The sequence below is a fragment of the Engystomops pustulosus genome, chromosome 7 (assembly GCF_040894005.1).
Source record: "Engystomops pustulosus chromosome 7, aEngPut4.maternal, whole genome shotgun sequence".
NCBI lineage: Eukaryota > Metazoa > Chordata > Amphibia > Anura > Leptodactylidae > Engystomops > Engystomops pustulosus.
The window spans coordinates 173,091,046-173,235,224 of record NC_092417.1 but is presented as its reverse complement, the minus strand read 5'-3'; the positions used below and the strand labels follow the sequence as shown (position 1 = coordinate 173,235,224).

The 144,179-nt window shown below is 43.7% G+C and overlaps 1 protein-coding gene across 2 annotated transcripts; it reads left to right on the top strand.

Annotated features, from left to right (window-relative positions):
* Positions 1-35,635: 35,635 nt before the first annotated feature.
* ALX4 (ALX homeobox 4) lies at positions 35,636-131,415 on the top strand. Of its 2 annotated transcripts, none has more exons than XM_072119007.1 (4): positions 35,636-35,703; positions 116,928-117,214; positions 122,836-122,964; positions 128,518-131,415. In XM_072119007.1, exons 1-4 carry the CDS (start codon positions 35,676-35,678, stop codon positions 128,839-128,841), a joined length of 768 nt encoding a protein of 255 aa, XP_071975108.1. In that variant the 5' UTR covers positions 35,636-35,675; the 3' UTR covers positions 128,842-131,415. The 2 variants fall into 2 exon arrangements, with proteins under 2 accessions (XP_071975108.1, XP_071975107.1); XM_072119006.1 differs by lacking the exon at positions 35,636-35,703 and adding an exon at positions 52,544-53,460.
* Positions 131,416-144,179: the final 12,764 nt, after the last annotated feature.

The window sequence follows — 144,179 nt, the reverse complement described above, 5'->3', positions numbered from 1 at the left end:
CATATACGCCTCTTTGGACTTGGATTTGGAATTTCAGGGGCCCCATACAAAGTTATATCAGGTGAGCTCCCCAATACATAGCTCCACATAGAAGGTCCACGAGAAAAGTAGCTCCAAGGTCATCGGTGCACTCAGTACTTTTGTGGTGTATTTGGAGCCCCTGATATTTCACAACTGCTTAACTTGCATTTTCATCATCATAAACTCATGAACTTCTCAATGCTAAAGGGTCTTCTGCTCAGAACAATGGAATCGTCTAAGTTTTGGAACTTCTAAAAGCCGCAGTAATCCATGTGTCTCCTTGGATATTGCTCTTCTATACAACGCTGTTTAATAATACAGAGACTCCCTTCAGAAGCTCCGCTCCTGCCAAAATGTCTTCTGATCTTCAGCCAAGATCTCCTTGTTTCATTTCCACCCCATGGAGAGTATTCTCCAGAACGTGAAGATGGTGGGTCGAATAATAGGTTCTGGCCTCGCCTATAATATACCCACAACTTTGTTTTTTATATTGTGTACAGTAATGGGATCACTTTGGGACAAGTCGGGAGAGATCCACCAGTGATTTGCTTGTGTGGAGGAGACTTTATTGGACCGGTAATGGACAGCAATTAAAGCAGAGCTGAAGACCAGTCCAAGGTCAAATACAGATGAGCTGCAACACCAGATGCCACCAATCGTCGGCGCTCTATCTAGTAGATAATAAAGTGTAACTGGTGAATAAATTATGTCAATCTTTATTATCAACACAATCACTCAAGGGTGGACTGCAACTGTGGGTTCCACCATCTGAGAACACATTGGGGCTCATTTACTAAGGGCTCCGCGGACGCACTTTCATCGGGTTTCCCGACTTTTTCTGTTTTGTGCCGAATTCCGCACGCAATCGGATTTCGGTGCCGGCTTTCTTGCGATAGAAATTGGGGGGCGTGGCCGTCGGGAAAACCTGACAAAAGTGCGTCCGCGGAGCCCTTAGTAAATGAGCCCCGATGTGTTCTCAGATGGTGGAACCCAAAGTTGCACTCTGGGTTGGTGAACTCCGGCAGACCTCGGCGCACATTGGGACATTGGGCGCACGACCTTAGTGAATCGCCGGAAGACCCGCATCCTCGTCAGAGAACGCATCGTTGGATCGCGACAGGACCGGGTAAGTAAATGAGCCCAATTCTGGACCAGTATGGATCCCTAACCTTCTGGTTGCCAATCTCTGGCCACCTTGGACACATGACCATGAACAGTGATGTCGATGGTGATAACATGTGACCACGGAGGCTAGTGATTGGCCAAAAGAGGTCACCGGTAGAAGGGATCGGAAGAAGAGGAATCGGGGGGGTTGTGGTGGTGGAAGGGAGCACCAAAGGTAGATGGTTTATGCCTCCTTCTACTACCCTGTCAACTTGGAAAACCCAAAGTTCTCCTGGAAAGTCTGGAAGGCTCCCAAAAAATTGGTGATACATGCATTCCCGGAGAGTGGCCAAATCTTTCGGGCCTATACATTATGTGATATGCTTGAGTGCCTACTACCAAAAAATGGGGCACCTCAGACCTTGAAATGGGGTGTGATATAATCAAAGTGGGTGGTCCAAAAACCTGGCTATCAAGGAATTTTTTCTGTATCCATGCTGGGAGTTGTAGTCCCTCAATAGCCGGCGACCCCCTACCCCACATCCTGGGGTAGTCCCATAATAAAAACACCATTATAACTATTTGCTCCCATCTCGGTTGTAAACATGAGGATCTACTTCCCCGCGCGGGACCCTTCCCCATTATCGCATGACATGGGTCACTGCCGTCTGCTTAGAGTTTGGAATTGACTGAAATCCCACATTTTTCCCCCGGAGTGGTCACATGCCGTCAATTAATAGGAGCATTAATGCGGCGCAGCCCATTGGCGGCCGTCACGGTCACATTAGGAGAAGCTTCCCTTTCTGTAATTGATAATTACATGGACTGAAATAAAAAGCCTCAATAAGCAGCGAGATAAATTCCCCCCGTCCTGCAAGTGATCAGCTCCGGGGCGGGATAGTGCGGGGACAAAGGGGCGGCTTGTGCGGGGTCTCCCCCCCTTCCCACCTGTGCTGTCTATGCCCTTTACCATCTGCAATTTCCTATTTGAAATCCCCCCAAATCCAGATTTAATCATTGATCCTACATGGAAAAGCTGGGTGGTAGCCACAAGACCCCCTTTAAGTTATTTTATTTGGGAAAGCTGAGTGACAACCGATATGCTGGATGTGGATAACATCAGGTGTGGGGATCTTCTTAGAGACCCCTATTCTCCTCACTGGTGGGGGTCCCAGATCTAAAAGTGTTTTGGCAGTGTTATGTATTGTCCCTGGAGAGTAATCAGACTTCTGTGTATGGGATTAGTAGCAGCAGGACTGTGAAATCCAGGATTATTGCTCCGGAGGTGTGTCCTCACACTGATGTGCTCTGTGCAGCCAGTGCTATGTATTGTCCCTGGAGAGACGATTAATCAGACCTTTGTGTATGTTGTTAGTAGCAGCAGGACTGTGAAATATGGATTTGTATTCCAGGATTATTGCACTGGAGGTGTGTCCTCACACTGCTGTGCTCTGTGCTCTCTGCAGGCAGTGTTAGGTATTGTCCCTGGAGAGATGTGTAATCAGGCCTCACACTGCTGTGCTCTGTGCTCTCTGCAGCCAGTGTTATGTATTGTCCCTGGAGAGATGTGTAATCAGGCCTCACACTGCTGTGCTCTGTGCTCTCTGCAGCCAGTGTTATGTATTGTCCCTGGAGAGATGTGTAATCAGACCTCACACTGCTGTGCTCTGTGCTCTCTGCAGCCAGTGTTATGTATTGTCCCTGGAGAGATGTGTAATCAGACCTCACACTGCTGTGCTCTGTGCTCTCTGCAGCCAGTGTTATGTATTGTCCCTGGAGAGATGTGTAATCAGACCTCACACTGCTGTGCTCTGTGCTCTCTGCAGCCAGTGTTATGTATTGTCCCTGGAGAGATGTGTAATCAGACCTCACACTGCTGTGCTCTGTGCTCTCTGCAGCCAGTGTTATGTATTGTCCCTGGAGAGAGGTGTAATCAGACCTCACACTGCTGGGCTCTGTGCTCTCTGCAGCCAGTGTTATGTATTGTCCCTGAAGAGAGACGTGTAATCAGGCCTCACACTGCTGTGCTCTGTGCTCTCTGCAAGCAGTGTTAGGTATTGTCCCCGGAGAGATGTGTAGTCAGACCTTTGTGTATGTTATTAGTAACAGCAGGACTGTGAAATATGGATTTCTATTGCAGGATTGTAGCTTCTCCAAGTGCACTGATGGCGTGTCCTTGAACTGCTGTGCTCTGTGCTCTCTGCAGCCAGTATTATATATTGTCACAGGAGAGATGTGTAATCAGTCCTTTGTGTATGTTGCTAGTAGCAGCAGGACTGGGAAATATGGATTTATATTCTGGTATTGTTGCTTTTCACTGGATGCACTGGGGTTGGGTCCTCACACTGCTGTGCTCTGTGTTCAGTACATTGACCCTCCCCACAGCTGCCCCTTATGGTACTAATGCCATAGTATTCAACTAGAAATCTGCTACAGATTTTATACAGAAGGAATGGGCACCTCAGTGCAAAGAACACAACCCTTTACACAACCCTGGAATATAAATCCATATTTCACAGTTCTGCTGCTACCAACAACATACACAAAAAAGGTTTAATTACACATCTCTCCAGGGAGAATACTTAATACTGACTGCACAGAGCACAGCAGTGTGAGGATATGCCCTCAGTGGACTTGGACTTGGAGAAGTTACAATCCTGGAATATAAATCCATATTTCACTGTCCTGCTGCTACTAACAACATACAGAAAGGTCTGATTACACATCTCTCCAGGGATAATACCTAACACTGGCTGCAGACTACACGGTCACACCTGCTGACAGGTTCCCTTCACTTCTGGTTTATGTTTGTGTGATATCCCCCAGGTGTGTGTATGTGTCTTGTCACTGTGATGGGCGGTTTATTAGTTTAGGGTTCAGCCCGGTGTCACGCAGTATAAATAGGCTGCCCAGGTTGGCGCGGTCATGTGACAAGCGCCAGACGTGGCTCCTGGATGGATCCTTATCACGGGCCATGAATGGGCGCTGTCAGTGGCAGGGGTCACGTCTGGCTGATACCATCATCATGTCTGTCTGTTTCATCAGCACATCTCATACATTGGATACATGTGCCAGACATAAACAGGACGCCTCAAATATCTGCGAGGTATGAGGTCTATGATGCCTCCCGGCAAGTCACCCAGCTTTCCCCAACTCCTGAACGGAAATCAAGCTTAACCTGCTTGCTTAATCTGCATCCACATATGCAAGTTTTCCATTCAGGATCCTAGAAAAGAGGGTTATCATCCTGGTGACAATGTAAATTGTGACATTCACACAGCTTTCCTATGGTCCAGATTTTGTTACATTTTAGGTGGAAATAATAAATGTTGAGAAACCTCAATTATAGGGGGTGTCACCCAACTTTTCTAAACTCCAGAAAGGTAAACAAGCATGTCCTGGTGGCGATATATTTTCATCTATACAGGCTTGCAATTAAAGGGAACCCGTCACCACTATTTTCACAAATACAGCTAGTGACAGGTTCCTATAGAGCTCTAATAACTATTTGACACCCTGCTTGTAGCTAAGAATTATGCCCCTGAGATTCCCATATATTCAACTTTATAGTTTTATCTGGTAACTAAGCATGGCTACATGTAGTCCAGGTGGGCGTGGCCTCCTCGGGCTGAATCCAGCAGCTCCTCCCCATCCCTATCTCTGTATGCTGCTATAATGTCATGTGACCAGGGTGACATCATCGCAGGTCCTATAGCTTTTGTAGCATTAGGAGCTGTACACTAAGCATATATGTCATGAAATCACAGCATGTTTTATCACATGAAATCACAGCAGGCTGCATGGAGAGGAGTAGAAGTCCATGGAGGCTGCTGTGATGGTTTTATGTGGTCATATATGTACATGGGGTATAGTTTTCATATTAAGTAGCTCAAGGACCTTTGATGATGTCACCCTGGTCACATGACATTAGGCCACGCCCCCATGGACTCGCTCCAAAGCTGCATAGTTACCAGGCAAGATTATAACTCTGATTTTATGGGGATCTGAGGGGAACAATTTTTAGCTAAAAGCAGGGTGTCAGATAGTTATTAGAGCTCTATGGGAACCTGCCACTACCTGTATTTGTGAAAATAGTGGTGACGGGTTCCCTTTAAGGACTTACCCCACTAAACTCCCAGCCCCCTCAGGTTGGGGATGAAATATCCTTTCTAGAATTTACTCTTTTATGTGAAATTTCACCCCTTTACCTATAAAAAAAAATTCCTCAAAAGTCAGACAAATATGACTCTTCTCATCCCATTTTCACATGAGAAGAGTCAAGTTTAGTGTCACTTCAGACGCCCCTATCTTTGGTTCTATGGCACATAGAAACTTGCTTTTGGTGTCATGTTAAAGATAAGAAACTTATCTCTCAGCTACAGAACTGGACATACAGGCAGTAACTGGATCGTTATCTGCAGGCTGCATTTCCAAATATAACTTTAGCTGCCTTTATTTCTGATTCTGTAGCTCAAAAAGCCAAAAAATGTGCTGAAAAGATGAGATCCTTTTCTTTAAAATGAAACCAGTAGCACATTTCTAGGTGCTATGAAACCAAAGATGTAGACTTCTGATTGACTTTCCCCCTTCAACCTCTAAACTTGACTTATCTCATGTGAAAATAAGGAGAGAAGAGTCATAATTCACTTACTTTGGAGGAGATTTTTTTATAGGTAAGGGACTAAAATTATAGGGGTCCTTACCCAATTTTCTTTGATTCCTGAATAGTAAACATGACAAACTTGTGCAGCTTTGCCATTCAGGACTGTGGAAGAGATGGGTATCATCATACCCCGTTCAGAGTAATAGAGGGAAACATGGGCTTTGCTTTTCCAGGATACAGAATTTGTATATAGGTTACGGAACCCCAATTACAGAAGTTATTACTCAGCTTTTCCTGACTCTGGAATGGGTAACGCAGATCTTGACTGTGAGATATCTCCAGATTACACAGCTCTGCAGCTTTGCCATTCAGGACTCTAGGAAAGAAGGAAAGCAAAGAAGGGAAGTAGCAGTAATAGTTACAGTCTGTTATCACCCAGCTTTTTTTTTTTTTTTGTTTTATTTTAGGTGCAAAAATATGGGTTGAGAAATCCTAATGATAGGGTTTATCATCCAGCTTTCCTTCACCCCTGCATGATAAATGTATTTACATTGGCTGTGATATATCCCCAGATCTCCATATTATGAGCATATTAACAATTTTTAAATATTTTTCAAATTTTATGTGAAATCAATGTGAGAAAACCTAATTATATGAACAATCACTCAGCTTTCCTTAGCCCCTGAATGCTAAACCTGGCTATGGTATGTCTGGTATGCAGAACTATGCTATATCTGTCTATATCTGTCATTCAGGACTCAGGAAACTATGTTTTTTTCTCCCCTTTGTTTATAATAGTGAAACATTAGGTGTCACCCAGCTTTCCCAAACTACTATGTATTTATCCGTCCTGGCGATGATGAAGTTACAAATGAGCAAATCAAATCTCTAGAAAGTGTCTTTCTCATCATGACCAACACCCCCGACTGATCATCTGATCACTGTGATCGGCTCCTCAATCACCAGCGATTGGCTTATTCCACCCAGGACGTTGTGGCGGCCACTATAGGACAAGTACAGTATTACAAGGGGCCATTGAAATGAATGGAGGATCATGTGTCTGGACAGGAGGTCATATGATAAATATCTTATCATTATAAAGATAGGATCTGATGATAATAGGAGTAGTAGTCCGACCTTCTGGGCAGATGTTTGTAACACAATCTCCAGGCCCAGGGGTGCTGAGTGTTAGACATTCTGCCAAGTGCCCTCCTATCCTCACCGCCAGGGACCCCCGTTCCTACATTGTTTTCTCCAGTGAAATATGATTGCCTAAAATTCCTCACATGTTGTATTAGTTAAACCCCCCGTTCGGCATAGTTAAGTCATGCTGTAAGCCTCCCGACCCTTTAAGAAAAAAAACAGAGCTCCTCCGAGGAAGCCGAAGATGGTAACACAACCTGCACGAAATCTGCACCCCTCCGGGGCGACCGGTCCAGCGCCATTACACCATGAGAAAAGATGTGGCCAAGGGGCTACAGGGGACCCCCAAAAAGTCCAGTCTAAGAGAGAGCATCCTTATTATATAATATTATTCATATTTATATTTATATATAAATAATAAATTATTGAATATTTTATAATATTGCTCATCCTGATCTTCTTGGTGCATGAACTATAGTAAAGACTGAGCCAAATGGAAACGTTGTAAATTTATCCATATTTACTTCCCATTCAGTATCTGTGGTAAGCTGGGTAATAACCCCGTGTTAAAACAGATCGACCTTCATCACTGTATCCTAAATTCTTTAGTTTTCTATCTTACTTCTACTTCTGTGGCATAACTGGGATGTCTGCTTGCTGTCAGTGAATAGTAACTTTCTTATTTGCATCAATACATCTCATTCCTGAAGTTTTGTCACAATTGTATCCAGTCTACGTCATATATTGGGGGGTATCCAGGATTCCAGACTGATACATTGTAGCAAAGTGCAGGACAGTAGAATGATATGTGTTTCTGATCTCGGCTGTGACTTAGGGCTCATTCACACTACGTGTAATCGCTGTGTTCTCTACACCTAGCACTTCTATGGGCTCATGCACACGGCTGCGGATTCCATTAGTGATTATATTCTGTTGTCCATTGCTTCATTGCTTCTATGAAGGAATAGTATATTGCCAGCCCTCTGTAGTATATAGCGAGCCCCTAGTATTTATTCAGCCAGTCCCAGTATATAGCCAGAAAGCCCCCAGTATATAGCCAGCCAGCCCCCAGTATATAGCCAGCCCTCAGTATATAGGCAGCCAGTCCCAGTATATAGCCAGAAAGCCCCCAGTATATAGCCAGCCAGCCCTCAGTATATAGTCAGCCAGCCCCCAGTATATAGGCAGCAAGTCCTAGTAAATAGCTGGCCAGCCCCCAGTATATAGCCAGCCAGTCCCCAGTATATAGCCAGCCAGTCCCAGTATACTGCCAGCCAGCCCCGAGTATATAGCCAGCCAATCCCCTGTATAAAGCCAGCCAGTCCCCTGTATATAGCCAGCCCCTTGTAGTATATGCCCCCCACAGGTCCTCTTCCGGCAGCAGCAGCAGATGACATCATAGTGTGTGCAGGGACCTGCCACTGCCCCCAGTAAGAAGCAGACCTGCGGGGAGCGTCGGAAAGGTGAGTATTGACTTTATTTTTTATACTCGAGTATAAGTCGAGTTTGTCTTTTTCTGCTTATACTTTTTCTGTATATACAGTATTCTTCCTCTTTTACCAAAAATGTTATGCTTTTTTGGTGCACACTGATTAGTTAACTTGGGCCTGATTTAGCATGTTGCAGAACTTTTCATGATACAATTTATCAGTGTTTTTCATAGAGAAACTGTATAGAACAAGACAGCCACTATCCTTCTGCATCTGTTACTTGGCTCCCATAATTCCTAGGTGGAAGGCAGGACCCTTGGGCTGATTCATTCCATTTGTGAAGAAGGGGGACCCTGTATGGGTTACTACCACCAGGGCCGGCACCAGCACTGGGAATACCCGGGCAAGTGCATGGCCCCAGGGCTGCTAGGGGGGCAAAATAAGGCTGTGCATAAGGAATCCATGGAGATGAAGGGGGCTGTATCTAATGAATCAATAGAGGGTGAGGGGGGCTTTATATAAAATATATAAATATTAAATGCTACCATGTGAGTTCACTGCAAAGGGGCCCACCGAGGCTCTGTCGCCCAGGGGCCTACTGCTACCAAACCTGTGGAAGAACTACTGATCCTCGTGATGGTTTGTCTTAACCAAACCTGGATCATGATATACCCCCTTTACTGCAGAGAGGTCTGATCTTGGGGCGACTCAATGTGCCCCTATGATGGAGTATATATTTTTTTTTGGAGCGCGTACAGATGTCTGCATCGTGCGACTGTTGTCCGGATCACATTATGGACCTTGTTTTGCAGCACATGAAGAAGTGACATTTGGCCTCACTCTCTCACATTACGTTTAGGTTTAAAATCTTCCAGATTGCCTCCGGCTGAGGAAAGCAAAGGAAAAGCAAATCTGGCATCTGACTAGTAAGTGCTGAAATTGTGGAGTCTACAGTAATGCAAAATGTTAACCTGATGAGCACCGAGCGTCATGAATAAAGACTGCGGAGGAGAACTTTGTGGCGTAGAAGCAGTAAAATAATCGCAAGTTCTTGCGCAGTACAAGGATTTGCAATTATAATTGCGAATACGCAATTGAGGGTCGCAGTGGTTGGTGGAGGGCTGGACACTGGGTATGCCCGCCCCCTGAGCCTGCATTATTTCGAGAAACCAGCAAAATTTTATTCGCTGGTTTTCATGCTAAACTTTGCCAAGAAAGGACCTGGCGTAGTGTTGCCATGCCGCCCGGAAGATACATGAAGTGCCGGCAGATGATACATCTCCCCCAATGGCTGTGACCCCCTGATTAATAGAACCACTTACTCCCTTTTACTGCTAAATTTGTTAAGAGACAGTTGTTACTGTATCTCTGGCATTATATTTATGGACCAGGAAGCTCAGGGTGATGCACTCTCCTTCCAGAAAGAGAGTAAGATCTAGAAAATGTTTGCAGACACTTCATTGCTAGAGAATTTTCTCTCTATGGATGTTACAGAGGAACAGTAGCTCCCGCTCTACAGTATGTAGGATATGGTTAGTTATTATTCAGGGAAAAGGTATGGCTGGAAGAACCTGAAGAAAAGAGCTGATGAACAGGAGGATCAGATGAAGGAGAAGAAGGAGAGAAGAAGGAGAGAAGGGGAAGAAGTGAAGAAGAATTGGGAATGGTAAAGGTGAAGAATAAAGTATAAGAAGGTAAAGACAGAAAAAGATGAAGTAAGAAGAAGGTATTGGAGAAGAAAGAAAAGGAGAAAATTAAGAAGATGGCGGAGAAGATGAAAGAGAAGAGGAAAGTGAGAAAAGATGGAGAAGAGAAACGACAAAAAAGGGGAAAGGGGTTATAAAGCCTAAGAAGTTACATTGGAGAAAAAGGAGAAGAAGGTAAAGAATGAGAAGAATATAATGAATTAAATAAGGAGAATGATGTGAAGGAGCTGAATAGAGAAGAGGGAAAAGAAGAGAGAAGAACGGGGAAAGGAAGAGAAGGAGAACAATACAAAGATGGCAGTGAAAATAAGCTGATAAAAAGGTGAAGAAGATGAAGGAGGTGAAATAGAAGAAGATGAATTGTAGAAGAAAATTAACTATATTGAAAATGTGATAAAGAAGGGGAAGAGAAATAAAAAAAGAAGGTGCATGGAACATCAAGAAGAAGAAGGAGAAGGGTAATAAGTAGAATGAAGTAAAGGAGCAGAATATCGAGGGGAAGGTAAAGAAGAAAGATAAGAGGGAAAGAAAGAAGAAAAGAAAAGCTGGTAAAGATGAAGAATATGAAGATAAAAAGGAGCTAAAGTAAAGAGATGAATTGTAGAAGAAAAAGAAGAAGAATGAAAAGTAGATAAATAAGAGGAGAGAGAAGGAAAAAGTAGAGGAAGGTGAATGAAATGTAGAATGTGGAAAAGAAGTTAAATTATGAGAAGGGAGAAGAATAAAACTAAGGAGAAGGGAGAAGAATAAACATATGTAGGAGGTCAATAAGGAGAAGAAGAGGAAAAGGGGGGAAAGATGAAGAAGGTGATGAAAAGCAGTTACAGATGAAGAATAAAAGAAGATGAAGAAGCAGAAAGTGAATAAAGTGACATAAAAGTGTAAGGGAAAGTGGAGAAGCAGAAGAAGATCTAAATGTATGGAGGAGACTGAAATGGAGGAAATGAAGAAAAGAAAAAAGGGGAAATTCGCTAAGTAAAGGAGAGGATGAAGGTGATGAAAAAGTGAACAAGAAGAAAGCAAGAGGCTTTAGGAAGATGAAAAAGGTGGAGCAAAAAGATAGAAAGTGGTAGAGAAGCAGATGAAGATTAACTGAAAAAGAAAGTGAAGAATGAAAAGTATCTGAAAAAGAAAGTAGAAGGGAAAAGTAAAGGATAAGATGATAAAGGTAAAGAAGGTGATGGGAAAAGTAAGTGTAGAAGAAGAAAGAAAGAGGATGAAGAAGAAAAATAGGAAGAGCTAAAACATTTAACTTAAGGAGAAAATGAACAAAAAGAAGAGACGAATAAGAAAAATAAAACAGTGAAGGATAAGAAAGAGAGGAATAGATGAAGTAGGAAACGATAGAGAGAAAGGAGAAATAAACTGAGGAAATGAAGAAGGAGGTGAAGGGGAAAATAGAGGAATAGAAGAAGATGAAATAAATAAATGAATGTAAAAAAAAAGGGGAAGAAAAGAATAATGGGGAATGAAGGAGAAGAGAAGAGAAGAGGAAATGAAGGAGAAGAATTAATATCATCAGAAAGATAATCTAAAATGTTACAATGTATAGAATGTTATAATGTATAGAATGCTATGATCACAATAGAAAGTATAGAATGTTATAATGTATAGAATGTTATGATCAGATAAGAATGTAATAACAATGTAACTGCCTAATAATAAATAGATAATATAGTGATTTCTCCTCTCAGTCTCTGATTTATATTTATAAATCCTGACTCCCGAGACCCCCGTCCCCCATATATTCACATGTGACGGCTATCTCCAGCTACTCTCACAATGCTGTTTTACTATGTATGAATTTAGGAGCAGTGGCCCCTTTAAATGAACAGAAGTGGACAACAAACGCCCCTATTCTTAAAGGTAATGTCGGAATGTGATTGTCCTGAGCACTTTGTTCTGTTTCCCTTTTACCACGGGGAATGAGAAAGACAAGTATTTCACGCAAGAGGGGACCTCATTACGTCTAGAGCAGCGGAACTAAATGCTCTGACAGTCATCTAATTTCTAAGTTTGAGGACCCCAAGGTTAACAGGAGACCCATCCATACTTGAACAATTACATGTGATTTTAAGGGATATTTTGTATTGCGTCAGAACAAATGGATTTTTTCAGGCTGTCAAGTCAGGAGGGTGGAAATCAGTGGAACATGCGTAAAGCTCCACTACATGACAAGTCCTTCTTGTGAAACCCTACAGGAGGCACTCAGTAGGGTAAAGTGCCATAGAATCCCATAGGACAGCGCCCCTAGTGGCCCATTCTCATGAAACATAATACAACACAACTTCATTAGACGATGGCGCAGGTTGTCAGCCCATCGAGGGTTTTCAATGTTCTACTTGGCGATAATATTCTGACAGGCTGATGATGAGGTTTAGGGGGAACACAGTGATTAGACGTTTAGGGTTTAGATTTCGGATATGTCACAGAAGGAAACTTCTAGGTTCTCAATGTAATCAAATGTCCGCCCCATTTTTCCAAATTCACAAACAATCCTGCAAATGCATGGTGTCACCCAAATCCAGAGACCAAGTCCATTCCACAATATTGCATTCACCATAGGTTGCCCAATTCTTTAGCTGCTGCGGGTGCCCCCTTCTAGCAGTGATAATAGGATAGGGACGTTGTACTTTAGTTTTACCCCCATTCCCCAGAAATTGGCAGCTGCATTGACCAGACCCAATAGCTTTTACCACTTCTATGATTTATATCAGGGGCAGGTTAAAGGAACTATGGGCCCTGGGCTGTTCAGAAAGTGTGTCCCCCCCAAAAGTTCCCCTTATGGTGGTAATGCTACCCCACAATTCTACCCCCATTGTTAATAATGCCTGCTATAGTGAAAATGCACCCCAATGTGATCCACACCCGACACAAAAATGTGCAAAGCCAATAATGAATGTCCCCCCAATATACCCAATCGCACCTTAATTGTTAAATAATAATCCCTTTATTTATATAGCGCACAAAGATTACACAGAGTTTTGCCAAATTGATCCCCATGGGGCTCACAATTTAATCAACCTACCTGTATGTTTTGGAGTGTGGGAGGAAACCGGAGGACCCAGAGGAAACCCACGCAAACCCGGAGAGAACATACAAACTCTTTGCAGATGTTGACCCTGGGTCTTGAATGCTGCAAGGTTGTAGTGCTAACCACTGAGCCACCATGCTGCCTCATAGTATAAGGGGTTTGCCCATGAAAGAAAGTTCTCAAATTATAATCCCCTACTGATGTTCACACAATAAAGATCATTTTTAACTCAGTTTTATTGCTGTTTTAGCTCCTATCACTCAGTGATGGTCAGTGTAAGATTCCTGGGAGTGAGTGGGGACTCTCTAAGACACTTCATGATCCATCTTTACTATGAGATACTGTGTGCTGACAATGTGCTTAGATTATCAGGGTGCAGGGTTTATCTTCACTTTCATTTACCTTCTGAAGATTCTACTAATATCTGATAAATAGAAAGAGAGATGAGACAGAGTCATGAGATGGATATAAGATATAATGACACACTACATGCTACATCACCTATAACACACACAGTCAGTACTGCTATGCCTCCCCCCAGATCCAGAGCTTATCTTGCTGCTGGACAGGATGTGTCTGTGTCTGTAACACCCTCAGCCTCCTGTCCCTACTTCTGCAGTAAAAGAGAAGCTACTCATGCCAGAGGAATCTGCCGACCATAGTGTGCCAAAACATTTACAGAATATGGGAGATGGGGTAGGGGCTTGATGCGGGGTAGTGGGGAACAGGATGATGGGGGACATTGGGGTTATATCAGTCCATGGTATCACATATATCTCAGTCTATGGCAGGCAGTGACATATTGGGGCAGATTTACTTACCCAGTCCATTCGCGATCCAGCGGCGCGTTCTCCGACGCTGATTCGGGACTTCCGGTGATTCACTAAGGTAGTGCGCCCGATGCCCACCAGGTGTCGCTGCTGCACTGAAGTCCGTCGGAGTTCACTGGAGTTCACCAAGCTATGCTGGGTGCAGGTAAGTGCGTGTCGAGCGACACATTTTTTTTTTTTAATATGGAGTTTTTTCTGAATCCGTCGGGTTTTCCGACGGCCACGCCCCCCGATTTCCGTAGCATGCATGCACTGCGCCAAGAAACTGGGGCAATTCGCAACAAAACGCGCAAAATATTCGGGTAACCCGACGGGAAACTCGACGGAAAAACGTGATTCGGGCCCTTTGTAAATGACCCCCATTGTGCCACTATGGCCATCATGGTCTCTCCCTCCACCATGGGGGTGAAGTCCGCGAGTTGATCTGAAGTGAGTGTCCCTCACTGCTCAGAATTTGGAGCTATAATAACAATGATAGTGTCCCGTATAGTAACAATGTTCTAGCTTTGTGATACCCCTATAAATTTTGGTTCAATTTGGAGACCTGACCCCAGAGTCAATTGACAATTTCATCCATTTACAGGAGCTTTCTAGATAGAATCTCTCAAGGATCTGGTGACTTTCCTCCTCTAGGCTGCAGGTCCTCGAAGCTCAGATCTAGAAGGTCTCCGCATTATACATGTCATCTCTTTGTGTACTGATTCCCGACCAAATAATGTTTTCCGTCCGTTTCTGCGTTTGATTACATCTGCAAAATCTCAGCACAATCTACGGAAATATCTATCATGTATTAAGCAGAACATCAGAAGCAGAGGTCTGTCATGTCGGACCAGCGCGCCGCTCCATCATCTCATGGAAGTGCGGTTCCTTTCTGGAAAACATTGTGATTGGGGGGGAGTTATCGGGGAGATCTGCGCCGTGTGTTACAAGCTACAACATGTTTGTGGTTATTCGGTTATCTGATGAAAATATGAAATCGTGACTTCCTATGAAATCATTTCATGGCCACCAAAGTCGCAAGGGAAACACAGACAACCACTTAAAGGGGAGGTCTATCAGAATCCAACTACCCCCAGCACAGTGTAGGGTTCTTTATAAGCTTCTCAGACATACAGGGGGTCATTTACTAAGGGCCGATTCGCGTTTTCCCGACGTGTTACCCGAATATTTCCGATTTGCGCCGATTTTCCCTGTATTGCCCCGGGATTTTGGCGCACGCGATCGGATTGTGGCGCATCGGCGCTGACATGCACGTGACGGAAATCGAAAACCCGACGGATTCAGAAAAACCGCCGCATTTTAAAAAAAAAAGTGTTGCGGGACTCGCGCTTACCTGCACAAGGTATGGGCCGGTGAACTTCAGTGCATTCCGGGGAACTTCAGTGCAGCAGCGACACCTGGTGGACGTCGGAGGAACTGCCTTAGTGAATCCCGGCCGGACCCGAATCCACCGCAGAATAAATTAATATTGCATTTCTTTGCCCCAGGGGCGTGGCTGTGTCTGTGCCCCAGGGGCATGGCTATGACTGTGCCCCAGGGGCGTGGCTGTGACTACTAATACACCCCTAGGTTCTATAGTACTCTTAGTACTTCTCAGTACTGGCTACTGCTGCAGCCATCTGAACGTGGGGCCATTGCTGTACTTAAAACTTCTCAAAGACAATTCCTGTCCAACCCCTTAAAAAGACCTCTTAAAGGGTAACTCCATTTCAAATACATACGTCCCATATTGTTCTGTAACCACCTTTGATTTAGACATGAAACCCTTATAACATTTTTGATGAAATCTTTTCAATTCTAGTTTCTTCTTCATGAACAAACTTGGTAGGTAGTCACAATCCCGCCTCTAAAATTATAATCATTGGGTATTAATATCATCTTCATCTCATAGAACCTTTAAAGTTACATTTATTTACATTTTTATAAATAAAGCAAGAAAAAAAAACCTTAAAAATCTACTTCTATTTTTTTTCCAATATTTTCTCTCTCTTTTGTTAAACTGATCGCAGATCATCTCACTGCCTCTGGATCAGTAAGAGTTCAATTTTCCTACAGCGCACCCAGAGGTGAAATGAGGAATTACACATCTCCCATTGATATCAATGAATGGACAAACCAGATCCTTCAAAGGGGAGACGCACTGGGGTTTGGTTGAAGGGGTTGTAGCAAGCTTAAAATGTATTCCCTTTCCAACTGGCCACAGTATGAGACAATCCCTTTAATACTATCTTTAAAGGGATATCCCAATTTTTTTTTTTTTAAATTGCAGCTTCCTTTAGGGTTATCCATGGTATCGCACCTCAGCCCTATTTATAATAATGAAGCTGATCTGCTATAGCAGACACAACCCATAGACAGGGGCAGCGCTGTTTCCAGACAAAAGCCAATGGGGGTCATTTACTAAGGGCCCGAATCGCTCTTTTTCGTCGGGTTTCCCGAAAATTTCCGGTTTGCACTGAATTGCCCCAGGTTTTTGCCGCACGCGATCGGATTGTGGCACATCGGCGCCGGAATGCATGCAACGGAAATCGGGGGGCGTGGCCATCGGAAAAACCCGACGGATTCGGAAAAACCATGGAATTTTTTTTTAAAAATGTGACACTTACCTGCACCCAAGATAGGATGGTGAACTCCGACGGATTTCAGCGCAGCAGCGACACCTGGTGGACATCGGGCACACTACCTTAGTGAATCGCCAGAAGACTCGAATCCTCAACGGAGAACGTGCCGCTGGATCGAGACTGGACCCGGTAAGTAAATGTGCCCCGATATGTTTTTCTGATTTTGGAAAAACCCCTTTAAATATAGTAAAAAATTGAAGTGCATACAGAGCCTAATAGCTGAGGGTTCTGAATGGGAGACCCTCACAATTCATTCATATCGGAAAATCAGTTTTCCATACCGTATAATCCCGTTAAGGTTTTGCACAAAAAGATTCCTAAAAAAGTGAACAATTTTTGGTGTAAAATTAGGGCCACAAATAGGATTCTCTGACCCCTCCTCACATGTCATCCATAATACCCGGCTTTGAAATCTAATCTGGGCAGAGACAAAGCATAGAGGAAGAGACGGCAGATCAATGGCGCGGGGTAATTTCATGGGGCCTGCAGTTCATTAATGCAGTCTGATGCGGCGTGGTAATAGGGTGAAATAGCGCGATGATTTACAGCCGCGAAATGCTGTGACATTGGCCCTGATGCCACCAGAGACCCCCGGTCACATCAGCTTACCCTTTAACATGTACAAATCACCAGGAAAGTCTTTGGGGTTCTGAGTATTTGTCTGGAACATCCAATATGGCAGCCACCAAACTGCGTCACCCAGCTTTCCTGCACTCCAGAACGCCTGTGGCTTTTTCAGGAGTGGGATATACAGTCATCACCCTACATTTGGGGGTCTGGTGTCTGATTATACATTTGGGGGTCTGGTGTCTGATTATACATTTGGGGGTCTGGTGTCTGATTATACATTTAGGGGTCTGGTGTCTGATTATACATTTAGGGGTCTGGTGTCTGATTATATATTTAGGGGTCCGGTGTCTGATTATACATTTAGGGGTCTGGTGTCTGATTATACATTTGGGGGTCTGGTGTCTGATTATACATTTAGGGGTCTGGTGTCTGATTATATATTTAGGGGTCCGGTGTCTGATTATACATTTAGGGGTCTGGTGTCTGATTATACATTTGGGGGTCTGGTGTCTGATTATACATTTAGGGGTCTGGTGTCTCATTATACATTTAGGGGTCTGGTGTCTCATTATACATTTGGGGGTCTGGTGTCTCATTATACATTTAGGGGTCTGGTGTCTGATTATATATTTAGGGGTCTGGTGTCTGATTATACATTTAGGGGTCTTGTGTCTCATTATACATTTAGGGGTCTGGTGTCTCATTATACATTTAGGGGTCTGGTGTCTCATTATACATTTGGGGCTCTGGTGTCTCATTATACATTTAGGGGTCTGGTGTCTCATTATACATTTAGGGGTCTGGTGTCTCATTATACATTTAGGGGTCTGGTGTCTCATTATACATTTGGGGCTCTGGTGTCTGATTAAATATTTAGGGGTCTGGTGTCTCACTATACATTTAGGGGTCTGGTGTCTGATTATATATTTAGGGGTCTGGTGTCTGATTATACATTTAGGGGTCTGGTGTCTCATTATACATTTGGGGCTCTGGTGTCTCATTATACATTTAGGGGTCTGGTGTCTCATTATACATTTAGGGGTCTGGTGTCTCATTATACATTTAGGGGTCTGGTGTCTCATTATACATTTGGGGCTCTGGTGTCTGATTAAATATTTAGGGGTCTGGTGTCTCACTATACATTTAGGGGTCTGGTGTCTGATTATATATTTAGGGGTCTGGTGTCTGATTATACATTTAGGGGTCTGGTGTCTGATTATATATTTAGGGGTCCGGTGTCTGATTATACATTTAGGGGTCTGGTGTCTCATTATATATTTAGGGGTCTGGTGTCTGATTATACATTTAGGGGTCTGGTGTCTCATTATATATTTAGGGGTCCGGTGTCTGATTATACATTTAGGGGTCTGGTGTCTCATTATATATTTAGGGGTCTGGTGTCTCATTATACATTTGGGGCTCTGGTGTCTGATTAAATATTTAGGGGTCTGGGGTTTGATTATACATTTAGGGGTCTGGTGTCTGATTATACATTTGGGGGTCTGGTGTCTCATTATACATTTAGGGGTCTGGTGTCTGATTATATATTTAGGGGTCTGACGTCTGATTATATATTTAGGAGGTCCTATATTTATGTAGGGTTACGGTCTGGGGTCTAATATCCATATCTTTGTCCTGATATTAATAAAAGGGTCTGTTCAGGAGTCTGATATAAATATAGGGGGTCCTGTCTTGGTTCTGATTTGGGGTATGAATATATTTAGGTGGTTAGGGAAGTTTCATTAAATAAAGATATTAATACACAGTCTTTATACATCATCCACACCCCTTTTATATGACCCTCTCTTTACTAGAGGGATTTGTCTGTGCATACTTTTGTACTAATTCATAAATAAGGAGATCATATTGGGGGAGAGGATGAATGTACCAGGGAGGCCGAGGTGAAACCCTCAGTGTAGTTTTAATGGCAGCCATATTGGTTGCCATGCAGCTGTCTGTGTTGTACATAGCAACAAATCACAGCACAGCTTTCAGTTATCAAAAGCAGAATACAAATTGAAAGCTGCGCTGCGATTGGTTGCTCTTTGCCTCACAGCCTCAGGAATCTCCCCAGTCTAAAAACTTCCCAAATTTATAACCCCATAATTATTCCTGTACAATAGGCCCTCATGACTGTCACCCATCTTTCCTAGAAACACATATTATGTTATAATAACAAAAAATATAGATGATAGCATCATCAATCCTGTAATGGTGGCCATATTGGTTGTCACCCAGCTTTCTCATTGGTGCTGTAGTGGATGTCCTATTAGTTGTCACCCAGCTTTCCCAAAATCAGATATGTGTTAAAATTCACCCTCAGAGAAGCTATAATTGAGCCTCTATTGGTCATCGCCCATGAATGGAGGCCTCAATTGGGAACATAAGTTTAGGTCTTGGGCCTCTATGATCTGTTTTAGGTCCCCCAAAGACCCTCTGAGGCCCATAATCGGGTATGACTACTATTTTTACACCCCAATAGTTACACCCTGACCTCAGTGAGGCTGTAATGGAGGCCATATTGGTTCTAACTCAGCTTTCCCAAACACAGATAAATCTAATAAAGGGCTGAAAGAGATAATATAATTCCCACAAATGATCAGGGAAAGCCTTAAAAGATGACATACGAGATAATAATCAGTGGCCTGGTGGCAGTGGGGGCGCCCTAGCACCCAATCAGCCCACACAAGGACAAAACACATTGGGGTGAGTTTTTCCACTATTTAGTGTAATATAAATGGGGTTGTGGAGAGGAGTCCCCTCCGCAGACACCCGCTGCACCCTCTCCCAGCACAGAAACCTGATATTCTCCATTTGGATCTGTTTTATGTGAATTGCTCCAAGCTGTTTTTGTTCAGAAATCTCTGAATTTTAGGTGAAGGCCCCAGGAAGGCAAAGCAGTCAAAGCTCTGAGACCGAAAACTTGGCCACTAGTTCTTCTGAGTAAGGTAAGAGGCAGAAGTGCCCTGGTCCAGGCTGTAATGGGGGGAGGGGGACAACACTGCAGCGAGCCTGGGACCGGGCCAGAATAGCCCAAATGCCTCTGATTCCTGGCGAACGCTTAGATTTCATCACTTTGATATGGATGAAAAGAGACTCCTTGTCGTAAAGTGAAATCCCTATTCGTTCTTCTATCTGTCATTTACCTATCTGATATCTAATTATATAATATCTGTCTGTCATCTATATATCTCATATCTATCTTGTATCTATTATCTATCTTTGTATTTGCCTCATATCTTTCTATCCGATATCTATCCATCAATCTATTCATCTATCAACTATCTATGTATCATTGATGTCTTATCTATCATCCATCATCTATCTATCATCTATCTTTCTATCTATATATATCTCATGTCTTTCATCTTTCTCCTATCTATCTATCTATCTCATATCTATCTATCTATCTATCTATCTATCTATCTATCTATCTATCTATCTATCTATCTATCTCCTATCTATCTATCTATCTATCTATCTCTTATCCATCATTCTATCTCCTATCTATCTCATATATATCTCATCTATTTCAACTCTCCTTAATTATACAACAGATCAAATTATGTAAGATCTATCAGGTTATTTATCTATGTTACCTGCCTTTATATCGTTTATCTGTTTAATTATTTTATGTGTTAACTACTTGTATATATTGTTAATCTATTCAACATGTATCCATTCTAATCATGCATTTATTATTATTAATAATATAAGTTATTTAGTATGTATTGTAATTCCATTTGTGTGTGTATACCTATCTAGCTATCTGTTTTTATGTCTATTGATATGTCTCATGTATATCTGTAATCTATCCTCTATTCATTTATCTCATATCTATCAACTATTTCTATTTCTTTCCATCTAATTTTGTCTGTGTATCTCATGTCTATCTAATTATTTCATATCGATTTATATACAAAAAGATGAGATCAAGCAGCACAATAAGGGCAAACAGACATTGATAATATACAGGTTCACACTACTGTAGGGCAACAAGTCCTCCAAAAATATCCACCGTAGTTATATATGTATCACTCATATGTCTTGTGAAATGTTAGTACAGGCAGTCCCCGTGTTACATACAAGATCGGTTCTGTAGGTTTGTTCTTAAGTTGAATTTGTATGTAAGTCGGAACTGTATGTTTTATAATTGTAGCTCCAGCCAAATTTTTTTAGGTCTCTGTGACAATTGGATTTTAAAACTGTTGGATTGTCATAAGAACCAGGATTAGTAATAAAGCTTAATAACAATAACACCTTTAATAACTGTTATAGCTGATTATTGTAGCCTAAGGCTAAAGTACAGTAAATTACCAACACCCAGAGGTCCGTTTGTAACTAGGGGTCGTCTGTAAGTCGGGTGCTCTTAAGTCGGGGACTGCCTGTAAATCTGAGACAGGTATTTTTCATATTGTTCCAAATTGATTTTGTGATGTAAACAACATTTCTGGAGAATTGTTTTATTTGGGATTTCTTTTTTTTTATTTCTGTATCTATTAATTTGTTAGTTTGTTATGATTTATTTTGTTATTATAATTTTGTTGTTTTTTTTTGTTATTATTTCCTTCTAAACCTTCTACTCTATTCTCCCTGCATGAAGTCTGGATCTGGGTCGCTCTTCACAAGTATCAAGCAAACCAGGAAACATTAATATAGAAAATATATAGAAAGAAACACAGAATTCTGGTCAATTAGAGAAAGTTTTTGAAAAAAAAAAAAAAAACAATAAAAAATTGGAACGTTTATAAAATAAGTCAAGAAAAGTCAAAACGTAAACAACACATTTTAATAAAATAGACGTCTACGATTTTAAATCCTGAAAGAAACAATTGTTCCGCTTCTGATATTTTTGTAGACGGAGACAATGAAACATTGAATTGCTCCATGTGAACGTCGCCTCGGGACATCGTACTATATAGGAACTTTACTAATTGATTGCATATTGCGAATAATTATTATTGTGCAAAAGAAAACTATTTCCTTCGCATTCATTTAGAAATGTTTTTATTAGTTCTGGAGAATATTAAAATATATTAACAAATAAGATAAAGATTTAATATATAGGGCGGGATTTACCATATTGGCACATGATGCCCAAGTGTATGCCGCAGTGCCCGCCCTTGGCACCTGTCGGATTCCGGTCTCCTGATAAATCTGACTTTGCCTGCACCATTGGCATTTCTACGCAAGGTCCGACCAGAAACTGGTGCAGGCTATGGTAGGGCACAGGAGCGGGGGAACCGGCCCACTGAGCTGCTGGCCACGCCCTTCTTCACACATCACCACACCCACTGGCAGTAAGCCAGGAACTGCGCCTATTTCAGTGCCTAGCACAAGCTCTGGTCAATCCCCACATAGATGTCTCATAGATAGATATATGATAAGTGATAGATATATAAATATGAGATAGATAGATAGATAGATAGATAGATAGATAGATAGATAGATAGATAGATAGATAGATAGATAGGAGATAGATAGATAGGAGATAGATAGATAGATAGATAGATAGATAGATAGATAGATAGGAGATAGATAGATAGATAGACTGATAGATATATGATAAGTGATAGATAGATAGGAGATAGATATGAGATAGATATATAGATAGATAGATAGATAGATAGATAGATAGATAGATAGATAGATAGATAGATAGATAGGAGATAGATAGGAGATAGATAGGAGATAGATAGATAGATAGATAGATAGATGGATACATAGATAGATAGATAGATGGATGATAGATAGGAGATAGATAGATAGATAGATAGATAGATAGATAGATAGGAGATAGATAGATAGATAGACTGATAGATATATGATAAGTGATAGATAGATAGGAGATAGATAGATAGATATTGAATAGATAGATATATGATAAGTGATAGATAGATAGATAGATAGATAGATAGATAGATAGATAGATATTGAATAGATAGATATGAGATAGATAGATAGATAGATAGATAGATAGATAGATATGAGATAGATAGATATGAGATAGATAGATAGATATGAGATAGATAGATAGATAGATAGATAGATAGATAGATAGATAGGAGATAGATAGATAGATAGATAGATAGATAGATAGATAGATAGATATGAGATAGATAGATAGATAGATAGATAGATAGATAGATATGAGATAAATAGATAGATATGAGATAGATAGGTCTGAGATACACATCAGACAGGGAGATATGAGATAGATAGATAGATAGATAGATAGATAGATAGGAGATAGATAGATAGATAGATAGATAGATAGATAGATAGATAGATAGGAGATAGATAGATAGATAGATAGATAGATAGGAGAGAGATAGATAGATAGATAGGAGAGAGATAGATAGATAGATAGATAGATAGATAGATAGATAGATAGATAGATAGATAGATCTGAGATACACATCAGACAGAGAGATATGAGATAGATACATGTTTTATCCAAGCCACAATCCAGCATGACCACTTATAGTCTTATAAGGTTCTCTAATCTATAAGGTCCTCTTTGTCCGCACCTTTAGAGGATCCCCATAGGACTATAATTTTCATGAAATGGTCACTTCAATACATGAGATATTTTTCCACCAATGTCAGATATTTTGATGCATGGGGAGGTCCTCACTAATGATATTGGTTTGTCTACCACATTAGGAGTCCTCTATAGGCACAGACAGGACTTGGAAGTTCTAGTTTTACAGCTGCTGCGGTTGGAGACCACTATAATATTGGTGCTTCTCCTGCGTTGATGGATCATCTAAGATCCTTCAACCTTGTAAGCGGGACAATACTATGAGTACAATGGTAATGGTGGAAATGAAGGAGCCTCAAGTATGGATCTATGAATATTTGCAACAAAAAATCCAAAAATTCTTGAGTTATCCAACCATTGTGTCCATAAAAACCCAAGTGTTCCCGGTTATAATTGGGTCTAGTTTCCATTCAGTAGTTAGGACATTTTAGGGGCCAATTCTCTTCAACATCAAGGAACGTTGTGACCCTCAAATCGTGTTCTACAAAACCTGCGAGCTTTTCAGCTCCTTCCTGAAGGCCATAAATTCCTGGAGGCCTAATCCACAGCAGCGGCATGTCACACTTCTTAGCCGTCAGAGGGAGAGGTTAATTAGGAGGGTTAAGGAAGCCATGGCCCTGATTTATGGGCCTGCTGGGCCTTCTTCTCTACTTATTACCACTTAGTAAGTCCTCTCCCTCTAGACTTCAGCTTTGATGGTGGACGGGCCGGGTCTGCTCGATCAAACCAAGGTGAAAGTAGAGTAAAGGAGCCCGTGACAATGGAGGGAGCGATGGATTAGGCTACCAAATCCACCGGGTTTATGAGAGAGTTTACTGAGACGTTCCTCGGCCTCTTCATCTGTGATACATGAAGCCTTCCCGAGGTGTCACTGATGAGTGGTCCGGATCCTCCGTCTCGGAGAGTTTCGCCTCCTTTGTAGATCCCTCTCTCAGGACTTGAGTAGCTCTCGTGTAGCTGTCATCATGGAAGGCGTGGACCAGCAGCATATGTCCCCCTCTGCTTCTCCAAAATGTGATTCTTATGTATTTTTGAAGCTTACAGAATTTTTAGTCTAGCAAGTCTATCCCTTTAAGGCAGAATATCCCATTGTATAGTAGATGATAGGGACATTCAGTGATAGAGTCTGATGAAGGGCCCTCAAGAAACATCTGTGGTGTCATATAGGGCCCCCATACTAGAGCCTGACATACTAGAGCCTGAAATACTAGAGCCGGACATACAAGAGCCGGACATACTAGAGCCTGAAATACTAGAGCCGGACATACTAGGGCCAGACACACTAGGGCCAGACATACTAGGGCCAGACATACTAGAGCCAGACATACTAGAGCCGGACATACTAGAGCCGGACATACTAGAGCCGGACATACTAGAGCCGGACATACTAGAGCCGGACATACTAGAGCCGGACATAGTAGAGCCGGACATAGTAGAGCCGGACAGACTAGAGGCAGACATACTAGAGCCAGGCATTCTAGAGCCAGACATACTAGAGCCGGACATAGTAGAGCCGGACATATTAGAGCCGGACAGACTAGAGGCAGACAGACTAGAGCCGGACATACTAGAGCCGGACATACTAGAGCCGGACAGACTAGAGCCAGACAGACTAGAGCCAGACATACTAGAGCCGGACATACTAGAGCCAGACATACTAGAGCCAGACATAGTAGAGCCGGACAGACTAGAGCCAGACAGACTAGAGCCGGACATACTAGAGCCGGACATACTAGAGCCGGACAGACTAGAGCCAGACAGACTAGAGCCAGACATACTAGAGCCAGACATACTAGAGCCAGACATACTAGAGCCAGACATACTAGAGCCAGACATAGTAGAGCCGGACAGACTAGAGGCAGACAGACTAGAGCCGGACATACTAGAGCCGGACATACTAGAGCCGGATATAGTAGAGCCAGACATACTAGAGCCAGACATACTAGAGGCAGACATACTAGAGCCAAACATACTAGAGCCGGACATACAAGAGGCAGACATACTAGAGGCAGACATACTATAGCCAGACATACTAGAGACAGACATACTAGAGCCGGACATACTAGAGCCACACCGATCCTGTATAACAGTGCCACACAATATAATAAACCCAAGTGGTCAACACATAAAAGTGCCACACTATACCTGTATAATAGCGCCAGGAAATAATAGTAAGAGGACTGGCAGGTAGTCAACAGCGCCAATATAATAGCGCCATATTAGTGCCAATTGTTTTTGTTGCACAGCACTGTGTAGTCATTACTTAAAGGTCCTATACAGGGCCTATATAGTAGTGCCAAGAAATCAACACATAGAAGTGGCATACAGTGCCCATAGAATGGCACCAAGTAGTATACAGTAAGCTCCAGAGCACCACACAGAGCATGTACAAGAACACCAGGCAGTACACATACAAGAAAACTATACAACGACTATATAATAGTACCAGGTAGTAAATATCTAAAATTACCCTACTGTGCCCATATAATAGTGCCAGGTACCGAATACATAATAGTGCCATTACAGTGCCCATATATCAATGCCAGGTAGTAAGTACATAAGAGTATCATACAGTGCCCATACAACAATGCCAGGTAGTAGATACATAAGAGTACCAATACAATACCTATATATCAATACCAGTTGTAGATACATAAGAGTATCATACAGTACCCATATAGTAGTGGCAGTTGGTAAGTACATAAGAGTACCATGCAGTGCCTATATAATAGTAGCATACAGTACCCATATAGTAGTGCCAGTTGGTAAGTACATAAGAATACCATGCAGTGCCTATATAATTGTATCATACAGTACCCATATATCAGTGCCAGGTAGTAAGTACATAAGAGTACCATGCAGTGCCTATATAATAATAGCATACAGTACCCATATAGTAGTGCCAGGTGGAAGATATATAAGAGTACCATGCAGTGCCTATATAATAATAGCATACAGTACCCATATATCAGTGCCAGGTAGTAAGTACATAAGAGTACCATGCAGTGCCTATATAATAGTAGCATACAGTACCCATATAGTAGTGCCAGGTGGTAAGTACATAAGAGTACCATGCAGTGCCTATATAATAATAGCATACAGTACCCATATATCAGTGCCAGGTGGAAGATATATAAGAGTACCATGCAGTGCCTATATAATAGTAGCATACAGTACCCATATATCAGTGCCAGGTGGTAAGTACATAAGAGTACCATGCAGTGCCTATATAATAGTATCATACAGTACCCATATATCAGTGCCAGGTGGTAGATACATAAGAGTACCATGCAGTGCCTATATAATAGTATCATACAGTACCCATATATCAGTGCCAGGTGGTAGATACATAAGAGTACCATGCAGTGCCTATATAATAGTAGCATACAGTACCCATATAGTAGTGCCAGGTGGAAGATATATAAGAGTACCATGCAGTGCCTATATAATAGTATCATACAGTACCCATATAGTAGTGCCAGGTGGTAAGTACATAAGAGTACCATGCAGTGCCTATATAAAAGTACCATACAGTACCCATATAGTAGTGCCAGGTGGAAGATACATAAGAGTACCATGCAGTGTCTATATAATAGTATCATACAGTACCCATATATCAGTGCCAGGTAGTGAGTACATAGCAGTACCATGCAGTGCCTATATAAAAGAACCATACAGTACCCATATATCAGTGCCAGGTGGAAGATGCATAAGAGTACCATGCAGTGCCTATATAATAGTATCATACAGTACCCATATATCAGTGCCAGTTGGTAAGTACATAAGAGTACCATGCAGTGCCTATATAAAAGTACCATACAGTACCCATATAGTAGTGCCAGGTGGAAGATACATAAGAGTACCATGCAGTGCCTATATAATAGTATCATACAGTACCCATATATCAGTGCCAGTTGGTAAGTACATAAGAGTACCATGCAGTGCCTATATAAAAGTACCATACAGTACCCATATAGTAGTGCCAGGTGGAAGATACATAAGAGTACCATGCAGTGCCTATATAATAGTATCATACAGTACCCATATATCAGTGCCAGTTGGTAAGTACATAAGAGTACCATGCAGTGCCTATATAAAAGTACCATACAGTACCCATATAGTAGTGCCAGGTGGAAGATACATAAGAGTACCATGCAGTGCCTATATAATAGTAGGATACAGTACCCATATATCAGTGCCAGGTGGTAAGTACATAAGAGTACCATGCAGTGCCTATATAATAGTATCATACAGTACCCATATATCAGTGCCAGGTGGAAGATATATAAGAGTACCATGCAGTGCCTATATAATAGTAGGATACAGTACCCATATATCAGTGCCAGGTGGAAGATGCATAAGAGTACCATGCAGTGCCTATATAATAGTATCATACAGTACCCATATATCAGTGCCAGTTGGTAAGTACATAAGAGTACCATGCAGTGCCTATATAATAGTAGCATACAGTACCCATATAGTAGTGCCGGTCTCATACATAGTGACACTGGGCAGACCCCTGGTAGTGCCATACAGCATCTCTATATTGTAAAAGGCCATAGCTCCTGTAGCGTCCAGCAGCGCAGGATCTCCGACATTACAAGGGTTAATACGTCTTGCCCGCGGTTGCCTGCAGGGGTGCGGAGTCCGTAACCTCATTTGGACTCCTGCCATCTACAAAAAACTCGCCCTAGACCGCGGGGCTTAGACCTGAGTTATTACTTGAGAGGGAGATTTATGGCGCGGCGCGGCTGTTTTGCCTGAAATCTCTTAATGCAGCCAGTGGGGAGGTGCGTGTTTTTTATTAAAATGTGGCAGTCAATAAATCTGGGGCCGCGGCGAGGGACGGACGATCGTAATCACTGGACGACAGGGCTGTCATTCCACTGAACCTCGGAAGCGCGTCCCCAAATCAGTATTAGCACGGCCACATTAAAACGAGCTCCGATAATCAACACCTCATAGCCCTGCGGCCGGGGGCAGGGGGTAGCCAAAGACGACAAGTAGCCCCCAGCCATCCGTGCAGTCATAACGGGAGTGACTGGGCGACCTATAGGACATCATTGCTGGTTACTCATCTTTTTGGTAGTTTTTTCGTCATCCTGAATCTAGCGCAACAGTCCCAGATTTCAGGCGCAATCCCGGGCCGCAGGAGGGATGTCTCAGGTCCCCCACAGGCCAACAGAGCTAATTCCAATGATAATGCAGTGAGCCACCAGCTCTCTGCACTATCCCGGTGCCTCTGCTGCTGCTGCTGAGTGTCGCAGGCGCAATGTGATGATGTCACCTGCCTGACGGCTGCAGTGCTAGCTGAAGGAGAGGAGGGCCCTCACATAATATAACACCCCTTTCTGTTGTCAACGCCCCAAATAATACCCCCTAATGCAACTCAGCAACATATAATACCTTATTTTTAACTTTGTTTATCTCCCCAAACTTAAAATGTCCTAACTTCTGTACACCTACCCGTCTCCTCCTCAGTTTGCGGCCTCCTGCCCTCCATCCCCTCATGTTGTGGCCTCCTGCCCTCCATCCCCTCATGTTGTGGCCTCCTGTTCTCCATCCCCCTCATATTGTGGCCTCCTGTTCTCCATCCCCCTCATATTGTGGCCTCCTGTTCTCCATCCCCCTAATATTGTGGCCTCCTGTCCTGCATCCCAATCATATAGTGGCCTCCTGCCCTCCACCCCCTCATATCGTGGCCTCCTGCCCTCCACCCCCCTCATATTGAGGCCTCCTGCTTTCCATCCCCCTCATATTGAGGCCCCCCCGTCTCCGCTCCTCTCATATTGTGCCCCCAATATCAGGAGGAAAGTCACTGCATCCCCCTTATATTGTGGCCCCCTGTCCTGCATCCCCCTTATACTGTGGCCTCCTGTCCCCCATCCTCTCTCATATTGTGGCCTCCTGCCCTCCATTCCCCTCATATAGTGGCCTCCTGCCCTCCATTCCCTCATATCGTGGCCTCCTGCCCTCCACCCCCCTCATATTGAGGCCTCCTGCCCTCCATTCCCCTCATATTGTGGCCTCCTGCCCTCCACCCCCCTCACATTGAGGCCTCCTGCTTTCCATCCCCCTCATATTGAGGCCCCCCGTCTCCCCTCCTCTCATATTGCGCCCCCAATATCAAGAGGAAAGTCACTGGGGGGTACAAAATGAGGAGAGGCTACTGCAAGGGCACAATAAGAGGGGGAGCTCCCCTTCTGTCCTTGTCTTAGTGGTCCAAGGGCAGGACTTTGTTGTTGTATGGGTTGCACAATTCACACCCAAAAGTGGGGTACAATACGCCTTAGGGGAATATTTATAAAGGAATATCTACACAAGGAAGAGTCCGACCCCTGAATTTCATCATTTGCAATTGGGCATAGGGGTTTATCATGGGTCCATAGGTTTTGTGATATGGGGCCAACTGCCCAATTTCAGCCAATACCAGAACCCTATGAGCCGCAATGAAGGGGAGAAGTGATAATTTGCAGCTTATTTGCCTCTATTGGATTTCGCTGTGGCTTTTTTAGAAACGTGATCTGCTGATGGTCTCTTACAGGAGGGTATAGCCGAGGTGAGGGCCAGGAAATGTGAAGTACCAGGCTGAGATCCAAGTGCCCCGAGCAAAAGAGAATAGAAACCCAAACACACATTGTTCTGTCAGAGCGTGGATTCTTACCGGGGGGCTGCTGTAATAGCGCTGATGTGGCAGCGAGCGGATGACAGGCAGCCAGCATCCATGACCTGCGAGATTCCATCGAGGTTGCAGGAGGTAAGATCCGGCGCTGAGCTGAGCAGATTTCACTTTAGTCATTGAATAGAAAGACTTTGTGTCCCGGCTTTGCCTCATTAACAGTAACATTAACACAACTGTTCTGCATGTCGAGGGTTGTGACCCAAAAATGTGTCACCGGTGCTATCATGTGGGCTAGCACAGCCTTCCATCCAAGCGCTCTCCACCTTCAGGCCACTTTGTTGACTTCCAAGTAACTATTTGCTTAAAGGAGTATTTCCATTTATCCAATTTCCGGTTTTATCTGTCCCTAGGAAAGTTGGGTGACTAGTTCATATGATAGACAATTACAAATCCTCCCCGTTATATGTTGATAAGTATAAGGCTTTTGGTATAAACATGGTTCTGGTTATTTTGGAAACTCCAAAATATGTGAGAGTTGTCCCCAAGTCATAGAGGATTTATTTTCTTCTTCTCAGAGGCAGGTACATGGGAGGACATCAGGGTGGTCACAGAGGAGACACTCAGGGGTGGTTACAGAAGAGGAAATTGGGTGTGGTTACAGAGGAGACCCTCAGGGGTGGTTACAGAAGAGGAAATTGGGTGTGGTTACAGAGGAGACCCTCAGGGGTGGTTACAGAAGAGGAAATTGGGTGTGGTTACAGAGGAGACCCTCAGGGGTGGTTACAGAAGAGGAAATTGGGTGCGGTTATAGAGGAAGACCTCAGGGGTGGTTACAGAGGAGGACCTCATAGGTGGATACAGAAGAGGACCTTGGGTGTGGGTACAGAGGAGACCCTCAGGGGTGGTTACAGAGGAGGACCTCATGGGTGGATACAGAAGAGGACCTTGGGTGGGGTCATAGAGGAGACCCTCATGGGTGGCTAAAGAGAAGAACCTTAGGGGAGTTACAGAAAAGGTTACAGAGGAGACAAGACTGGGGGCATCGCTCACCTTGTCTTCTGCCAACAAGTTTTCCAGATGTTCCAAACAATCGGAAAGGGGATTCATCAGAGACAATGCCTTTCCCCCAGTCCTCAGCGTCCACTCCCTGCACCTTGTGCAGAATATCAGTCTGTCCCTGATGGTTTCTGGAGAGAAGCGGCTTCTTTGCTGCCCTCCTGGACACCAGGCCTTGCTCCAGGAGTCTCCGCAGTGTCACAGTGCGTGCAGATGCCTCACACCTGCTGCTGCCATTCCTGCGCAAGCTCTGCGATGCTGGGAGCCCCATCCCCAAGCTGAGACACTTAGAGACGTCCTGGCGCCTGCTGGTCCTTCTTGGGCGCCTGGAGCCTTTTTGGTAACAATGGAACCTTTCTCCTTGAATCCCTTGATGATGCGATAGATTGGTGACTGAGGGGCAATCTTTCTCGCTGCGATACTCTTCCCTGTGCGGCCGGTTTTGTACAGTGCAATGATGACTGCACGTGTTCTTTTAGAGATAACCACGGTTAACAGAAGAGAAACAATGATGCCAAGCACCAGCCTCCTTGTACAGTGTCCAGTGGTGTGATTCTTACTTAATCCTGACAGATTGTCCCCAGCCCTGTCCTCATCAGCCCCCGCACCTGTGTTACTGGAGACATCACTGACACCATGGCAGCTGCTCCGCCTAAGGCGCCTGCAATGAAGTTGTAAAGTGTTTTGGGGGAAAAAGTTCATTTTCTAGGCAAATATTGACTTTGCAATTAATTGCTGTTAAGCTGATCCCTCTTTATAGCATTCTGGAGAATATGCAAATTGCCATTATAAAACCTGATGCCGGAGACTTTGTAACAATTAACATTTGTCTCATTCTCAAAACTTTTGGCCACGACTGTAGAATAATAGAGTCTGTAGAAAGCAATGTACACACAGCACAGCTGCAGCATATAGATGTCAGCCTTCTGTGTGTATCCATGGGGCCAGTGTACAAGTCATATACATTGTGTTATACTGTATGTAATGAGAAGCAGCGTATACACGATGTAGCATCACCTATGAGGAAGGAGCTGAACTTCTCAGATTCTTTTGAAGAAAACCACAAGATCAATCATCCATAGATCAGTGCCAATCACAAAGCCCATAGATCAGTGCCAATCACAAAGCCCATAGATCAGTGCCAATCACAATGCCCATAGATCAGTGCCAATCACAATGCCCATAGATCAGTGCCAAACACAGTACCCATAGATCAGTGCCAATCACAGTACCCATAGATCAGTGCCAATCACAGTACCCATAGATCAGTGCCAGGCACAGTGCCCCCATAGTAGAGCCAAGCACAAGCCAGTATCCCAGGACCCCAGAAAGGGGGATAACAGGGGATAACAGGGAGACTGGCAATATAGATATATTAGCATAAGGCTGGCACTATGGGATAACAGTGAGACTGACATTAGATACATTAGTATGTGGCTGGCACTATGGCTATTGAGGGCACAACGGTGAGCCTGGCATTATATACATTAGCATAAGGCTGGCATCATGGGATAACAGTGAGACTGGCATTATATACATTACAATGATGCTGGCACTGTGGGATAACAGTAAGACTGGCATTACATACATTAGTATAAAGCTGGCACCATGTTATAATAGTAAGACTGGCATTATATACATTACTATGAGGCTGGCATTATATACATTACTATGAGGCTGGCATTATATACATTACTATGAGGCTGGCACTATGGGATTACAGTTAGGCTGGCATTATATACATTATTTTGGGCTTACGTATGTATTTATAAAGTGTCTGCGCCAGTTTTGTGTGCCAGCTGCATTTTGTCTGATACTTTAGAAATCTGTGAACCTAAAGGGGCGCGTTGTATAATGTAAGTGCGGCACCCTGCACATTAGTCAGGCAGAGAGCACCCACTTTGTATCTATCAGCAGTGAGCGGGCGCCTGCAGCCTGGGCACCTGTGACTGCCAGTGTCTCCCCCTGCTGGTCAGTGTGGGTCAGGCGCTGCCTCTGCTACTTATGTAAGTGAAGATGTTGGACAGAAAACAGACAAGACTCTAATTATAGAGGATAAATATGAATTGTTCTGGAAAATGTAGAGAACATGATGCCCGCTCCTGGCACATCGCTGCTGATACGGATCTGTGTCTCAGGGTTACTAGACTCTTACAGGGTGATGGTGGCAGCCGGCAATGCACCTCCGATGAGAGGACGCACTCAAAGGTGGCGCTATTTTTAGTCTACTACAAGTCAGGTCATCTTTATAGGAGGAATTATTGCAAATCATCCAGAAACAGCGCCACTCCTGTGCATAGGTTATGTCTGGTATTGCAGGTAAGAAGCATTCACTGTCTAATCTCTTCTGTGAACAGGACCACAATACCAGGCACAACCTATAGGATAAGAGTGGCGCCATTTCTGTGCTCAACGCTCCTATCTGCAAATATTGTGGAGTATATTCCTCTGATACATTGATACAGATTTTTATTTTTTGTCATTTAATTTTTTCCTGTAAATAGACGCTTCTAATTTTACATAAAAGTGTCTGAGATTCAATATGGAATTTTAATTTACACTGTCACTGCATAAAACCTTTACATTAAGTGTTCCACATGCCCTTCATCAGCAAAGAGATATTTCGTTAATTCTGTTACCAATAGGGGGAGCTGTGGAGCTCCCTGCATACTGAGAACACATTGAAATGTATAATAACACTGTATACAGTAAGCTCCCCCTAGTGGTGAGTGCAAAAAGATAGAATTTTAGCAAGAAACTCTAAGTTTATACATGGGAATTTGGAACTTTGTATCAGATAAAAAGTATTACAGTGTTTCTGTATCACCGCATAATTAGACTGGTTTGCCATTCAGGAATATTGGAAAGCTGAGTTATCACCTAAATATTAGCAACAAAGAAATCACTTACTTTGTATCAAATTGACAGAACTTTTATTAAAATCTGTTAAAACAGGCCACTCCCTCCTCTTGCTATTGCTCTCTAATTTCATATTTTCTCTGTATATCTATCCTGTACGGCGCTACAGACTATGTTGGTGCTCTATAAATAAGGATTTATTATAATTACTATTGTAGCTACCTTCTAATGAAAGCTTTACAGTTAACTTTACAGTTAGCAACCCAGCTTTCCCAGGACCAGATAAGACTTTAGTATAGATCTTTTATAGTACAGGCAGTCCCCTGGTTACGTACAAGGTTTGTTCTTAAGTTGAATTTGTATGTAAGTTGAAACTGTATATTTTATCATTGTAGCTCCAGAAAAAAAAATTTTTTTGCCCCAGTGACAATTGAAGTTTCAAAATTTTTGCTGTAATTGGACCAAGGATTATCAATAAAGCTTCATTACAGACACCTTACAGCTGATCATTGCAGCCTGAGACTATAGTAATGTATCCAGATCACAGGGGGCAGAGGGGTCCGTCTGTAACTAGGGGTTGTCTGTAAGTCGGGTGTCCTTAAGTAGGGGACCACCTGTAATAGTAAAAGGGTTTTTTTTTAAAAAAAACTTTTTAAAAGTCAAAACTTTGTAGCAGATATAGAAGAGATATTTCAAGATTCACCCGGGACAACGTCTTAAGAGCCCCCAATGACAGTGATATAAGGGACACACAACCCCCTGTCCCCGCTGCATCCATTCATCTGCCTATCCGAGCTTCTCCGCAGATGGAATTCCATGAGAAATTACAGCCATAAGCCGCTATATGTTTTGGCAGCGGATAAAACCGACTCATTTTCTGTCGACATTATAGGAAAACACCAGGCACTTAAGACGTCCTCCAAGTACCAGGTGTTAGGAAAATAAAACTTGCTGCTCGGATTAAATTATTTAGCGGTGGCCCCTGATACTGGACCGCAAGCCCCTAAGTCATACAGAAATATTGTAACATATATTTATTGTATCCAGTAAAAGTAACAATTTGTAAAAACAACTATTACATAATAATATAGAAGAAAAACGTAGAAGAAACTTGTCTATAAAAAAAATAATACAGGCGGTCCCTGGGTTACGTACAAGATAGGGTCCGGAGGTTTGTTCTTAAGTTGAATTTGTATGTAAGTCAAAACTGTATATTTTATAATTGTAGCTCCAGAAGAAAAAAAAAAATTTGTCCCAGTGACAATTGGAGATTCAAAATATTTTGCTGTAATTGGAGCAAGGATTATCAATAAAGCTTCATTACAGACACCTTACAGCTGATCATTGCAGCCTGGGACTATAGTAACATCCAGAGAGGTCACCAGAGGTCACAGTGGGCAGAGGGGTCCGTCTGTAATTAGGGGTCGTCTGTAAATTGGGTGTCCTTAAGTAAGGGACCGCCTGTAATACAAAATAATAATATTGCAGGTGATACACGTGAAATTGGAAACCTCGTTGATCCCGGCGCTGCAATGTCCAGAAGCCACTCGCAAACTCTAGGTAAGTTCTTTTTTTAAAAACGTATTTATTGATTCACTACGCGTTTCGGTCCCGGTCTGGGACCTTCCTCAGGTGTAAAATACATATACTTTTAGATGTGTTGGCGCACAAATATATACAATAAATGTGGGCTGACGTCAGAGTGACGTTTAGCGGAAATGACATCACGAAAAAAAAGAGGACACAATTTATGAAATAAATATAAATGTGTAAAAAACATAGAAATACATATTTAAAATACATAATACCTAGGGGGTTATATTGGATGGTAGAAATGTTTTGTAATTGCGGTCTCATGTCAGTGGGGTGGCATAATAAATATTAATATTAATATGATATAAAGTGTTATAATAATAATAGTAATAATAATAATAATAATAATAATAATAATAATAATAATAATAATAATAATAATAATCATTATAATAATAATAATAATAATAATAATAATAATAATAATAATAATCATTATAATAATAATAATAATAATAATAATTATAATAATAATCATTATAATAATGAGAAGAAGAAATGATAAAATTAAAAAAGAAGTAGAAATACATTATACAAATTAAAAAATAATAAATAAATAAGAAGAAATACATTATACAAATTAAAAAATAATAAATAAATAAGAAGAAATACATTATACAAATTAAAAAAAATATATAGAAACCGCTGATTATTTACTGTGGGGATTAACAGAATAATTTAATCCCCACAGTAAAAAAAGGGGCAATGATATCAATCAATGATAACAGTAAATTAGAGGAAACGTTATTTGAAAAATAAAATTTACTTTAAAAAAATTACTAATGAATTTCAGTAAAATGTATCATGAAAAATCAAGAAAAAGTTTAAGTAATAAGTTTAACTAATACACCGCTGAATAGAAAGGGGATGAAAAACGGATGATAATGAATGATATTTAGGGTAGGTAAAAAGCTATTTGAAAAAAAAAGGTAACAAGATATTTAAAGACTAATTAAAAATTGATGTAGAACAATAAGTAGGAAGTAATAATGATATAAAATCACGATGGTTAAAAGAATTACATCACATTTGTTATCAAATTCTTCCAATTAAGTCTTTAATTTTTTTTATATTTATTTTTTTATCATTTTTATTATATGATTTGTAACTGAGAGTGTGCACAGGACAGATGATCTCCCTGCTATAATGTATGAGAGTCACTGCTTTGGGGATGACTGTTCTTACTTTCTTTGTCTGATTCTGGACTGGATCTGGTTCTGTCACCTGACCCAAACAGGGCACAGCAGTAGAAGTCCCATAAATGTCCCTATATTTACAAGTCACTGAGACTTATATCACCTTTTTGGGAAAGAGCAACATCTTCCAAAACCTTATAGAGGACTGGACCTGGTGATGTCTCCTGATAACTCTGTGCTGCCCCCTCCTTCTATAGGGATGTACATTTGTGTTCCCAACATGTCATAACAGTAAATCCCCATCTCCTTATTATACTGGACTGTCCTTAAATGTCCCCATTGCGGTCCCTATATCCTACATTACATGTCTATCATCCATCAGAGTGCACATCATATACACTATTGTTTCTATATCTGATCCTGACCCTCACTACCCATCTTATACAGAACCAATACTGATCCATCCATCCTGCATTATCATACAGGGGGCACAATGATGCTATTCCTATATCAGATAGGAGATTGGACCTGGTGCAATTATCTGTATCATTATCAGATCATTACATGTATCATTATCATTATTATATGTATCATTATTATATTTATTATCATTATTATATGTATCAATATCAGATTATTATATTTATTATCATTATATGTATCATTATTATATGTATCATTATTATATGTATCATTATCAGATTATTATATGTATCATTATTATATGTATCATTATTATATTTATTATCATTATTATATGTATCAATATCAGATTATTATATTTATTATCATTATATGTATCATTATCAGATTATATGTATCATTATTATATGTATCATTATCAGATCATTACATGTATCATTATCATTATTATATGTATCATTATTATATTTATTATCATTATTATATTTATTATCATTATATGTATCATTATCAGATTATATGTATCATTATTATATGTATCATTATCAGATTATTATATGTATCATTATCAGATTATTATTATATTTATCATTATTATATTTATTATCATTATTATATGTATCATTATCAGATTATTATTATATGTATCATTATTATATGTATCAATATCAGATTATTATATTTATTATCATTATCTGTATCATTATCAGGTTGTTATATGTATCATTATCTGATACATGACTGTTCTCTTGTGTTCCTAGTATGTTCCTGTGATTTGGACCTGTCCCTGCATCTTATACAGGATTATTGTACATTATATAGAGCCCTGCACAGGCAGCCCCCGGGTTACATACAGGATAGGTTCTGTAGGTTTGCTCTTAAGTTGAATTTAGTTTGAATTGTAACCCCAAAATTAAAAATGTTTTGGTCTCTGTGACAATTGGATTTTTAAAATGTTGGATTGTCATCAGAACCAGGATTAGTAATAAAGCTTCATTACAGACACCTGTGATAACTGTTACAGCTGATTATTGTAGCCTAGGGCTAAAGTACAATAAATTACCAATATCCAGAGGTCCGTTTACAACTAGGGGTCGTCTGTAAGTTGGGTGTTCTTAAGTAGGGGACCGCCTGTACTTGATTACATATCCACTACTATGACTTCATTGCTACTCCACAGAATTTCCAAAAATCACCCAGTTACATCAAGTTATTGAGCGCAGGACAACTCCACAAACACAGCTGTACAATATGTCGCAGCCATTTTGTAGGTTCTATTGGGTCGTCCTGGTTCTATTGAATATTTAATATTCATATGTTGTAATGATGTTAAGGGGGTTTGTTATCCATGAGGGAAAGCCCTGCAGCCTCCGTCAATTTTTCTGTAAAAAAAAAACGCATGGATAACGGATCCCTGCCTGACCGGAACATAACGGACAACATAAAATATACATTTAATTTAACGGAGGGAAGGAACGGTGATGTGAACTGAGCCTTACACATTGTCCTGATACTTTATATTTCTTGTCTCAGAGAGGCAGGAGGTTTAACGTATCACTTAAAAATCCCATTGACATCGATGTAAATTTTATGTTATCCGTTATGTTCCGTGTAGGCGAGGATCCGATATCCATGCGGTTATTTTGGACAGAAAAAAATGCCGGAGGCTGCAGTAAGAATGGATGACGGATTACATAACATTTACATTGATGTCAGTGGGACTTTTAACTGATACGTCAACCCCCAATTCTTTACATTTTTAACGGAGGGAAGGAACCGTAGTGTGAACTTAGCCGTACATGTTGTCCTGGTTCTATATACCTCTAAATAATGTCCTGGTTTCTGATACTTTATATTGCTTGTTTTACATGGGTTTTGTGTACTGCTCTGGATGTATATTATAATATTGTGCTGGTTGTATATACCTCTATACGATGTGCTGATTGTATATACCTCTATACAATGTGCTGGTTGTATATACCTCTATACAATGTGCTGGTTGTATATACCTTTATACGATGGGCTGGTTGTATATACCTTTATACGATGGGCTGGTTGTATATACCTCTATACGATGTGCTGGTTGTATATACCTCTATACAATGTGCTGGTTGTATATACCTTTATACGATGTGCTGGTTGTATATACCTCTATACGATGGGCTGGTTGTATATACCTCTATACAATGTGCTGGTTGTATATACCTTTATACGATGGGCTGGTTGTATATACCTCTATACGATGGGCTGGTTGTATATACCTTTATACGATGGGCTGGTTGTATATACCTCTATACGATGTGCTGGTTGTATATACCTTTATACGATGTGCTGGTTGTATATACCTCTATACCATGTGCTGGTTGTATATACCTCTATACCATGTGCTGGTTGTATATACCTCTATACCATTTGCTGGTTGTATATACCCCTATACGATGTGCTGGTTGTATATACCTCTATACGATGTGCTGGTTGTATATACCTCTATACCATGTGCTGGTTGTATATACCTCTATACCATGTGCTGGTTGTATATACCCCTATACGATGTGCTGGTTGTATATACCTCTATACGATGTGCTGGTTGTATATACCTCTATACCATTTGCTGGTTGTATATACCCCTATACGATGTGCTGGTTGTATATACCTCTATATGACGTGCTGGTTGTATATACCGCTATACCATGTGCTGGTTGTATATACCTCTATATGACGTGCTGGTTGTATATACCCCTATACGATGTGCTGGTTGTATATACCTCTATACGATGTGCTGGTTGTATATACCTCTATACCATGTGCTGGTTGTATATACCTCTATACCATGTGCTGGTTCCATACACTTTGCATATTGTCCTGGTTTCTCTGATGTTGCAGTAGTTCTATATACTGGCTGTGTATAAGGTACACTACTGTCCTGGTTGTATATACCTCATATATTGTGAGCTGGTTTTGTATCCATGTTGTGTATACAGTATAATACTGAGTGGATGCCCAACCTGTCTCTCAGGGGGGGACGTTGTTACCAATATTTACAATATCTGTGATACAATGTAACACAGTGGATGGTCTCTCAGACCTGAGGACTTGTGCACAGTTTCTTCATATAAAGCTTAATTTCTCTTGTGATTGTATTGTAGATAAACAGGGGACAGATACCACGTGTCTGCAGTCACACATTAAGGGTTAATGTCAGGGAAAAAAAAGGAAATATAACAGCAACTGGAAGAATTATCTAATTGTATTTCTCAGAATGTCCTAGAGATGAAGGACAAATGGGACACAAATCACTGACAGCTTGTCATGGGTGTGTGTAGTGTATAGTGTATGTACTACATAGTGTATCTGTAATGTACAGTGTATCTTGTGTGCAATATATATAGTATGTATAATGTACAGTGGGTGTGCAGTATATACTGGGTGTATAATGTACTGTGTGTGCTTTATACCGAATGTGTGTGTGTCCAGTATACAGCATGTGAGTGTGTGATGTATAGTGTGTAATGTATATTCTACATAGTGGGGAACATTTACTAAGACCAGTGCAGTGTGTACTATGTGCAGAGTGTACTATGTGCAATGTCCTGTGTACTATGTGCAGTGTGTACTGTGTGCAGTGTGTACTGTGTGCAGTGTGTACTATGTGCAGTGTCCTGTGTACTATGTGCAGTGTGTACTATGTGCAGGGTGTACTATGTGCAGTGTGTACTATGTGCAGTGTGTACTATGTGCAGTGTCCTGTGTACTATGTGCAGTGTGTACTATGTGCAGCTACATGTGTAGTGTGTACTATGTGCAGTTTGTACTATGTGCAGGGTGTACTATGTGCAGTGTCCTGTGTACTATGTGCAGTGTGTACTATGTGCAGTGTGTACCATGTGCAGCTACCTGTGTAGTGTGTACTATGTGCAGTGTGTACTATGTGCAGTTACCTGTGTAGTGTGTACTATGTGCAGTGTGTACTATGTGCAGTGCGTACTATGTGCAGTGTGTAATATGTGCAGTGTGTACCATGTGCAGCTACCTGTGTAGTGTGTACTATGTGCAGTGTGTACTATGTGCAGTTACCTGTGTAGTGTGTACTATGTGCAGTATGTACTATGTGCAGCTACCTGTGTAGTGTGTACCATGTGCAGTGTGTACTATGTGTAGTGTGTACTATGTGCAGCTACCTGTGTACTGTGTACCATGTGCAGTATGTACTATGTGCAGCTACCTGTGTAGTGTGTACTATGTGCAGTGTGTACTATGTGCAGTGTGTACTATGTGCAGTGTCCTGTGTACTATGTGCAGTGTGTTTTATGTGTAGTGTGGACTATGTGTAGTGTGTGCTATGCGCAGTGTGTACTAGGTGCAGTGTGTACTAGGTGCAGTGTGTACTATGTGCAGGGTGTGCTATGTGCAGGGTGTGCTATGTGCAGGGTGTACTATGTGCAGTGTATAGTATGTGCAGTGTGTGCTATGTGCAGTGTCCTGTGCAGTGTGTACTATGTGCAGGGTGTACTATGTGCAGTGTCCTGTGCAGTGTGTACTATGTGCAGGGTGTACTATGTGCAGTGTGTACTATGTGCAAGGGGTGTACTATGTGCAGTGAGTACTATGTGCAGTGTGTACTATGTGCAGTATCCTGTGCAGTTTGTACTATGTGCAGTGTGTACTATGTGCAGTGTGTACTATGTGCAGTTTGTACTATGTGCAGTGTGTACTATGTGCAGTGTGTGCTATGTGCAGTGTGTACTATGTGCAGGGTGTACTATGTGCAGTGTCCTGTACAATGTGTACTATGTACAATGTGTACTATGTGCAGTGAGTACTATGTGCAGTGTGTACTATGTGCAGTGTATACTATGTGCAGTGTGTACTATGTGCAGTGTGTACTATGTGCAGTTTGTACTATGTGCAGTGTGTACTATGTACAGGGTGTACTATGTGCAGGGTGTACTATGTGCAGTGTCCTGTACAATGTGTACTATGTACAATGTGTACTATGTGCAGTGAGTACTATGTGCAGTGTGTACTATGTGCAGTGTGTACTATGTGCAGTGTATACTATGTGCAGTTACATGTGCAGTGTGTACTATGTGCAGTTACATGTGCAGTGTGTACTATGTGCAGGGTGTACTATGTGCAGTTCCCTGTGTATACTGTAGGGGGCGCCAAATTCAGGATTTCTGGCGCACGTTCTTCATGAATCTGGCGCCTCCTGCACTGCTACGACAGAGGGCACCAGCAAACTGCCGCAAAGCCCTTAGTGAGTGCCCCGGTGTGTCTGTCCTGTACAGTGTAAAGTGTGTGTACTGTAGTGTATAGTGTGTAATGAAAGCGTTACATAGTGTGTTTGTAGTGTATAGTGTGTAATGTATATAATACATAGAGTGTCTGCAGTGTACATTGTATAGTGTGTGTAGTGTAGTGTATAGTGTGTAATGTATATAATACATAGTGTCTGCAGTGTACATTGTATAGTGTGTGTACTGTAGTGTATAGTGTATAATGTATATAATACATAGTGTCTGCAGTGTACATTGTATAGTGTGTGTAGTGTAGTGTATAGTGTATAATGTATATAATACATAGTGTCTGGAGTGTACATTGTATAGTGTGTGTAGTGTAGTGTATAATGTATATAATACATAGAGTGTCTGCAGTGTACATTGTATAGTGTGTGTAGTGTAGTGTATAGTGTATAATGTATATAATACATAGAGTGTCTGCAGTGTACATTGTATAGTGTGTGTACTGTAGTGTATAGTGTGTAATGTATATAATACATAGTGTCTGGAGTGTACATTGTATAGTGTGTGTAGTGTAGTGTATAATGTATATAATACATAGAGTGTCTGCAGTGTACATTGTATAGTGTGTGTAGTGTAGTGTATAGTGTATAATGTATATAATACATAGAGTGTCTGCAGTGTACATTGTATAGTGTGTGTACTGTAGTGTATAGTGTGTAATGTATATAATACATAGTGTCTGGAGTGTACATTGTATAGTGTGTGTAGTGTAGTGTATAATGTATATAATACATAGAGTGTCTGCAGTGTACATTGTATAGTGTGTGTACTGTAGTGTATAGTGTGTAATGTATATAATACATAGTGTCTGGAGTGTACATTGTATAGTGTGTGTAGTGTATAGTGTATAATGTATATAATACATAGTGTCTGCAGTGTACATTGTATAGTGTGTGTACTGTAGTGTATAGTGTGTAATGTATATAATACATAGTGTTTGGAGTGTACATTGTATGGTGTGTGTAGTGTATAGTGTATAATGAATGCACTACATAGTGTGTTTGTGGTGTACAGTGTATAGTGTGTAGTGTGTAAGTATAGTGTGTGTAGTGTATAGTGTGTAATGTATAGAATACATAGAGTGTCTGCAGTGTACATTGTATAGTGTGTGTAGTGTAGTGTATAGTGTGTAATGTATATAATACATAGAGTGTCTGCAGTGTACATTGTATAGTGTGTGTAGTGTAGTGTATAGTGTATAATGAATGCACTACATAGTGTGTTTGTGGTGTACAGTGTATAGTGTGTAGTGTGTAAGTATAGTGTGTGTACTGTAGTGTATAGTGTGTAATGTATATAATACATAGTGTGTTTGTAGTGTACAGTGTATAGTGTGTAATGTATATCCTACATAGTGTCCGTAGTGTACAGTGTATATTGGGTGTGCAGTATATACTGTGTATAGTGTGTGCTGTATATAGTGTGTGTAGCCTATAGTGTGTATAATGTACATTGTGTCTGTAGTGTATAGTGTGGATGTGTTGGAGTGTGTGTGTGTGCAGTATATAGTGTACACTGTTTAGTGTGTGTGCTGTAGTGTAAATTGTGTATATTGTGTTCAGTATACTGTGTGTACAATAGTGTATGTATTGTAGTGTATGTATTATATTCTGTGTAGTGTATATGTTGTATAGTGTATGTATTGTGTACTGTGTAGTGTATATATTGTATAGTGTATGCATTGTATACTGTGTAGTGTATATATTGTATAGTGTATGCATTGTGTACTGTGTAGTGTATATATTGTATAGTGTATGTATTGTGTACTGTGTAGTGTATATATTGTATAGTGTATGTATTGTGTACTGTGTAGTGTATATATTGTATAGTGTATGTATTGTGTACCGTGTAGTGTATATATTGTATAGTGTATGTATTGTGTACTGTGTAGTGTATATATTGTATAGTGTATGTATTGTATACTGTGTAGTGTATATATTGTATAGTGTATGTATTGTATACTGTGTAGTGTATATATTGTATAGTGTATGTATTGTATACTGTGTAGTGTATATATTGTATAGTGTATGTATTGTGTACTGTGTAGTGTATATATTGTATAGTGTATGTATTGTATACTGTGTAGTGTATATATTGTATAGTGTATGTATTGTATACTGTGTAGTGTATATATTGTATAGTGTATGTATTGTATACTGTGTAGTGTATATATAGTATAGTGTATGTATTGTGTACTGTGTAGTGTATATGTTGTATAGTGTATGTATTGTATACCGTGTAGTGTATATATTGTATAGTGTATGTATTGTGTACTGTGTAGTGTATATATTGTATAGTGTATGTATTATATACCGTGTAGTGTATATATTGTATAGTGTATGTATTATATACCGTGTAGTGTATATATTGTATAGTGTATGTATTGTATACCGTGTAGTGTATATATTGTATAGTGTATGTATTGTGTACCGTGTAGTGTATATATTGTATAGTGTATGCATTGTATACTGTGTAGTGTATATATTGTATAGTGTATGTATTGTGTACTGTGTAGTGTATATATTGTATAGTGTATGTATTGTGTACTGTGTAGTGTATATATTGTATAGTGTATGTATTGTGTACCGTGTAGTGTATATATTGTATAGTGTATGCATTGTATACTGTGTAGTGTATATATTGTATAGTGTATGTATTGTGTACTGTGTAGTGTATATATTGTATAGTGTATGTATTGTGTACTGTGTAGTGTATATATTGTATAGTGTATGTATTGTGTACTGTGTAGTGTATATATTGTATAGTGTATGTATTGTGTACTGTGTAGTGTATATATTGTATAGTGTATGTATTGTATACTGTGTAGTGTATATATTGTATAGTGTATGTATTGTGTACTGTGTAGTGTATATATTGTATAGTGTATGTATTGTGTACTGTGTAGTGTATATATTGTATAGTGTATGTATTGTATACTGTGTAGTGTATATATTGTATAGTGTATGTATTGTATACTGTGTAGTGTATATATTGTATAGTGTATGCATTGTATACTGTGTAGTGTATATATTGTATAGTGTATGCATTGTATACTGTGTAGTGTATATATTGTATAGTGTATGTATTGTGTACTGTGTAGTGTATATATTGTATAGTGTATGTATTGTGTACTGTGTAGTGTATATATTGTATAGTGTATGTATTGTATACTGTGTAGTGTATAAATTGTATAGTGTATGTATTGTGTACCGTGTAGTGTATATATTGTATAGTGTATGTATTGTGTACCGTGTAGTGTATATATTGTATAGTGTATGTATTGTATACTGTGTAGTGTATATATTGTATAGTGTATGCATTGTATACTGTGTAGTGTATATATTGTATAGTGTATGTATTGTGTACTGTGTAGTGTATATATTGTATAGTGTATGTATTGTGTACCGTGTAGTGTATATATTGTATAGTGTATGTATTGTGTACCGTGTAGTGTATATATTGTATAGTGTATGTATTGTATACTGTGTAGTGTATATATTGTATAGTGTATGCATTGTATACTGTGTAGTGTATATATTGTATAGTGTATGTATTGTGTACTGTGTAGTGTATATATTGTATAGTGTATGTATTGTGTACTGTGTAGTGTATATATTGTATAGTGTATGTATTGTATACTGTGTAGTGTATAAATTGTATAGTGTATGTATTGTGTACCGTGTAGTGTATATATTGTATAGTGTATGTATTGTGTACCGTGTAGTGTATATATTGTATAGTGTATGTATTGTGTACCGTGTAGTGTATATATTGTATAGTGTATGTATTGTGTACCGTGTAGTGTATATATTGTATAGTGTATGTATTGTATACTGTGTAGTGTATATATTGTATAGTGTATGTATTGTGTACTGTGTAGTGTATATATTGTATAGTGTATGTATTGTGTACTGTGTAGTGTATATATTGTATAGTGTATGTATTGTGTACCGTGTAGTGTATATATTGTATAGTGTATGTATTGTGTACTGTGTAGTGTATATATTGTATAGTGTATGTATTGTGTACTGTGTAGTGTATATATTGTATAGTGTATGTATTGTGTACTGTGTAGTGTATATATTGTATAGTGTATGTATTATATTCTGTGTAGTGTATATATTGTATAGTGTATGTATTGTGTACTGTGTAGTGTATATATTTTATAGTGTATGTATTGTATACTGTGTAGTGTATATATTGTATAGTGTATGTATTGTGTACTGTGTAGTGTATATATTGTATAGTGTATGTATTGTGTACTGTGTAGTGTATATATTGTATAGTGTATGTATTGTGTACTGTGTAGTGTATATATTGTATAGTGTATGTATTGTGTACTGTGTAGTGTATATATTGTATAGTGTATGTATTGTGTACTGTGTAGTGTATATATTGTATAGTGTATGTATTGTGTACTGTGTAGTGTATATATTGTATAGTGTATGTATTGTATACTGTGTAGTGTATATATTGTATAGTGTATGTATTGTGTGCTGTGTAGTGTATATATTGTATAGTGTATGTATTGTATACTGTGTAGTGTATATATTGTATAGTGTATGTATTGTGTACCGTGTAGTGTATATATTGTATAGTGTATGTATTGTGTACCGTGTAGTGTATATATTGTATAGTGTATGTATTGTGTACCGTGTAGTGTATATATTGTATAGTGTATGTATTGTGTACCGTGTAGTGTATATATTGTATAGTGTATGTATTGTGTACCGTGTAGTGTATATATTGTATAGTGTATGTATTGTGTACTGTGTAGTGTATATATTGTATAGTGTATGTATTGTGTACCGTGTAGTGTATATATTGTATAGTGTATGTATTGTGTACTGTGTAGTGTATATATTGTATAGTGTATGTATTATATTCTGTGTAGTGTATATATTGTATAGTGTATGTATTGTGTACTGTGTAGTGTATATATTTTATAGTGTATGTATTGTATACTGTGTAGTGTATATATTGTATAGTGTATGTATTGTGTACCGTGTAGTGTATATATTGTATAGTGTATGTATTGTGTACCGTGTAGTGTATATATTGTATAGTGTATGTATTGTGTACCGTGTAGTGTATATATTGTATAGTGTATGTATTGTGTACTGTGTAGTGTATATATTGTATAGTGTATGTATTGTGTACCGTGTAGTGTATATATTGTATAGTGTATGTATTGTATACTGTGTAGTGTATATATTGTATAGTGTATGTATTGTGTACCGTGTAGTGTATATATTGTATAGTGTATGTATTGTGTACCGTGTAGTGTATATATTGTATAGTGTATGTATTGTGTACTGTGTAGTGTATATATTGTATAGTGTATGTATTGTGTACTGTGTAGTGTATATATTGTATAGTGTATGTATTGTGTACCGTGTAGTGTATATATTGTATAGTGTATGCATTGTATACTGTGTAGTGTATATATTGTATAGTGTATGTATTGTGTACTGTGTAGTGTATATATTGTATAGTGTATGTATTGTGTACTGTGTAGTGTATATATTGTATAGTGTATGTATTATATTCTGTGTAGTGTATATATTGTATAGTGTATGTATTGTGTACTGTGTAGTGTATATATTTTATAGTGTATGTATTGTATACTGTGTAGTGTATATATTGTATAGTGTATGTATTGTGTACTGTGTAGTGTATATATTGTATGGTGTATGTATTGTGTAGTGTATATATTGTATAGTGTATGTATTGTGTACTGTGTAGTGTATATATTGTATAGTGTATGTATTGTGTACTGTGTAGTGTATATATTGTATAGTGTATGTATTGTGTACTGTGTAGTGTATATATTGTATAGTGTATGTATTGTGTACTGTGTAGTGTATATATTGTATAGTGTATGTATTGTGTACTGTGTAGTGTATATATTGTATAGTGTATGTATTGTGTACTGTGTAGTGTATATATTGTATAGTGTATGTATTGTGTACTGTGTAGTGTATATATTGTATAGTGTATGTATTGTATACTGTGTAGTGTATATATTGTATGGTGTATGTATTGTGTACTGTGTAGTGTATATATTGTATAGTGTATGTATTGTATACTGTGTAGTGTATATATTGTATGGTGTATGCATTGTATACTGTGTAGTGTATATATTGTATAGTGTATGTATTGTGTACCGTGTAGTGTATATATTGTATAGTGTATGTATTGTGTACTGTGTAGTGTATATATTGTATAGTGTATGTATTGTGTACTGTGTAGTGTATATATTGTATAGTGTATGTATTGTGTACTGTGTAGTGTATATATTGTATAGTGTATGTATTGTGTACTGTGTAGTGTATATATTGTATAGTGTATGTATTGTGTACCGTGTAGTGTATATATTGTATAGTGTATGTATTGTGTACCGTGTAGTGTATATATTGTATAGTGTATGTATTGTGTACCGTGTAGTGTATATATTGTATAGTGTATGTATTGTATACTGTGTAGTGTATATATTGTATAGTGTATGTAATGTATACTGTGTAGTGTATATATTGTATAGTGTATGTATTGTATACTGTGTAGTGTATATATTGTATAGTGTATGTAATGTATACTGTGTAGTGTATATATTGTATAGTGTATGTATTGTATACTGTGTAGTGTATATATTGTATAGTGTATGTATTGTGTACCGTGTAGTGTATATATTGTATAGTGTATGTATTGTGTACTGTGTAGTGTATATATTGTATAGTGTATGTATTGTGTACCGTGTAGTGTATATATTGTATAGTGTATGTATTGTGTACTGTGTAGTGTATATATTGTATAGTGTATGTATTGTGTACCGTGTAGTGTATATATTGTATAGTGTATGTATTGTGTACCGTGTAGTGTATATATTGTATAGTGTATGTATTGTATACTGTGTATATATTGTATAGTGTATTATATTATAGTATTGTATACTGTGTATATATTGTATAGTGTATGTATTGTGTACTGTGTAGTGTATATATTGTATAGTGTATGTATTGTGTACTGTGTAGTGTATATATTGTATAGTGCACAGAAATGCTGCCTAAAAATCATACAACGAACTGAAAATAAATAATTTTGAAGGAAATTTGATTTCCTTTGTTACAATATTTTACATTGGATAGATATGAGATGGATAATAATAATGTAATAATTAGGGGCAGGGTCAGAGTCTAGGGGGTCCCCCTACTTTTCGCTTTCATCAATTACATTAAAACCAGCGTCAAAATTTGCTGCAAGGATTTTTTTTTTTTATTAAAAATCTCCCTATTGGCACAAAATAAATGATTACAAAATAAATTACTATTTTTTTCCATTACCAAATTATTATTTTTTTTAAATGAAAAAAATATATATAATAAAAATAAAATATAAAGCTATCCAGGGCATGCTGGGGGTTCTGGTTATAAAAAGAGCTAGATTGTCAGCTCTTCAGCCCAGATTGGTAGTACTCAGCCCCAGACCAGGGATAAGTGTCTGCAGGCTCCTCTCCTCCGGCTGCAGGGGAGCCCCATCTGATTTGGGAGAAATAAGGATTGAATTAAGGAGCCAGTGAGGAGGATCAGACATGGATCTCGCTGGAAGCTTTCCTTGGCTCAGTTCCTGGCCCAGGGTATTCCCAGGGATGAAGTGTCAGCTCCTGGGACAGGACTCTGGGGCATCCCCATGAATGAAGTGTCAGCTCCTGGGACAGGACTCTTATCTGTCACCACTGCTCATAAAGTTTTATAGAATTCCTCCTTTGATGTGGACACTGAATAAAGTGACCGGAAATAGGATTTTATAGGAGGGGAGGGGAGGGGGGGCACTGACTTTTAGTGAAACTTGTAAACTTCAACCCTAGAGCCGTGATGTAAGGAGCGGCAGAGGAAGGAAGGGTTAATCTGGTGCTTGTGACGTCCAGCAGCTAGAGGGCGCTGGTGCTCCTGAGGAACTACAAGTCTCAGCACTGTTATAATAACCCTATAGAGGACACAGACCCTTATATCTTACTTTATTATAGGACATGAAATGATCTGCAGGAATTACCCCACATGTATCCATGAAGCTCACCTGGGGGAGAGGGGGTGTCAGTTTTAGGGATTGCAGATAGTTGTGAGCTTATTTATTATTGGGGTGATATTTGGGGTCCTCCTCCTTACAATGTGAACAAGGAAAATTGTTATTTTTGTTTTAAATAGAAACTGTGACAATTCTAATAACATGGTGAAAGATCGCAACATTATACAAACTATCCAGATCTACATATAATTATCTATCCATATTTATCTATATCTCATTATCTATCTATATATCTAATATCTGTCATTATCTATCCATATATCTAATATCTATCTATATTTCATTATCTATCCATATATCTATCTACACTATGATTTAGATACTGGACGGAGTATAATACAGTGCACAATGGGTCGCAATTTTGCTTGTAACTCGACTAGGAAATTATTTACAATCCGTCCAGCATCTACATCGATAGTTGTAGATAGATAGGTAGATATGAGATGGATAGATAGATACATAATATAGATAGATAGATGGATAGATAGATAGATAGATAGATAGATAGATAGATAGATAGGAGATAGATAGATAGATAGATAGATAGATAGATAGATAGATAGATAGATAGATGGATAGATAGGAGATAGATAGATAGATAGATAGGAGATAGATAGATAGATAGATAGATAGATAGATAGATAGATAGAAGATAGATAGAAGATAGATAGATAGATAGATAGATAGATAGATAGATAGATAGTAGATAGATAGATAGATAGGAGATAGATATGAGATAGATAGATAGATAGATAGATAGGAGATACATATGAGATAGATAGATAGGAGATAGATAGATAGATAGATAGATAGATAGATAGATATGAGATAGATAGATAGATAGATAGATAGATAGATATGAGATAGGAGATAGATAGTAGATAGATAGATAGATAGATAGATAGATATGAGATAGATAGATAGATAGATAGATAGATAGATAGATAGATAGGAGATAGATAGATAGGAGATAGATAGATAGATAGATAGATAGATAGATAGATAGATATGAGATAGATAGATAGATAGATAGATAGAGAGATAGATAGATGATAGATAAATAGATAGATAGATAGATAGATAGATAGATAGATAGATAGATAGATATGAGATAGATAGGTAGATATGAGATAGATAGATAGATAGATAGACATATGGATAGATAGATACATAATATAGATAGATATGAGATGGATAGATGATAGATAGATAGATAGATAGATAGATAGATAGATAGATAGATAGATAGAAAGAAATTATGGATAGAGTAGATAAGTAAACTACAAACACCAAATAGTAACAATGTTATAAAATAATAATAATAATAATAATAATAACAATAATAAACACCTTGTAATAGATTATATGACCCCCACCCAACAGTCCTGTATCTTACTGGTGACTATGTTACTATTTGTTGCTGTTTTGCTTATTCTTCTTTTTAAAAAAAACGCAGGAAAAAGTCTCCATAGTTATATGGTGAAGGGATATGGGGGTGTATATCTTGACATCCACCCATAGTTACACACCTCCTTGTAGACAGTATCCATAGTAAATGAAGTGTATCCAGACCCCAGACCCTTGTCCTGCTCACACAATCCCACATTCACCTCCTAATTACATTAATGTCATGTGTCCTTCCCCTTATGTTATCTAAAAGGCTTTTTTATGGAGAAAGTTTAATGGTCCATATACCCCCCCCCCCTCCTCCCCCTGTGTCACCACCCTCTTATTAACTTCACTGAGGAGGATTGTTGACAGTGAGGAGCATCTTGTATCTGGACAAGGAGAAAGGTACCAAGAGCAAATCTCCAGAGGACAGAGGAGAAGTCGATCGAGAGAGAGAGAGAGAGAAGGAAGAGACAGAGGAGAGAGAGAGAGAGAGAGAGAGAGAGAGAAGGAAGAGACAGAGGAGAGAGAGAGAGAGAGAGAGAGAGAGAGAGAGAGAGAGAGAGAGAGAGAAGGAAGAGACAGAGGAGAGAGAGAGAGAGAGAGAAGGAAGAGACAGAGGAGAGAGAGAGAGCGAGAGAGAGAGGGAGAAAGTGGGAAGAGACAGGGGAGAAGTCTAGAGGGAAAGAGGGAAAAAGAGGGAAGAGAGAAAGGAGAAGTCGAGGGAGAGAGACAGAAAACGAAGGGAGAGTGTGAGACATTGGAGAAGACAAGAGAGAGGGAGGGAGAAGGGGGAGAGACAGAGGAGAAGACAAGATAGAGAGAGGGGAAGAGAAAGAGACAGAGAAGAAGACAGAGAGAGCAAAACCCAGGAGAAGAAGGAAGGAGAGAACTTGTGAGAGGAAACCAGAGCCCAGAGGAGAGGTAGAGGGGGAGGGAGCTAGAGGAGAAACTCCTAGTGAGCTGGTGCCCCTCCAGAAATTAAGGACACATCGGGCCTTTTATTTTAGGAATGAATGCTGATCCATGTTTGTCTTATTGTGAAGCCACTGCCATGGATTGTTACTACAGCCCGGCCACACAAGGCAGAGAGCTCCAGAGTTCTCCTTTTAGGGCATTCCAGCCCAGTGATAAGTTTAGTCCTGCTTTTCTGGCCAGCAAAGGACAAGGCTTTGGAGACAAGTCCAGGGGCTCCTTCCAACAGGAGTGCCAGTCTATGGATGGCAGCACCAGCGAGCAGCAGCAGGGCTCCTTCACCAAGTACCAGCCTCACCACCCCCAGCCACAACAGCAGCAGCCTCATATCTACATGCAGAACAGCTCCTGCAAGTCTCCTACAGACAGCCTGAAACTGCAAGACAGCCCTGGAGACCCCCTCATCCCCTGCTACGGTAAGAGACCACCACATTCCTCCACATCTGGTACATGCTCCATGGAAAGATAGATACAGATACATAGAGATACAGATACATAGATACACAGTTGGATAGATCCATCTAATGGGTAGATGCGACATAGATAGATATATTGTAAACATATAGAAAAATAGATATAAAATATATAAAAAGTTATGACAGTGGTAAAGTGGTAACAGATATATTCTACATGTACAGATGGATATGCGATGGATAGTTTAATAGATCGATCAATAGATAGATAGATAGATAGATAGATATTAGATAGATAGATAGATAGATAGATAGATAGATAGATAGATAGATAGATAGATAGAAGATATGAGATTGATTGTAAACAGACGGAGTAAATTAAATAGATATAAACTATATAAAAAGTTATGACACTGGTGAATTAAGTGAATTAATTTAAGGTAACAAATAAATTGCAGATGTACAGATAGATATGCGATAGATGGTCACATATTACAATGAATATGTAGGTAGATAGGTAAAAAATTAAGTTATATATTAAATAGATACATAAAACATAAAAGATCTATAGGTTGATACATCATAGAAAAAAATGTAGAAATAGAGAAGTAGTTAATCGATATGAAATAAATAGATATGATACAAATATATATGAAATAGCGATAGACCACTGCTACATAAACATAGACAAATTATTGGAGATAGCTAGAAAGATGGATACCAGACATATAATTATTGGATAGATATTAGATACAGGGATTTAGCAATAAACCAAAGATGAATGGACATATGCATTGAAAGAAAGATACATTCCATACAAAGATATGAATTAGACCATAGATACACGTTCCATAGATAGAGAACTAGATAGATGACAAGGAATAGTCGATGGATAAACTGATAGGATGTGTTTTTCTATAAGGTTGAGGTATAGGGCTTATACTACGCAAAGAGCAAATCTTCAAATATTAGTATCTGCACATGAAAATCAATATCCCAGTAATATCAGGTATAATGTGAGGATTCATGTATCTACAGTGATGATTTCGATCTGACTTGTATTAAGGATTTAGTGAACAACATTACACTGCAGCAAAAGTTCAGCTGTGAAGCCCAGAAATCCTCACCCATCCATATAGATGGTCTGGTAGTCCGAATAATTTTGTTAATTTGAGGGTAGTAATAATGCTGTATCAATTTAAATCACTGTCCGACTACACTGGGATTATAGGAGTCGCATCACAGTGATGTCCCCTGTTATTAATAACGGGGCTGGGGGTCGCTCCGGACACTCACTTTTTATTTTTAGATCTTATTTATTCAGTCTAATAATATCACTTTAATCCTTTGTGAACTTTTAATTTGCCCATGTTACCCCGGGTCCTAATTTTACACCAGCTTTCATTTTACAGCCCTTTTATCCTGGATTAGACACATTTACAGAGTCCTTTATTGTGTCCTTAAAATTAATGAGGATTAAATGTAACTCAAGGAGCAGAACCCTGTAGGGTGTTTGTGCTGGATGAGGCTTGTGTCTTATTTACAGAGGGACTGGAGGTCATCAGGTATCAGGGTCTTGGATCATAAAGTGTTACAAATGGGATCAGTTCCAGTATTTATAAAGGAGGATGAGTATTTGAGACACAGAGAATTACCTATGGATATATAAGGGACAAAAATTCCCTTAGTCAATGATATGTAGCATAGAGAGAATCGTTTGGAATCCCCTCTGATACAAAGTTACAACTTTTTAAACTTTTTTCCTTAAATGTCGCTTAATCGGTCAAACAGTTATAAAACCCCATACTTTCATGTATAATATACTGGATCTTCCTGATCACTAGCTGATGCCTTACTACAACCCCCAACATGCTCTGATATTTCAGGTCAGCATCACTAGTGAAATATATATATATATATATGAATGAAGACTTATGCGCATGCAAAGCGCAAATGCTAAAACTGGGTTTGAATTTCTTCTGGCCTGGTGGGGGATATAGAAAGCCCTAACTACTCCTGCCCTAGGGGGGTATTAGGTATTATAGTAGTCATAAACTTCAAAGGATCATTATAATTTACAGGACAATGGTGTCATTTGTGGAACCTGAGCTGGAGGGATTGGAGATATTAGCGCTGAGTGCTCCATGCAGCGCACAGATAGCGCAGCGCAGAATCATCAATGCACAGATTATACATATTTATATATCTACTTATTAATATTAAAATGAAGGAATTGGTTTTCCAAAGAATCGTGCAAAATTTTCATCAGCAATTTAAGCCCATAAGAAAAGTACAAATTTGATGTAAGTCAATGCAAAAACACATTTTCCACAATAATTTAGTGCACATATTTTGCACAACTTTGCAATCAGTTTGCGATCTGCCAGAAGTCAAGTGGAGCAGAGAATGTGAAAAAATAGAAAAACTTCTATTCGAGTCTTTACATCCAGGGGGCAGAGGGGTCTCAGAGGTGAAATCAATTACAGACCCTGTGGAAGGATCGAGCAGAGTTCAGATATGAAGACTGTAGTGGTCAGGTGGAAGGAGCGGGCGATTTAATTGTGTCTGGTTGTAAAGGAAACTCGATGAGAGCTTATTTATTACAGAACGATATGATTATGTTTATTATATTCCAGCGTCTCTTATCACTGATGCTACTCAAAATAATTATCTACCCTCCTATGGGTTTAGCGCTCTTCTATGTGTTCAGTGCCCCCCCAGTGTTCAGTCTCCCCCTATGTGTTCAGTGCCACCTCTGTGTTCAGTGCCCGCCGATGTGTTCAGTGCCCCCTCTGTGTATTCAGTGCCCCCTCTATGTGTTCAGTGCCCCCCTATGTGTTCAGTGCCCCATTATGTGTTCAGTGCCCCCTCCATGTGTTCAGTGCCCCCCTATGAGTTCAGTGTCCCCCTATGTGTTCAGTGCCCCCTCCATGTGTTCAGTGCCCCCTCCATGTGTTCAGTGTCCCCTCCATGTGTTCATTGCACCCCTATGTGGTCAGTGCCCCCTCCATGTGTTCATTGCACCCCTATGTGGTCAGTGTCACCCCAAGTGTTCAGTCTCCGCCTTTGTGTTCAGTGCCCACTTTATGTGATCAGTGCCCCCTTTATGTGATCAGTGCCCCCTCTATGTGATCAGTGCCACCTCTATGTGATCAGTGCCACCTCTGTGTTCAGGGTCCCCCTCTATGTGATCAGTGCCCCCTCTATGTGATCAGTGCCACCTCTGTGTTCAGGGTCCCCCTCTATGGGATCTGCGCTCTCTCTATGTGTTCAGTGCCCCCTCTATGTGTTCACTGTCCCCTCTATGTGTTCAGTGCCCCCTCTATGTGTTCAGTGTCCCCCTTTATGTGTTCAGTGTCCCCCTCTATGTGTTCACTGTCCCCTCTATGTGTTCAGTGCCACCTCTGTGTTCAGGGTCCCTCTCTATGTGTTCAGTGTCCCCCTCTATGTGTTCAGTGTCCCCCTCTATGTGTTCAGTGCCCCCCTCTATGTGTTCACTGTCCCCCTCTATGTGTTCAGTGCCACCTCTGTGTTCAGGGTCCCTCTCTATGGGATCTGCGCCCCCTCTATGTGTTCAGTGTCCCCCTCTATGTGTTCAGTGTCCCCCTCTATATGTTCAGTGCCCCCTATGTGTTTAATGCCCTCTATGTCTTCAGTGCCCCCTCTATGTGTTCAGTGCCCCCTCTATGTGTTCAGTGCCCCCTCTATGTGTTCAGTGCCCCCTCTATGTGTTCAGTGTCCCCCTCTATGTGTTCAGTGTCCCCCTCTATGTGTTCAGTGCCCCCTCTATGTGTTTAATGTCCTCTATGTCTTCAGTACTCCCCAGTTCCCCCTCCCATCCTCTCATTAATAACCCTGTAACTGACTCAGCCATAAAATAATCTCACATCATCCAAAAATAGAGGGATGTAGCCCTAAATCTGTCCCTCAAACACTCAGATTATTTATTGGGGAAAGAAAACTGCTTCCGATTTAACAAAGTCAAAAAATATATACATCCCCCTGGATTTGGATCAGACAGTTTTTATACAGCTAAAATCTGCTCCAGCCCCTGCAGAAAGCTTTACTATAGATTTCAGAGGAGTGGAGCAGGACACTGACAGGTTCATTGCTGCGGGAGGGAGGGAAATGCAACAAATGTGACGCTTCTGAAACTGGATTGTGAATGTTTATATTTGAATTTAATTTATCATAAATTTATGTAGATTTTAAGTTGAAATCATTTGTTTGGCAACTTATATGTCATCATTTTATGAATATTTAAACACAAACTCCTATACACCAATCTATCCATTCCACATCTATCCATTCCACACATTATCTAACATCTTTCCATCTTTATGTCTCCTCTATGTATAATATAGGGAGAGAGAAAACCTTGCTGACAGTTTTAATAAAAAGTATCTTTACTCTTTAATAAAAAGTATCTTTACTCTATTTAGTGAACACTTAAGGAAAAAATTGTTAAACTAATAATATTTTTCATTCTTATTTGCCACCGCTCAATTATCACTAAAATAAGTAAAATGTATATTAAAATAAAGCCCAAAATATGTTTTATTAAAATACGTCCCTATGAAAAGGTTATTTCCAGACCCTTTCAATAAACTGGATGTTTCCGATGGAAAAAAAACAGATTTTAGTTTAACTTTACATAATATATTTTCATATGAAAATAATAATGTAAACTATGGATAAAATAGATCATCATCTTTTAGTAATATATAGTATTATAATACACATATATATTATAATATATATTATAAACTATATGTGTATTATAATACTATATATTAGTAAAAGATGATGATCTATTTTATCAGTAGTTTACATTATTATTTCCATGGGAAAATATAATATGTATATATATATATAATAATTGGCAATTCAATGGGATGTGCAATGGGATTGGCAATTCAATGCAAAGGGAATACAGGTCTTGTTCACAAGAGCTTACAATCTATGAGGAAGAAGGAGAGGACACCAGGCAAATGTGATCATACAATGGTCCAGCCATTTTTATAGATTAAGAAAACAGAAATAAATCTGTCTATAAAAGCTGGATTATAATGTGTTGCTCTGAGCACATCCCATTGAGAGAAGATATATAATAATAATTGGCAACAAGTTTTGTCATATATATATATGTGTGTGTGTGTGTAGATAGATACATAGATGATATATAATAAATAGTTATGAGATAGATAGATGATAGATATGAGATGTTAAAGATATATTGAAAATAGATATGGAATACATAGATAGACAACAGACAAACAGATAGATAGGTAGATAGATAATGAGATAGATAGATAGATAGATAGATAGATAGATAGATAGATAGATAGATAGATATGAGATAGATAGATGATATATAGATAGATAGATAGATAGATAGATAGATAGATAGGAGATAGATAGATAGGAGATAGATAGATAGGAGATAGATAGATAGATATGAGATAGATAGATATGAGATAGATAGATAGATAGATAGATAGATAGATAGATAGATAGATAGGAGATAGATATGAGATAGATAGATATGAGATAGATAGATAGATAGATAGATAGATAGATAGGAGATAGATAGATATGAGATAGATAGATAGATAGATAGATAGATAGATAGAAGATAGATAGATAGATAGATAGATAGATAGATAGATATGAGATAGATAGATAGATATGAGATAGATAGGAGATAGATAGATATATAGATAGATAGATAGATAGATAGATAGATAGATAGATAGATAGGAGATAGATAGATAGATAGATAGGAGATAGATAGATAGATAGATAGGAGATAGATAGATAGATAGATATGAGATAGATAGATAGATATGGGATAGATAGATATGAGATAGATAGATAGATAGGAGATAGATAGATAGATATGAGATAGATAGATAGATAGATAGATAGATAGATAGATAGATAGATAGATAGATAGGAGATAGATAGATAGATAGATAGGAGATAGATAGATAGATAGATAGGAGATAGATAGATAGATAGATAGATAGATAGATAGATAGATAGATAGATAGATAGATATGAGATAGATAGATAGACACGTTCCTTTCTGTTGGGACTGGAGGGATTAAGGGCCATTACTATAAAAATTAGTTATCAGAAATATGTATCAAATCTCTAGGAAATACAGTTTTGATATTTAGGACTCATATTATGAATGTGCCAATCAAATTGTCTCTGTTCTATAGTAAAAGTTACATTTACATTGTGATGGAGGAGGTGGAGAGGATTTCTTGTTTTTTCACATTAGTCAGTTTTTTACATCAAGCTCAAGGGCAACACAATCCAGAAACTCCCCGTGTGTCCTGTCCTAAAGAAAAAATTCCAATTTCTATGAATTCTGAGGGTTCTCCGTTGTGGATACCTTTATTGGCAAACTCAAAAAGTTGGTGACAATTCCAAGCACCCGAGAGCAGACCTGATGAGGAGACCTGAGTATTCTGGAAAGCTTGTAATCATCATCAACCAATGACGGGATGGACATTACACGACTCTCCACTTCTATGTACTTAACCACTGCCAAACCTGCTACAAAGAATCTTTTAGTTTATGGATTTTTTAAAAAAAAATTCAAAAAATTGTTTTAAACAATTTTTAATTACATATTTTTTAATTTAATACTAATTACATAAATTAATTACATGAAATATTTGTAAAATTGTTTCAGTAGTTTCCCTGCCCTTCCCCAAGGACGGAGATGTAAATTGTATTATTATCTCATCCCGTCCATGACTTCTCTCTATTTACTTTATTGGGATCTGGAATTGAGCTGAATTTTTTTCCCGAGTCAATAAAATCTTTCATATGTCCCTAAAATACGTGATTTCTTAAGAAAAGTAACAATTTACTTTATTACTTGGATTTTATGTATTCCATAAGCCAAGCCCCTCCCCCTCCTTTTTTTTGTTTTGAATGCACATAAAAGCTACACATATTCATAAAATGTTTTCACAATTCAGTTTTTATGGGACACAAAGAAAGTGAGCCCTTCTCTAAAAAAAAAAAAAAATGAATTTTCTAATTTTTGATTGAGTGAATTACAAAAATTAAAAAAAAAAAAAAATAACAAAACAAAACTAAAAAAACAAAAACAAAAAAGAAGCTTCCAAATTTTTATTTTTTAAATATTAAAATAACTGAATTATAAAGAAAAAAAATATATATCTAAAGTATAAATATAAAATTATTTAATAATTTTTTTAAATTCCGAAATTAGAAAGAAAAATAGTAAACATGTTGAAAAAGAGATTTGCAGGATTTCGGGAGGTTGTAGCTTGTGATTTATAGGGCAGACACACGTCAATTATCGTAAATTATCTTTATGATCTGCCACATCCCTTGAAATATCGCTGTGTCTGTGGCTAATATTTCCGTAGTATTAGGGATGATGTATGAGCTCCAGTTTCCTCTAATGTCTCGTGTCTTTTAGTTTGTAATTTTTTATATAAAATCCAAATTTTACGTATTTTGTTACGATTACTAAAACATAAAGTGAGGGCAGTCCCCGGGTTACATACAAGATAGGGTCTGTAGGTTTGTTCTTAAGTTGAATTTGTATGTAAGTCGGAACTGTATACTTTATCATTGTAATCCCAGCCAGAACTTTTTTGGTCTCTGTGACAATTGGATTTTAAAAATGTTGGGTTGTCATAAGAACCAGGATTAGTAATAAAGCTTCATTACAGACTCCTGTGATAATTGTTACAGCTGATTATTGTAGCCTAAGGCTAAAGTACAGCAAATTACCAATTACCAGAGGTCCGTTTGTAACTAGGGGTCGTATGTAAGTCGAGTGTTCTTAAGTAGGGGACCGCCTGTACAGATTTTAATTGTATTTGTTTTAAAAAAAAATTTTTATACGTTGAATGCTAGTTTTTAATAGATCTAAACCGATATTCATCTATATTCACGTTCGGATCAGGAAGATCCACAGTTTATTATAGAATCAGGAAAAAGTATGAAATTTTACAAAATTTTATCCACACGCTGAAAAAAATCTGCAACGGAAAGCGTTCTGCGGCGCAGACTTTACATCTGCATCATGTCTAATGATATTGCCGATTTTCCTTACCCCCAGTAATGCTAAGGGTTAAATCTATGGAAAATGAGCTTTTCCTTTTTAAAAAAAAAATAGCAAATTTTGTTGCGTTTGTTTTGTTTTTTTTTTGTAGGAGAAAAATTGCAGCAAAATAACTTTTCAGTCCAGTTCTTCTAGTTCTTTTTTTTTTTCTTTTTAACACAAATAGAAAATATGTCAATTTTTTTTGTGGTATTTTCAATTTTTATTTCCAAAAACACTTCAACCAGATGTTTTCTGTCAATCTTTTTTTTTTTTGGTTTTGGTTTGTGGTGTTTTATTTTTAATTTTTTTTTCTGCATTCTCTCTAAGAATGAATTCACACACAGTTTTTGTTGTTTTTTTGTTTTTTTTTTGAGTTACAGACAAAAGTCGACGTAAGGGGATTGGTAAATATATAAGAAGTTCGACTTTTCGATCTGCTTTAATTCAATTCAAAGAATCTTTATTGGCAGGACCAAATAAAAATTAACGTTGCCAAAGCATTTAGAGATAGAAGATTGTGGGAGACAGGGTGAGGGGTTGGGGGGACATGGGGTGTAAAGTGATGGTGGGACAGGGGGAGTGGGGGGTGATTACATTTTTCCATCTCTATTGCATCAAAAACTGTCATTTTATGCTAAAAATACTGTAAAAAATAATAGAATATAATAATTTTTTTGTATGATTTGATATTGGTTACACTTTGTCTATTGCATCAAAAACTGCATAAAAAAAACATCAAAACTACATAAAAAAAAAAAAATAATTCCAGCCTTATACAACAAGTTCAGAAACAGATACAAAGTGATATCATATGACAAAGTGATTTACACTCCGATTCTTAGTGCGACAAATATTGCGTTATATAACGGGTCAATGAAGCGTCTTGTAGACGTGAATAGTTTACCCAGTGTCTGAGCCGATTTTAATTTTTGTTATTTTTTTGTGTAAAATATAGAAATGGAATGAATTGGAAAACGAGGAAATTTTCTCAAAGAAAATGAAAAAGGAAAAATGAATGAAGGGGACAAAGGGTTAATTATTTCCAAATATATTAATATTCATAGCCAGCAATCTTGTTATTTGGTTTCGTTTATTGTACTTTTTGAAAAACATTTGCAAAAATAAAAACTTAAAAATATATATATTAATATATTTTACTGTAATGTTAATTTAAAGTAAAGGCAAAAAGATTAAAAAAAAATAAATAAATAAATAAAATATTATATATATATATATATATATATATAATATATAAAAAGTCTAATATTAAAACCCAATGATCTCATAAAGGCAAAATCCAGGGTTTCATTTTTCAAAGTTTTCGGGCTTGTTTAGGTTGTGGTGTAGATGTGACTCTCCTGCGGCAGTCGGGGGTCGGGGGGTTTGTCTAGGTGGGGTGGTTGGGAGTCGTTATTTTCAGAATTTACTTGAACATTTAAAAGAAAAAAAAAATGTTGATCCCTTTATATCAGTCAAGCAATTTTCTTATAGTATGTTTTTTGTTTATTTTATGATATTTTTATAATCTTTTATATATTTAATATTTCTTCTAATTCTAATAACATGAAGAGAAACAATGTTGCACAATCTCCGGAACGTTCAGACAAATTGAACAGGGAACAATAAAGCAAATATAAAGGTTCAGACAAAAATGGGAAATTATTAACACATAAAAACCAGTGATAACTTCATATCCATCGATCTTTCTTTCCATCTTTGTATCAATAGATCTCATAACTATCATCAATGTCTCTTATCTTCTGTCCCATGTTTATCTATTTCATATATATCCATGTGTCTGTATGCCTATCCGTCTTTTTCTATGCCATGGGGGGTCATTTATCTTTTCCTTCCGTTGGTGTTTTTTTTGCGTCTTTTTGCTGTGTAATGGCTGTTTTGTGCCCATTTTGCTCTTTTACGCCTCAATTCGCCGTGTGTTGCCCTTATTTGTCATTACATTGCGCCTCTTTCCAGATGTTTGCGCCCCATTTCTTATACTATTGCATCTATATGGACGCAAATAATTGCACAATAACGCGGCAGTCCAGACCTCGCTTAGGAAAGGTGGGATAGCAATGGTGGGATTTGTGCAAGAAATTGCAGCTTTTTTTAAATTTGCGCCTAATAAGGCGCAAAAAAAACAACTGCATTTGACAAAGAGCCAAAACGACAAAGACAAATGAGGGGCATTTCTATCTATCCAACACTCTAACAACGTTCTATCTTTCCATCCAAATTCTATTTATTATCTCTCTCCTATCTCATATTGATTTCCCATCTATTGATGCATCTAGCTATACAATTTTTTTTATGTATCTCCTATCTATCTATCTATCTATCTATCTCCTATCTATCTATCTATCTATCTCATATCTATCTATCTATCTATCATCTCATATCTATCTATCTCCTATCTATCTCATATCTATCTATCTATCTATCTCATATCTATCTATCTATCTATCTCATATCTATCTATCTATCTCATATCTATCTATCTATCTATCTATCTATCTATCTATCTATCTCCTATCTATCTATCTCATATCTATCTCATATCTATCTATCTATCTATCTCATATCTATCTATCTATCTATCTATCTATCTCATATCTATCTATCTATCTATCTATCTATCTATCTATCTATCTCATATCTATCTATCTATCTATCTATCCATCTATCTATCTATCTCATATCTATCTCATATCTATCTATCTATCTATCTATCTATCTATCTATCTATCTCATATCTATCTATCTATCTCATATCTATCTATCTATCTATCTATCTATCTATCTCATATCTATCTATCTATCTATCTATCTATCCATCTATCTCCTATCTATCTATCTATCTATCTCATATCTATCTATCTATCTATCTCATATCTATCTATCTATCTCATATCTATCTCCTATCTATCTATCTATCTCCTATCTATCTATCTATCTCCTATCTATCTCCTATCTATCTCCTATCTATCTATCTATCTATCTATCTATCTCATATCTATCTATCTATCTATCTCCTATCTATCTATCTCCTAACTATCTATCTCCTATCTAGATCCACAGAAAAGGCAGCGCTCCAGTAGAAAGGCAAAAAAGGCAATGAAATGTCTAATTTTTGCATGGAATAACATTCACCTTTTCCCCTGTATTACTGGAGGGCTGCGTTTTCCGTGAATCTATATGGAAGAGGTTGGTGGCCAGAAACTTGCGGCTTAGCATTTTCTATAACAGGGTTGTGTTTCATTGTGCTGCTCTGAATTTTCCTTATTTTATCTATCTCTATCTATCTCATATATATCTATCTATCTCCTATCTATCTCATATCTATCTATCTATCTATCTATCTATCTATCTATCTATCTCCTATCTATCTCCTATCTATCTATCTATCTATCTCCTATCTATCTCCTATCTATCTATCTATCTCCTATCTACCTATCTATCTATCTATCTATCTCCTATCTATCTATCTCATATCTATCTCATATCTATCTCATATCTATCTCATATCTATCTATCTATCTATCTATCTCCTATCTATCTATCTCCTATCTATCTATCTATCTCCTATCTATCTCATATCTATCTATCTATCTTTCTCCTATCTATCTCCTATCTATCTATCTATCTATCTATCTATCTATCTATCTATCTATCTATCTATCTCATATCTCCTATCTATCTCCTATCTATCTATCTATCTCCTATCTATCTATCTATCTATCTATCTATCTATCTCCTATCTATCTATCTATCTATCTATCTCCTATCTATCTATCTATCTATCTATCTCATATCTATCTATCTATCTATCTATCTATCTATCTATCTATCTCCTATCTATCTATCTATCTCCTATCTATCTATCTATCTATCTCCTATCTATCTCCTATCTATCTATCTATCTATCTCATATATATCTATCTATCTATCTATCTATCTATCTATCTTGCTATTCTTTCATGCATTCTCTGTAGTTTGCTGTGTGTTTTCCTGCTTTGCACCTAATTCATCTTTCATGATGTATCAGTGATTTGCAACAACCAAAAAAAATGTGCAAATCCTCTCCCTCCCCACCAGGTGTAAGCAGCAGTTTGGTAAAGGTTGCGCCACGAAATGTGCCCAAAATTGCACAAAAATAGGAGCTTGATTTAAGGAAATCAGCCCAAAGAAAAAGGCGCAAATTGCAAAACTAAAGATACTTTGCTTCCTGGGATTTGTACTGTCTTAGAGAAAGTCTCAGACTGCATAGAATATGTCATACAAAGACTATAGATCTATATATTTACTCATCAATCCATAATAACATCCTAATCAATATCAACACCAATATTATATCTGCAGTAGATGAAAAATGCTACAAAAGTCTAGATATTTACAGTAAATATTTATAATAATTTGACCAATCATCTCTCTCTCTCTACATATATATATATATATTAATGAAGCTTTTATTATTATTGTAGCAATTATTAAATACATTCTTGGCAGAAGAGCTTGCATCCATTTTCCGGACTTGATACGTTTTGAATCTATTGCTTTGAGGTTCTCCTATAACTCCTGATTATTGAGCATTTGTAGCCTTTCCAGTGCGGATCATTCGCTTCTCTGTCATTGTAATTGTTTGCATCAAACAGAAGGATTTGAAGATCATAAACTTTAAATCACACAACTTTTTGCATCATGAACCACCTGCGCCCCCTCCGCTGGCCACAACCCCTGGTACATCTGTATGTGACTACCAGCCAGGGGTATAGATTCCATATGTGCACACACAAGGAACCACCTGCGCCCCCTCCGCTGGCCACAACCCCTGGTACATCTGTATGTGACTACCAGCCCGGGGTATAGATTCCATATGTGCACACACAAGGAACCACCTGCGCCCCCTCCGCTGGCCACAACCCCTGGTACATCTGTATGTGACTACCAGCCCGAGGTATAGATTCCATATGTGCACACACAAGGAACCACCTGCGCCCCCTCCGCTGGCCACAACCCCTGGTACATCTGTATGTGACTACCAGCCCGAGGTATAGATTCCATATGTGTACACACACAAGGAACCACCTGCGCCCCCTCCGCTGGCCACAACCCCTGGTACATCTGTATGTGACTACCAGCCCGGGGTATAGATTCCATATGTGCACACACAAGGAACCACCTGCGCCCCCTCCGCTTGCCACAACCCCTGGTACATCTGTATGTGACTACCAGCCCGGGGTATAGATTCCATATGTGCACACACAAGGAACCACCTGCGCCCCCTCCGCTGGCCACAACACCTGGTACATCTGTATGTGACTACCAGCCAGGGGTATAGATTCCATATGTGCACACACAAGGAACCACCTGCGCCCCCTCCGCTGGCCACAACCCCTGGTACATCTGTATGTGACTACCAGCCCGAGGTATAGATTCCATATGTGCACACACAAGGAACCACCTGCGCCCCCTCCGCTGGCCACAACCCCTGGTACATCTGTATGTGACTACCAGCCAGGGGTATAGATTCCATATGTGCACACACAAGGAACCACCTGCGCCCCCTCCGCTGGCCACAACCCCTGGTACATCTGTATGTGACTACCAGCCAGGGGTATAGATTCCATATGTGCACACACAAGGAACCACCTGCGCCCCCTCCGCTGGCCACAACCCCTGGTACATCTGTATGTGACTACCAGCCAGGGGTATAGATTCCATATGTGCACACACAAGGAACCACCTGCGCCCCCTCCGCTGGCCACAACCCCTGGTACATCTGTATGTGACTACCAGCCAGGGGTATAGATTCCATATGTGCACACACAAGGAACCACCTGCGCCCCCTCCGCTGGCCACAACCCCTGGTACATCTGTATGTGACTACCAGCCCGGGGTATAGATTCCATATGTGCACACACAAGGAACCACCTGCGCCCCCTCCGCTGGCCACAACCCCTGGTACATCTGTATGTGACTACCAGCCCGAGGTATAGATTCCATATGTGCACACACAAGGAACCACCTGCGCCCCCTCCGCTGGCCACAACCCCTGGTACATCTGTATGTGACTACCAGCCCGGGGTATAGATTCCATATGTGCACACACAAGGTAGACAGAAAGATGATATTAGAATCCAAACCAACTGCATTGTGGGACTTAAAGGGATATTCTCTCCTCTCGTCTGGGCACTCACATTCTGTTTCATTAATCTGCCATAAACATTTCTTCAATTAGATGTTATTAAAAAAAATGTATGTGAGTGTGAGGTGGTCGTATCCAAGGAAGCCATCTCGTGTCTAAGGGACAACATGGCAACATTTATGAGGAATTATCTTCACATAGGAACATTTATTTTTAATAACATCCAATTGAAGAAATGTTTACATATAACAAATAAATTAAATGTAAATGTCCACATGGGGAACACCCCTTTAACGTCAATTTGCATAAGATGGTTTCAAAGTCTTAGAGAACGTTCTAGAAAATAAATAAGGTAAAAGAAATTGGGGAAAATGAAAGGGGCTGGAGAGAAAAGTAAAGGTAAAAGATACAGCAATAGTTGTTGGAGGGAAAGCAGAAAGTTTAAAAAGTTTCTATGCCACAAAAAAATGAAATCATCCAATAAAGTTTTTTTTCCCCAAGATCAGGTTCTGTCTTGTTCCATCCCATTATATCATATATGTGTCTCATTATATTGTATCACACATATAGAATGTAACATTGCGTCATACAAATGTATCACATGTCATGACAAATACTGTATAGTAATTCATCCCATTGTATCACAGACATTGAATCACATGTATGTATCAGATGTTGCTACACTGTATCACATCATAAACGTATCATATGTAGTGATGAGAGGATAAAATTTGGGTTCAGCGAACCTGAATTTGAAACATCTTTTTAGGTCCAGGTATTGAACCCGGCCCCGAACTCCCACAAGCAACACCCTGGCACCAATTGCAGATAGTGGGGCAGATTTACTTACCCGGTCCATTCACGATCCAGCGGCGCGTTCTCTGCGGTGAATTCGGGTCTTCCGGCGATTCACTAAGGCAGTTCCTCCGACGTCCATCAGGTGTTGCTGCTGCGCTGAAGTCCGCCGGAGTACACGATCCATTGGCGGGTGAAGGTAAGCGCAAGTCCAGCGACACTTTTTTTTTAAAAATGCGGCAGTTTCTCCTAATCCGTCTGGTTTTCGTTCGGCCACGCCCCCCGATTTCCGTCGCGTGCATGCCGGCGCCGATGCGCCTCAATCCAATCGTGTGCGCCAAAAACCCGGGTCAATACAGGCAAAATCTGCGCAAATCGGAAATATTTGGGTAACACGTCGGGAAAACGCGAATCGGGCCCTTAGTAAATGAGCCCCATTATCTGTTTAAATGCTGCAGCAAAACTCGCAAGCAGTATCAAAATTATTGAGTCAAAGGGCTCACCGCCATTTTGGGGTGGGTCGTTTCTCCCATGTCATCATCAAGGAGCAATGATCCTTCCCAAATTCGGCGGAGCACAGCGCTTTCGGCATGTAAGTTCGGACACACCGGGACATCGCAATTTAATTGCCACTGGCGACTTTGCCATCAGAATTTAAAGATTTAATACCATCAATCCGTGTCAGCATCACGGGTGTTAATGGTGGGGGGAGGGGTTTGAAACAAATCTGGACCAGAACTTCTAAGGAAGTTCGGGGTCAGATCAACGGGACGCAAATTTGCAAACTTCTCTACACACCTGAACTTTTTGGTTTGGGTCCGCTCAACAGTAATCCTATCTCATTACATTCTATAGGTAGTGCCCATGATCAGGCAGGCTATAGGTAGTGCCCATGATCAGGCAGGCTATAGGTAGTGCCCAGGCTCGGGCAGGCTATAGGTAGTGCCCAGGCTCGGGCAGGCTATAGGTAGTGCCCAGGCTCAGGCAGGCTATAGGTAGTGCCCAGGCTCGGGCAGGCTATAGGTAGTGCCCAGGCTCGGGCAGGCTATAGGTAGTGCCCAGGCTCGGGCAGGCTATAGGTAGTGCCCAGGCTCGGGCAGGCTATAGGTAGTGCCCAGGCTCGGGCAGGCTATAGGTAGTGCCCAGGCTCGGGCAGGCTATAGGTAGTGCCCAGGCTCGGGCAGGCTATAGGTAGTGCCCAGGCTCGGGCAGGCTATAGGTAGTGCCCAGGCTCGGGCAGGCTATAGGTAGTGCCCAGGCTCAGGCAGGCTATAGGTAGTGCCCAGGCTCAGGCAGGCTATAGGTAGTGCCCAGGCTCGGGCTGGCAATAGGTAGTGCCCATGATTAGACAGGCTATAGGTAGTACCCAGGCTGGGGCAGGCTATAGGTAGTGGCCAGACTCGGGCAGGCTATAGGTAGTACCCAGACTCGGGCAGGCTATAGGTAGTGCCCAGGCTGGGGCAGGCTATAGGTAGTGCCCAGGATCAGGCAGGCTATAGGTAGTGCCCAGGCTCAGGCAGGCTATAGGTTGTGCCCAGGATCAGGCAGGCTATAGGTAGTGCCCAGGCTGGGGCAGGCTATAGGTAGTGCCCAGGCTCGGGCAGGCTATAGGTAGTGCCCAGGCTCGGGCAGGCTATAGGTAGTGCCCAGGCTCAGGCAGGCTATAGGTAGTGCCCAGGCTCGGGCAGGCAATAGGTAGTGCCCATGATTAGACAGGCTATAGGTAGTGCCCAGGCAGGCTATAGGTAGTGCCCAGGCTCAGACAGGCTATAGGTAGTGCCCAGACACGGGCAGGCTATAGGTAGTACCCAGACTCGGGCAGGCTATAGGTAGTGCCCAGACACGGGCAGGCTATAGGTAGTACCCAGACTCGGGCAGGCTATAGGTAGTGCCCAGACTCGGGCAGGCTATAGGTAGTGCCCAGGCTGGGGCAGGCTATAGGTAGTGCCCAGGATCAGGCAGGCTATAGGTAGTGCCCAGGCTGGGGCAGGCTATAGGTAGTGCCCAGGCTCGGGCAGGCAATAGGTAGTGCCCATGATTAGACAGGCTATAGGTAGTGCCCAGGCTCGGGCAGGCTATAGGTAGTGCCCAGGCTCGGGCAGGCTATAGGTAGTGCCCAGGCTCGGGCAGGCTATAGGTAGTGCCCAGGCTCGGGCAGGCAATAGGTAGTGCCCATGATTAGACAGGCTATAGGTAGTGCCCAGGCTCGGGCAGGCTATAGGTAGTACCCAGGCTGGGGCAGGCTATAGGTAGTGGCCAGACTCGGGCAGGCTATAGGTAGTACCCAGACTCGGGCAGGCTATAGGTAGTGCCCAGGCTCTGGCAGGCTATAGGTAGTGCCCAGGCTCGGGCAGGCTATAGGTAGTGCCCAGGCTCGGGCAGGCTATAGGTAGTGCCCAGGCTCTGGCAGGCTATAGGTAGTGCCCAGGCTCTGGCAGGCTATAGGTAGTGCCCATGATCAGGCAGGCTATAGGTAGTGCCCATGATCAGGCAGGCTATAGGTAGTGCCCAGGCTGGGGCAGGCTATAGGTAGTGCCCAGGATCAGGCAGGCTATAGGTAGTGCCCAGGCTCGGGCAGGCTATAGGTAGTGCCCAGGCTCGGGCAGGCTATAGGTAGTGCCCAGGCTCAGGCAGGCTATAGGTAGTGCCCATGATCAGGCAGGCTATAGGTAGTGCCCATGATCAGGCAGGCTATAGGTAGTGCCCATGATCAGGCAGGCTATAGGTAGTGCCCATGATCAGGCAGGCTATAGGTAGTGCCCAGGCTCGGGCAGGCTATAGGTAGTGCCCAGGCTGGGGCAGGCTATAGGTAGTGCCCAGGATCAGGCAGGCTATAGGTAGTGCCCAGGCTGGAGCAGGCTATAGGTAGTGCCCATGCTCGGGCAAGCTATAGGTAGTGCCCAGGCTCGGGCAGGCTATAGGTAGTGCCCAGGCTCAGGCAGGCTATAGGTAGTGCCCAGGCTCAGGCAGGCTATAGGTAGTGCCCAGGCTGGGGCAGGCTATAGGTAGTGCCCAGGCTCGGGCAGGCAATAGGTAGTGCCCATGATTAGACAGGCTATAGGTAGTGCCCAGGCTCAGGCAGGCTATAGGTAGTACCCAGGCTGGGGCAGGCTATAGGTAGTGCCCAGACACGGGCAGGCTATAGGTAGTACCCAGACTCGGGCAGGCTATAGGTAGTGCCCAGACACGGGCAGGCTATAGGTAGTACCCAGACTCGGGCAGGCTATAGGTAGTGCCCAGGCTCAGGCAGGCTATAGGTAGTGCCCAGGCTCAGGCAGGCTATAGGTAGTGCCCATGATCAGGCAGGCTATAGGTAGTGCCCATGATCAGGCAGGCTATAGGTAGTGCCCATGATCAGGCAGGCTATAGGTAGTGCCCATGATCAGGCAGGCTATAGGTAGTGCCCAGGCTCGGGCAGGCTATAGGTAGTGCCCAGGCTGGGGCAGGCTATAGGTAGTGCCCAGGATCAGGCAGGCTATAGGTAGTGCCCAGGCTGGGGCAGGCTATAGGTAGTGCCCATGCTCGGGCAAGCTATAGGTAGTGCCCAGGCTCGGGCAGGCTATAGGTAGTGCCCAGGCTCAGGCAGGCTATAGGTAGTGCCCAGGCTCAGGCAGGCTGTAGGTAGTGCCCAGGCTGGGGCAGGCTATAGGTAGTGCCCAGGCTCGGGCAGGCAATAGGTAGTGCCCATGATTAGACAGGCTATAGGTAGTGCCCAGGCTCAGGCAGGCTATAGGTAGTACCCAGGCTGGGGCAGGCTATAGGTAGTGGCCAGACACGGGCAGGCTATAGGTAGTACCCAGACTCGGGCAGGCTATAGGTAGTGCCCAGACACGGGCAGGCTATAGGTAGTACCCAGACTCGGGCAGGCTATAGGTAGTGCCCAGGCTCAGGCAGGCTATAGGTAGTGCCCAGGCTCGGGCAGGCTAAAGGTAGTGCCCAGACTCGGGCAGGCTATAGGTAGTGCCCAGGCTGGGGCAGGCTATAGGTAGTGCCCAGGATCAGGCAGGCTATAGGTAGTGCCCAGGCTAGGGCAGGCTATAGGTAGTGCCCAGGCTCGGGCAGGCTATAGGTAGTGCCCAGGCTCGGGCAGGCTATAGGTAGTGCCCAGGCTCGGGCAGGCTATAGGTAGTGCCCAGGCTCAGGCAGGCTATAGGTAGTGCCCAGGCTCGGGCAGGCAATAGGTAGTGCCCATGATTAGACAGGCTATAGGTAGTGCCCAGGCTCAGGCAGGCTATAGGTAGTACCCAGGCTGGGGCAGGCTATAGGTAGTACCCAGACTCGGGCAGGCTATAGGTAGTACCAGGACTCGGGCAGGCTATAGGTAGTGCCCAGGCTCGGGCAGGCTATAGGTAGTGCCCAGGCTCGGGCAGGCTATAGGTAGTGCCCAGGATCAGGCAGGCTATAGGTAGTGCCCAGGCTGGGGCAGGCTATAGGTAGTGCCCAGGCTCGGGCAGGCTATAGGTAGTGCCCAGGCTCAGGCAGGCTATAGGTAGTGCCCAGGCTCAGGCAGGCTATAGGTAGTGCCCAGGCTCAGGCAGGCTATAGGTAGTGCCCAGGCTGGGGCAGGCTATAGGTAGTGCCCAGGCTCGGGCAGGCAATAGGTGGTGCCCATGATTAGACAGGCTATAGGTAGTGCCCAGGCTCAGGCAGGCTATAGGTAGTACCCAGGCTGGGGCAGGCTATAGGTAGTGGCCAGACTCGGGCAGGCTATAGGTAGTGCCCAGACACGGGCAGGCTATAGGTAGTGCCCAGACACGGGCAGGCTATAGGTAGTACCCAGACTCGGGCAGGCTATAGGTAGTGCCCAGACTCGGGCAGGCTATAGGTAGTGCCCAGGCTGGGGCAGGCTATAGGTAGTGCCCAGGATCAGGCAGGCTATAGGTAGTGCCCAGGCTGGGGCAGGCTATAGGTAGTGCCCAGGCTCGGGCAGGCTATAGGTAGTGCCCAGGCTCGGGCAGGCTATAGGTAGTGCCCAGGCTCAGGCAAGCTATAGGTAGTGCCCAGGCTCGGGCAGGCAATAGGTAGTGCCCATGATTAGACAGGCTATAGGTAGTGCCCAGGCTCGGGCAGGCTATAGGTAGTACCCAGGCTGGGGCAGGCTATAGGTAGTGGCCAGACTCGGGCAGGCTATAGGTAGTACCCAGACTCGGGCAGGCTATAGGTAGTGGCCAGACTCGGGCAGGCTATAGGTAGTGCCCAGGCTCGGGCAGGCTATAAGTAGTGCCCAGGCTCTGGCAGGCTATAGGTAGTGCCCAGGCTCGGGCAGGCTATAGGTAGTGCCCAGGATCAGGCAGGCTATAGGTAGTGCCCAGGCTGGGGCAGGCTATAGGTAGTGCCCAGGCTCGGGCAGGCTATAGGTAGTGCCCAGGCTCGGGCAGGCTATAGGTAGTGCCCAGGCTCAGGCAGGCTATAGGTAGTGCCCAGGCTCGGGCAGGCAATAGGTAGTGCCCATGATTAGACAGGCTATAGGTAGTGCCCAGGCTCGGGCAGGCTATAGGTAGTACCCAGGCTCGGGCAGGCAATAGGTAGTGCCCATGATTAGACAGGCTATAGGTAGTGCCCAGGCTCTGGCAGGCTATAGGTAGTGCCCAGGCTGGGGCAGGCTATAGGTAGTGCCCAGGCTCTGGCAGGCTATAGGTAGTGCCCAGGCTCTGGCAGGCTATAGGTAGTGACCAGGCTCGGGCAGGCTATAGGTAGTGCCCAGGCTCAGGCAGGCTATAGGTAGTGCCCAGGCTCAGGCAGGCTATAGGTAGTGCCCAGGCTGGGGCAGGCTATAGGTAGTGCCCAGACTCGGGCAGAAACACCCCACACCAGTACACTGCACTGCGCTCCATCACCACCTCTACGCCACTTGGCGATTCCCGACCTCTATGCTGGGAATTGCGGCTAAATCAAAGCTGTTACATCTCTGATAAATGTGCCCCATAATCTTCCATTGCTTTACATATATGTATCATATATTGTAAATTTCATTCATAGCATGTGATTAACATCATAAAGGATTTGATTATATCACATATTCATATTTCTTCACATAGTATCACACACAGTGTATGTTTTACATCCCATTCATTCACAAATGTCTCATAACCCAATGCAACGTATCAATGTATTCCGAAGCACGGTCAGGACTGGTGCGTTATTGCGCAATTATGTGCACCCATATAGGCACAATAGTATAATAAATTGGGTGCAAACATCTGTAAAGAGGTGCAAGGTAATGACAAAAAGGGCGCAACAACAACACAGCGAATTGTGGCATAATGTTCCAAAAAAGCACAAAATAGGCGCAAAAACAGATAAATGACCCCCATATCTGTAGCGGGGGACACAGACAGCACTTATTATTTAAGGTGCTGATAGAGTGTGAAAGCCCCCAATACCTCTAGGACCCCTGTGGATGTCTGTTCCGGTCTCATTACATTGTATAGGAAATCTATCTTATCGTACTGCATCCTACTAGGGTCAGACTGACCCAGTACCAGAATCATCCAATGGACCCAGGTTCAGACACATAAGAATGGGACCCAAGGGTCCAGCAAAATATAAACCAATTTTGGAGGTGACTGGGGCGACCGCTGGACACTAGAGGAAGACCTACAGCTATTATGGATTATCTGATGTATGGATGAGATCTCCTACACTGACATGAGCAGGTCCATTATGGGGGGAGGGCGGCATCATCCTCTATGGGGGCCCCTGGTACCACAACCCAATATCCCATCATCCTATATACATATCACATCTCATTACATTGTATCACATCTCCATACATTGTAGAATATGTACATTCAAAATAACAAATGTAAATCTGATGATACAATGTAACCTGCACATGTTTCTATACAAATATTTAGTTACACAGTCAATTGTACATTAAATATATAGAAAATCCTTGATGGCAGGAATTTCCTGCTGAAAGATCAGGAAATAATATTTATAGAAACGTCACATTCCCGTGTCAGGACTTGATGATTGTACAGAGATGAGCGGCGTTACACGGGCGCTGCTGATCTCTGCCTGTGGGAGCGATCTTTCGTGGATCACTTTTTTCCACCACACAGATCCTCATAAAACATAATACAGCTGCTGCAGAACATTATAATACACGCCTCAGCTGCTGCAGAACATCAGCATACACACCACAGCTGCTGCAGAACATCAGCATACACACCTCAGCTGCTGCAGAACATCATAATACACACCACAGCTGCTGCAGAACATCAGCATACACACCTCAGCTGCTGCAGAACATCAGCATACACACCTCAGCTGCTGCAGAACATCAGCATACACACCTCAGCTGCAGCAGAACATCAAAATACACACCTCAGCTGCTGCAGAACATCAGCATACACACCTCAGCTGCTGCAGAACATCAGCATACACACCTCAGCTGCTGCAGAACATCAGCATACACACCTCAGCTGCTGCAGAACATCAGCATACACACCTCAGCTGCTGCAGAACATCAGCATACACACCTAAGCTGCTGCAGAACATCAGCATACACACCTCAGCTGCTGCAGAACATCAGCATACACACCTCAGCTGCTGCAGAACATCAGCATACATACATCAGCCGCTGCAGAACATCAGCATACACACCTCAGCTTCTGCAGAACATCAGCATACACACCTCAGCTGCTGCAGAACATCATAATACAAGCCTCAGCTGCTGCAGAACATAATAAAACACGTCAGCTGCAGCAGAACTTCAGAATACACACCGCAGCTGCTGCAGAACATCATAATACACATCTCAGCTGCTGCAGAACAGTATATAAAATCTGATTGAGACATCCCCTTTAATATAAGGCACCGGCCCCTGACATAGAAGGGGGTCCCTTAAAGACTTATTTCTCTTCCTCCCTCTTGATCTTTAGAAATAGTTACAATTTGTAAGTTTTTGTTCCCAGAATGTGAGAATGTAAATCCCTTGTAGCGATAATATATAGTGCGGGGGGTTGTGTGTCCTGTGTATACAGAGGGTATATATGTGTATACGTTACCACTGGCTGCGCTGCTGTCTCACCCGGTCTGGTTTGGCGCGAGGCCTGGTGATTAGTTTGGATTAGGGGGTGACCTGGTTTGGGGTTTCCCTGACTCTGTGGCCTCTGCCGCTCTTCCTCAGCCTTGGGACCACTTTGTGTTTTTAAAACCTCTAAAAAGAAAAAGAAAAAAAAATTGGATCCGGCTGTTCTGTCCCGTTAAGAAAGAAAATAGAAAAAAAATAACATTTTCTTTTATTTTAATAACAGGAAATTTCTATTGGTAGTAAATGGAACGTCCATATGTTATTACAGCAGCAGAAACCATTATTATTAGTCCAGCGATTCACAGCCCGTCTATTAAAATAAACCATAACACTGAAAAATCTATGTCCAAAAATGAAAAACAATCATTTGAAAATATAATATGCAATGAAAAAATATAAAATAATAATAATAATAATAATAATAGAAAATTAAAAATAATAAAACATTTCCAAATTGTAAAAACAAATGAAAAATTCTAATAATAATGAAATAAAACACTGAGGATGTTGAAAAAAACCTGTATTTATTGACACAATAAATAAATCAATATAATTAATCAATACAAATATTAATAATTTTTCACAATACATTTATAAAAAAAAATTAAATATTATATGATATATTAAATATGATAAGACTATCAATAACAGTAGATAGGAAAATAATATGCAACATTTATAATAAGAAATAATATATTATTAAATAAATAAAATAATAATAATTCCTTTATTTATATAGCGCACACAGATTACGCAGCGCTGCACTGTGCTTGTCACATCAGTCCCTGTCCCCAATGGGGCTCACAATCTAATCACCCTACCAGTATGTTCTGGAGTGTGGGAGGAAACCGGAGGACCCGGAGGAAACCCACACAAACATCTCCTATCGATCTAATATCTATCTATCTATCTCTCTATCTATCTCATATCTATCTATCTATCTCCTATCTATCTATCTCCTATCTATCTATCTATCTATCTCCTATCTATCTCCTATCTATCTATCTCCTATCTATCTATCTCCTATCTATCTATCTATCTCCTATCTATCTATCTATCTCCTATCTATCTATCTATCTCCTATCTATCTATCTCCTATCTATCTATCTCCTATCTATCTATCTATCTATCTATCTCCTATCTATCTATCTATCTCCTATCTATCTCCTATCTATCTCCTATCTATCTCCTATCTATCTCCTATCTATCTCCTATCTATCTGTCTCCTATCTATCTGTCTCCTATCTATCTGTCTCCTATCTATCTGTCTCCTATCTATCTATCTCATATCTATCTATCTCCTGTCTATCTCCTATCGATCTAATATCTATCTATCTCCTATCTATCTCCTATCTATCTATCTATCTATCTCCTATCTATCTATCTCCTATCTATCTTTCTATCTCCTATCTCCTATCTATCTCCTATCTATCTATCTCCCTATCTATCTATCTATCTATCTATCTATCCATCTCCTATCTATCCGTCTCCTATCTATCTGTCTCCTATCTATCTGTCTCCTATCTATCTATCTCCTATCTATCTCCTATCTATCTATCTATCTATCTATCTCCTATCTATCTCCTATCTATCTATCTATCTATCTATCTGTCTCCTATCTATCTATCTCCTATCTATCTGTCTCTCAGTCCGGCGGCTGCTGTCTCTTGTGTTTCCCCTGTGGCCTCCTTCTATCTTTGTGTTATATTGTTCCAGATATTTCGGAGCTGAACCTTCTTACACAGGAAATAATCCCTGCGGCGCTCGCACTCTGACAGTCCGTAATCCTCGCCTTACACCCTGATATCCGCTGATACTCCCCGTATTTGTACAGATGGAGCCCCCTTTATTGTTCCGGGTAATGGGGCAGAGCAGTCGCTTCGCCTTGTGAGTCAGAAAACATTAGCGCATGGGGCTCATCTCTTATAGAATCCGGATTATCAGACATTCCGGATTATCCGTCAGACATAAGGAGGGTAACAAGTCTACTGGATGTTCTACTCTCTTATTACATGTTCTTTTAGGTAGATCTGGTCCTGGGAAAGCTGGGTGGTCGTTACTAGAGTCTCCACTTGTTTAGCTGCTTCACATTGTTACAAAGATTCCGTATTTAATAAACATAAGGAGAAATTGATACAAGTTACTATAAGTAGATGGAGAACTGTCTGTGGGTGGGGCATATAAAAGGGGCGGTGCTTAGCATTCCTGACATCCCCCTGCAGCAGTAGCAGGGGGGAGGGCTTTTTAGCTGTGGGTGTGGCTTAGATAAAGGGGAGGGGTCTATTCTGCGCTCCTGCAGCAGCCAGTTGTCTTACACCTGGATAAGAGGTTTGGAAGAAGAATTTCCTGAATCCTATAGGGGTGTAATTTGTAAGGGCGATGGCAAACGATGAGGCCTAATAAATTTTACACTTCACATGACTAATACTAATCACTGGATACAATTGTAACAAACCCTCAGCTGTGTACTGAGGGCAAAGATGTTTCCATTCACAGACAGCAAGCGGTATTTTCGAAAATTGCGAACTTGTAACTTTAGAAAGTTCCAGAAGTTTTCGCTCCTTGGCGCGGTGATGGATATAGATTCCCATAAAACGCCCTCTTTATGTATTTAATGCGTCTGTTCTGGAGGGGCGGGAGGGGGGAGGGGGCCGGGGACATGTTGTGTCTCTGCCGAATTTCTTTTTATGGATGAGATCACAATCTGAAAGACCTCAGTGTTGTTCCCTGTGTTTTCTATAGAGCTCCTTGTACACAGACATTTGGCGTAAACACAGGAGGTTCTTACTTTTTTTTTTTTTTTTATAAAAAAAATAATTTTATTTTGGCTTTAATTTACCTAAATAGGCAGCGCGCGGAGTTACCGTTACCCCCGGAGCTTAACCCTTTCACATCACCAAAGCGATGGCCTCAAAATGGATCTTTTTGTTTCATTTTTCGGTCATTGAAGCTTGTTTTTTTGTGGGATGTAAAAATTTTTCATTGGCAACTTTGGCGTAAACTGATTTCGTGGATAAGCGGGAATTTATCAAACATTGGGTCACGATTATCACAGCTTGTTCAGCGCTCGGCGATCTCCGTCAGCTCCATAGAGATGTATGGAGAAGAACGTTCAGGCGCGGCGTCTGCTCCATTAATCGACGAGGGGTCCAACGGAGGTACCCAGGACCCCTTGTTCTCGTGATCTGTGGGGGCCTCCACCAATCAGCAAGTTAGGTCCTATCCTGTGGACAGAGCCCAACTTGTTTCATGGGAAAACCCATTTAGGGTGATGCCACACGTGGCGTTTCGAACCCATTCTTAGTCATGCGTTTTCAGTTCGAAAAAAAAAAAAGGCATGCTTTTTTTCGAAAATGCATCCATTTTTGTCCGGTTTTTCCAATTATCTTTATTAAAAACGGACTAAAACGGATGCCTTTTTTAATGGACTGAAAACGCATGACTAAAAACGGATTCAAAACGCCACGTGTGCCACCACCCTTAGCCGAAACTGGCGTAGGGTATAGGCAGTACACAGGCACCCAGCACCCAACCCCGCCCAACTGCCATAGAAAGCGGAGTAGTTACAATACCCGGCTCTGTGTAGGAATTTGGACTCTATCGGCTTGTACTCCTGCCTTTAGGGTGATGCCACACATGACGTTTTTGGTCCGTTTTTAAGCATGCGTTTTCAGTCCATTTAAAAACGCATCCGTTTTTCCCAATTATCTTAATAGGTAAACAGGATGTAAGCAGCCAAACGCATGGTAAACGGCCAAAAACAGACGCGATTTTAAATGGACGGAAAACGCAAGCTTAAAAACGGACCAAAAACGTCATGGGTGGCATCACCCTAAGGCTACATTCACATGAGGTATGCCCGTCGTACCGTAGTATGTTGGGCATACATCGGCGCTGCGGAGAGGAGCAGGGGATGAGCGCTGCTAACCCCCGCCCCTCTCCATAGGAGTATACAGCGCACGGCGCCGTATGACAGAGAAGGATAGGTATGGTGCAGCACACGTTACCTTCGTGATACCTCCCCCCAGCGTTGCTGTAATGTGATGATATAAACTGGACTTGTGGTTCTACCGGTGTATGGACTTTCTATACTCGCACCTTGGATGAGTTTGTGCCGAGTGAATCAAATGGAAGTAAAACTTGTAAGTTTAAGCAAAAAACACATTTGGAAGGCTCCTTGGTGTGAATTTTACCTTACACTGGAGCCTTGTTGGAGCTCATCGCATCCCCCCCCCAAACTCATCACTTTACCTGGGGGTCGGAATCTGCTTTGCAATATCCGTTCCTCCCGGCTCTGATCCAGTTCATTACTTGACCAGCCGCCTCCTGCCCCAAACACTGCACCAAAACCTCCCCTGAACAAAGCCCCTGATGATCTGGAGAGGACATTTCTCCCTCCATATGTAGACGTTTCCTCCACCACTGACACAATCTATGAATCCAGCGCTCATCCCTTGGAGTCACAGTCTCCCCCCCCTCTATGTAAGGTGGTCTCCTGGGACCCCTCCATATCATAGACCAGGGGCAAGGAAATCTACCAGGAAAATCCAACACCCAATTTTTCCTCCGCTCTCTACATCCATGATCCTGTGATAATCTTTGTGCATGGCTTTACATCACCTTCTATTGATGCCCCATTAATGGTGCCCCATATAGTGCCCATAATATATAGTGATGCAGTGCAAATACTGCACCCAATTTCATGGCAGTAAGTGTGGGTGGTGAGGTGCCACAGGGCACACGTGGCACCGCTCTACAGAAGCCATATGTATGACCAGGGAAGGGTTCAGGTGGGTACCGGAGAACAGGGTCAGGGTTAGGCCCCTTCCACACTAGCGAGTGTGATGCGATGAACTCGCAACGCAAGCTGCCGGGAACGCACGGCCCGAACGCTGCACCGCGGGAGTGAACTCAGCATGTCAGTTCACTCCCGCGGTGCAGCGTTCGGGCCGTGCATTCCCGGCAGCTTGCGTTGCGAGTGTGATGCGAGTTCATCGCATCACACTCGCTAGTGTGGAAGGGGCCTTAGTCATATACTACCCCCCACCCTTGGCGTGACCACCGGTCATGGAGCTTGGAAGTGCCCGGGGTGCCCTATGCCCTTCTAATGCCATAATCCTAGGCTGAGCCCCCATACTATCCAGCACTGCAAACTAAATCCTCAACATGGCCCTAGACCACCAGGACTCTTAACATTAACCCCTAGACCACCAGGGCTCTTACCATTAAGCCATAGACCACCAGGGCTCTTACCATTAACCCCTAGACCACCAGGGCTCTTACCATTAACCCCTAGACCACCAGGGCTCTTACCATTAAGCCATAGACCACCAGGGCTCTTACCATTAACCCCTAGACCACCAGGGCTCTTACCATTAACCCCTAGACCACCAGGGCTCTTACTATTAACCCCTAGACCACCAGGGCTCTTAACATTAACCCCTAGACCACCAGGGCTCTTACCATTAACCCCTAGACCACCAGGGCTCTTAACATTAACCCCTAGACCACCAGGGCTCTTACCATTAAGCCCTAGACCACCAGGACTCTTACCATTAACCCCTAGACCACCAGGGCTCTTACCATTAACCCCTAGACCACCAGGGAATACTTACGGCATTACAAATGCAGAAACGGGCAAAACTAGTTTTTGCACCAATAAATTTGGAGTTGGATCCGTACGGCGACGATGAAAGGTCCTGAAAAGTTTTACGAGTTTATCGTAATATCCCGGGACATGTGACACATGGAGACAATTTGGAGCTGATGTTTTCCGACTGTCATCCGTGTATTTACAACCTCGGCCCGTGGGAGGTTTATGATTTGTAGCGGGTGCGGCAGTGATGTCATCAGTTCAATGTCAATGACAAGATGGCTGCCAGGTTCCTAGTAAGGTGAAAGGTCATTTATAGCCTGAGGTCAGGGTTAGAGGGAGAGAGATGGGTGTGATTAGGAATGTGGGCTGTGACATCACTAACAACCAGCAGATGACATCACTAGGGCCTGATGTGACAACATGATGTAGGGGCTGCAGGAGGTCATGGGTCATGGGTCATAGTAAGAGACACTGCTCTATAAGAGAAACATTAAAAAGCTGAAGCTCAACGTATACAGTGACAGCTCCTACAGAATTCATTATATACTTCTATATATCTGCTCAGCACCTCCTGCTCTATAACATGCTGCCTGCAGATAGGACACTATGTACAATGTGCTCAGCTCCACCTGCTCTATAACATGCTGCCTGCAGATAGGACACTATGTACAATCTGCTCAGCTCCTCCTGCTCTATAACATGCTGCCTGCAGATAGGACACTATGTACAATCTGCTCAGCTCCTCCTGCTCTATACCATGCTGCCTGCAGATAGGACACTATGCACAGTCTGATCAGCTCCTCCTGCTCTATAACATGCTGCCTGCAGATAGGACACTGTGTACAATTTGCTCAGCTCCTCCTGCTCTATAACATGCTGCCTCCAGATAGGACACTATGTACAATCTGCTCAGCTCCTCCTGCTCTATAACATGCTGCCTGCAGATAGGACACTATGTACAATCTGTTCAGGCCCTCCTGCTCTATAACATGCTGCCTGCAGATAGGACACTATGTACAATCTGCTCAGCTCATCCTGCTCTATAACATGCTGCCTGCAGATAGGACACTATGTACAATCTGCTCAGCTCCTCCTGCTCTATAACATGCTGCCTGCAGATAGGACACTATGTACAATATGCACGGCTCCACTTGCTCTATAACATGCTGCCTGCAGATAGGACACTGTGTACAATTTGCTCAGCTCCTCCTGCTCTATAACATGCTGCCTCCAGATAGGATACTATGTACAATCTGCTCAGGTCCTCCTGCTCGATAACATGCTGCCTGCAGATAGGACACTATGTACAATATGCACGGCTCCACCTGCTCTATAACATGCTGCCTGCAGATAGGACACTATGTACAATCTGTTCAGGCCCTCCTGCTCTATAACATGCTGCCTGCAGATAGGACACTATGTACAATCTGCTCAGCTCATCCTGCTCTATAACATGCTGCCTGCAGATAGGACCCTATGTACAATCTGCTCAGCTCCTCCTGCTCTATAACATGCTGCCTGCAGATAGGACACTATGTACACACTGCTCAGCTCATCCTGCTGTATAACATGCTGGCTGCAGATAGGACACTATGTACAATCTGCTCTGCTCCTCCTGCTCTATAACATGCTGCCTGCAGATAGGACACTATGAACAATCTGCTCAGCTCCTCCTGCTCTATAACATGCTGGCTGCAGATAGGACACTATGTACAATCTGCTCTGCTCCTCCTGCTCTATAACATGCTGCCTGCAGATAGGACACTATGTACAATCTGCTCGGCTCCTCCTGCTCTATAACATGCTGCCTGCAGATAGGACACTCTGTACACACTGCTCAGCTCCTCCTGCTCTATAACATGCTGCCTGCAGATAGGACACTATGTGACAGGTTCCCTTTAATAGTCCCCATGGTTGAGGTCCCTATAGTCCCCACTATGGGGCATTAGTCAGAGCTGCGATACATTTACCTCCTTCCCTGCAGTTGTTGCTGTTCTCTATGATGATAAACACAAGACGGCAGCGCAGGATCCGCAGACTAAACCCTGCTACATCACTGCGACATCACCGCGACATCACTGCTACATCACTGCTACATCACTGCGACATCACTGCGACATCACCGCGACATCACCGCGACATCACTGCGACATCACTGCGACATCACCGCGACATCACTGCGACATCACCGCGACATCACCGCGACATCACTGCGACATCACCGCGACATCACCGCGACATCACTGCGACATCACTGCGACATCACCGCGACATCACTGCGACATCACTGCGACATCACCGCGACATCACCGCGACATCACCGCGACATCACTGCGACATCACTGCGACATCAGGAGGTTGCGTTACTAAAGACGCTAAACACTAACAACGTCTGATCTACAATATCCTCTGTGTACACAGGACCTTATGTGACACATCCAGGAACTTAAAGGGGCACTACACTTACATCAAGTGACTGACTGATAGGGGTCAGGACCCCACTCATCACAAAAAGAGGGTCCCTTGTAAACATGGAGCAGCTATGTATGTGTAACTAGCGCCCCCGTTTATTTGGGGGTACAAGAGACCATCATTCTCAAGATCAGAGAGGGGGGTGGGGGTGGGGGAGGGGGTCCTAGGACTCAGATCCTCGCTGATAACTCAATATAAGCTAAATATACTCTGATTTCCAGAAACTCCAGTGGGGTCTCACTCGTGGTAACGGGTGGAGCGCCGTATATTGTGTAGTGGTCATAAATGGTACTGCAGCTCAATTCCATTCATTGAGAAGTTCTGAAACTTTCTCACATCCTTTATCAGAGGATACAATTGTATCACAGCCTTGATTTTTTGCTTCTTCTGTCCACTCACAGCAAGCAGAGATCTTGAAATCCTCTTGTAATCAGAAGATGTCTCCAGACTCCAACCACTCTCTCTTCTACCTGGGAGGAGCTGATGATGAGGACAATTAGCTTACAGTCTATGAGGATGAGGGGGTGACACAAGAGCTTACAGTCTATGAGGATGAGGGGTGACACAAGAGCTTACAGTCTATGAGGATGAGGGGGTGACACAAGAGCTTACAGTCTATGAGGATGAGGAGGTGACACAAGAGCTTACAGTCTATGAGGATGAGGGGTGACACAAGAGCTTACAGTCTATGAGGATGAGGGGGTGACACAAGAGCTTACAGTCTATGAGGATGAGGGGTTGACACAAGAGCTTACAGTCTATGAGGATGAGGGGGTGACACAAGAGCTTACAGTCCATGAGGATGAGGGGTGACACAAGAGCTTACAGTCTATGAGGATGAGGGGGTGACACAAGAGCTTACAGTCTATGAGGATGAGGGGTGACACAAGAGCTTACAGTCTATGAGGATGAGGGGTTGACACAAGAGCTTACAGTCTATGAGGATGAGGGGGTGACACAAGAGCTTACAGTCCATGAGGATGAGGGGTGACACAAGAGCTTACAGTCTATGAGGATGAGGGGTTGACACAAGAGCTTACAGTCTATGAGGATGAGGGGGTGACACAAGAGCTTACAGTCCATGAGGATGAGGGGTGACACAAGAGCTTACAGTCTATGAGGATGAGGGGGTGACACAAGAGCTTACAGTCTATGAGGATGAGGGGTTGACACAAGAGCTTACAGCAGTGGCGTAACTAGGAGAGACCGGGCCCCCTAGCAGGCTACTGAACGGGGCCCCACTTCCCACTTAAAAAATATACATATTAGTATACTCACACATATAAATACACATAGCATATACACATACATACAGTGCCATATGCAACATACTCACATACAGTGTATACAGACACCATATACACATCAGAGATACTGCATATATACATCACAGTATATGTTATATACATATTATGCTGGACATGTGCAGTACAATATAGATATAATGGTGCACATCCTCCATTCTTTATTGTGTCAGGTTGGATGATGGGGCCCCCTGACACTTAGGGCCCCATAGCGACTGCTATGGCTGCTACCGCTGTAGTTACGCCCCTGGCTTACAGTCTATGAGGATGAGGGGGTGACACAAGAGCTTACAGTCTATGAGGATGAGCGGGGTGACACAAGAGCTTACAGTCTATGAGGATGAGGGGGTGACACAAGAGCTTACAGTCTATGAGAATGAGGGGTGACACAAGAGCTTACAGTCTATGAGGATGAGGGGTTGACACAAGAGCTTACAGTCTATGAGGATGAGGAGGTGACACAAGAGCTTACAGTGTATGAGGATGAGCGGGGTGACACAAGAGCTTACAGTGTATGAGGATGAGGGGGTGACACAAGAGCTTACAGTCTATGAGGATGAGGGGGTGACACAAGAGCTTACAGTGTATGAGGATGAGGGGGTGACACAAGAGCTTACAGTCTATGAGGATGAGGGGGTGACACAGGAGCTTACAGTCTATGAGGATGAGCGGGGTGACACAAGAGCTTACAGTCTATGAGGATGAGCGGGGTGACACAAGAGCTTACAGTCTATGAGGATGAGCGGGGTGACACAAGAGCTTACAGTCTATGAGGATGAGGGGGTGACACAAGAGCTTACAGTCTATGAGAATGAGGGGTGACACAAGAGCTTACAGTCTATGAGGATGAGGGGTTGACACAAGAGCTTACAGTCTATGAGGATGAGGAGGTGACACAAGAGCTTACAGTGTATGAGGATGAGGGGGGACACAAGAGCTTATAGTCTATGAGGATGAGGAGGTGACACAAGAGCTTACAGTCTATGAGGATGAGGGGGTGACACAAGAGCTTACAGTCTATGAGGATGAGGGGTTGACACAAGAGCTTACAGTCTATGAGGATGAGGAGGTGACACAAGAGCTTACAGTGTATGAGGATGAGGGGGTGACACAAGAGCTTACAGTCTATGAGGATGAGCGGGGTGACACAAGAGCTTACAGTCTATGAGGATGAGCGGGGTGACACAAGAGCTTACAGTCCATGAGGATGAGGGGGTGACACAAGAGCTTACAGTCCATGAGGATGAGGGGTGACACAAGAGCTTACAGTCTATGAGGATGAGGGGGGGACACAAGAGCTTACAGTCTATGAGGATGAGGGGGGACACAAGAGCTTACAGCCTATGAGGATGAGGGGGTGACACAAGAGCTTACAGTCCATGAGGATGAGGGGGTGACACAAGATCTTACAGTCTATGAGGATGAGGGGATGACACAAGAGCTTACAGTCTATAAGGATGAGGGGGTGACACAAGAGCTTACAGTCTATGAGGATGAGGGGTGACACAAGAGCTTACAGTCTATGAGGATGAGGGGGTGACACAAGAGCTTACAGTCTATGAGGATGAGGGGTGACACAAGAGCTTACAGTCTATGAGGATGAGGGGGTGATACAAGAGCTTACAGTCCATGAGGATGAGGGGGGTGACACAAGAGCTTACAGTCTATGAGGATGAGGGGGTGACACAAAAGCTTACAGTCTATGAGGATGAGGGGGTGACACAAGAGCTTACAGTCTATGAGGATGAGGGGGTGACACAAGAGCTTACAGTCTATGAGGATGAGGGGGTGACACAAGAGCTTACAGTCTATGAGGATGAGGGGTGACACAAGAGCTTACAGTCTATGAGGATGAGGGGGTGACACAAGAGCTTACAGTCTATGAGGGTGAGGGGGTGACACAAGAGCTTACAGTCTATGAGGAAGAGGGGGTGACACAAGAGCTTACAGTCTATGAGGGGGACACAAGAGCTTACAGTCTATGAGGATGAGGGGGTGACACAAGAGCTTACAGTCTATGAGGATGAGGGGGCGACACAAGAGCTTACAGTCTATGAGGATGATGGGGTGACACAGGAGCTTACAGTCTATGAGGATGATGGGGTGACACAAGAGCTTACAGTCTATGAGGACATTCTCACATCATTATTTTATGTTGTATAATTCTACATCTCCCAGTATCTGATGTGCTGGGGCTGTGGAGTAGCAGAATGTATGAGCGACTATTTTAAGCATGGGACCCCCTTTTATATGATCATGGGGGGGGGTCTCATTGGTCAGACTCCTACCATTCAGACACTTATCGCTCTTTATGGACACCCTCCTTAAAGGGCTAAAAGTATTAATAACCTACATTAACTATCGATTGATCATCGATTTCTGATAGGTGGGGGATCCACCACCCAGAACCCCCACAAATCACTGCAGCTAAGCTCCAATTCAAATGAATGGGATCTGATCTGCAACAACCTGGTCTGGCCACTACATTGAGCACAGCGCTGTCTGCTTCCTATTTGACCCTCTGCTGCTGAGAACATCTGATCTGTGGGGGCGCGGGGTATGAAACCCCCACTATCTGATATTGAGGACCTACTCTAAACCCCTTTATGTAGGGTCCTATGTCCCTGTGAGCGCTATGTTCCGGGGGTCTCCAAAGTATAAGCCATGTCTTAAGCCGCTGCCAGAGGAAATCAGCGTCTCCATCATATGGTCCAAGATGTCGCCCCCCCCCTCTTCTTCTCATTTATTGAATATCCGAGAGTTCAGCTCTGGAGCCAGGGTCTCTCATTTGCCCTCCATTTGCTTCCCATGTGTGATTGACTTTAAAGGAAAAACTTTTCCCTGCCACATCTGGAGCGAGGGATTGGGTGGGGGCAGGGGGTGCGGAGCAGAAATCGGAACCTTTTAACATGTGGTTTCCAGTCCTCTGTATCTGTCAGCCTTAACTCTCTCCAAGACTTCAAAACAAGGAGATATATATATATAATGTATAAAGCAGCGCTGGCCGGGGAGAGCGCGCTCCGGGGCGATGCTCGGGGGGCTCACACACAGCCAAAATCCATTTGTGTGGTTCACATATTTTATCAATAAGGGAAAGCCAGGAGGGAAGATGGAGCCTGATTACAGACACAAACAAACAAGCTCCTCGCCCGCATGGCCCCATGTGCTGCCCCCCGTGCCAGGCTGGAGGTGAGGGTGCGCCATTCAATACCCCCTCTAGCGGCCCCCCATGCCAGGCTGGAGGTGGGGGTTACGCCATACAATGCCCCCATGTGCTGCCCCCCGTGCCAGGCTGGAGGTGGGGGTTACGCTATACAATGCCCCCTCTAGCTGCCCCTCATGCCAGGCTGGAGGAGGGGGGTGCGCCATACAATGCCCCCTCTAGCTGCCCCCCATGCCAGGCTGGAGGAGGGGGGTGCGCCATACAATGCCCCCTCTAGCTGCCCCCCATGCCAGGCTGGAGGAGGGGGGTGCGCCATACAATGCCCCCTCTAGCTGCCCCCCATGCCAGGCTGGAGGAGGGGGGTGCGCCATACAATGACCCCTCTAGCTGCCCCCCATGCCAGGCTGGAGGAGGGGGTGCCCCATATAATGCCCCCTCTAGCTGCCCCCCTGCATTGTACACAAAAATGGATCTTTCTTACTTTTTAATATGCAAGAAGAAAACAAGTTGATTGTGATCCATCTACTGGAGAGGATAAGAGGGAATGGAGTGTTATCCTATGGGGGGAGCGATGGTCCCTTCCCCCAACTGGGATAATTTAAGCATCAGCAAAGGGAAGGGTACAGGTGCCCATTTCACAGTATGAATAATATATATACACTCAGCGGCCACTTTATTAGGTGCACCATGCTAGTAACGGGTTGGACCCCCTTTTGCCTTCAGAACTGCCTCAATTCTTCGTGGCATAGATACAACAAGGTGCTGGAAGCTCCTCAGAGATTTTGCTCCATATTGACATGATGGCATCACACAGTTGCCGCAGATTTGTCGGCTGCACATCCATGATGCGAATCTCCCGTTCCACCACATCCCAAAGATGCTCTATTGGATTGAGATCTGGTGACTGTGGAGGCCATTTGTGTCCAGTGACCTCATTGTCATGTTCAAGAAACCAGTCTGAGATGATTCCAGCTTTATGACATGGCGCATTATCCTGCTGAAAGTGACCATCAGATGTTACAGGGTACATTGTGCTCATAAAGGGATGGACATGGGCAGCAACAATACTCAGGTAGGCTGTGGCGTTGTACCAAGGGGCCCAAAGAGTGCCAAGAAAATATTCCCCACACCATGACACCACCAGCACCAGCCTGACCCGCTGATACAAGGCAGGATGGATCCATGACACCAGCACCACCAGCCTGACCCGCTGATACAAGGCAGGATGGATCCATGACACCACCACCACCAGCCTGAGCCGCTGATACAAGGCAGGATGGATCCATGACACCACCACCACCAGCCTGAGCCGCTGATACAAGGCAGGATGGATCCATGACACCACCACCACCAGCCTGAGCCGCTGATACAAGGCAGGATGGATCCATGACACCACCACCACCAGCCTGACCCGCTGATACAAGGCAGGATGGATCCATGACACCACCACCACCAGCCTGAGCCGCTGATACAAGGCAGGATGGATCCATGACACCAGCACCAGCCTGAGCCGCTGATACAAGGCAGGATGGATCCATGCTTTCATGTTGCTGACGCCAAATTCTGACCCTACCATCCGAATGTCGCAGCAGAAATCGAGACTCATCAGACCAGGCAACGTTTTTCCAATCTTCTACTTTCCAATTTCGATGAGCTTGTGCAAATTGTAGCCTCAGTTTCCTGTTCTTAGCTGAAAGGAGTGGCACCCGGTGTGGTCTTCTGCTGCTGTAGCCCATCTGCCTCAAAGTTGGACGTACTGTGCGTTCAGAGATGCTCTTCTGCCTACCTTGGTTGTAACGGGTGGCGATTTGAGTCACTGTTGCCTTTCTATCAGCTCGAACCAGTCTGCCCATTCTCCTCTGACCTCTGGCATCAACAAGGCATTTCCGCCCACAGAACTGCCGCTCACTGGATGTTTTTTCTTTTTCGGACCATTCTCTGTAAACCCTAGAGATGGTTGTGCGTGAAAATCCCAGTAGATCAGCAGTTTCTGAAATACTCAGACCAGCCCTTCTGGCACCAACAACCATGCCACGTTCATAGGCCACAAATCACCTTTCTTCCCCATACTGATGCTCGGGAGAACTGCAGGAGATTGTCTTGACCATGTCTACACGCCTAAATGCACTGAGTTGCCGCCATGTGATTGGCTGATTAGAAATTAAGTGTTAACGAGCAGTTGGACAGGTGTACCTAATAAAGTGGCTGGTGAGTGTATATATGAGAGCAGCACAGTACTACTACTCCTATCCTGTATACAAGGGTATAGCACAGTACTACCACTCCTATTCTGTACATATGGGTACAGTACTACTACTCCTATCCTGTACATATGAGTACAGTACTACTACTACTATCCTGTATATATGAGCACAGCACAGTACTACTACTCCTATTCTGTATACAAGTGCTCAGTACAGTACTACTACTCCTATCCTGTATATTATGGGTACAGCACAGTACTACTACTCCTATCCTGTACATATGAGTACAGTACTACTACTACTCATATCCTGTATATATGGGCACAGCACAGTACTACTACTACTATCCTGTATATATGAGCACAGCACAGTACTACTACTCCTATCCTGTATATATGGGCACGGCACAGTACTACTACTCCTATTCTGTATACAAGTGCTCAGTACAGTTCTACTACTCCTATCCTGTATATATGGGCACAGCACAGTACTACTCCTCCTATCCTGTATATATGGGTACTGCACAGTACTACTACTCCTATCCTGTATATATGGGCACAGCACAGTACTACTCCTCCTATCCTGTATATATGGGTACTGCACAGTACTACTACTCCTATCCTGTATATATGGGCACAGCACAGTACTACTACTCCTACCCTGTACATTATGGGCACATTACAGTACTACTACTCCTATCCTGTATATTATGGGTACTGCACAGTACTACTACTCCTATCCTGTATATTATGGGTACTACACAGTACTACTACTCCTATCCTGTATATATGGCCACCGCACAGTACTACTACTCCTATCCTGTATATATGGGAACAGCACAGTACTACTACTCCTATCCTGTATATATGGGTTCAGCACAGTACTACTACTCCTATCCTGAATATATGGGCACTGCACAGTACTACTACTCCTATCCTGAATATATGGGCACAGCACAGTACTACTACTCCTATCCTGTATATATGGGCACAGCACAGTACTACTACTCCTATCCTGTATATATGGGCACAGCACAGTACTACTACTCCTATCCTGTATATATGGGCACAGCACAGTACTACTACTCCTATCCTGTATATGTGGGCACAGCACAGTACTACTACTCCTATCCTGTATATATGGTCTCAGCACAGTACTACTACTCCTATCCTGTATATATGGGTTCAGCACAGTACTACTACTCCTATCCTGTATATATGGGTACAGCACAGTACTACTACTCCTATCCTGTACATTATGGGCACAGTACTACTACTCCTACCCTGTACATTATGGGCACATTACAGTACTACCAGTCCTTGTACTTGTTCTCTGTTGGAGCTCACTACTTAGTACAGGGCAATGTACTCTGCCGCTATCTGCCAGGGTTTATTATGGTACAAATCTAATAAGTGCATGCAGATCCTGTGCAGACCTATATGTCTCCATGGTAACAGACTACAAGCAAACCTTTGTAGTCAGATTTTAAGTTTTTGAAAATCCCTTGGTAAAGTATCAGATTAGAGCAACACAGGGTCAGACTACACTAGATTTGCTTGTAGTCTGTAACCATGGAGACACATGGGTTTGCCTAGGAGCTGCATACACATAAAATACCTTTGAGTTTAGTAGTAATTATTTAATGGAATTACTTTATCCGGGGAATCCAGACATAAAAGTTTAGCCGCCAGTTATTACAGACAGTGGTGCGTATAATAAGGCATGTGTTAGCAATGAGGCTCCGCTATTAATGGGATTTGTGCTTCTTCTATTAGAACCAGAGGAACGTCCACCGCAACGTTATAGCTTTATTACAGGCCGGACTGTGGGTGGTACAGCCCAAATACTATCTAATGCAACACTAATGGGGGAGAGATAGATAGGAGATAGATAGATAGATAGATAGATAGATAGATAGATAGATAGATAGATAGATAGATAGATAGATAGATAGGAGATAGATAGATAGATAGATAGATAGGAGATAGATAGATAGATATGAGATAGATAGATAGATAGATAGATAGGAGATAGATAGATAGGAGATAGATAGATAGATAGATAGATAGATAGATAGATAGATAGATAGGAGATAGATAGATAGATAGATAGATAGATAGATAGGAGATAGATAGATAGATAGATAGGAGATAGAAAGATAGGAGATAGATAGATAGATAGATAGATAGGAGATAGATAGATAGGAGATAGATAGATAGATATGAGATAGATAGATAGGAGATAGATAGATAGATAGATAGATAGATAGATAGGAGATAGATAGATAGGAGATAGATAGGAGATAGATAGATAGATAGATAGATAGATAGATAGATAGATAGATAGATAGATAGATAGATAGGAGATAGATAGATAGGAGATAGATAGATAGATAGATAGATAGATAGGAGATAGATAGATAGATAGGAGATAGATAGATAGGAGATAGATAGATAGATAGATAGATAGATAGATAGATAGATAGATAGGAGATAGATAGATAGATAGGAGATAGATAGATAGATAAGTAAACAAAAAACGGCAGCACTCCCAAGGATTGAAGAAAAAAAGTGAGGTTTTATTCCATCTTAAACCTCACTTTTTTTCTTCAATCCTTGGGAGTGCTGCCGTTTTTTGTTTACTTATACTCATACTCTTTGGGTAAGAGCACCTGGATAGCACCCGCATTTCCTTTTTTTCTTTAAGGCTGTGCTGCTTTACTATTTTTTATCTAGATAGATAGATAGATAGATAGATAGATAGATAGATAGATAGATAGATAGATAGGAGATAGATAGATAGATAGGAGATAGATAGATAGGAGATAGATAGATAGATAGATAGATAGATAGATAGGAGATAGATAGATAATACACGAGAATCAAGCAGCACTCCAGGGTGTCAATGGTTAGGTGAAGAAAGTGAAAATGCTTTATTCCATGTTCAGAAGTACAACAAGGTACAGCAGCAACGTTTCGGCTCCAAGGAGCCTTTTTCAAGCCCTAGATAGATAGATAATTAGATAGATAGATATGGGGTAGACAGATAGATAGATAGGAGATAGATAGATAGATAACAGATAGATAGATAGGAGATAGATAGATAGATAACAGATAGATAGATAGGAGATAGATAGATAGATAGATAGATATGGGATAGATAGATAGGAGATAGATAGATAGATAGATAGATAGATAGATAGATAGATAGATAGATAGATAGATATGGGATAGATAGATATGGGATAGATAGATAGATAGATAGATAGATAGATAGGAGATAGGAGATAGATAGATATATAGATAGATAGATAGATAGATAGATAGATAGATAGATAGATAGATAGATATGGGATAGATAGATATGGGATAGATAGATAGGAGATAGATAGATAGATAGATAGATAGATAGATAGATAGATAGATAGATAGATAGTTTTGGATACATTCCTCCTCCTGTCAGGTTCCCCTCCTGCGGTCTCGCTGTGGTCTCCATATGTCAGTCTGTAACACAAACATTTTGCTTTCTGCCGTCTCGGGGCTGATGAGGCTTCACCTCCAATATCTGTGACGGGGGCCGGAGGGGAGCGGAATGATCCCTGTTACATACATGTCATTACCTATAGCTGAAACCATATGGAATCTTAAAGGGGCTGTACCAGGCTATACTAAGTTAACTGCTATCGGACCGCTGGGACCCCCATAAATCATGAGAACAGGACCCCCAACAATCTGGAGAACGGGGATCCCATCCTCACTAATGGGCAAGAAGGTGTCCTGAAGTGAAACACTGTGACAGATCCTCTGCACGGCATAGACAGTCGGGTTACCAGATACTCGTCACATTCTCCTGTTCTTTCGGTTCTGGTAAGTCACTCTCCATGTACTTACCTCTTGCACCTTGCAGTGTAAAGCATGGGGGGGGGGGGGGGGGGAGTATATTAGGACATACTGGAAGGTAAACTGTGACCAAAATACACCAATACAAAGCAGAATTACCAAATTACCACCATTTTTCATCCATTCACATATATTTTTAGTACATTTCTGATTTTTGTAGCTAATGATAAATATTTATGTTGTAACAATTATGTATCAAGTTGTATTCCGCAGCCGTGACTCGTGTGATCCATATTCCATGTCTGTGGTTTGTACTTTAATCCTATTTTGGTGATCTGCAGTCAATGGACAGAGGGTGAGTGTATTACACCTGCGGTCATCCTACTAATACTTAAAGGGATTGGCCACTTTTCAATACTTCTCTGCCTGTATAAGTCCCTATACACAGCTGCTTCTCTCTCACTGCTCCAGTGGCGTCTCCCACTGTGTCTTTATTCTCACAGTCCATCCTCACTGACAGAGACTGGAAGTGGGGAGGGAGCAGGATGAGTCATACCTCTCCTGCTGCAGCTCCTCCTATTCAGCTAAGCTCAGACGTGTTAACAAAGAAGCATAGAGAGTCTGCACACTGCACTAAAGTAAGTATCAGAACTGCTGAATCACTAGATGAACATTCAGGGATTATTTTTTAAACGCAGTAAAGGCAATTATGCAAAAAATAGTGGGCAACCCCTTCAAGGGGATTGTCCCGGAGAAGAAAAACATTGTTTCTTTTATTCGGAGGTACTGCCGACCCATTCTTGCCCCTAATTTGCATAATAGACCAAAGATTGCTTTCTCAGTAACGATAAGTCTGATTCTATAGAAACAATGAAACGACTTAGGCTCCATACACAGCGTCCGCCTCCCTGCTGACTGTTTCCACAATGTTAATGACACATCATTGCAGTCTGTAAAGTAAATTTTGTTCCAAGAAGAAGCCGAAATTGTAAACTACAACCAGATCTGCGCGATAAAGCAGCAGGCGCCTTTAAATAAAAGCCGCCACATGCCTTTAAATCATGGGAACGCTCTCCGGGCGGAGCTGCAGCCTCCATAAATGTTTACGGACCATAAAATGCTCGAATACCGTTTTAAGCTACTTATGTCTGCGCTGATACGAGGAATCATGTCTATTATTCCTGGGCCCCGGCCATGTGCAACATCTGGGAGGACGGTCACATGACTGCAGGGCGGATTAACCACTTGTTAGCCAGACATTCCCCTGGCACCCCCATAGAGAACGTGTCACTTCTGCTTTATAGGGGCAATTTAAAGGTAAAGTGATACAAATGTATCTAAATAACCAAATACAAATATAAGACGCCGGGAGATGGATGAGGAATATCGTCTATCCCAGAACTTTATAGGGAGAGGAAAAGAGAGATTGAGAGAACTTTGGCATTAGATATTTAATTAAAGGGGTCATTTGGTTTTGGAAACCTATTTTCAAAAATTATTTATGAACCCACATAACATTACCCAAGTACACTCCACCAGCAGAATAGTGAGTGCAGCTCTGGAGTATAATACAGGATGTAACTCAGGATCAGTACAGGATAAGTAATGTCATGTATGTACACAGTGACTGCACCAGCAGCAGAATAGTGAGTGCAGCTCTGGAGTATAATACAGGATGTAACTCAGGATCAGTACAGGATAAGTAATGTCATGTATGTACACAGTGACTGCACCAGCAGCAGAATAGTGAGTGCAGCTCTGGCGTATAATACAGGATGTAACTCAGGATCAGTACAGGATAAGTAATGTCATGTATGTACACAGTGACTGCACCAGCAGCAGAATAGTGAGTGCAGCTCTGGGGTATAATACAGGATGTAACTCAAGATCAGTACAGGATAAGTAATGTCATGCATGTACACAGTGACTGCACCAGCAGCAGAATAGTGAGTGCAGTTCTGGGGTATAATACAGGATGTAACTCAGGATCAGTACAGGATAAGTAATGTCATGTATGTACACAGTGACTGCACCAGCAGCAGAATAGTTCGTGCTGGATCATTCTGCTGTGAACTGCTGTGGGTGTGGTTGTGTGCTTCTGAGCTCCTGCACCACCTGGAGGAAGATCAATCCACCCAGGCCTGCTCTCTCCTCCCCAGGGAGGGAGTGGGTTCTGTGGGATGAGTGAGCCAGGAAAATCCCATGCTCCTGTCTCCCGGACCAGGCCGGCGGGGGGCAGGAGAATCCAGTTACCGGCCAAAGCGCAGGGGGTAAGAAGATCTGCCCGGAGCCAAGGACGCAGCGATGTGACCTCGGCTGCCACCCCCAAGACCCAGGGAAGCCGCAAGGTCTCCGGAACACAGAATATTAAGACAAGTAACATCAGCCTGAGTGCTCCTCCTGGAAAGCTGAGTGACTGTGCGGGAAAGCTGGGTGGTTCAGCTGGAAAGCTGGGTGCTCACGGAGGTGTGCAAAAAGCATGGGGTGAACTTAAGGCCCGGGAGTCTGCTACCATCTATGGCTCCCGGATTGCTGAGCACCTCCGTGAGTACGAGGAAGCTGGAAAAGCGCTGAGGAGGCTCCAGGAGGAGATACGGGAGACCTTGGCCCTAGCGGGGGTGGCTACGCAGAGAAAGAAAAAGTCTGATCTTCTTACCACCATAGACAGACTAAAAGCCGAGGTCACCGCTCTGGAAGAAAAGCGACATCTAATCCGTGAGCACAGCGGTCCGTTTCGTGAGAAATTAGAAAACGACGCCCGGTTTGATGATATGCGCCAGGATAAGCTGAGAAAGCTGAAGGGGCTTGAGATCCAGGCGGATGATGGCGATGATGAGGAGGATGAGGAAGACCTGCCGTGTCCGTCTGGTGGCCTGCACCAACACCAGCAGGCCTCGCACGACAGGCTGCCTGCAGAGCAAGCGCCATTACCATCAGGCTGCGGCTCTGCCAACCTGGAGGAGGAAAGTGATGACAGCGGCCAGGGGGGGGCGCTAATGGCTCAGATCCGTCAGCTCGAGTCCCCAGTTCACCTCCAGAACTTCTCCTTCGGCGATGATTTGCCAGATGACGAACTAAAGAGAAAGAAGACGAGACCCAAGAAGACCAAGGCGTCTCAGGAGGTGAATCTGGTGTTTCGTCCCCTCCCTGTTTCCTCCGGGCGGGCAGCAGTGTCAGCCTGTCGTGTAGGCCCCGTTACCCAGCCCAGCACGAATCCTGCAGTGGACTCGGTGCCAGGGTGCGGGGAGAGTGCAAAGCCACGTTCCATCATGGCGCAGCGCACCAGCCTTGTTTGTAGTAGCAAGGATGGTGCAGGGAAGGCATCGGCCGAAAGGCCGGACAGTGAGGGCGATCCAGCAGGTCCTGGTACTGTGCGCTGCCCCCCAGTGGGAGGGGGGGGTGAACCAGTGCCAGGGGCAGTGGCGGTGGCTCCTGTGGCCCCTAGCGCTGTTGCTTGCTCCGGTGAGCAGCGGCAGCGTGATGGGGCTGCTGGGGCTTGTAGTGCGGCGCCTCCCAAACATCCCGTGCAGCCTGCAGAGAAAGTCGCAGGAAAAGTGTTATTCTGTATTGGTGCATCAAACTCTGAAGATATGAAAGGGGCAAAAAAACTGTCTGGAGTCTGTAAGGACAAGAGGCCTCTACCACCAATCGAGCAGCGATGCTCAAACATTATAAAAACTGCTGGACAACAAGGGGTTAATGCCAATGAGGCAGAGGGCACAAGTAAGATCGGGGTTGGAGCTGCCTCTTCTCAGGCTGAATCAGCTATGGAGGTGGCTCTACCCCCAGTGCCCAGTGACGCCGAGGCAACCCCAGGTCCTCCTGGCCCAGCTGGTGTGAGTGATGCAAGGAAGCGAGGCGGTAATGTACATAGTGTGGTGAATGTGGGGGTGGTGAATGGCGCTGAGGGGGATCCTGGTTTGAGTGCTGGTCCATCTGCACCCCCAGTGGTGGCCGCTCCTATAAGGAGCTATGCGAGTGTCACCGCTGGGGCAAGTGGGGTTAACTCCTTGTCTCCTGGCTCTGGGAACAGCGTTTTGCAAAGGCGTCTTCTGGAGGCTCTCAGGAGAGGGGAAAAGTCAATCAATGTAGAGGGGAGAGAGGTTGATCTGTCCTTCTGGACAGACAGGCATGGCCTGGCAGCCTTCCAAGAGAAAAGGGGGGGAGAGACTGTATGGTCTTTACCCACAACCGGGCCCGGAGCTGCCCGTAGGAATGTGGTTCGTCTTCGCTGGAGGGGCAGTGACGCATGCCCACCCAGGTCAAGGGTGGTGGAGCTCCTCCTGAAGATGAACTTCAGGGCTAGTGACATCTTTGCCCTGATACATCCTTATGGTACTCCGGAGTTCGATGTCAGCTTTGTTCGGCCGGAGGGCTTAGAGCTCTTCTGGTCGAATTATGAGCTGGCAAAGAACGAGCCCGCATGGCGAGACTTTGCTGTGCAAGCAGTGTCTCGCCAAAACACAGTCAAGAAGGTGACCGTTTTGACCCGTAACGAGTCACTTTCTTGCATGGACATCATGACTTGGCTCAGTCGTTATGGTGAGGTTGTACAGGTACCTCAGAAAAACCGCGATGAATTTGGCATTTGGTCTGGGGCCTGGACCTTCATGATGAAGTTGAAGTGTTCAGGCGGCACAGTCGCCCACATTCCCTCTTCAGCCTTTCTTGGGCGGGACAGAATCCTGATTTTCTACCAGGGGCAGCCGAAGGTCTGTCACAGGTGCGGTGACCCCACACACTTTAGCGCCAGCTGCCAAGTGCAGAAGTGCGCTTTGTGTGGTGGGCTAGGTCATCTCGCTGCATCCTGTAAGGACATTAGGTGTAACCTGTGTGGTGAGCTCGGTCACCCTTTCAGCCGTTGTCCTCGCTCCTTTGCCAATGCGGTTGTGACCCCAGTGGAGGAGAGCCATGAGGTTGCTTCTGCTGGGGAAGGTACCAGCAGAGGTGGAGGAGCTGAGGGGCCTGTGAAGAAAAGTAAGAATAAGTCACCTTCTCAGTTGAGGCGGCTTGAAGCCAGACAAAAAGGGAGAGACCTGGGGAAGCCTCAGGTTGCTGGGGTGACCCTTGGTCCTTCCTCAGAGGCTGGTCATGCTACTGAGGCCCTGAGGGATGATGAGTTGGATGAGGAGGTCAGGAGGATGGAGCGCGAGAAAGGTGCCATGTCCTCCACGTCCTCCCATTATGAGAGTATGGATGAGGATAACAGGATTTGGCTAGAAAATAAGCGCAAGCAGAAAAAGAAAAAACGCGGCGTATCTAAGGTACCTAAGGAAGGGAAAACTTCCTCCCCTCTGGTTGAGCTTTCCAACCAGTTCCTCACCCTCGATGAGATCGCCTCCTCGGAAGGAGAGGCTGAGGGTGGGGTTCTGGAGGTGGCGGCGGAGCAGCCTGCAGGGGGCGCCGAGTCTCTATCCTCTGGGGATGCTGGGTCCTCAGAGTGGGAGACTGACTCAGAGCCAGGAGACAAGGACGAAGGAGAGGGTGGTCCGGGTGGGTCCTTGGGGGCCAGTAATAACATGGACACCTCAATTTCGTTAAAAAGAAGTTGCCCCAATTCTGAAGGGAAAAGGGAAAAGGGATCATCCTCAGAGGACAGTAGAGGGAAGGGAGGTAGTAAGAAAAAAGCCGTCTAACTCAATCACTCATGATGGCGGCACCCACTCCGTTGACGCTGGCGTCCATTAATGTCGCCAGCATTAAGTCTGATGCGGCTAGATTTGCGGCCTTTGATTTTCTCGGCCGTGTTGAAGCCGACATTTTATTTTTGCAGGAGACCAGGCTGCCAGATTTGGCGGCCGTGTTTAAAGCTAAGAGGGAATGGAGACACGGGCCTTCCCATTGGTCTCTTGCGGCCGAGCCGTATAGCGGAGTGGCGGTCCTTTTTACCGCGCCGGTAGAATGCCGACGAGTTATTGAGTTAGAAATGGGGGGGTGCCTGATCCTGGGTGTCCTCGTGGAGGGACAAGAGCTTCGTCTTGTTGGCATCTGTGGTCCCCAGTCCGGGTGGGACGGGGGGTGTCTCTTTGTGAGGATCGGGCCCTGCCTTTTTGCGGGTCGGCGGGTGGTCTTTGGAGGGGACTTCGGTGCTGTCGCGGGGTCCCGGGGTGGGGGAGGTTCCGGAGACGGGCTGACTTGTGGTGGCGTCGCTCTTGGTGGCGTGGCCGGTGGGGCTCGCCTGGTGGATGTCCACATCCGGCGCGCCCCGGGTCACGCGGGGTTCGCCTATTGTGGGGGTGGCTGCAGGTCTAGAGTGGACGGGTTTTGTTTGAGGGAGGAGGCCGTCTCTTCGGCGGTGTCCGTTGTTGAGGTGGAGTTCTCCGACCACTGTTTGGTTTTGTTTTCTCTGAGTGTTGCAGGGACCCCCCGGATGGGAAGAGGCTGCTGGAGGCTCGGTTCGTCTCTCCTGGAGGAGGCGGAGATCGGACGGTCCTTTGGGGACTTTCTTCAGAGCCAGGTGCCGTTGCTGGGCCTTTGTGGCGGTGGGTCGGAGTGGTGGGAGATGCTCGGGAGGGGGGTGGCGAGATTCTTCCGCCGGCTCTCGAGCCTCAGGAGCCTGGGCGGGTGCCGCCTGTATCGGGGCCTGAGGAGGAAACTCGAGCATCTCGTCTCGACTGGAGGTAGTCGTGAGGACATCTCCAGAGTGAAATCCTTGCTGAAGAGGTGTCAGTACGATAGACACGCATCTTTGGTTTTTGAGAGGGATTACGGGAAATACCGCTCGCCCGACCCTTACAGAAACTGCAAGATGTCAGTGAATGGTAAAGTTGTCACGGGACTGGTTGACAGTACGGGATCCCTGAAAAGGTCCAGATCAGGGATTCTGGAGGTCGTCAGATCCTTCTACTCGCACCTCTTGGGCAGGAAGGATCTAGATCGGGATGTGATGTCGGCTTTCCTGGCTGAAACTGTCCCTGAGCCAGGAGTAGACCCTTCTCTTGATGTTTTGACAGAGATGATCAGGGAAGAGGAAGTCAGCCGGGCGATTGAAGGGCTCGCCCTCAAGAAATCGCCGGGTCCGGATGGCTTAACATCTGAGTTTTATAAGACCTTTAAGGACGCCTTGGTTCCCCTCTTGACTGAGGTATTCAATGAGTGTCTTTCCTCGGGCGCTCTGCCGAAGTCAATGAGGAGGTCAGCCCTGATCATCCTGTCAAAGGGTAAGGACCGATCTCGTATTGAGAACTGGCGTCCCATAGCGCTTCTCAATACGGACAGAAAGGTTTTGGCAAAGGTGCTGTTTAATCGGCTGGTGCAGTTTGCACCCCGGCTCCTTTCGGGGACCCAGCACTGCTCTGTTCCAGGCCGCAGTACATTTAGTGCTGTGCTTTGTGTCCGGGAGGCAGTGGAGCAGGGCAGGGCTGGTAACTGGAAGGGGTACTTGCTGTCCTTGGATCAGGCAAAAGCGTTTGATCGGGTTGACCACGAGTACCTCTGGTCTGTCCTTCTGAGGTATGGCCTACCGGGGGAGTTTGTCAATTGGCTAAAGGTTTTGTACGCAGGGGCAGAGAGTTTCCCGCTTGTGAACGGTTGGATTGGCCGCTCTTTTGAGGTTGGGTCTGGTGTTCGCCAGGGTTGTCCTCTGAGCCCACTTCTATACGTGTTTGCGATTGACCCATTCCTTAGGAGGGTTGATCGTGGGCCGTTGGTGGGAGTCGGGATGGACCGGGCGGCACCGGAAGCCACTCTAAGGGTGGTAGCGTATGCTGATGATGTCACCGTTTTTGTGTCCTCGAGAGGGGAGGCGCAATGGGTGATGTCAGAGGTTGACCACTACTCAGAGGCTTCTGGGTCCAAGATCAACCGGGATAAGTGTGAGAGTCTCTGGCTGGGAGAGGGGGATCCAGGGTTTGATCTCCCGGACACTCTTCCAGGGCCCCAAGACTCTGCCAAAGTTCTCGGCATCGAATTTGGCCAGGGGGATTACCCCATGCAAAACTGGGACGGCAGGCTTAAGATCGCCGCCCAGAAGGTGGACCAGTGGAAGGGTTGGTCTTTGACCCTCAGGGAAAGGGTGAACTTGATTAAAACTTACCTGCTCCCATTGCTGATATATCTGGGCAGTGTGTGCATGTTGCCAGAACCCCTCTGGACTCGGGTCTACAGTCTGTTCTTCCAGCTGTTATGGGGGAATAGGCTGAACCTTATCAAGAGGGAGGTTACTTACTGCACGAGGAGACAAGGAGGGTTGTGTATGGTCAACCCTGTGGTGTTCCTAGTGAATACCTTTCTTAAGATCAATATCGCCAACCTCTGGAAAGAGAGGGCTCCTCCGTGGGTATACTCCTGCAGGGGATGGTTTCGGCCTTTCTTCCAGGAATGGGAGACAGGAGGGCGAGTGAAGGATCTCCGTACACCACATGGGCATCTTCCGGCTTACGCTACCCCGGTTCTGAAGGTGATTCGCCGGTGGGGTCTGGGAATGTGGGAGATCAGGACCATGTCGAGGAAAGTCCTTGACAAGAGGGTTCTGTTGACCCATTTCCAGAAGCCTCTGGCCCTCAGGGATTGCCCAAGTCGGGATCTTGGGGTGGGTTTAGGTCTTTTGAATTCCATCAGGATCCCCTTGAAGTTTTGGGACTTGACTTGGCGCTGCTTCCATGGAAAGCTGTGTGTGAGGGACAATCTGAAGTGTAGGAGCTCTGAGGAAAGGGGTTGTCCCCGGGAGGAGTGCGGTGGCCTGCTGGAGAGCATGGACCACTTCCTGCTTCAGTGCCCCTTTAACACAGAGGTGTACAACCGGGTGGGCGCTTCCATCCATTGGCCCGGGTTGGCCGGTCTCTCCTATGCGGAGTGGGCCTATGGAGCATTCAGAGGCCTGGGTGGCCGGGACCGCTGCACGTTATTCTTAGTCAGTCTAGTGGTCAGGTACCACACGTGGAACGCACGGTGTTTAGTATCGACGCAGCGTAAAATCCTCCCGGTGGATGAGGTGGTTAGGAACATTCTGGGTGACCTGGTGAAGGTGCGCTCTCTGGAGTATGAGAGGCTGGGCACGGGGAGGGCCTCTCTCCTTTGGAGGGGGTTCTCCTTTAGTGTCCCTTAGTCTGTCATCTCCGCTCCTGGTGTTGGGCTGAAGCTGACACTGTAGATTTTTGTTTTGTATCTGAGCATATAGAGATGTTGGGCTTGCAGGCGCCGAACCTGGGCTTTATGTGGTTGGTTTGTTATGTTGATATGTTTAATGTGTTTGTATTTTGTGTACAGTGTGTATTTATGTAGTTATAGTTAATGTGTATATAGCTTGGTTGGTTTTGGGGTGTGGGTGTTAGGTTGGGAGGGGGGTGGACGGGATTTGGACAATATGATCCTGGGCACTGGTCTGGACTATATAGCGCGGACTTTGGACGTTAGACCAGTGTCTGGGTGGGAGGGTGATGGGCGTGGGATTTAGTTAGTTTATATTTAATGTTTTTATTTCCTGTTTTTCTTTTTTTGCTGTGTATTTTTTAGTTATTTATGGAAAAAAAAAAATTATTATAAAAAATTATATAAAAAAAAAAAAAAAAAATTTAGGTGGTGGGATTGGGTGAAGGTTTTGTTTTATAATGCTGATTGTGTGGTGTGTGTGTGGCTGGGCCAGGAGGTTTTCGTAAGTCTCTTTTAGTTTGTATTATTGTTTTGTTATTATTATTATTGTTTTGTTTTGCCAGAAGTTATGGCTTGATTTATGTTTATTGTTGTAATGTTTTTCATTTTTATATATAAAATAAAAGATTTACAGGATGTAACTCAGGATCAGTACAGGATAAGTAATGTCATGTATGTACACAGTGACTGCACCAGCAGCAGAATAGTGAGTGCAGCTCTGGGGTATAATACAGGATGTAACTCAAGATCAGTACAGGATAAGTAATGTCATGCATGTACACAGTGACTGCACCAGCAGCAGAATAGTGAGTGCAGCTCTGGAGTATAATACAGGATGTAACTCAGGATCAGTACAGGATAAGTAATGTCATGTATGTACACAGTGACTGCACCAGCAGCAGAATAGTGAGTGCAGTTCTGGGGTATAATACAGGATGTAACTCAGGATCAGTACAGGATAAGTAATGTCATGTATGTACACAGTGACTGCACCAGCAGCAGAATAGTGAGTGCAGCTCTGGGGTATAATACAGGATGTAACTCAGGATCAGTACAGGATCAGTAATGTCATGTATGTACACAGTGACTGCACCAGAAGCAGAATAGTGAGTGCAGCTCTGGTGTATAATACAGGATGTAACTCAGGATCAGTACAGGATAAGTAATGTCATGTATGTACACAGTGACTGCACCAGCAGCAGAATAGTGAGTGCAGCTCTGGAGTATAATACTGCATGTAACTCAGGATCAGTACAGGATAAGTAATGTCATGTATGTACACAGTGACTGCACCAGCAGCAGAATAGTGAGTGCAGCTCTGGGGTATAATACAGGATGTAACTCAGGATCAGTACAGGATAAGTAATGTCATGTATGTACACAGTGACTGCACCAGCAGCAGAATAGTGAGTGCAGCTCTGGAGTCTCCCCCTGCAGTTCCAGGACTGTGTGTGTAGTTGCTGGTCCCTGTGGTCAGTTCTCTCTGTTCCTGGGATTCCTGTGTTTTCTGCTTCCATTGCTCAGAGACGTCATTATTCATGTGAGGAGCAGACTGAGCGCTGCCAGGGATTCTGTGTGTAGAGAAGTGATAGGTCTGGAACATCTTGAGGAATGTCAGTAGAGACAATGGATGTTTCCAGGAGCTGGGTGGGGGGTGGGGGGGTTCTTCCACAAAAACTAACACGTCCGTCGCTGCTGCAGGACAACTGTCAGTAAATTTATTGAGAGTCAGTAAAGAAAAATAAGCCAAATATCCTCCCATGGGGGAGCGGTCAGGACCTCTGCGGCGCTACCACAATACTGAGGTGTGACAGGGACTATGGGGGACAGCGCCACCCGCAGCATGAACCGAGACGCTGCAGACTCCATGCCAATACATGTGGAGGCAGGAAACTTAAAGGGCATGTCCACTCTTGATACTGATTGCCTCTCCTCAGTATCAGATTGGTGATGGTCCCACACGTGGACCCCATACATCAGCTATTTGGTGGGATCAGTGGTAGGTCTTGTCCCTGGTGCGGTTGCTGAGGGTAGTCATAGTCGTGGATAGTTGCTGGGGCGTTGATTTTCCGGATTGCGGCCAATCCCAAACGCGAATGTTGGATCTACTCACCTCTAGTCTGTACATGTCTGGCAGAGATTTACCAGTTTTGTGGGATGAAAAAAAAATCAGAGTTCCAGGAACTGCGACTTTTTGCGGGTTTTCCGCCCTTTGCGTCACTTTTCTGACAAGTAGGCGTTTCAAGGCGGGGGAACAGCGCTGGAGCAGGTAATTGCTATAGCTACGCCGGGCCTGAACTGGCGTAAATATCATTCTCACGAACATGTGATGTATGAGGATGAGACCCGGCACGCCGCGCTCCGGGGGTGAGGACATACAAAGTGGCTGTTATAGATCTATATACACGTATAACTGCTGGTACTCTGTAATATTATATCTGTATACGTCCCCTATGATTTGTAAAGCTACGGACTATGATGGCGCTATAGATAGAAAGATGATTATTACATACACCCTGCTGTGCACTTACCTCTGCTGCTGGGAGCTGACTGTAGGGGACGTGACTTCCACTGCAGAAATCAGTGGAGCAGATCCATCATTCAACACACGGGGATGGAGAGGGAGCAGGTGCAGGGCAGATTATCCGGGCTTTTCCCGTTATTCTCTCTCCGTTCCTCTCATTCCCTCCTCCCCTCAGCTCTGACTACAGCTGTTGTCATACAGCACATCTCCCAACTATTGTAGCAGATAAAAGATGGGGTGCGCAACAATTTTTGCCCTAAACCAGACCTTTTGCTCTACCCCTTACTCCACCTCCACACATTATAATTTCTCCCTTAGTGCCCTCAATTTCCCCTCGTATTGTGCGCCCAGCATCTCCCCCTCGTATTATGCCCCCAGCATCTCCCACTCGTCTTGTGCCCCCACAGTAAAATAATAAACTCAGATACTCTCCTTTCCCCGTTCCCCTGCAGCAGCTCCTCTCTCCTCTCCTTCAGCTGTGTGTAGCAGTGAAGCCGGCAAGCAGAATGACATAATCACATTGCTCTGCTACACACAGCAGAAGCAGAGGCACAGGGATGGTGCAGGGAGCTGCCGCCTCTCTCCATTATCACTGTAATCAGCTCATTTGGCATTTGGAAGAAGCTGTCAGGTTTCGGCACTTACCTCCAGCCAGGCGGGACAGAGCCCAAAAACCGGGACTATCCTGCTGTATCTGGGAGGTATGCATAGAGTGCTAAGACAGAAGGTGGGACTGATGGGCAAAACCTCAATCCACAGCACAGGAAACTCCTTCCTCCTCTATTATCCCAGAAGGGACACAGGGTCCAGCAGAGGATCACCAGGAAAACTGTGACTCCAAGGTCCGCGCCTGTGACTGGAGTTCCAGTATCTCCCCTAATGGCGGCCCTCTTTGTAATCAGACCTTTGTGTATATTAGTAGCAGCAGGACTGTGAAATATGGATTTATATTCCAGGATTGTTAGTGTCCTCACACTGCTGTACTCTATGCTCTCTTCATTGAATGAGTAAGACTGTAGCTTATAGTTTCTAGTTTAAAACAGCTGCAATTAGAGAAGCTACAATCCTGGAATATAAATCCATAAATCACAGTCCTGCTGCTACTAACAACATGCACAAAGGTCTGATTATACATCAGGGACAATAGCATTGGCTGCAGTCACAGAGGCTCTGGAGCTTGCTGGGACTTGTAGTCCGTCCGCAGACGATCCGCATCACTCTGTAATGAGTCGGTCTCGGGCTGGGGGGACGTATTATGTGTCTTTCGCTTTGGGGCAGGAGACGGGGGTCTGGCGCGGCGCTGGCAGCACAGAGACGCAGTCACAGACACCTCCAGAGCAGCGAGCACTGATAAAACTCAAGTGCGGCTTTATAAAGCGCGAGTGCTGCGCTGCCCCGGACCGCCCGGCGCTGCCAAGGAAAACAGCAGCAATTTTTATTTTGCCGGAGATAAAAGGGATTTTGCTGTCACTTGTAATGCAGAGCGCGGCGCAGCGGCGGAGCCCACACGCCGTCCACACGGTAGTCACATCATCACCTCGGCACGGGGGGAAGCGGCTGCCATAATAACACTAATCTGACAAATCAGCCACTTACCCCCCTGCACCCCCCCCCCCCGCCACATCCCAAATATTTCCAGAGGATTTCCTTTACTGCGTTACGTATCTAAGCCTGGGATGTGGGATACAGTCTGCTGAGATGCGTTATATATACTCTATGAGTAAGGCCGTTCAGGTGTTACATTGTCTGTTTAGCTGTGTATCTAATCCATTCATGTGTGATACTTCCTGCTGAGCCATGCTTTAAAGGCTGTCCTTAGATACCATCAACTGAGGTGTGTATCTATCATGCGTTTTACTGTCTGCTGAGCTGTGTATCTAATCCTAGCATGCGTGATACTGTCTGCTGAGCTGTGTATCTAATCCTAGCATGCGTGATACTGTCTGCTGAGCTGTGTATCTAATCCTAGCATGCGTGATACTGTCTGCTGAGCTGTGTATCTAATCCTAGCATGCATTATACTGTCTGCTGTATCTAAACCAATTTTTAACAGCGTTCCCCTTGTTGCTTTCAGCCCAGAACTCTGGACCTGTATCTAACCCTATCCTGTGTGATACTGTCTGCTGAGCTGTGTATCTAATCCTGTCATGCGTGATACTGTCTGCTGAGCTGTGTATCTAATCCTATCCTGTGTGATACTGTCTCATGAGCTGTGTATCTAATCCTATCATACGTGATACTGTCAGCTGAGCTGTGTATCTAATCCTATAATCCACAATACTGTTTTATGAGCTGTGTATCTAATCATATCCTGTGTGATACTGTCTTATGAGCTGTGTATCTAATTCTATCATACGTGATACAGTCAGCTGAGCTGTGTATCTAATCCTATCATACATGATACAGTCAGCTGAGCTGTGTATCTAATCCTATCATACGTGATACAGTCAGCTGAGCTGTGTATCTAATCCTATCATACGTGATACAGTCAGCTGAGCTGTGTATCTAATCCTATCATACGTGATACAGTCAGCTGAGCTGTGTATCTAATCCTATCATACGTGATACAGTCAGCTGAGCTGTGTATCTAATCCTATCATACGTGATACAGTCAGCTGAGCTGGGTATCTAATCCTATCATACATGATACAGTCAGCTGAGCTGTGTATCTAATCCTATCATACGTGATACAGTCTGCTGAGCTGTGTATCTAATCCTATCATACGTGATACAGTCAGCTGAGCTGTGTATCTAATCCTATCATACGTGATACAGTCTGCTGAGCTGTGTATCTAATCCTATCATACGTGATACAGTCTGCTGAGCTGTGTATCTAATCCTATCATACGTGATACAGTCAGCTGAGCTGTGTATCTAATCCTATCATACGTGATACAGTCAGCTGAGCTGTGTATCTAATCCTATCATACGTGATACAGTCAGCTGAGCTGGGTATCTAATCCTATCATACATGATACAGTCAGCTGAGCTGTGTATCTAATCCTATCATACGTGATACAGTCTGCTGAGCTGTGTATCTAATCCTATCATACGTGATACAGTCAGCTGAGCTGTGTATCTAATCCTATCATACGTGATACAGTCTGCTGAGCTGTGTATCTAATCCTATCATACGTGATACAGTCTGCTGAGCTGTGTATCTAATCCTATCATACGTGATACAGTCAGCTGAGCTGTGTATCTAATCCTATCATACGTGATACAGTCAGCTGAGCTGTGTATCTAATCCTATATGATGCTTTTTTTTACCAGTGTTTCCATTTGTTGCTTTCAACCTTGAGACCTGTTCCTGTATCTGATCCTTTCAAGAATGATACAGTCTGCTGGGCTGTGTATCTAATCCTTCCATGTGTGATACTGTCTTTTGAGCTTTGTATCTAATCCTTCCATGTGTGATACTGTCTACTGAGCTGTGTATCTAATCCTTCCATGTGTGATACTGTCTGCTGGGCTGTGTATCTAATCCTTCCATGTGTGATACAGTCTGCTGGGCTGTGTATCTAATCCTTCCATGTGTGATACTGTCTTTTGAGCTTTGTATCTAATCCTTCCATGTGTGATACTGTCTACTGAGCTGTGTATCTAATCCTTCCATGTGTGATACAGTCAGCTGAGCTGTGTATCTAATCCTATCATACGTGATACAGTCAGCTGAGCTGTGTATCTAATCCTATCATACGTGATACAGTCAGCTGAGCTGTGTATCTAATCCTATCATACGTGATACAGTCAGCTGAGCTGTGTATCTAATCCTATCATACGTGATACAGTCAGCTGAGCTGGGTATCTAATCCTATCATACATGATACAGTCAGCTGAGCTGTGTATCTAATCCTATCATACGTGATACAGTCTGCTGAGCTGTGTATCTAATCCTATCATACGTGATACAGTCAGCTGAGCTGTGTATCTAATCCTATCATACGTGATACAGTCTGCTGAGCTGTGTATCTAATCCTATCATACGTGATACAGTCTGCTGAGCTGTGTATCTAATCCTATCATACGTGATACAGTCAGCTGAGCTGTGTATCTAATCCTATCATACGTGATACAGTCAGCTGAGCTGTGTATCTAATCCTATATGATGCTTTTTTTTACCAGTGTTTCCATTTGTTGCTTTCAACCTTGAGACCTGTTCCTGTATCTGATCCTTTCAAGAATGATACAGTCTGCTGGGCTGTGTATCTAATCCTTCCATGTGTGATACTGTCTTTTGAGCTTTGTATCTAATCCTTCCATGTGTGATACTGTCTACTGAGCTGTGTATCTAATCCTTCCATGTGTGATACTGTCTGCTGAGCTGTGTATCTAATCCTTCCATGTGTGATACTGTCTTTTGAGCTTTGTATCTAATCCTTCCATGTGTGATACTGTCTACTGAGCTGTGTATCTAATCCTTCCATGTGTGATACTGTCTGCTGGGCTGTGTATCTAATCCTTCCATGTGTGATACAGTCTGCTGGGCTGTGTATCTAATCCTTCCATGTGTGATACTGTCTTTTGAGCTTTGTATCTAATCCTTCCATGTGTGATACTGTCTACTGAGCTGTGTATCTAATCCTTCCATGTGTGATACAGTCTGCTGAGCTGTGTATCTAATCCTTGCATGTGTGATACTGTCTTTTGAGCTATGTATCTAATCCTTCCATATGTGACACTGTCTGCTGATTGGTGTATCTAAGCCTATCACATGTGATACCATGTCCTGGGCTAATGAATCTAAATCAATACTTGCCACATTACCTGTACCTGATGATGGGGGCGGCCATAGCCTGAGCTTCTCTTCACAGCATTTAGAGATGCACTTTACAGCAGCACCATGGGTCATAGGAGCCTGGATCCTCTATGGCAGAGTGTTGTGAGCATGCTCTGTGACCTGTGCAGGGAGGAGGCCGTGACCTCACCTTAATAGAGGACAATCTATATCTAACTATCTATCTCCATATATATGTGTGTGCTACTTGTGATTATACTGAGTGATCTCCACAGAGCAGGAAGTGTCAGACTATGTTGAGTGTTTGGATGGAAAACCACAGGATTTCAGGATTATAGTTACCTTATAGATAATGATATGTCATAAATGTATTTAAAGGGGAAGTTAAAGACTTAGCTCCTCATCTCTGACCCTTTGTAGAGATGACATGATCCGATTGCTGGGGGTCCAGTACCTGGTACCATGTAGTCCATAACATCCCAATGATTTGAGATCTTGCTCCATTATTCCACAGATGTTGCAGTAGATACAATGTATCCCGTACAACACAAGGGGCACCGACATGGGCATAGACGGGCAATGCATCATGGGAAGAGGTAGTAGCTCTTGCCACATCAGAGAACAGGAGAACATGACTCATTTGCATACTTTTTTCCCATGAAGCTTTGCATGTGAATAAGTCTCTGTAATGAAAACCATTGCCCCCCTTGTTATGGCACATGATACATGAGGGGCTCTATGAGGGGCTCTGGGAGGGCAGGTGCCTCATGTTTAGGTGTGGGGTGCACCCCTGCTCAGGGTGGTAGGTGACTCTCACCCACTGGGTCTAAGCTGCAGTGTCACCAGATTGAGGTGTCAGGGGTGTAACAAGCCCCTTTCTTTGGAGGGGGGCATCTTGGGCAAATTTGGGGGTTAAGGGGGTCTACTCCGGTTCCCTGAGGCGGTAGGGTTGGTGTTTATGGGGGTCTGGTCTGGTCTGTATTCTTGTGCACCCGGGAAGGCGCGATCTCAGGATTACACCTCTGCATACAGTCAATGTAAGACCTCTGCTTGCACATCTGGATGAATCCCAAGGCTCCCTATGAACTCTTCCCATGATGCAATGCAGCAGAGATTTGGCCCCATTCTGACATCTGGGGTCTTGTACCTTTGAAGGCAGTGAGAAGGTGAGGATCTGTCACCACATGGGACCCCCAGCCCCCCCCCCCCCCCAGCCGCCTGCTTGTCTGTGCTCTGGGTCAGAGTTATGGCCCCTTAGCAGGTTATCACAGGCCGCGGCCCCTGCTTCAGCTCAATACTGTCACTGGCGCCTTTGAGGTTAATGCTTCCTTATTTACTGCAGGTATCTGCAGCCTCCCCCTTAAAGGGATCCTCTTAAAGCTCACACTCATCGCTGGAGACGTCTCCATATGTGACCCCGGCACATGCTCAGCACTATCTATAGGGTATAAATCTTACAAGAAAGGGCCGTATCTTCACCTGCAGATAATACAGCTGGAGATTAACCCCCGCCGTGCCCATAGGGGAATCGATACAGCTAATACAATGTAACAAAAGGATTATTCAACTGATCACAAGTTATCACCTGATTTCTGGGGGTCCCACTGATCCCATGGAGGGGGTTTACCTTCTGCTGTCTATGAGGCTATGGGGGTCCCTGAATTATATAGAGGGTGAGGGGATCTGTGCCGGACACATTAGACCCCTCTGCGGAGATGTGACCAATATACATCCTTATAGTGTAACAGTCTTATCCTATAGAATTGTCAAGGATTATATATGGAGCTGTTGTTTGTGCACTGTATGGCGGTCTTATGTGAGCACTACATGGCGGCATTGATACTACACACTGCATAGGAGTCTTGTATTGTTACATTAATACTATTTGGACATTGACTGGCACTATTTGCACTATTAGGCACTGTATGGTACAATTATTTGTGCACTATATGGCAGAACACAATATGGCTACTACACAGAACAGTATCCAATGTAAGAGCAGCCCTGACCAGGAATGGTAAAGCCGCCAACACCTTAGATCAGAGGTGGCAGAGGGTCATGACTGCAGCGTCTGACTACATGGGACAAGTTTGTAGTCTGTTACCATGGAGACACCTCCATCTTAATAGTAGTTGCATACACAAAACACTGGGAGATCATTAATCAATGTTATAGGCAGAGCTGCCTCATGTCACATACATTGATGCAATGAATGCGTAAGTATTCACTCCCTTTAAGTGGCTCCCAATATCAAGTCATATGTTATAACACAGTGAGGCAGAAAAATTGTGATCCGTTCCGAAGGACGGCCGGTATATTTGTGAATGCAGCTTTAGAGGTGACTGGAGTATGATGTAATTCACAATCAGAATGCAAAAACATTATAAACTGGGCAGCAAGTAAATTTCTGAATGCAGCTTTAGAGGTGACTGGAGTATGATATAACTCACAATCATAATGCAAAAAACATGATAAACTCGGCAGCTAGTAAATTTGTGAATGCAGCTTTAGAGGTGACTGGAGTATGATATAACTCACAATCAGAGTGCAAAAACGTGATAAACTCGGCAGCTAGTACATTTCTGAATGCAGCTTTAGAGGTGACTGGAGTATGATATAACTCACAATCAGAATGCAAAAACATGATAAACTCGGGAGCTAGTAAATTTGTGAATGCAGCTTTGGATGTGACTGGAGCGGAAGTTGTCCTGATGCATGTCTAATACTGGTGTATAATGATGTGGCAGAGGGCCCCCCCCCAGACTACAGGGCCCGGACCTGGCAGCCCCTTCTGTACCCCTTATAGCCTGTATTCAGACCTCACCTCCTGCAAAAACATGATAAACTCAGAGATAAGTGGAGGAAGGTCCCCGAGCACTAGAGGGATTATAGAAATCCATACATCTCACTCCTCAGTGATCCATGTGGCAGTAATGAATCAGTACCACCATATGAGCTGACCATCTAATGTGCGGCTCCGGGTGTAGGGAGATGAAATGACTTTCAGAGGTCACAGAAAGTTGAGTTTTGAAATCTCCCTTCTAAATCCTGGAGCTGAGGGAGCATCTGATTCCGATGAACTTTGGCCTCCGACTCATCCAACACGGGAAAAAATGGGGAGTGGGATCATAATGCACTGACAAGACAGGAGCAGAGAGGAGCCCCAGAGGAGCCCCAGAGGAGCCCCGGCCAGAGGCGAGGAATTCATCTCATCACCGAAGATTCATAACTTACACATAGGATATAAGGGAAAAATAACTCATCCCCTCCCCCGAGCCTCCACACTGATGGAGAAATCCCACAAATGGTTAATAATTCCTGTAAATCCACTTCCCCTTTAAGAAGAATCTCCTAAACATAAACAAACAGTTCAATACTGTTAAAATTTGTAAACATTGTATCTATAAATATAAACATATACAATGTATCTTCAGTCTTACATTCTGTGTTATGGTTTAGTGCAGGGGTCTGTTATGTTGGGGGTTGTAGTAGTGCTCTATGTATAGAATATAATAAATTGTACTATTGTTATGTTGGGGGTTGTAGTCCTCTATGTAGAGAATTTCATAGATTGTATTATGGTTATGTCCAGTATTCTGGTCATGTTAGGGGTTGTAGTTCTCTATGTATAAAGTATAATAGATTGTATTATGGTTATGCCCAGTGTTCCGGTCATGTTGGGAGTTGTAGTACTCTATTAATAAAGTATAATAGATTGTATTATGGTTATGTCCAGTGTTCTGGTCATGTTGGGGGTTGTAGTTCTCTATGTATAGAGTATTATTGAAATTTACTGTAATATAATTTGTATTCACTATGGGATTATCCTGTTACATAACTGCTGATTTAGTGTCCGGGTAAAGGTCCCATATCATACACATAACCACACACCGCTATTGGCTACTGTCACCGAGAAACCATGAGTCCTGGATCACACTCATCACCACCACATACACTCACAATCCATGGTCCCGACCCGAGAGCCAAGATTTTATAATTCCATAAAATATAATAAAGGAAAATACATTGGTAATCCTAGAAACCAGTTATTGGGGTTGTCAGTACGTGTGCATATAACATATTATACATTATAACTGAAGATGGCATTCATGAGCGCAGCTCTGAAGTATAATACAGGATGTACAGGATAAGAAATGTCATGTATGTACACAGTGACTGCACCAGCAGCAGAATAGTGAGTGCAGCTCTGGGGTATAATACAGGATGTAACTCAGGATCAGTACAGGATAAGTAATGTCATGTATGTACACAGTGACTGCACCAGCAGCAGAATAGTGAGTGCAGCTCTGGAGTATAATACAGGATGTAACGCAGGATCAGTACAGGATATGTAATGTCATGTATGTACACAGTGACAGCCCCAGCATCAGAATAGTGAGTGCAGCTCTGGAGTATAATACAGGATGTAACTCAGGATCAGTACAGGATAAGTAATATCATGTATGTACACAGTGACTGCACCAGCAGCAGAATAGTGAATGCAGCTCTGCAGTATAATACAGGATGTAAATCAGGATCAGTACAGGATAAGTAATGTCATGTATGTACACAGTGACTGCACCAGCAGCAGAATAGTGAGTGCAGCTCTGGAGTATAATGCAGGATGTAACTCAGGATCAGTACAGGATAAGTAATGTCATGTATGTACACAGTGACTGCACCAGCAGCAGAATAGTGAGTGCAGCTCTGGAGTATAATACAGGATGTAACTCAGGATCAGTACAGGATAAGTAATGTCATGTATGTACACAGTGACTGTACCAGCAGCAGAATAGTGAGTGCAGCTCTGGGGTATAATACAGGATGTAACTCAGGATCAGTACAGGGTAAGTAATGTCATGTATGTACAGTGACTGCACCAGCAGCAGAATAGTGAGTGCAGCTCTGGAGTATAATACAGGATGTAACTCAGGATCAGTACAGGATAAGTAATGTCATGTATGTACACAGTGACTGCTCCAGCAGAATAGTGAGTGCAGCTCTGGAGTATAATACAGGATGTAACTCAGGATCAGTACAGGATAAGTAATGCCATGTATGTACACAGTGACTGCACCAGCAGCAGAATAGTGAGTGCAGCTCTGGGGTATAATACAGGATGTAACTCAGGATCAGTACAGGATAAGTAATGTCATGTATGTACACAGTGACTGCACCAGCAGCAGAATAGTGAGTGCAGCTCTGGAGTATAATACAGGATGTAACTCAGGATCAGTACAGGATAAGTAATGTCATGTATGTACAGTGACTGCACCAGCAGCAGAATAGTGAGTGCAGCTCTGGAGTATAATACAGGATGTAACTCAGGATCAGTACAGGATAAGTAATGTCATGTATGTACACAGTGACTGCACCAGCAGCAGAATAGTGAGTGCAGCTCTGGAGTATAGGATGCTAGGTGTGGTATGACTATATATAATTATCTTCTTGTGTCTCGCAGGTAAGGAGACATCTTTGACCCCCAGCAGTGAGCCCCCAGGAATGGACAGCGGGTACCTGAATAAGGAGGGCTCCGGGAAGGGCTCTCAGGATCGGGGGAGCAGTGATCTGACGATGGATAAAACTGAATCTGAGAGCAACAAAGGAAAGAAGAGGAGGAACAGGACCACATTCACAAGTTACCAGCTGGAGGAGCTGGAGAAGGTCTTCCAGAAGACGCACTATCCAGATGTTTACGCCCGGGAGCAACTGGCCATGAGGACTGACCTAACCGAGGCCAGAGTGCAGGTACAGTGATCACCCAGCACATCATGCAGCAGAGCTCGTGACAGTGTGTCAGTGGCCTGCCTGTGCCATAATCATATCGGATCATTTCCCTATGATTGATGTATAGTGATTCAATCTGCAGCCACCACTAGAGGGAGTTTATTGTATATCCTGTATGCAATGTGCTCTCTGGCTCCCTCTAATGGTGACTGTCATCATTTCTGACCATGCAGCCATCAGTGTTAAGGTGTAATCAGACCTTTGTGTATCTTGTTAGTAGCAGCAGGATTGTGAAATGTGAATTTATATTCCAGGACTATAGCTTCTTCAAGTGCACTGCTGGCAGGTCATCACTCTGCTGTGCTTTATGCGGACAGTATTAAGTATTATCCCTGGAGAGATGTGTAATCAGACCTTTGTGTGTGTGTTGTTAGTAGCAGCAGAACTGTGAAATATGGTTTACATTCCAGGATCCTAGCTTATGTGTCCTCACACTGCTGTGCTCTTAGATCGTTCCCCTCCCATCTGATGAGAGTAAAGTTTGTATAAAAGCTTCTGTTTGGTTGCTTCATTGGTCAGTCGGTCTAAACAGGGGGAAAGGCTGTGGAGTATAATGCAGAGAGCAAAGAGCACAGCAGTGTGAGGAAGCAATGTGTTTAATAGATCTGAATTTGTGTAAATATGTATCTGACCGAAAAAATATACAGAAGGGATTCAAGTTCAATTGCTCCTTTTGCAGTTGGACAATATATATATCTAAACTGCTGCAGAACCTCTTTAACAATAGAAACAAGATCTTTAAACCCATCAATACCTTACATAGAGCTTATTCTTTTGCCACAAAAGGAGGTTCTGCAGCAGTTTGGATGGTATTCTGTAATAAGGCACAATGGGAGCGATGATTGGGCATGCTGGGACTTGTAGTTCCATCTCAGCAATGAAGCTTAGAATTCATATATCTACATCTCTGATTCTCTGCCTGTTGAAGTCTTATCTCCCCCCATCATCTCCTCCCCCTACGACCCATGGGGGGTGGTGGTGGGGAAAGCGACAGGCTACAGGAAATTAAAGATGTAATGAAAACAAGCGCCGGCCATCCGATCCGCTCATCCCAAGCTGCTTTCCCAGGACACAATGCTGACAGTGTACGGAGGGGGCCACGGGGGGCCGGGGTGTCATCTGTAATATCACCATCACATCATACATCCCAACTCTGACCTCCTGCTGCCCCCCCAGAACTTTAATAAGATGCCCCTGGGGGCCCCCAGAAACATTATAGGATGTCCGCCAGACTTTTTATAAGATGACTCCCTGGGGCCCCCAGATTACATCCTCAGGGCCCCCCCTGGAATATTTATAAGGTAATCCCCAGGGGCCCCCTGGACTATTTATAATATTAATCTAAGGCACGACCAGAACATTTATAAAATGACCCCCAGATGATCCCAAGAGGCCCCCTGGACTATTTAGAAAATGACCCCCAGGGCAGCCTGGACTATTTATAATATGACCCGAGGGGTCCCCTCCCCTTACTATACCCTTAGGAGCCCCCTGGACTATTCATAAGATAATCCCTACAGCCCCCCTCCCCTTACTATACCCTTAGGAGCCCCTTGGAATATTGATAAGATAACCCCCAGCCCCCCCCCCCATATTATAACCTTAGGAGCCCCTTGGACTATTCATAAGATGACCCCTACAGCCCCCCCCCCTTACTATACCCTTAGGAGCCCCTTGGAATATTGATAAGATAACCCCCAGCCCCCCCCCCCCCATATTATAACCTTAGGAGCCCCTTGGACTATTCATAAGATGACCCCTACAGCCCCCCCCCCCCCTTACTATACCCTTAAGAGCCCCCTGGACTATTTATAAGATGACCCCTAGAGCCCCCCCTTACTATACCCTTAGGAGCCCCCTGGACTATTTATCAGATGACCCCCAGAGCCCCCCTTACTATACCCTTAGGAGCCCCCTGGGCTGTTTATAAGATGACCCCCAGAGCCCATCCTTACTATACCCTTAGGAGCCCCCTGGGCTGTTTATAAGATGACCCCCAGAGCCCATCCTTACTATACCCTTAGGAGCCCCCTGGGCTGTTTATAAGATGACCCCCAGAGCCCCCCTTACTATACCCTTAGGAGCCCCCTGGGCTGTTTATAAGATGACCCCCAGAGCCCCCCTTACTATACCCTTAGGAGCCCCCTGGGCTGTTTATAAGATGACCCCCAGAGCCCCCCTTACCATACCCTTAGGAGCCCCCTGGGCTGTTTATAAGATGACCCCCAGAGCCCCCTGGGCTGTTTATAAGATGACCCCCAGGGCCAGGATTCTGTACTGATGAGATCCCAGTAGGATGTTTAATATACACAAGAGCAATAAACGTCTCCTTTAAGGGGAGAGACGATAAATCTTCTTACTTATGAGGATTTGCTCCTCGGACGCCTTCTAGCATCACCTAGTGGCATCTCCGTGCACTGCACTCACTTACCTGAGGGAAGGGGGGGGGGGGCGATATAGAGTCACACAGGCTGTCCTGTGCACCATACCCCGAGACCAGGACCTGGGGCACAAGACTCCACAGCGCCCCCTGGCTATATAGTATACGATATATTACTACATTGTATATATGATGTCAGAGGACAGCACTGACAGAGGATTCCACCCAGCTTTTCCAGAATCCTGCATGGAGATAGATTAAGGAGGCACTGCAGTCTTCAACAGATCGCATGACCATTCAGACTGCAGCCAGTGTCATGTATTATCCCTGGAGAGATGTCATCATGTGTGTTGTTAGTAGCAGCAGGACTGTGATATATGGATTCATGTTCCAGGATTGTAGCTTCTCAAAGAGCACTGGGGGTGTGTCCTCACACTGCTGTGTTCTGTGCAGCCAGTGTTATGGAGAGATGTGTAATCAGACCTTTGTGTATGTTGTTAGTAGCAGCAGGACTGTGAAATATGGATTTATACTCCGGGATTCTAGGTTCTGCGGTTGCAATGTCCTCACACTGCTGTGCTCTGTGCTCTCTACATCTATCAGATTCTTCACACCTACGCTCTTCTATATGTTGCTATGTCTACTAAGCCTCAAAGGGGCCCCCTGGACCCATTGGGGCCCCAGCAACACATTCCTCTATTCTTCATATCTATGATCTTCATGAGATCATGGATGTTAAAGGGGCGGTACACTTAAAGTAAAACCGTCTCCCACCTTCTCCCTCTTGGATTATAGTCATTAGTAATGGGGTTTCGGACCCCCCACACTCTGCCCCAAGTGGTTGCTAGTCATCAGGACCCCCTGGTACCTGACCCCCCAACCTGATTGATGCGCTGCCTGGTGTGTACAGGGTCCGAGCAGCCTCATGCCCTGTGTGATTCTGCCCTAGATGATGAATGGCCAATGGCTACGTGATCAGAGGGGGTGTCGTTACTTTCGCATCAGGGCAAACTTCACGACTATTAACTTTTCCAGACTCGCACCTGGAATCCCAGCTGTGATGTTGTACAACTCCTCTTGCTGTCAGTGTATGGAACATCATTTGTAACAGCAGAGAATTTATCACAATCATATCGAGCCTAGACAGACTGATACATTGTAACAAACAGGATTTGTGCTGCGGATGTATTAAGTGTTCATACAACTGTAACACACCATCAGCTGTGAGAAGTTTGTTTGGCTTTTTTTCACACACAGGATTCATACGACAGCAAACAGAGATTTTGAATTAAGTTCTTCAGAAATCTGGAAAAGAAGAGTTGTGACTACATCTGAAGTAGTAGAAGCGGCCATATTGGTTGTCACCCAGCTTTCCAAAGAACCTGAACAAGTTATCTTTCAGATTTTTGCCATGGTGTTGTAGATCTCTTGTTGCTGTCAGTGAATGAAACGCTGAAGGCTTCTACTAATGTAAGACTAATCACTGCTGTGGATTTGTCACAATTTCATCAGGGCTAGACCATAGATTGCAAAATAAACAGCTGATACATTGTAACAGACAGGACAGCAGTGAGGTTTGTGTCCCTGCTGGTCTTTGTATTGTCCAAATTTGATGCAACTATAGCAAAACTTCAGCTGTGAGTAGTCATGGCCATGTTGGTTGTCACCCAGCTTTCCAAAGAACCTGAACAAGTTATCTTTCTAATTTTTGCTCTGGTGTTGTAGATCTCTTGTTGCTGCCAGTGAATGAAACGCTTTTCATTATACTCAAAATCTGAAGTTTCCTACTAACATAAGACTACTCACTGCTGTGCATTTGTTACAATTTCATCAGGCTGCAATGTAAACAGTTAGACTTTACACTGATACATTGTAACAGACAAGACAGGAGTGAGGTTTGTGTCGCTGGTGTCTTCGTAGTATCCAGACTTGATACGACTGTAGCAAACCCTCAGCTGTGAGTAATGGCGGCCATGTTGGTTGTCACCCAGCTTTCCGTGGTGGATACGTTGTAGCTGTGTAGAGGTGGGGCACCATATGTGAGAACCCCACCACATTCATCACCAAACTCAGAACATTGGAACATTCATCACCCGAAATCTGGAGTCCAAGTTACATCAAAGCGGGAGGAGAAGAAGAACTCCTCCTCCCAGGAGACTCCGCTACATATGTGCTGGCGAGACACTGGCTCCGCCCATCCAGAACAGCGCAAACATAGAGACCCGCCAGTACAGAGAGAAAAGTTCTAAGGAAACTTTATTTTCTGTATTTTCCTTATTGCTAAGATCTCTGCTGGCTGTCACTGAATGGAAACCCTAATGGTTTGCTTCAACTGTATTCTTAAATTCTGAAGAGATACATCTTACCCTCACCGATACATTGTAGCAAACTGGTGTGACAACAGAGAGATCTGTGACTCCGGTTATAAGGATTATTTACACTGACACACTGTTACGAACAAGAAACGCTCAGGCGATATGGATGTAAATAATTGTAAATTAATTACAAGAACTTTCTAAGCAAAGTGGACGGGGATAGTGAGAAGTTTTTACCCTGATACATTGTAACAAACTGAATGAAACAAGTAGTACTGAGGAATAAGTGAACTGACAGCAAGCAGTGATCTTGAAATACAAGATCTCGATAAATCGGAAGCCGAGGAGTCATCTAGACGTAAAGATTCTCACAGCTGAAGGTTCGCTACAGTGGTAGCTACTAAAACTCTGAGCTACACGGATTTATTATACCTACACTGATACATTGTAACAAATATCAGGAGGGAGATTTGCGTTTATAGCATAAATTGGAAACCACTGTAACAAATCTTCAGCTGTGACAAGTATTAAGTCCGTTTTTAAGTCTATGATTCATTCACTGACAGCAAGCAACAATCTTGAAAATTCTTAGGAATTAAAATGCAAAGTAATGAGCTGCAGAGGTGGAGACATTTTATGTATGGACTGACCCTTGAAGGCTCCAACATGTGCTGTGGTGCTGTAAACAGATTGTGGGGACTCCAGAAGCACAGGGAGTACATAGAAACTCAGATTTGGGACAAGAGGTGCCCTTAACCACTGAGCCGCCTTGTCATTACCTGCACTTGTGGCCTTGATTGCGCAATGATGCGGTTCTGGTTCTGTGCAGATCCATATCTTGCTACTTTGGATATAGATACATGTACTGACCTCTTCTCATCTTCCAGGTTTGGTTCCAGAACCGGAGAGCCAAGTGGAGGAAAAGGGAGAGATTTGGACAAATGCAACAAGTACGGACTCACTTCTCCTCAGCCTACGAGCTGCCACTACTGACACGGGCGGAAAACTATGCCCAGGTAAGCAACAGGAAACCTACCCACTGAGCCAGCTACAAGTTCTACTGATTACTTACCCACTGAGCCAGCAACAAGTTCTACTGATTACTTACCCACTGAGCCAGCAACACGTTCTACTGATTACTTACCCACTGAGCCAGCAACAAGTTCTACTGATTACTTACCCACTGAGCCAGCAACAAGTTCTACTGATTACTTACCCACTGAGCCAGCAACACGTTCTACTGATTACTTACCCACTGAGCCAGCAACACGTTCTACTGATTACTTACCCACTGAGCCAGCAACACGTTCTACTGATTACTTACCCACTGAGCCAGCAACAAGTTCTACTGATTACTTACCCACCGAGCCAGCAACACGTTCTACTGATTACTTACCCACTGAGCCAGCAACAAGTTCTACTGATTACTTACCCACTGAGCCAGCAACACGTTCTACTGATTACTTACCCACCGAGCCAGCAACAAGTTCTACTGATTACTTACCCACTGAGCCAGCAACAAGTTCTACTGATTACTTACCCACTGAGCCACCAGGTACAGAGACGAACTAAAAAACAGATGCCCTGATCGGTTTTAGAGTGCACCGGTTTAGTGCACTTGCCCACTAAGCCAGGTACAGCGCCCTCTATACATATAATAATACAGATAGGGCTCTCCTGCCACATCTGGAGGCTCCTCTTCACATTCCTTCCCAGGTCCCCCTCCCCCCCTGCCTCTCTCCTGGGGATGATATTTGGGGGGGGGGGGATGAAATCTGAAGCTTCGCTCAGGTGGACATGTGGGGGTCTGCGCTGTCATGTCCCATCATAAGGGAGACCCCCGCAGCTAAGTATCCGTAACCTTTATACCGGGTGATAAACTGCAGCCGCAGCATCAGCCCCCGAAAAATAATACAAGACAGGAGCGAGCGCAAGCTCTGGGGCCCAGAGCTACTTCTGTAACAGGGCCCAAAGATGATGTGTTACATGGGATCAGTGTCAGGGTGATAGGTTACATGGTAGCATTATGTGAGCTCCGTATGGCGGTATTATGTAGTCTCTATATGTCACTATTATGTAGTCTCCGTATGGCAGTATTATGTAGTCTCCGTATGTCAGTATTATGTAGTCTCTGTATGTCAGTATTATGCAGTCTCTGTATGTCAGTATTATGTAGTGTCCGTATGTCAGTATTATGTAGTCTCCGTATGTCAGTATTATGTAGTGTCCGTATGTCAGTATTATGTAGTCTCCCTATGGCAGTATTATGTAGTCTCTATATGTCAGTATTATGTAGTCTCCCTATGGCAGTATTATGTAGTCTCCATATGGCAGTATTATGTAGTCTCTATATGTCAGTATTATGTAGTGTCCGTATGTCAGTATTATGTAGTCTCTATATGGCAGTATTATGTAGTCTCTATATGGCAGTATTATGTAGTCTCTATATGTCAGTATTATGTAGTCTCCCTATGGCAGTATTATGTAGTCTCCATATGGCAGTATTATGTAGTCTCTATATGTCGGTATTATGTAGTCTCCATATGGCAGTATTATGTAGTCTCCATATGGCAGTATTATGTAGTCTCTATATGGCAGTATTATGTAGTCTCCGTATGGCAGTATTATGTAGTCTCCGTATGGCAGTATTATGTAGTCTCCCTGTGGCAGTATTATGTAGTCTCCCTATGGCGGTATTATGTAGTCTCCGTATGGCAGTATTATGTAGTCTCTATATGGCAGTATTATGTAGTCTCCATATGGCAGTATTATGTAGTCTCCCTATGGCAGTATTATGTAGTCTCCCTATGGCAGTATTATGTAGTCTCCGTATGGCGGTATTATGTAGTCTCCGTATGGCGGTATTATGTAGTCTCCGTATGGCGGTATCATGTACTGTCCGTATGTCGGTATTATGTAGTCTCTGTATGTCAGTATTATGTAGTCTCTATATGGCAGTATTATGTAGTCTCTATATGGCAGTATTATGTAGTCTCCATATGGCAGTATTATGTAGTCTCTATATGGCAGTATTATGTAGTCTCCGTATGGCAGTATTATGTAGTCTCCGTATGGCAGTATTATGTAGTCTCCCTGTGGCAGTATTATGTAGTCTCCCTATGGCGGTATTATGTAGTCTCCGTATGGCAGTATTATGTAGTCTCTATGTGGCAGTATTATGTAGTCTCCATATGGCAGTATTATGTAGTCTCCCTATGGCAGTATTATGTAGTCTCCCTATGGCAGTATTATGTAGTCTCCGTATGGCGGTATTATGTAGTCTCCGTATGGCGGTATTATGTAGTCTCCGTATGGCGGTATCATGTACTGTCCGTATGTCGGTATTATGTAGTCTCTGTATGTCAGTATTATGTAGTCTCTATATGGCAGTATTATGTAGTCTCTGTATGGCAGTATTATGTAGTCTCCTTATTGCAGTATTATGTAGTCTCCATATGGCGGTATTATGTAGTCTCCCTATGTCAGTATTATGTAGTCTTTATATGGCAGTATTATGTAGTCTCCGTATGGCAGTATTATGTAGTCTCCGTATGGCAGTATTATGTAGTCTCTATATGGCAGTATTATGTAGTCTCCGTATGGCAGTATTATGTAGTCTCCGTATGGCAGTATTATGTAGTCTCCGTATGGCAGTATTATGTAGTCTCCGTATGTCAGTATTATGTAGTCTCCGTATGGCAGTATTATGTAGTCTCCGTATGGCAGTATTATGTAGTCTCTATATGTCAGTATTATGTAGTCTCCCTATGGCAGTATTATGTAGTCTCCCTATGGCAGTATTATGTAGTCTCCCTATGTCAGTATTATGTAGTCTCTGTATGTCAGTATTATGTAGTCTCTATATGTCAGTATTATGTAGTCTCCGTATTGCAGTATTATGTAGTCTCCGTATGGCAGTATTATGTAGTCTCCGTATGGCAGTATTATGTAGTCTCTATATGTCAGTATTATGTAGTCTCTATATGGCAGTATTATGTAGTCTCTATATGGCAGTATTATGTAGTCTCTATATGTCAGTATTATGTAGTCTCTATATGGCAGTATTATGTAGTCTCTATATGGCAGTATTATGTAGTCTCTATATGGCAGTATTATGTAGTCTCCGTATGGCAGTATTATGTAGTCTCCGTATGGCAGTATTATGTAGTCTCTATATGTCAGTATTATGTAGTCTCCGTATTGCAGTATTATGTAGTCTCCGTATGGCAGTATTATGTAGTCTCCGTATGGCAGTATTATGTAGTCTCTATATGTCAGTATTATGTAGTCTCTATATGGCAGTATTATGTAGTCTCTATATGGCAGTATTATGTAGTCTCTATATGTCAGTATTATGTAGTCTCTATATGGCAGTATTATGTAGTCTCTATATGGCAGTATTATGTAGTCTCTGTATGGCAGTATTATGTAGTCTCCGTATGGCAGTATTATGTAGTCTCCGTATGGCAGTATTATGTAGTCTCTATATGGCAGTATTATGTAGTCTCCGTATGGCAGTATTATGTAGTCTCTATGTGTCAGTATTATGTAGTCTCTATATGTCAGTATTATGTAGTCTCCCTATGGCAGTATTATGTAGTCTCTGTATGTCAGTATTATGTAGTCTCTGTATGTCAGTATTATGTAGTCTCTATATGTCAGTATTATGTAGTCTCTGTATGTCAGTATTATGTAGTCTCTATATGTCAGTATTATGTAGTCTCTATATGTCAGTATTATGTAGTCTTTATATGGCAGTATTATGTAGTCTCTATATGTCAGTATTATGTAGTCTCTATATGGCAGTATTATGTAGTCTCTATATGGCAGTATTATGTAGTCTCTATATGGCAGTATTATGTAGTCTCTATATGGCAGTATTATGTAGTCTCTATATGGCAGTATTATGTAGTCTCCGTATGGCAGTATTATGTAGTCTCTATATGGCAGTATTATGTAGTCTCCGTATGGCAGTATTATGTAGTCTCTATATGTCAGTATTATGTAGTCTCCGTATTGCAGTATTATGTAGTCTCCGTATGGCAGTATTATGTAGTCTCCGTATGGCAGTATTATGTAGTCTCTATATGTCAGTATTATGTAGTCTCTATATGGCAGTATTATGTAGTCTCTATATGGCAGTATTATGTAGTCTCTATATGGCAGTATTATGTAGTCTCTATATGGCAGTATTATGTAGTCTCTATATGGCAGTATTATGTAGTCTCTATATGGCAGTATTATGTAGTCTCCGTATGGCAGTATTATGTAGTCTCTATATGGCAGTATTATGTAGTCTCCGTATGGCAGTATTATGTAGTCTCTATATGTCAGTATTATGTAGTCTCTATATGTCAGTATTATGTAGTCTCCCTATGGCAGTATTATGTAGTCTCCGTATGTCAGTATTATGTAGTCTCTATATGGCAGTATTATGTAGTCTCTGTATGTCAGTATTATGTAGTCTCTATATGGCAGTATTATGTAGTCTCTATATGTCAGTATTATGTAGTCTCTATATGTCAGTATTATGTAGTCTCTATATGTCAGTATTATGTAGTCTCTATATGTCAGTATTATGTAGTCTCCGTGGCAGTATTATGTAGTCTCTATATGGCAGTATTATGTAGTCTCTATATGGCAGTATTATGTAGTCTCCATATGGCAGTATTATGTAGTCTCTATATGGCAGTATTATGTAGTCTCCGTATGGCAGTATCATGTAGTCTCCATATGGCAGTATTATGTAGTCTCTGTATGTCAGTATTATGTAGTCTCTATATGGCAGTATTATGTAGTCTCTATATATCAGTATTATGTAGTCTCTGTATGTCAGTATTATGTAGTCTCCATATGGCAGTATTATGTAGTCTCCATATGGCAGTATTATGTAGTCTCCGTATGGCAGTATTATGTAGTCTCTATATGGCAGTATTATGTAGTCTCCATATGGCAGTATTATGTAGTCTCTATATGGCAGTATTATGTAGTCTCCATATGGCAGTATTATGTAATGTTCTGTGTCCTGCTACTCCCAGATGCTGCAGGACTATAACCCCCATCCTCCTCATTATTACAGCAGTGTTACCCCATCACACAGCGCATGAAGCGTTAAGCGCAGGCACGGTGGAGCGAGGTGCCTTCAGGTCATCTGGGATTTTATAATAATGGAGCGGTTTTTCGGGGGGAAGCGGCGGGGTCTCCGGTTACAATTCCTAATGCATTCTACCATCAAAAGGCTCCGAAAAAAACCTGAAATATTGTGCGGCGGCTCCGAGAGACGGAGACTTGGATTCAATCACATCCAGTAGACGCTGCGCTGGGAGCCGCAGAGACATCGCTAGTGTATCGTGTGCAGAATCCTTTGCCATTTTCAGGATCTCTGCTTGCTGTCAGTGAAGGGAATCATTGATTTGTAAAGCGCTACGGAATTTGATGGTGCTATATAAATAAAGATTATTATTATTCCTATTGGAGGTTAAAATCTTGTTCATGTCTGATACTTCTCACAGCTGAGGTGCTGTTACAGTTGTTTCCAGATCTCATCTCTACTTTTCTCTTCTCTCCAGATCCAGAACCCGTCATGGATTGGGAATAACAATGGCGGCTCCCCGGTCCCGGCCTGCGTGGTCCCATGTGACACCGTCTCCTCCTGCATGTCCCCCCACAGCCATCCGCACTCGGCAGGGGGGGTGTCGGAGTTCCTCAGCGTCCCGGGCCCCGGCTCTCACGTGGGTCAGGCGCACATGAGCGGCCTCTTCAGCAGCGCGGGGATGGGACCCGGCCTCAACGGCTACGACTTGAACGCTGAACCGGACCGGAAGAGTTCCAGCATCGCCGCCCTCAGGATGAAAGCCAAAGAACACAGCGCGGCCATGTCGTGGGCCACATGACAGCGCCCCCTGCAGACACGGACACTCCAGCCGCTGCCCCCCCTGTGGCACAGACCCACGCCGTTAATGGGGGATGCCTGCTACTTACCTTCCCAAGGATTAGACGCTTCCCATCTATGAGACGCCTCCACGGAGACGCCGGGAGCCCAAAACGACAATTCAGGGAAACGGCACCGCCATGGGGTCCGACACCGCCCTCCGGCTTCTCCTCAATCCCATTGCCTTCTACGGTGGACCCTTCTGAAAGAAGAGGAACCAGGGTGCAGGGGGAACGTGGACTATGCCTTTACCGCTGCGATTTTCATCCAGAGCCTCCTGGTGCCTTAGGATTGTGTTCTGCCTTCAGGAACCGTACGGAAAGGTTCAGGTCCACACAACAATTGGATGTTCCATCACTTTTTTTGCTTAAATTCAGTTGCTTTTTTTGATTTTACTGTCATTAATCAAGGCCATAGCCATGGACACCCCCCCCCCCCAAAGTAAAAGAGGTTCCCCAACCAAACAGGGGGCCCAGCACTTCCAGGTCCTGCTGCCACTAACAACATGCAAAAAAGTCTGATTACACATCTCTCTAGGGATAATAACTAAACACTGGCTGCAGTGAGCAGAGAGCACAGCAGTGTGAGGACACACCCCCAGTACAATCCTGGAATATACATCACAGTCCTGCTGCCACTAACAGCATACCAAAAAGTCTGATTACACATCTCTCCAGGGTTAATACTTGTCTGCGGTCTACATGTCAGACCTGCTGACAGCTTCCCTACGTGGATAATCGTAGGGATAGTGTAGTCGTGTAGTCAGAGGGGGAGGGGCGCCTGCGAGTTCCTCTGTATCCACATCCATCATGTTCCAGAATTGTCGCCTATTTATTTGTAAATACTAATATAAGCGATTTTTTTTTTTCTGGATGGAAATATGAATTCTTTTCTGTAGCGCAGGGTATGATGGGAGTTGTATTCCTACATCTGCCGGGGAGACACTGGTTGAAGACCCTTAGTCTAATGTTGAGAATTTAGTTGATTCTTCTTATACAGAAGCCTAAATAAAGGTCCTAGCGAAAACTATATACATACGACTCCCCAGAACCACCTATAGGAGAGATATATAGCTTAACTCTTCTCAACCAATCAACCGAGTCAAGAAAGGTCACGTGACAAACTTCCTGGAAGCCTTGGAATGGATGTAACAGGAAGTGTCCATTTTCGAGGGCTGGTATCTTCCAGACTCTTGGTGGGATCAAATTTTTGGGTAATATTGTTGTCAAATTAGAGGAATATTTTTTTCTATAATTGAATATTAAGGGGGCGTGGTCATAGAGGACCCCTATAAGAGGTCACATGTGTTAGGATTTTGGTGAGGCTTTGCATACAGGTGGAAGTGACTCAGATAAGACCCAATATTCCATCTAAAGTCTTTGGGATTTGGATATTTGCCAAAAGAGGCAAGATAGGGGCATTAAAGGGGATGTCCAGGATTAATACAAAAAAACATGGCTGCCTCCTTCCCCTGTCCGTAGTCTCTGTGTGTAGTCACATGAATAGAGCTGAGCCGCAATACCAGAAACAACCTCTGGACAAGGGTGGTGCTGTTCTCCTCCATTATTCTTCCTGGCAGGACCATTATTGAGGGTCTGCAGTTACCAGGTCTCAGACGCCCCCTTTATATTTTGCAGGGTGGGAGGTTCCCCCATTTCCCCCGGATTAAGTGTTTCCCTCGGTATTAAAGGTTCTCTTGTGTTTGCGGCGTTTTTTTGGAAATCCTCCAGACAAACCATTTCTGCTCTCCTTGTCTCCGTGCAGGAAGACAGAGCTCAGCTTGTAAATCTCCCCCCCCCGCACGGCGCGGTGACACTCGTCTCCCGGGTCGGCTGAGGTTTTTGAGGGAAAAAAAAATTAGGATCAGAAAATGACGCAGGATTTATGGCGCTGGGCGCTCGCACAGAAAAGCTTTTTAGTTTTTCCAGGAAATTCTGGGGATCTGCCGTGGAATAATAGAAAGAGACGCAAACAACCCAACCGAAAAGTCAGACACAAGCCGCCTCTCTACAAGATCCCTGGTTGAAACACTTAAAGGGACTGTGTCACCCTCGTCCCTTAATAACTTATATGATCCGGCTCTTCCTGCTGAGTAAAAAGAGACCTCTGCCGTCCCGGGACGAGGCGCCGTTCAAAAGTTTTTGTATTTCAAAAAAGAGAGATTTTATCACAGGAAGTTGTTGCTGCCATCAGTGGTGAAAAGCGGTACTGCAAGAAAGAAGAAATGGGAATAGTTTTTGACAGGAGCGTCCGACAGCGATGGGAGAAATTTCGTTTTTACCAGCAGAATGAGCCCTTCCGGATTTACTGATCATGGGAAGGGCTTTTCAGGAAGCAAAAAAATTCTGCCAGGTGATTTGCAAAAATTTTGGTTAAAAGTGGTTGTCACAACCGGATTCTAGTCACATCAACAAATACATTGCAACATTTTGGTGCATTTTGATTACCCCCCCACAAGGCGGCAGCTTCATAGCCTTTAGGTGCTGATAGACAAGTCTGTATAGTACTTTATAGTAAAAAAAAAAAAAAAAAAAAAGGGGGCGGGTCTGACAACTTCAAGGGGTTGTCCATGAGAATTTCAGCGGAATGGCAGAGCTCTGCACGGCCCCTTTAAATACTACTGATTCTGAATAGCGGGTCCTCACTGCAAATCCGAAATCTGCTTAATGGGGAAGGAGTGAGGGCGGTCCGAGTGAGCGAGGGGACGGCCCCCTCGGTGTCATTGCTGTTCCTCAGTATAAAGTTTTTTTGCTTGTGTAACTGTTTTTTTTTTGCTTTTGCCTAACAAGACTGGGATGAAGACAATGTAACAGTAAGATATTAATGAAGTGACTTGTATATAGGCTGCACGGCCATCTCTATGTATTATGCCAATGACCCATTAAAAATGGCGGTTCCTGAAAATATTCTCATTGTGTCACTTACTCTGCAACAGACCCCCGACCCTTCGCATACTACAACTCCCAGCATGCTCACTGTCAGCGCTCCAACAACTGGAGAGCTTCAGGTTTCAGATCACTGCTCTATAGGATACAGTTATGATCAATCGGATTTACAACACATAACGGGGCCCGGGGCCCCTTACCTCAATGTCTCATTAAGGAAACCATGAGACTGGATCTAGTTCCACTTTATTTTGTTAAGTGCCCACTCCACGGAAAATAAACCAGGTGTTTTGTGTAGCCTGGATCCTCAGGGGCGGAGTTCTTTCCTTTAATCATATGCTCCTCCCTCTCATATCCTATTCCTAGATCTAACACAATGGGGGATGAACTTTGGGCATGACAGAAAGCAGAACTGGCAGACAGGGGTGTAAATGCCCGGAGCAGCTGTAAACCCGACAGACTATAGTGGAAAACTCTGCCTGGTCAGATATGGTGGAGAGTACAAAGAGCCTCTTAGTGGATACAGGCAATGGCAGGAGGAATTTTGTCTTGATAAATCCCACCCTCTTCTAGTTTTAGAAATGCAAAAGCTCTGCATACACCATGTTCTGCCTAAAGTGGATCCTCAGGGGCGGGGCATGACACAGGGGGTGATTTGAAAGCAAAATGTCATACCCTTCTCTCTTATATCCTGCTCTAAAATTCTAATTTGGTACGAGCGTATGATCTGTCCCACATTCCCTTGCTAGATACACACTCCAAGCAGGATCCCATACATTGGAGAGGGGGGTGGGATTTATTAAGGCTGGCATCTCCAAGGACTCTTGCGGAGACCATAGTAATTCTGTTATTCCCAAAGTTGTGTGGGGGCCGGAGAATGCCGAAAACTAGCAAATATGGCTACCCCCTCAGGGGTGGAGCATGACAGACATTCTCTTAATATGCTCCTCCAACTAACATTCTGTTCTAGAAATAACACAATGAACCGTTTTCGGATCCCATGAACATATGTCCCTGCAGTGTCTGCTCCATACAACATCCTCCAATGTTGATTGAAAGGTCGGTGGGGATAGAGGATCTTTATATACCTGATAGAGGATCTTTATATACCTATCATATGTTCCTCGCTCTCAGATGCTAAGTGGATCCTCAGGGGCAGGGCCATGATAGTGTTTCTTTAGATGCCTATTATATTCTCCTCCCTCTGAGATGCTAAGTGGATCCTCAGGGGCAGGGCCATGATAGTGTTGCTATGGATGCCGCCCTATCAGCGGCTGTTCTAGAAATAACACAATGTATCGATTCTGTTTTCAAGTCTCATTCTAGAAGAAAAAATCACAATGTGACCCATCAGGGGAAGGATTTACAAAAATACATTCCTGCACTTGTAGCTCCAGGGTGGGGTTTAAAATCATATTTTAGCTCTTAACTCCTGGTTTGAAGCTGAACCTTACACCTTCAATGACCAGGGGGTAAGAAAAGGTGGAAAACCCCAAACAAGGATTATCCAAATTCTATTTCCCATCTGGGAAAGCTGGGTAGTAGCTATTAGGGCCACTATTTCACCTGTCTAGCTGTACTCTAACAACCCTGACACCATATCACAGTATATCTAGGCAGACTGCCATTCAGGAGCATGGGAAAGCTGGACATTGATCCCCACCAATGAGATTGGATATTAGTTACGCCCTCCATAAATGGTTCAGTATATATAAGAGGAAATTCTAGGCTCAAAAAGTTACTCTCACTGGGTCAGGTCCAAACGTAACCCCCCTAAGTAACCCAATTCTTTTGCCCCGAGTTCCCCCAAGCGCAGCACATCCTCAGCTCTGCTACATCAGCACTTTAACCCTTTAGCAGGGACACGGTGCAAACATCTCTGGAGCGCGGCAGTAAAAGCCGCACTGAGTAAACGGATTTTATGGTGGGGAACAAGAGGTTTGGTTCTAGTTATGACTCCGGATGTTCCCGGCGCTGAGGTTTATGGACCTTTGATGACTCTGCGGGGCAGTAATCACACCCCAGGACTGGGACAAACCCTGAGCCCAGACACAACCTCCAGGCAGAGGTCTCCCTAATGTCCCAACGGAGGAACAATGTAGAGAAGATTGAGAACAGGAGGCAAGGTGGGACCCCGACACCAGCTCCCCCCCACCTCCTAGAAGGGGCCCTGGAGGAGACATGAAGGAATAACACGAGAACTCAGCACCGCACATCTGACATGAGTTACTGTGTCACACACTACCGAGACCAATCTTCTCACAGCTGAGAGTTTGTTACAATTATATCTGGTCTTAAATATTCTATGTGAACTGAAACCATCTCCAGCACAAGTATCATTTGTTACAATGTATCAGTCTGAGGAGTTACTAGAAAGTTCTTAAGACTTAATGATTGTAACAAACCCTCTAAGCTCTTATATATATAATCAGAGTATTTGACAGTAACCCTGGATGTGACAAGAGCGTCACATAGCAGTCAGGTAAGTAATGTCATGTATGTACAGAGTGACTGCACCAGCAGCAGAATAGTGACTGCAGCTCTGGGGTATAATACAGGATGTAACTCAGGATCAGTACAGGATAAGTAATGTCATGTATGTACACAGTGACTGCACCAGCAGCAGAATAGTGAGTGCAGCTCTGGGGTATAATACAGGATGTAACTCAGGATCAGTACAGGATAAGTAATGTCATGTATGTACACAGTGACTGCACCAGCAGCAGAATAGTGAGTGCAGCTCTGGAGTATAATACAGGATGTAACTCAGGATCAGTACAGGATAAGTAATGTCATGTACGTACACAGTGACTGCACCAGCAGCAGAATAGTGAGTGCAGCTCTGGAGTATAATAATACAGGATGTAACTCAGGATCAGTACAGGATAAGTAATGTCATGTATGTACACAGTGACTGCACCAGCAGCAGAATAGTGAGTGCAGCTTTGGGGTATAATACAGGATGTAACTCAGGATCAGTACAGGATAAGTAATGTCATGTATGTACACAGTGACTGCACCAGCAGCAGAATAGTGAGTGCAGCTCTGGAGTATAATACAGGATGTAACTCAGGATCAGTACAGGATAAGTAATGTCATGTATGTACACAGTAACTGCACCAGCAGCAGAATAGTGAGTGCAGCTCTGGAGTATAATGCAGGATGTAACTCAGGATCAGTACAGGATAAGTAATGTCATGTATGTACACAGTGACTGCACCAGCAGCAGAATAGTGAGTGCAGCTCTGGGGTATAATACAGGATGTAACTCAGGATCAGTACAGGATAAGTAATGTCATGTATGTACACAGTGACTGCACCAGCAGCAGAATAGTGAGTGCAGCTCTGGGGTATAATACAGGATGTAACTCAGGATCAGTACAGGATAAGTAATGTCATGTATGTACACAGTGACTGCACCAGCAGCAGAATAGTGAGTGCAGCTCTGGGGTATAATACAGGATGTAACTCAGGATCAGTACAGGATAAGTAATGTCATGTATGTACACAGTGACTGCACCAGCAGCAGATAGTGAGTGCATCTCTGGAGCTCGTTAGCTCGTTATCTCTGTCTGTTGCTGTGAGAGGCTGTGTGCTGCTGCTGCTCTGAGCTCCAGGAATAATCCACCTCCACCTGGGACCTGCTCTCTCCCTTCCCAGGGAGGGGGTGGGTTTCCAGGCATGAGCCAGAGCGGCAAGCCCCAGGCTCCTGCTTCCCGGGCCAGGCCGGCGGGGGGCAGGGGTAGCCAGGAACCGGCCAGCGCTATGGAGGACTCAGGGGTGAGACGTTCCACCAGGAGTCGTAGTAATACTGCTCCTGCTCCCCCTGAGTCTGGTGTGAGGCGGCGCGGCAAGAACCTGGATGTCCATGATGGTGCGGGTGGGAGCGGTCCTTCCGGGGCTGGAACTATGAAGCGGAGTGCTCACAGAGGTAAGGCTGACCATGCGGGGGGAGGCTGGGCGGTGCAGGGGCCCCGGGAGTCTTTGTCCACCTATGCCTCCCGGGTCCAGAGCCACCTCTGTGAGTACGAAGAGGCGACTAAGACCATCAGGAGGCTCCGGGAGGAGCTGCGATGTGCCCGCGCCAGGGCAAACACGGCGCCAAAGAAGCGCAAGACGGAGGTTAAAGGAGAGATTAATCACCTAAAGGCAGAGATTGACAAGCTGACAAAAAGAAAGACCTTTATTTGTGATAACAGCGGACCATTTAAGGAAAAACTGATTAATGATGACCGATTTGCTCAGATGGCTGATAACAGAGAGCAAAGGCTGATGGGGTTGCAGCCTGCGAGCCAGGTGGAGGAGGAGGATGATGATGATGATGACGATCAGCAGGACACACCTGGCGGCCTGCAGGAAGATCAGCAGGCCTCGTGCAGTGGGCCCCCTGCAGGACAGCCAGCAGTAACACCTCGCTCGGGGGAGGACAGTGACACCGGCAGCCAGGGAGGGGCGCTCATGGCGGAGATCCGGCTGCTCGAGTCCCCAGTGCGCATGGAAAACTTTTCTTTTGGCGATGAACTCCCAGAGGAAGCCGCTGGGGGGAGCAGCCGGAGGAAGGCGAAGAAGACCAGGCGAAAGCAGCAAGAAGAGGTGAGATTCATCTTTACCCCCCTCCCTGTACACCCCCCCGGGCAAAGCGCAGGGTCAGCTCACTGTGCAAGCCCTGCTACCCAAACCCCCCCGAGTTCTGCTGTGGACCCAGTGCAAAGGTGCAGGGAGATTACAGGTGTGACATCTGATGTGGCGATGGGCTCCGTCTCTGTTTGTGGTAACAGTGGGGGAGCAGGGGAGGCATCGGCCGCAAGGCCGGACAGTCAGGGCGGCTCGGCAGTGGCGATAACATCAAAATCCAGTGCTGTGGTGCGTCCCCCGCTGGGAGGGGGGGATAGCCCGGCACTGGTGGCAGCTTCCGGTGCCTCGGCGCCTCTTCATGCTGTTGCTGCTGATCACTTGGTTATGGAGCGGCGGCAGTGTGGAGGGGTCGCTGAGGCTGAGGGCTCCGGACCTCCCAGACAAAAAGTGTTATTCTGTGTTGGTGTTGGGGATAATTTGAATTCTGTGGAAATTGAAGATCAGCGGCGCCTCACACCGGCTAAAGAGCAGCGGCGAATGTTACCAAGCCCCAGGAGAAGTAAAATAACATCTGCTACCGATGATGCGGAGGGCACAAGTGTGACAAGAGTTGTGGTCCCCTCTGGGCGATGCGCTGCGGGGGGACCCCCGTCCCTTGTGCCTGAAGATGCGGAGGTGGTCATGTCCCCTAATGTTGTTGCTGGTCCAGCCAGTGTGAGTGGAGTCAGTAATGTTGTGGTGGATAATGTGAATGGTGTGAGTGGTGGAGAATCTTTTCCAGCTTTGGGGGTGGGTGATGGAGTGACTGGTGGTGTGAGTGGCGTGGCTGAGTGTAACATGCAGGTGGGTAGTGTTAATGTGGTGGGTGCAGGGGTTGGTCCGGTTGCTCCCCCAGTGGCGGCCCCTATTAAGAGCTATGCCAGTGTCGCTGCTGGGGGAAGTAGGGTTCCATCATCCTCGTCTCTGGGCTCTGGGGACGGCTTTTTGCAACGGCGCCTCCTGCAGGCCTTACAGAAGGGAGAAAGGACGATCAATGTAGCGGGGCAGGAGGTTGATTTGTCATTTTGGATAGAGAGGCACGGCCTGTCTGCCTTCCGAGAGCAAAGAGGCAGGGAGACATCATGGTCGCTCCCGACAACCGGGCCGGGTGCTAACCGTAGGAATGTGGTCCGTCTCCGGTGGCGTGGCAGTGATGTGTGTCCCCCTCGGGCACGGGTAGTTGAGCTGCTGCTGAAGATGGACTTCAAGGCGGCTGACATCTTTGCCTTGATCCATCCCTATGGTACATCTGAGTTTGATATCAGCTTTGTTCGGCCGGAGGGGCTTGAGCTCTTCTGGTCCAACTATGAGCTGAGATACAACGAGCCCGAGTGGCGGGACTTTGCTGTGCAAGCAGTGTCCCGCCAGAGCGAACTCAAGAAAGTGACCGTTCTTACCCGTAACGAATCACTATCTTGCTTTGACATCATGACCTGGATGAATCGTTATGGAGAAGTACTGGGAGTACCCGAGAAAAATCGTGACGAGTATGGTATCTGGTCAGGGGCCTGGACCTTCATGGTGAAGTTGAGGCGTTCAGGTAACTCAGTCGCCCACATCCCTTCATCAGCCTTCCTGGGGAGGGATCGGATCCTGATCTTCTACCGGGGGCAGCCTAAGCTGTGTCACAGGTGCGGTGACCCCACACATTTCAGCGCAAACTGCACCGTGCAGAAGTGTGCGTTGTGTGGGGGTGTCGGCCATCTCGCTGCATCCTGTACAGGGCAGATTAGGTGTAACCTGTGTGGTGATCTCGGTCACCCGTACAGTCGTTGTCCTCTTTCCTTCGCTAATGCAGGCTCAGCCTCAGCGGGTGAAAGCCATGAGGCTGAATCTGCTGGGGAGGGGACTAGCAGAGACGGAGGAATGGAGGGGCCAGGGAAGAAAGACAGGAAAAAGACGCCTGCCCAGCTAAGGCGTCTAGAGAAGCGTCAACAGGAGAGAGAGCGGGGGGAGTCTCGGGCTGCTGGGACAACCTCTGGCGCTCTCCTAGAGACCACACCTGTCGCTGAGACCCCAGGGGATGATGTACTGGATGAGGAGGTCAGGAGGATCGAGAGAGAGGAAGGTGCCACGTCCTCAGACTCCTCCCATTATGAGAGTATGGATGAGGATAATAGGGCGTGGCTAGAGGAAAAGCGTAAGCGTGGCGCCAAAAAGAAGAAAAAGGGTAAAAAGAAGGGAGGTGTAAGATCTTCTCCCTCCCTGACTAAGGTACCCAAGGAAGGTGCAACCAACCCCCCGCTGGTCGAACTTTCAAATCGATTCCTGGCCCTGGATGGAGCCTCTCCTGCCGATGGAGGGGCTGAGGGTGAAGGGCCAGAGGTGGCGGAGCCTGCAGGGGGTGCCGAGTCTCCCCCTGGGGAGTCAGGGTCCTCAGGAGGGGAGACTGGCCCAGAGTCTGGAGACGAGGATGAGGGGGCAGGTCCTGAATCTGCCCCTGAAGCATCAGAGGTGCGGGAGATGGACACCACAATATGTCTAAAAAGGGGGTGTTCATTTCCCGAGGGTGGTGGTAAGATGGGTAAAAAGAAAGCCGTCTAACTCAATCACTCATGATGGCGGCACCCACTCCGTTGACGCTGGCGTCCATTAATGTCGCCAGCATTAAGTCTGATGCGGCTAGATTTGCGGCCTATGATTTTCTCGGCCGTGTTGAAGCCGACATTTTATTTTTGCAGGAGACCAGGCTGCCAGATTTGGCGGCCGTGTTTAAAGCTAAGAGGGAATGGAGACACGGGCCTTCCTATTGGTCTCTTGCGGCCGAGCCGTATAGCGGAGTGGCGGTCCTTTTTACCGCACCGGTAGAATGCCGACGAGTTATTGAGTTAGAAATGGGGAGGTGCCTGATCCTGGATGTCCTCATGAAGGGACAAGAACTTCGTCTTATTAACATCTATGGTCCCCAGTCCAAGTGGGACAGGAAGTGTCTCTTTATGAGGATCAAGCCCTACCTTTTTACAAGTCGGCAGGTGGTCTTTGGAGGGGACTTCAATGCTGTCACGAGGTCCCAGGATAGGGGAGGTTCCAGAGACAAGCTGACTTATGATAGCGTCGCTCTTAATAGCATAGCTAGTGAGGCTCGCCTGGTGGATGTCCACATCCGGCACACCCCAGGCCACGCGGGGTTCACCTATTATAGGGGTAGCTGCAGGTCTAGAATAGACAGGTTTTATTTAAAGGAGGAAGCCATCTCTTCAGCAGTGTCCGTTGTTGAGGTGGAATTCTCCGACCACTGTTTAATTTTGTTTTCTCTGAATGTTACAGAGACCCCCCGGATGGGAAGAGGCTACTGGAAGCTCAATTCGTCTCTCCTGGAAGAAGCAGAGATAAGACAATCCTTTGAGGACTTTCTTCAGAGCCAGGTACCTTTGCTGGGCCTTTGTAGCAGTAAGTCAGAGTGGTGGGAGATGCTCAAGAAAAGGGTGGCGAGATTCTTCCGCCAGCTCTCGAGCCTCAGGAGCCTGGACAGGTACCGCCTGTATCAGGGCCTGAGGAGGAAACTCGAGCATCTCGTCCTCACGACTACCTCCAGTCGAGACATCTCCAGAGTGAAATCCTTGCTGAAGAGGTGTCAGTACGATAGACACGCATCTTTGGTTTTTGAGAGGGATTACGGGAAATACCGCTCGCCCGACCCTTACAGAAACTGCAAGATGTCAGTGAATGGTAAAGTTGTCACAGGACTGGTTGACAGTACGGGATCCCTGAAAAGGTCCAGATCAGGGATTCTGGAGGTCGTCAGATCCTTCTACTCGCACCTCTTGGGCAGGAAGGATCTAGATCGGGATGTGATGTCGGCTTTCCTGGCTGACACTGTCCCTGAGCCAGGAGTAGACCCCTCTCTTGATGTTTTGACAGAGATGATCAGGGAAGAGGAAGTCAGCCGGGCGATTGAAGGGCTCGCCCTCAAGAAATCGCCGGGTCCGGATGGCTTAACATCTGAGTTCTATAAGACCTTTAAGGACGCCTTGGTTCCCCTCTTGACTGAGGTATTCAATGAGTGTCTTTCCTCGGGCGCTCTGCCGAAGTCAATGAGGAGGTCAGCCCTGATCATCCTGTCAAAGGGTAAGGACCGATCTCGTATTGAGAACTGGCGTCCCATAGCGCTTCTCAATACGGACAGAAAGGTTTTGGCAAAGGTGCTGTTTAATCGGCTGGTGCAGTTTGCGCCCCGGCTCCTTTCGGGGACCCAGCACTGCTCTGTTCCAGGCCGCAGTACATTTAGTGCTGTGCTGTGTGACCGGGAGGCAGTGGAGCAGGGCAGGGCTGGTAACTGGAAGGGGTACTTGCTGTCCTTGGATCAGGCAAAAGCGTTTGATCGGGTTAACCACGAGTACCTCTGGTCTGTCCTTCTGAGGTATGGCCTGCCGGGGGAGTTTGTCAATTGGCTGAAAGTTTTGTACGCAGGGGCAGAGAGTTTCCCGCTTGTGAACGGTTGGATTGGCCGCTCTTTTGAGGTCGGGTCTGGTGTTCGCCAGGGTTGTCCTCTGAGCCCACTTTTATACGTGTTCGCGATTGACCCATTCCTTAGGAGGGTTGATCGTGGGCCGTTGGTGGGAGTCGGGATGGATCGGGCAGCACCGGAAGCCACTCTGAGGGTGGTAGCGTATGCCGATGATGTCACCGTTTTCGTGTCCTCGGGAGGGGAGGCGCAATGGGTGATGTCAGAGGTTGACCGCTACTCAGATGCTTCTGGGTCCAAGATCAACCGGGATAAGTGTGAGAGTCTCTGGCTGGGAGAGGGGGATCCAGGCTTTGATCTCCCGGACACTCTTCCAGGGCCCCAGGACTCCGCCAAAGTTCTCGGCATCGAATTTGGCCAGGGGGATTACCCCATGCAAAACTGGGACGGCAGGCTTAAGATCGCTGCTCAGAGGGTGGACCAGTGGAAGGGTTGGTCTTTGACCCTCAGAGAAAGGGTTAACCTGATTAAAACTTACCTGCTCCCGTTGCTGATTTATCTGGGCAGTGTGTGCATGTTGCCGGAACCCCTCTGGACTCGGGTCTACAGTCTGTTCTTCCAGCTGTTATGGGGGAATAGGCTGAACCTAATCAAGAGGGAGGTTACTTACCGCACGAGGAGACAAGGAGGGTTGTGTATGGTCAACCCTGTGGTGTTCCTAGTGAATACCTTTCTTAAGATCAATGTTGCAAACCTCTGGAAAGAGAGGGCTCCTCCGTGGGTATACTCCTGCAGGGGATGGTTTCGGCCTTTCTTCCAGGAATGGGAGACAGGAGGGCAAGTGAAGGATCTCCGTACACCGCATGGGCATCTTCCGGCTTACGCTACCCCGGTTCTGAAGGTGATTCGCCGGTGGGGTCTGGGAATGTGGGAGATCAGGACCATGTCGAGGAAAGTCCTTGACAAAAGGGTTCTGTTGACCCATTTCCAGAAGCCTCTGGCCCTCAGGGATTGCCCAAGTCGGGATCTTGGGGTGGGTTTGAGTTTATTGAATTCCATCAGGATCCCCTTGAAGTTTTGGGACTTGGCTTGGCGCTGCTTCCATGGAAAGCTGTGTGTGAGGGACAATCTGAAGTGTAGGAGCTCTGAGGAAAGGGGTTGTCCCCGGGAGGAGTGCGGTGGCCTGCTGGAGAGCATGGACCACTTCCTGCTTCAGTGCCCCTTTAACACAGAGGTGTACAACCGGGTGGGCGCTTCCATCCATTGGCCCGGGTTGGCCGGTCTCTCCTATGCGGAGTGGGCCTATGGAGCATTCAGAGGCCTGGGTGGCCGGGACCGCTGCACGTTATTCCTAGTCAGTGTAGTGGTCAGGTACCACACGTGGAACGCACGGTGTTTAGTATCGACGCAGCGTAAAATCCTCCCGGTGGATGAGGTGGTTAGGAACATTCTGGGTGACCTGGTGAAGGTGCGCTCTCTGGAGTATGAGAGGCTGGGCACGGGGAGGGCCTCTCTCCTTTGGAGGGGGTTCTCCTTTAGTGTCCCTTAGTCTGTCATCTCCGCTCCTGGTGTTGGGCTGATGCTGCACTGTAGATTTTTGTTTTGTGTTCTGAGGTTATATTGATGTTGGGCTTGCAGGCGCCGAACCTGGGCTTTATGTGGTTTTGATTGATGTTGTTGAGATTTTGAGATTTTATTTGTATTCTGTTTTCTTTATGTTATGTTGTAAATACTGTATATATTGTATATATTGTATATAGTTGGGTTTGGGACATAGTGTTAGGTTGGGAGGGGGGTGATGGTGGTGGGATTTACGTTGACCTTGGACTCTATGACCCTGGGCACTGGTCTGGACTACTTAACGCAAACTTTGGACGTTAGACCAGTGTCTGGGGGGAAGGGGAGGTTGCGGGCGAGGGATTTAGTTTAGTGTAATGTGTATTTGTTATTATATATTTAAAAAAAAAAAAAAAAAGGGTGTGGGGTGGTTTGTTATTAGAGGGTGTGGGGTGGGTTTATGTATATTTATAGTCATTTATGTTTTATTTGTGGTGGCTTGTCTTATTGTTTATTGGTTCGGTTTAGGTTGTGATAATCGGTTGGGTGGGGGATGTGGTAATTGGTGTTCATTCATTTCAGTGTATTTTAAGTTATTGTTTTTACTAGGTGTGAATGGGGCTGGACCAGCAAGTAAGAGATTGTATGTTATGTTTTGTTTGTATTGTTATGTTTTTTTACTTTTATATAAAATAAAAAGATCTACAGGATGTAACTCAGGATCAGTACAGGATAAGTAATGTCATGTATGTACACAGTGACTGCACCAGCAGCAGAATAGTGAGTGCAGCTCTGGAGTATAATACAGGATGTAACTCAGGATCAGTACAGGATAAGTAATGTCATGTATGTACACAGTGACTGCACCAGCAGCAGAATAGTGAGTGCAGCTCTGGAGTATAATACAGGATGTAACTCAGGATCAGTACAGGATAAGTAATGTCATGTATGTACACAGTAACTGCACCAGCAGCAGAATAGTGAGTGCAGCTCTGGAGTATAATACAGGATGTAACTCAGGATCAGTACAGGATAAGTAATGTCATGTATGTACACAGTGACTGCACCAGCAGCAGAATAGTGAGTGCAGCTCTGGAGTATAATACAGGATGTAACTCAGGATCAGTACAGGATAAGTAATGTCATGTATGTACACAGTGACTGCACCAGCAGCAGAATAGTGAGTGCAGCTCTGGGGTATAATACAGGATGTAACTCAGGATCAGTACAGGATAAGTAATGCCATGTATGTACACAGTGACTGCACCAGCAGCAGAATAGTGAGTGTAGCTCTGGGGTATAATACAGGATGTAACTCAGGATCAGTACAGGATAAGTAATGTCATGTATGTACACAGTGACTGCACCAGCAGCAGAATAGTGAGTGCAGCTCTGGAGTATAATACAGGATGTAACTCAGGATCAGTACAGGATAAGTAATGTCATGTATGTACACAGTGACTGCACCAGCAGCAGAATAGTGAGTGCAGCTCTGGGGTATAATACAGGATGTAACTCAGGATCAGTACAGGATCAGTAATGTCATGTATGTACACAGTGACTGCACCAGCAGCAGATAGTGAGTGCAGCTCTGGGGTATAATACAGGATGTAACTCAGGATCAGTACAGGATAAGTAATGTCATGTATGTACACAGTGACTGCACCAGCAGCATAGTGAGTGCAGCTCTGCGGTATAATACAGGATGTAACTCAGGATCAGTACAGGATAAGTAATGTCATGTATGTACACAGTGACTGCACCAGCAGCAGAATAGTGAGTGCAGCTCTGGAATATAATACAGGATGTAACTCAGGATCAGTACAGGATAAGTAATGT

What these genes read in the sequence shown, in the direction of transcription:
- ALX4 (XM_072119006.1), top strand. Translation starts at nt 53,082, where the DNA reads ATGAATGCTGATCCATGTTTGTCTTATTGTGAAGCCACTGCCATGGAT. An exon ending in TAACCGAGGCCAGAGTGCAG is followed by an intron (nt 117,215 to 122,835) that starts GTACAGTGATCA and finishes CTCATCTTCCAG; the next exon opens with GTTTGGTTCCAGAACCGGAG. An exon ending in GGGCGGAAAACTATGCCCAG is followed by an intron (nt 122,965 to 128,517) that starts GTAAGCAACAGG and finishes TCTTCTCTCCAG; the next exon opens with ATCCAGAACCCGTCATGGAT.